Raw genomic sequence first — 118195 nt, 5'->3', positions numbered from 1 at the left:
GGAGGGACCGGGGGTGAAGCGGAGGAGTGGCAGAAGCGAAGCCCAGCCTGGCCAGGGCATCCCTGCCGATGCCCGGCGATGGCTGGCTCTACCAGCAGAGTACCCACGCAGCCCTCTCCACACCCCAGGTGGTCGCGATGCCCCTGTACGGGGCGGAGGGTGTGGGGGAGATGCCCGCGGTGCCTCCAGTCTCGCGTCGGGTCCCGTTGCGGGTCCTCAGCGTGCGACCTCACTTTGCCGGAGAGAGGAGCCGAGGACTGCCGTGAGCTCCCACCACGCGTCGTTGCATGCACCTCTGGGTGCCTGCTATCTCATCCCAAGCACAGCCAGCCCAGCTGGATCCTCCTCTGTCCATGTCTGTGGCACAGAGCTGGGCAGCTCCCAAGTCCAGCTGTGAATGCTGAAGCTGGTCACAGCTCACCACACCTTCCACCACAAGTGCAGTCCCTCCAGCTGTGGGGCTGGTGCAGCTCTCCAGCTTCTGGTGCTCTGCTGAGGGCACGGGGCGAAGAACATACACAATATCTGATGTAGGAATATCCTGCATCCAGGAGCTGCACACAAAAGGCTTTTAAAAACTTTAAAACAACTTCTGAACTTTCATCTTCACACCTTCACTCCAGCATGGCTTCCCATGGCCCCAAAAGCTACCCAAAGAAGGCAGAATACATGGAGAACACTGGAAGCTGGCATATTCCTGGCTTTTTACATCTATTTGGTGCATTTGGGTGATGCTCATGGTGCCCATTCTTATGGGAACATCCCTGAGGGTGTGGAAGCCTCACCTCCTCGAGCTCTCCTGGGATCTGAGCACTGCAGGGAGGATCAGTCAGTTCTTGACACACAGACTCTGCCATACAAAATCAGGGGAGATGATGCTTTTGATGAGACCAAGCTCATGGCAGAGTTCCCTTAAGGGAACTTGAGCAAGGCAGGGAGCAGGACCTAGCCCCGAGATGGCACAAACCCCTTTGGGGTGAGGAACGGGCATGAGCCAGCCATGGTTTGGCTGTTCTTCAGAAAACAAAGGAATTCGTTGTTTCCCAGCAAGGCAGGAAGGACCTTCAGGCTGGTGCCAGGATGGGCTTTGGGGATCCAAACCCTCTGGGGGGGCTAATTAAGCACATCAGTATGTGGGCTGTTGGTTTTTCTAAAGCAGGGATTATTTTTTAGTTGCAGCAGCACTGAGAGAAAGGCCTTGCTGGCCTCCATGGCTGCCACAGGAAACAAGCATGACAGCTCAGAGGAGAGGAAGGAATCATCCAGATCCTTGCTCCTGTCCCAGAAACTTGGAGACCACTCCAGGGGGATGCCACCCACTTAGACACGAATGGCTGGACATGATGGGGCTGTGGGTGGGAGTGGGATCCTCCACCCGCCCTGGATAAACCTGACATCCCTTTCAAGGAAATGGAACCCATCCAAAAGAAGGAACATAGCAGAGTCAAAAGTCTTTGGATCCCATGGAGCATCGCAGCTTTCTGGCCTGGTTCATCCTGTGTTTTGGAGGCCCCTATGCTGCATATGATTAGCAGATAATTAGCACTTCTTAATTAATTTCTTCGACACAGGCCAACAACTCCTTACCTCTCCTCCTAATCTGGTTTAGTACCTGTTGTGTTGCTATTCAACAGAGTGGATCAAGAGGAAATGTGTTTTTCCCTTGGGGCATTTTCAGGCTGTCTGACCCCTCTGAACTTAATGAGTTGCTGCCAGGCAAGGACAAGGGCACATGGCTGCATGCAGGGCATGGCCAACTGCACCTCTGGCCACAATCTCAGGAAAGCTTCTTGCCTGGGGAGATCGACTGGGAACAATGGGCTCATCCCAGGATTACCCGGAACTTGGGATATTCAGTGTCAGTAGCTAATTCCCACAGTTGAAGCATCTGTATCTTTAATTTAATTGGAAAAATAAATTCTGGGTTTTGGCCAAAACAACATCCCATGTAGGGAGTGGTTACAGTGGAGGGACAGCAGTGGGATGGGGTGAAACAGCATTGGCTCAAGTGAAACTCATTCTGCAGAAGGTTTGCAAAACATTTCTGGAGATAGATCCGAGCCATTTGCTTGCCTTTGGCTGGCAGTCTGACCTGGTCAGGAGCGCTTGGGAGAAAAAGGGTCAGTCAGGACGCTCAGCAGGTTGTAAAATACGTCACCAACGGGGAGTGGGACCCAAGCGTAGGGGTGGGGGAGAAACTCCAGATTTGGAGCTGGGATGCTTAGAGCAGTGAGGCACCCCATGACTTACTAAGTTTGCGACTGTCATGGGGCATGTTTGGTGTTTGCTTGTGCTGGAGGCATTAGAGGAAATTATTTGAGGATCTGTGGACAGCATCTGTAGCCTTCAGGTTTTCTGAAGGAAGGGTCTGGCTACTTGTAAGGGTTCTAAGGGTCTATTTATTGGATGACCAGGGAGGCAGCATGTCATGCTCTGTTGCAGTCATCCAAGGGTGTTCCTCCCAGCCCACGGTTCTCTGTGGGACTGAGGGCTCCAGGAGAGCACAGCCCTGCCTGTGGGCAGCAGCTGTTGGGGGAGTCTGCTGTCAGGGGCTTTGCTTTGCTGGGGATCAGCAGTACCTGACAGATTCTGCCAGGAGCTCAGCACTGCCTCAGCCTCATCTTGGCCCCAAATGGGACTGGTTGGGCCAAGATCAACACCCACCTGGCAGGCGCTGTGCACTGACTGAGGTCACTGCCTGGGGAAGAGGCCGTCTTGGCGTCTGCTGGCTCCCTCGGCAGCAGCAACAGGGAATGGCCACGTTGTTCTCTCTGTTGGAGACAGGCAGGAACAGCCAGTCCAGCTTCCTCTCTAAGCTCCAGGCTTTGCATTGCAGGCAGTGAGGGTGATTGGCAGCCTCTCATTGGGATGTGGGGTTTGGTGGGGAACCCCATAGGGGTACAGCAAGGGACTCATCTCCAAGCTTTGCATTTGCACCCTTCCCTTTGGGGACAAGCCTGGGGACACCATGCACGAGTCCAGCTCTTCCACAGCCCCAGGCATTTTGGTTGTCATTGGGGCCCCATACTGATACTTCTGAGAGTTTGGTTTTCTCCTTAGGGTTCAACACTGTGAGAGCGGTCTCAGTGCTGGTGGCTGAGACTCCACCAAGCAGGGAATGTCAGGGAGGCACCTACTGTTTGCTTCCTGTGCTCTTCCCCCAGGAGCTGAAATGCAATGTTTAGGATTATCTGGGGGTCTGCTGAATGCTCAGCTGCTGGTAGGGAGATCCTGGCCAAAATGAAGGGATCTTTCCCTGCCTCCAGCCCAATTGTCCCTTCAGCTCTTGCAAGATAGCAGATGGAGCTTTGCCAGCCCCATTCCCCCTGAACTCCTTCCCAACTTTGCTGTCTCTCAGCACTGCAAAGGGAGTCCCTTTGTGGAAGCCCCACATGGCAGCTCTCAGAGCTCTTTGCTGCTCTGTCTTCTGCAGCCCTGAAAAGTCAGGCAAGTTCAAGCTGCAAATAATTTATTAAAACCAGATGTGCTCACTTAGAGCTGCCATGAAGAATTTCAGGGCGCTCCAGCCTTGTGAGGGCCAGTGCTGAGATCCTGGCCTTCCGCTGCGGGGGCGAGACAGGACTGGGGGCTGCCCAAGGAGAATTGCTGCCTTCTCAGCCTGCTGCAGCTCCTTCCTGCCTGGCCTCCCCTGGAGGGCCCCTGGAAAGGGGCAGAAAGGGAATTCCAGACATTTACAAGAAATTTGCCTTGTAGAAAAACACTTTCTCTGCATGACTCAAGAGCAAATTGGTGGAACTGGGCTGCAGAGTAGGGAGAGAAAGCAGCTGCAGAGTAGTGGAGGACAGCACATCCTGAACGGCATCTGCCTTCTGCAGGAAGCGGGTATGGGACCACAGAGCAGAGACCTCACCCTGTTCTTGAGCCCTTTCGAGCAAGAGCAGCATGGTCCAATTGACCCCAAGTGCTACATTTCCATCTCTGCCACTGCCTTACCTCATAGCCATGGACATGGCCACTTCCACTTCCATTCCTCACCAGTTCTTTTAGCCTGGAGCGGTTTTGGCATTAATCCCAGCCACTCTTCTGGGTTTGGGTGTGAGTGCACAGATTTTCAGGATTAGCGTGAGCTGGGATGAGCCAATGCTGAACAAAGCAGGTTTGGAGTCTGATCCTGATGTGGAGCTGGGCCAAGAAAAAGGCAGTTGCCAACAGGGCAGTGTGTGCTCGTGGTTCCTATGCAGCCAGTGCCTTCAGTTAGGAGGGGACAAGGCTGAGCAGAGCTCTGGATTTTTTCTTCCGCTGGATGCAAAGCAGAGCCAATCACCTTATAATTTTGCTGCTGGTGTTCCCCAGGGCAGCCCAGGTGGGAATGGGAGATCTGGCCTGAACGTTAGGCTGAATCTTCCTGTCTTCCTCCTGTTGCTGTTCACAGCATCCCTGCATTTTTACCTTAATTTTTTGCCTTTTTTATCTCCATCCCTGTGTTTTTATCTCCACCCCTGTATTTTAACTCCTTTTGGACCATGGCTCTACTCTGCACCATCCCTGCAGCTCAAGCGACACGGGGTGGGAAAGCAGCTCCTGGCCAGGGCTGCCTGGGGTGTGGTGAGGCTCATCCCAACTCTGGCAGGGCAGATGATGGATAACCTCAATTTTCAGGTTTTCCTGAATCAGATCTAAGCACCTGGAAATGAGTAGCAACAGAGTCAGTGAAACACAAGCTGCAGCTGAAAGTGGAGGGAAAGACTACAGTAAGCCATCCCAGGAGGAAATGAAGGCTAGGAACACAGAGGAGCAGGGAAGAGCACACAAAGCTGGTAGCAGCATGCAGCTCCTCACCATCAGCACATGCCTGCAGCTTCCTCTGGCCTTCACACCCCCATGCAGCTAAAGCATGGAATGGGAGTGTGTCTCAGGCCCACTTCCAGAACAGACAAGTATCCTTTTGGCCAAGAGCCTGCTCCTGTATGTAGCGAGAGGAGACTGCTCTGTGTTTGTTTGGCCTTTTGCCCCCACCCAGGGTGATGGCACCCAGCTGCCCCTGAGGGCAGCACTGAGGCCAGGGAGAAGAGACCACAGGCAGACCTATGTGCAGCTGTGGAAAATCAGTATCTCAGTGAAAAGATGCATCAGCATGTTAGGTCCAGGCTGAGTGGGAGTCAGGGCTGTGCCTAATTATGCTCCCACACTTCCAAGTCTCTTCTTCTCCATGCTAGGAGTAGGAAGGTTTAGGTTAAGGCTATTTGAGCGAAGCTTGTGTAGCACCCAGAAAACAACATCCTCCAGCAGCAGACCCCAGGTAGACACTGACAGTGGTTGCAAAACTCACATAGTGGGTTTGCCAGGTCACAAAACAAATTTGGACTGGCCCATTTAGCAGAGGGCTAAACATGACTCCCAACTGCAAATGTAGGAGGCGACAGCCCCTTGGTGAATCTTGATCCTGCAGGTGTCAATGCGTATCCCCCACACACATCCTTGCATGTGTGGGCCCTCTCCTACCTGCTGCAGGACAATGATGCTGCTGATGATGCTACTGAAGCACCATTGCTCTCTCCTGGCCCTAATCAGTGTTACATCATCTGAACTGGAACAGGGGGCTGTAAAATGATCAATTGCAGCAGCAGGGAGGGAGCCAAGCTTGCTGTGTTTGGTTTCACTTGCACTCACTGAGTTGGACTTCAGGCACAGTGAAGATGGTCAGGTTTGCAGAGTAACCTGGAGCCTGGTGGGTGTTCACCTTAGGAAACAGCTGTGGAGGTAGGTACGACCCTGGCTCCTAAGAGATGCCATGCCCCACATGCCTGTGGAGGAGCTCTATGCGCCAAGGGCGCCAGTGCTCCCCAGTCCAGATACAAACAGACTCAGTATCTTCAGCTGCCAAGGTCCTTTTTAATTTTCTGTTGTGTATTTTTGTAAAGCTGACAAGGCCCAACCCGAAGAAATTAAAGGAGCTGCATTTCATCACTGCTCAGTGTGGTTATTGTGGGTGACTGAGAGGGGCAACTTGGGTGTCCATGGGCTCGGGAGTGGATGGGGCGGTTGTGATCCACAGATTCTCATGAACAGAAAAGGTGTTTATGTCCTCAACATATATGGCTTCTAAAAGCAGCTGGTTCTCTACAGGAAATGAGGGACAAACCCACCTCAGCTTTCCTATTTACGTTCCAGGACAAGATCAACACCAGCAATTAAGTGACTCAGTAACTCTCAGCGATTCCACACCCCCGCCCCCCCCGCCCCCCCCGCCCCCCCCCCCCCCCCGATGCAGAGATCTCACTGGTCTGAGCTATGGAATGCACCCTTCCTCCATCCTTCCTCATCCTGTCGTGTGCCATCTCTGTATCTCTGTGCAGCCACTGCAAGGGAGCTCATGCCAATGCCAAGAGCAGAAAAACAGTAAAAAGCCAAGCAAATCAGTTTCTTAAAACTTATTTTAATATCCATGTTTCATTTGCTGGGTAGAGCCAAAACAGTCTGGCCTGGTTGAAGTTACAAATTCTTCATACACTTTAAGTAAATGAACAGTGTGGCAATAGGGTCTGTTATTGGAAGTGAAACCCATCTTAACAAGGGAAGTGTTGCAACCAGAATTCTACCAGGGTTCTTCCCTACTATCAGCCCCAAAAGGCTGTCAGCGTCCCCTGGCCCTGGATGGGTGTTGCACAGCAGGGATAAATGCTTCTGACATAAAATTAATCACACCCACAGAGATGCACACACTGGCTGGCCAAGAAACAATGAGACCAGGATAGAAAAAACCCTTTTGGAATTCTCGCTGATACTGACAGAGACCAAGTCACCAGTTTCAGCAAATGGGATGAGGCACCAACCCTGATTTCTCCTGACAGAGGCTGAATAAGCATGTTGAAGCTGCTTATTGGACAATTAACTTTTGGCTTACAGCAGCAGGCATGGAAAGGGCTAAGAGAGGATGGCTGAGGATTTAAAGATGCAGTATTTCTGTTCTTTGAAACACTACAGCAGTTCAGACACCACCTTAATGCAGCTGCAAGGGAGTAAATCCAATTAAAAGCCCAAGAGTCACTACAAAAATAGTAAGAAAAAAATTAACGCAGCAGAGTTCTCTACTTCCCTGGCCTGTTGCTTAATTCCAACAGACTGCTCAATTTCTCAGTTAACAAGTTCCTGATCAGGTTTAAGCACAGTATTTGCAGATGGTGGTTTACAATAAGACAGACAAGGGGGAGTTCTGAGTGCATGATGGAGAACAGCACTTGCCAGGAGATACCACTGGGATAACCAAACACTTGCCACAGCTGTGGGTACAATCCTGGAATTGTCCCACCAAGGATCCCCCAGCCCAGTGGTCAAGGGACTGGACTGGAAAGTGTGCACAGGGTGGTTTGGCTTTTAACCACCATTCTGAATTGCAATAATGCAGCACTCGATTCCCCCCTGGGACAAACTGCTCCTCAACACTGCATCTTTAAATATTTCTGGCTAAGAACTCCTGCCACATGTTAGGAGCACTCCAACCTGGCTGCCACATGTTCAGTTGCTGGGATTTTTGTGTTTTCAGTTTTCCTTCAATGAGAGAGGGAAAAGCAAGCAGAGTGGGAGGCTCCCTTTTCACCGCAGGCAGATCCAGCTGAAAGTGCAAGACCCCAGTAGGCAGATTACAGGAGGGAGACAAGAATGAGGGTGTTTGCTCCTTTCAAGAATATTATGTTATTCCCTGCCATCTGAAATTGGATGGAGCAATTGCAGCAAGTTTCATAAGTCAGCAAGTTTGAAGAGTATTAAGGGAGGAAGCTTTGCTGCCAGGTCACCCAATGGAGAGGAGCAGACAATAGCTCCTCGTTCCAAGGCTTCAGCTTTGGAACGCTGTAACATAAAGCAGATCAGCAGAGAGCTGTGTGGGCACAGATCACACCTGTGACACCTGAGCTGTGCTCCAATCCCCACCCACTCTCTGCTTGCCAGCCAAGATCAGGCTCACAAGTGTGGAGAGCTTGGTATGAGCATGAGGGGCTAGATCTGCAAAAACAACAGCACTTCAAGACATTAAAAAGGTGTAACTGTTGTGAGAGTGATGAAGCAGCAGCTGAGACCTTGTGGCAGCCTGAGTTGTGACCCACTCTGATCACAGAGTAGCATAGGCTTGTTCTCCCAGGGCTTCACCACCCTCTTGGGAAGATGAATAATTCCTTAAAGGCCACCCCAAAGGAGCAGAAAGCTGCACTAGCTGCAGAATGGACACTACCACAAACCTGCTAATACGGGTTTCACTGAGACCAAAAAACTGTTTTCTTCAAAAAAAATTGTTATTTTTAAAAAATTGAAATTAATCAGGGATAAAACACTAACTCTAGTGCCATGAACAGGCAGGATCAACTTTTTTCCCCTCCAAAGGGCAAAGAGTCATATACCATCCCCAGCTGAACCTTGGTGCTTCGAGCTTTTCAGGAGATGTTACCTAAACTTTATTAAAAGAAAAAGAACAATGTTTAAATATCAACATTGGACTAGCCCAGTCTTTTTTCCAAAGTCCACATTCTTCATATGAAGCACACACGGCATCCTGGATTCCCCAAGGCTGCATGTTCAGAAGTTCACAGTACATGGAACTATGTCCTTTTGTATTTTTTCTTGATTTTCCCCTCCTTGCTCAGAGCAGCCACTCCTTTGTGGTCACTGACTGGATAAACCTCAAGGCATCTCCTATCCACATGGCTTGGCCTAGATGCTGAAGGTTTTCTTGATGAGAGTTGATGTTGTCATGCTCTATGGATGGAAAAAAGCAAGAGAAAAAAGCACCTGGTACAGGTTTCTTGAGACCCTTGTGGATTCCTCTGTTCCAAAGGTGTTTCTGAAAGTTTTTTGCCGGTTTCTCAAGCAGTTTTTGGCCTATTACTCTGTCTCAATTTGAAGAGCTGTTAGTGGATGATCCAGAGGTTGACGCAATTGCAGCTCCAGCTGGGCTGCTTGTGGATACAGATTTGCGGATGTGAGGCAGCAAGTATGGGTCACAGGCCAGCTGCTGGACATCTATCCGGTCCTCCTTTCGATAGGCCAGACACCGCCTGATGAACGCCTGCAGTGCCCCAAAGCCAAAGCAAGAATTAGTTTTTAATGACAGAAACAGGAAGCTTTTGACTGGGAACGGGGCCAACATGACAACCCCAGTTCTGAAATTCCTTCTCTAGACAGAGCCCAGCTCTTGCACTAAAGCTCACCAGGAGAAGTATGGGCAGAGGCACCCACTGTTCAATGCTCAGCCTGTAATTACTGTAATTACTGCTCAGCTGCAGTAATCATGGAATCACAGGATGGTTTGGGTTGGAAGGACCTTAAAGCTCATGTCATTCCAACTTCCCTGCCATGAGCAGGGACACCTTTCACTAGACCAGGCTGCTCAGGGCTCCATCCAGCCTGGCCTTGAACACCTCCAAGGATGGGGCACGCAAAGCCACTGATCACTGTGTGATAGGTGAGCATTAAACACAGAACTCCTCTTGGTTTTATGGAAATCAGAAGGCTGGAACTGCCTGTGCTGCCTGACCCTCAAGCAGATTTACCTTTGCTTCTGGTGTGACAACTGGCTTTGGAGGGAACTGCACCTCAGTAGCTTTCAAGATTGTGTTCTCCTGCAAGATATCCTGTTGGGACTGGTTGTGACCAAAGGGCTACCAAAAGAAAGAAAAAAGTTGTTAAAGGTTGGTGACAGGTATAAAAACCCTGTAGGCTCTACTGTTTGTCATAACCTGACAGCAGCATTTTCCAGGCAAGCAGTCCACAACTGCTGGGAAGGTGCTGTGGATACCACAGGACCAGGACGCACTGTTCCCACTCTCAACTGAACAAAAGGGATCAAGCTGGAATATGTCTGGCTTGCCCAGTAGGGACCTCCACCTGCTTCCAGACCATGTGGCTCTGTTACAGCATTTGTCATCCATCTGAGCTGGCAGAAATTCACCCACTTGTCTCTGCTAGGCTGGTTCCACGTGTCTGACTGACAGGGACTCCCGAAAATTAGAACCCATGAAATCCTTTTCCTTCTCCATCCTATCTCTCCTGCTGTCATAAAGCAAACTGCCTTTTCTCATGACAAATCAGCTTTTCCTGATCCACGCTCTTCCCTTCCAAAAGCCATCCTAAAGACTTCTAAAGTGGGTCTTTGTACCTACTTTTTTTCCCCTCTAAGCACATGCAGCCATCAAGACCAACAAAGAGTCAGGGCATTGAAAGTGCCAAAGTGACAAGACCAGACCAAAAACCTCAGACCACGAATGACACACCTGTCCTGCCCAAAACAGTCTCATTGGGAATATGCCCAGTGGAAAGAGATGTTCTACAGAATGTCTTTTCTGAAGGAAATGATAAAGGTAGAGCACAACACAGCCTAATCTATGCTCCCCACTTCATTGGCATGGACTATGCCCTGGAACTGATGGCAAAGAGACACCGGAGCACATTCTAAGTCTGTGGAAAAGGAAGCAGACGCCTGGGTTGCCTCCCAAAAGGCTTGGGAAACACCACTAAGAAAAGGAATTAAATGCCTTCTTACCTTTCTGCCATATAGACACTGATAGAAGATGACTCCCACTGACCAGACATCAACTTTATTTGAAATCTTTGGAGGTTCTTTCCCAACCACAAAACATTCTGGTGGCAAATACCTGATTAGAAGGAAGTGTTAAGTTATGAGCGGCAGCTTCAAGTATTTTCCGTGATTTGTTTTGCAGGAGAAAATTCTATGATCAGATGCTGGCTTGGGACTCAAGGGTCTCATTTCATTCCTGTGCATCTCTGGGCCAAGATCACCAATGCCTACTCCTTCTGGGAATAGTGATCGCAAGGACTCTCCAGAAACTCGTATTCTGAGCTAGTGATAGTCAGTTTCTTTTCACCAGATCATGCAAAACAAGCTCATTTCTTTCATCTTCAGAACTGGTACTTGATGTTGAAAGGGCTTGGCCAACAATTTCACAATGATAGCACACAGCCAAAACACATATTTTAAGAAATACAACCCCAGATGACATGTTCAGTTAAAGACACTCTGCTTTACTCAGGGTACAGCTAGTTTCATTTTTAGGAACTAAACAAAGCTGTACAACACAGAATAGCCAAACAAATGTTCTATTGCCCATGGTGACAGTTTGCAGCTTCATTGACATCTAAGAGTTGCACTCGGTGGCACTCACCAAGGGTCTGCTCTCAGCCAATGGTGATACAGTGAGTGACACTTGGCACAGAAGATAAAGAATGCTGAAAACACAGCATTCAAGTGAAGCTCTGGCTATAGACAACACCATGAGATTTACATCTCTTTCAAGAGCTAACTGTGGATCTTCACCTTCCCATTTCAGAGGAATACTCTTTTCATCTCCCTGATGCACCTGAATTTCCAAATAGGTACAGTATTTCCCAGGTTCTTATTTAAGATGCGAGACAGAGCAACTCTGGACTGTGAAAGAGCGGCCAAGCCCCACTCTGGAGCTCACTATCTCAGCAGCATATGCAACTTTTCACCAGCCTTTTGAATATGAGCTGGTTTTCAAACACTGACCTATTGAACAATGAAAAGCTGCCAGCCTCAAAAGGAGCTATGTGACAACAAGAACAGTTTCCAGGGTCTCAAACCTCCAGTGTTAAGCTGTCACAGCCAATGGCAGCATACACAGAGCTGATACACTTCCAAAGCTTTTTATCAACTGTTCTTGATCTTAACTTGCAAGTGCCCCAGGTAGCACTTACCAGTAAGTACCAGCCCCCTGTGATGTCAGTTCCATGCCATCAACTGAGTTGTAGCTGTCATCATCCATGATTTTGGAAAGCCCAAAATCTGTGATTTTTATCTCTCCACATGCAGTACCATTGACTAGAAGAATGTTACCTAGACAGAAGGAGGAAACTGCACTTAGGATACACAGTTCGCAAGAATAAAATTGCATTGAGCCCTGCACTGCACAAGGACAAGGGACCCAGAGTGAGCTGCACCAGATGTTTTAACTCTCAAAACCCAGAACTTCAGACACAACTCAGGGACCACCAAGTGCTAGACTGATCTGCCCATCTTGAATGACCTAGTGACCTCACATTGCTTGGAGCTTCCAGATCCTGAGCCCTGTTAGCGAAATGAGCCTCAGGCCCAGGCTGTTTTGACCTCTCCCAAAGGTCCCATTGGAAGGGCAGGTCAAAAAGGAGGATTAAGGAGAGAAGTACACATATACAATTATGACTCATTCTGCCCAGAAGTTCTGACTTGCTCTGTCTTCTCAACATGCCAGAAACTCTCTCCTTCCTGACAGTGCTCCCCAGTGACTTTCTAAGCTCAAAAATTACTTACTTACAATTACTGCTTAGGCAAGAGACTTTAATAAACCCATCAAGAAGTCAGATCATCACTGTTTTTCCTCCAAGCCTACAATAAAGTAGCAGAACTGTGTGTGATGGCAGTGGATGAATCACAGCTCTAGGTAGCTGCAGGCAGTGATCAGACAACTTGGGAACAGCCAGGGAGGAAACAGGGTCACTACAATCAGTGCAACAGCACCACCTCCCGTACACATTCTTCATGCTGATGCAACAAACCACATCACAAACCAGTTACACAATGCTGATGAGGCGCCACGAGCATAGCAAAACAAGCCAGGGATAACTGCCCAAAGAGATGGATGAATTTACTGGACTAGGAAAAAAGCTATGTAGCCAATATGCATCATCCCAAAACAGAGCATTTCTATTTTCCCCCTTGTGGCTCTGCCCCAGTGGTAGAAGGAAAATATACACCACCATTTGGGGAGCTACTTCTCCATGGCAGATGTAACTGAATTAACTGAAAGGCAAACCTGAGCAGTCTGACCGTGAGTCCTCAGCTTTGGGAGCTGACACACAATATGAAAAAATGAACATTTCAACATTAGCTTCTGCCATCAATTTTTCAGCCAAATGATTACAGAAAGAATATGCCAGAAGAATGGGAACATGAAGCACACCAGCAATTCTGGGAACCTTTATGAAGCAATTACAGAAGCTCTCAACAGTAGAATACAAGCAGGACATTAAGAAAACAAACACAGCCACTTGGTGGTTCAAAGTCTCATTCTTGAAAATGTTACACCTCCTTGTTTTATGTTGCAATTCTGGGAGACTACACCCTTTACACATTTTCCAAATGTTCTATGCATTTTATGTTTTTTTTTCCTTGTTGCAAGTTAGCTTTCCCAGACAGCCTTGTCTTCTTTTCGCTGTTGGATCAAAGGAAACTTCCTTGTATAACCTGCAACCCATTACATTGCCTTAGCATCCTTAAGCATGTCATCACAGCATACCTGGTTTAAGGTCATAATGTATGATGGGAGGTTTGATTTCATTTAAGTATTTTAAAGCATTCACAATCTGCATGATAATGGATCGTGCCTCTTTCTCCGACATTAGCTTGTGCTGTTTCAGGTAGAAGTCCAGATCATTCCCCTCACAGTATTCTAACACTGTACAAAACCTGAAAGAAAACCAGGAATTGTTGCAATTAAGGCATCTGATACAAAGTAGAACACTTTACTGCTTGTCTATAACTTACCTATTTGGCCAATATATTAAATTCAGAGTCCTTCAGCCTATTAATCCCTTTCTAAAAGTAAGCTACCAGGAGCACAGGCCTCAATGCTTAACAATATATTGGTCAGAGATCCCCCATTAAAGACCAAGAGGCTGAAAGCTGTATCAGCTGACGCATTTGCCCAGGGCCAATAGCAGGATTTGCCAGTTAAAGCACCACGTCTGACACCACACTGGTTTGTGAGCTGGAGCCTCTAGAAAACCAGTGTATACTGGAAATACACCTCTGTTATCTCAGCAGTAAAGTCTAACATTGGTGTGGACACCTTCTGGACTCTCCTGGAAAGTTTTAAATACTTTGCCTTTAGTGAATAGGTCAAGCCATAGGAAAGGACAGAGCAACACGACTTACGAGTCAGTATCCAGTGAGAAGTAGTCGTATAGTTTAACTATTCGAGGGTGATCCAGTTCTTTGTGAATTCTGTACTCTCTACATGCATGTCTGAAAACAGTAAAGTCTAAGCATTAGTCATACAAGTGACTTAAATCTAATTTCTCCAGATACTGAATCTGGACATACCACACAGCACCCAGCTTGAATCAAACGCATGCATGTCTCTCAGACAGCTTCAGAAAAATCAAGTGAAGGAAGAACTGCACAGAACAGCTCTTGGGAACCATAGAACCCAAGTGCAGCTCCAACTCTGGAAATGCTACAAAATAACTCATCTTGATTAATGGTACTGCTTGCCAGAATAGAATAACATCATAAATCCTTAAGATATCCAAGATAGCTGAATACAAAAATCATCAAGTTCTAGAAGAATTCCATGATGCTGGACAGCCTAATTTCCAGGCTTCAAATTCAGCTTAGTTTGTCCCAGTGACTTGCTGGGGAATTAAGAACAAAGCTCTTTCTTGGAAGTCCTATGGAGAAGGCTTGACTGTCATTCCGAAGAGTTATCTAATCCATGCCATTAGGGAGCAAGAGTTACCAATAGCAAAAGGATTCTAGTAAAGATTTTCTTCCTAATATTTAATTTAATCCTACTCTGTCAGGCTGAAGGCATTCCTCCCTTGTCCTGTCACTCCAGGCCCTCGTAAATAGCCTCTTTTCATCTTTCTTGCAGTCTCCCTTCAGGTACTGGAAAACCACAATTAGGAACACTTATTCTAGGAAACAAAGGGAAAGGGGAAGCTTCCATGGAGCAAAACACAGGTGTATACCTGAAAGATGGGCAGGAAAAACAATTTAACATGGAACTGCTTGAACATTTCAGAGAGAAGCCACTTCAGTACTTTCCTCACTGATACTTTAAAATGTGAAGTCACAGGGCTTACACAAAACTCTGTGTGTGTATGCACACATTTAAAGCATTTCTAATATGGCCAGAACTTTTGCAAGTAGCTACAGGGATAGGAGGCGGCTTTTGAAATGGGGCAAACACAGGAAAAAATTTGCAGTCTGTTCACAGGCACTGGATAACCAAATGCAGGAGGGATTGGGAAGCATGGCTGTCTGCTTTACAAACTCACTTACTTGTGATAGTTTTCTTTCTTCTCATCCCTCCAGTTTTTATTTAACTGGTGTATTTTCACAGCTACATATCTCTGTTCTGTTAAATCAAATGCCTGCAGAGAGAAGAGCTGAAAATCAGTAGGAATCACAGGCTCAAGTTAATACTGCAAAAGCAGACAAGCTCTAACAAATCAGCCACCCCACCCAGGAAATCCGCATTAAAACATAGTGAGGGAAATGCAAACCCACATTTTGATGTAGTAAGTTGCAGTAATGAATTCAAGCAACTCTGAAAACAATTGAATATTCTGTGCTTTGATCTGACCTTCCCCATGGAATCTAACTCATGCTGCATTGATTTTGGCATTTTACATTACCAGAATTACAAAGGGACCAGGAAGACCAAATTACCAAAATACAGACAGATTTTATACTGGGAAAGACCCTGCTATTATTCCCTCAAGTCCAAAATTTATTTTCTACAGTTGGGTTAACAAAAAACACCAAAATACAGAAGATTTTTCAATGCTTTGTTTCACACTGGTAGCTCAGCTCTCCAACTGAGAGCATAATGTTTCAGCAAGTATAAAAGCTAGAGAACTCAATGGCAGTGCTGTGTGATCTTGTGCTTTATCCTTCCCTCTAGTTTTTTATTATTAGTCCTTGAAGAATGGACCTCTGAAATGGCACTCATGGAGCAATGCAGAAATCTTCTACCTTGCCTGAGAGCAGCAACAATAATACTACGATTTCCAGGACAAGACAAAATGCTGTGGTAAGCAAACAGGCATAATTTGTGTTCACCTCAAGAGTTGTCCACTTAATTTTTAAGGCTTAATAGATTGGCTAAGACCCTGGGAAAAAAGGGCTAAGCGTTTTTGGCTTTTTTTTTTTGTTTGTTTGTTTGTTTTTGTTTTGTTTTTGTTTTTTAATCAGTTACAACTCTTTAAGATCAGGCAGGTAGGAAACATTCATACCATCTTGCGTTCATCTGTGCAGCCAAAACTTTCTGCTTAGTCAGCAAAACAGCTCAAAGTACTTACACACAGCTCACACTCTTTTTTCCCACCATGTGAGCAAGTCTAGTCCCTTTAGTTTAAGCACCTATTGTTGTGTTGCATCAAAATAAAGCACCACGAAGTTTCCAATATTTGCATTGGCACAATTATTTCCATTCTATCCAATTTCAACATGAATTCCAAACTTCTGAGTACAAATGGGGAATACTGGAAAAGCTCTTAGTGTAACAGTCAAATACCAAGCACAGAAGTATCCCAGATCTCAGCTGTTAGGAGTGCTGACACACCAGCAATCCTCAGCTCTAAGAAGTCTCAAAGCTAAACACTAACAAACACAAACTCATACACACACACAGTCCCCAGTCTGCTATTTCACGGGGTAAAATGAAGGCACAAGAAACAAAGTCTTATACCCCCAGGAAGTACAGGCTTTGCTTTTATTATTGAAACTATTTTCTCTTATTTATGAAGACGTTCAGACTTACTGTGTCATCTCAGTAAGGCTTAGCCACTACAGGTATTTGTGCATAGCATTTGAAGAAACAAGGGTCTTGCTTCTCTGTCCTAACAAAAATTCAAGACTTGGTGCAACGTTTTTTGACACATATTTGAAGGAAATCTGACCCCTGAGGACAAGGCCAGCACCTGAAAATCTCAACTCTTATGGCCAACACAAGTCAGATGCACCATGAGCTTTGTCCTCCCTTCCTCCCCTCCGTAACTCAGACAGCATTGAGAAAACAAGCGTAAAAACTCTGCTTCCTGCAGATTCAGATTACACAAGATTGCCACTTCCAAGTTACCTTATATACTTCACTGAAGCCACCTCTACCCAGAAGATGTAGCAACAAATATCTATCATTTAGCGTTGGATGGTCTTTAAATCTGGTAAGAAAGACACAGTTTAAGAAGACAGAAATAATTATATCCTCTGCACAATAAATTACAGCTACTGCACAGCTAAGAAACAACATTTTCACTTTCAGAGAGAGAAATACAATTGTGTTAATGACTAACAAATTTTATACTATTTGATCACTCTGCACCAATGAAAGACTATTTAATGGTACCTTGATGCACTTGGAAGCCTTTGTCTTAAGTGAACTTCAAGCTATAATTGTACCACCCACAATCATGTGACTATTGAGTTATAACATCAATCTAAAAAGGATGAAGTGTTGCCCATTGAAAAGACTGCTTCTCGTTATGAGGAGAACAAAAAAAAAATTACTTTAAGTTCTTATCCCTGAATCCCATGCACTTACTGTGAATTATCTTCATTGTGTATCCTTTTCAATTCCCTGATGTGCAGATTTCTAACCCTCTCTAGCCGTTCCAGCTCTGCCTGGATCTCTGCTTCTTCCTAAACAAGGAAAAAACCAAAAGGAAAACATAAATGCAATTCCTCCTTTGAAGAGGTTATTGGCATACAACTTGTCTGGGAGATCAGAGATGGTCAGAGTCAATTTGCAGTCGTGTGGCACATAGCAGGAATGAAAACTGACTGAGCAATTCTGTTCACACCTACACAGACAGGAGGAGATGCATCTTTACACCTCCTTGTTTATAATATTTTCTGTAATTAAGAAGTCTTGTTGTTGTGGTCTTGCTCCTTCCATGAATAAGTGCTATGCTGTTTTTGAAGGAATTTCAGTTCTGGTGAGACAAGAGAAAGAAGACAGCCCTCAGCAGTAAGAGTACGTATGTCATGATGCCACATGGGATGGGGCAGCATCTGGACAGGATGCAAAGTGTGAGAGAATGACATTATGTTTTACTAGTGGTAACTGCTCAAACAGGTCAGAGTGTTTGTCAATTCCATGTTGAAGTTCTGACATAGCGTTTGTCTAGCTGGAAATTCTGATGCCCTCAAAAACGAGACAAGAATTAACATCACTGTGGCCAGGACTGCAAACTTCAATTCAAATGTGCTCCCTGAACAGTACACTTTGTGTATGTAACTCAGGGGACATTGTTACCCATCTGTCTTATGACTCTGCTCCTTCCCTTTCCAACTGGTTCTATTTTTAGACATAAAGAATAAGCCAGTTTCCAAAAGTGGAGAAGGATAAGTGCAGCTTCAGACAATGCCACAATCCCAACACATTACTTCATTTTCCATTAAGGTCCATTTCAAATGGATTCCTTCATTCCAGGGTGCCAATGTTACATGCCAGGATAGACGGACTTGCAGTTACTCCCCTGGAGCAATGTGGTAGCTGTAAGGGCCGCATGCCTGCAGCATTCTCCTGCCCATATCACTTCTCTTTGTTCACAGGGCAATAAAGCATAATGGGCAGACTGCCAGCAGATTCTGGGTGTGCAGATTCTGTGTTACTTTCCCTTCCACAGAAAGTAACAAGGAGTATGGATGCATTATTGAGGCCTTGCATTCAGCTTGTATGTCAAAGTTACAGGAAAAAAACTAGATGCAGAGCTTGAGCATCACCTGAGAAGGGAAAGGGGCACTCTAGCAAGACATTTGCTGCTTCTTTGGTTCATTTACAAAAGATAACTCCTTGGCCTTAGCAGAGATCGCACCTAACCAGGAAACGGCAGAAGACATCTATTTTTTTTTCCCAGTATTTCATCTCTTGAAGTGTCCCAGAAAACTTACTTATAGGTCACTGCAATCACTTTCAAGGTAACCAACTGCTTATCTAAATACAACCTCACTTGCACATACAGTTCCTACTGAGGCCAAGGTACTTGAGAACAAACTTGCGTTGCAGCTGCCTGAAAAGGACTGGTTTGCAACAGCCCAAGAGATTTTATTGGACTGATAACATTGGTTACCAATATTATAGAGAACTGGAAAAGTCAATGAGTGTTGCTTTTTTGCTGTTGTTGTTCTGTTCTTATAATTTTCTTCCCTTGGTCCATTCCTTACTGTTCCCCCATGTTATACACATTCAGAATCCAGCACCAGGCAGAGGTCACAGTGACAGATGATGTATCAAAAAAGAACTCTGCATGAAATCCAAACTGTAAGGACACAGAGATTTATTTATTGAAGCAAAGACCATCTTCTGTGAATACCAAAATCCTGGCTATTCCATTCAAGCGCAAACCCCTCAATTATCAAACAAGTAGTGATCTCTACAGAGAAATGTTCTTGTTCACAAAATACTGCACAAAAAGCCTTTGCTGCAACTAGTTCTTACCTTTTTAAGATGACCTAGTCGGAGTTTGAAGATTTCCTCCTGTTCATGGTACTCTGCTAATGTTAACCTGCATAAAAAAGAAAGACTCAACACACTAGCTTTCCAAACATGATAAAATGAACGATCTGCAGAATGCACATAGCCAGTGGAAGTAACAACTCCACAGAGTATGTCAACAGCCAGCACGAAATTTTTTAGATAAACTCTGCAACCTGTATTTTTAAATAATCAGTCTACAGGAGAACAAAACCTTAAACCTCAACAATATCCATTAATTTCAAATTCAAGTTCCTAATAGCACCTATCCAGGCTACTGCCTGACTTTTAACAAAGACAGTTAAACCATAATCTAAATATAGAAAAGTGGAGCCTGAATATTCCACATCTTATTTTTCCAAGTAAAGTTTGCTTTACTGAGTAACTTTCAAATTTTCCTTTGTAATAAAAGCTGGATAATTCAACCCAGCTATTCATTTTAAGACTAGAAGCACCTGGCCACAGAGCCACTGCAAACAGAGCAATGACCTGGGATTCAAAACTTTTTCCTGTTTCAGGTTCTGCCAAGCAGCTTCCAGGGAAAACTTGGGAAATTCACTTTATTCGTATTATTGACGTCACATGTAGTTAGGAAAAGCAATGGGATATGGCAAATAATCCCTGTTGTATTGACAGAAAATGATGTGCAAAGTTTCTGCTCTAGGTGGTTGGTCAAAAGAAATTTCATAATGTTTTCAACATCTTTTCCATGCCAAGTGTGCCATGTAGATCAAAGCACAGTCTTACACTAAAACAGTGACAGAGCCCATCACTACTGAAATGCAATGACACGCTGAGATCTTTAGGATTAGAAAAATGAATCACTATATTAACTGTCTCATTACTACCAGCAAGGAATTTGGTAAAAACATCACATGTGAACATAAAGCTATGACGCTCTTATCAACTGCATCTTTTCACTCTGTAAACAAGACCTGCAAGTGACAGCATACAAATATCTTTTTTCAAACCTAAAGTGAGTTCAAAGCATATCCCAGGAGGATTTCTGCAACAGCAGTTATGCTTTACACAGTACTTCACACAAGGTTAGTGCAGGAGGCCTCTAGAACATCAAGACCTAAACTTCTTTCAAGGGAGGACCAGGTCCTACATCTGTGCAGGGAGACCTTACTCAGTAAATTGAGATGAGAGAGCATTCAGCTCATCAAGTGCTCATCTTGAAATGTCCCAGCTTCCCTCTGTTGATAACACAGAATGTCCAGGCCTAAACAAGGCCTAAAGCAGTTGTTACCTGATAAATTTATTGGAAAATTCATAGGCAAGTTCCCTATAAAAGAATCTCAAGCAGAAGAAACTGATTATTACAAATTACATATACATATAAAACAAAGCCAGTACCAAAAATGGTCACGTCTCATTTTATCTAAAACTGCTGAGGGCCCTGAGCTAGACTTGATGATCCCTGGGAGTCCCCTCCAACTCCTATTGGATATTCTGTGATTTTATGATTCTAATTCATACACATAGCCTGAATTTTAATTAGATTCAGATAATCTAAAAGGTGATCCCAAGAGTTTAGGTCTTTGTGACTCTGTGATTGTTTGGTTGCTGTTGCTGTGTAAGGAATAAAAAGAAAATTGAATAAATCAGCAACAAGGTTTGCACATGTGTTCGTGCACAAATAACAAACGCCATCAGTCTACTCATTAGGGCAGAGATGTAATGAGTCCCACCAGGCTAACACTGCCAGAAATAGCTGTCTGTCACAGCAACCATCACAAAAATCAAGGGGACTCTGAGACAAATACTGCCCTGTTTCAAAGAAACATGGTGGAAATACCCCACCTACCTCTAGTGCGGCTGAAGGCTGCCCAAGCTTCTCTAATCAATCTCAACCAGCCCCAGGGCATTAATCTTCCTGAATGAAAACTCTTTTCTCATTCACAGGCTAGAAAACTCATTCTGGGAGAGCTTGTGTTTAAATTTGCATCACCAGGACCTTCCTCTCCTTTTTAACACACAGCAACAACCATGAACCAAAGAGGAGCTAAAAATCAAAAAGGAATTTGGCTGTCTGCTTCTCATTCAGCTTTTAGAAACATTTATACTTAAACTGCCTGAAAGTCAGCCACTGTAAGAGTTCCACAACAAATAGCCTCCCTCCAGAAGTAATAAAATTTTGTTCCTGATACACAATGGTCCAACAAATGCACTTACTGGATAACTAATGATTAAGCAAGTAGACACTCGGTACAGCTGATGTGCAAACACCCCAGTGTTTTCACATAAGTTACAATGCTCCACATGAACCATATCCATAACCCTGCCAAGCAGTTTTTATCAAGCACATGACAAGAAGCTTTTTTAAACCACGAAATTATCACCCTAAAATGTATCAGTGAAGAATGATAAACCAGCAAGAAACAGAGGAAAAGACTTGGGAGCCCAAAAGGCTTCCTAGAAGAGCATGGTAAAGCTGGATTTATGACAAGGCAGGCTCACAGCACAAGCAGAGGCATCATAGATATGACCAAGATTCCCAGGGCACATCAGGACCTGTGTTGCCATGTCTCGAGAATAAGCCACACTACAACTGCACCAGACTGCTGGAGAAAAAGAGCCCCACACAAACGGGAAAGCTCCTCCTGCCCTTAAGAAATGAAAGAAACAGTGAATAGCAATGTTTCAAAATATCCATGTATGGACATTCCATTTGCTTCTCTCAGCTCAAACCTGGCAATACAAAAGGATGACTTTAAAGTTTTATTTAGTTCTTTTCAGGCTCTCTTGGCCAGAACGAGGGGGAAATGTCTCCAAACAACTTAGTTATTTGCAGGAAGCAAATAATACAGTGCTCTCCAAGATAACCCACCTGATCTACAGGTACCTGTACCCCATTTTGGGGGCACACTAAAGGAGCTGAGAGTATCCTGAACATCAGGATTCACCCAACCTTGTGCCATCTCTGCTGAGACTGTGAAGGCATGGGAGCTTTTGCTTCACATGTCCTTTTAAAGATTTAGACCAAGAATTCAAAGGGCTTCTGGAACTCTGAGGTTAAGTCAAGCCCAGGAGATTTAACAGTGGAAAATAAGAAGCATCAATGAGGGTTATAGTATTAGTCTACAGCAATAAAATTAATTCTATAAAGGGAACTAGGAGAACGTAGGGCTAAGCCTCTAACTAAATGCATTTCCAACTCACAAAAACTTCTAAAAAATAACATTCTAAATTTCTTTTGAGCCTCAGCTTTACTCTAGAAGATTATCAAGTTTCTTAGAGTATAAGTAACTTCAAAAGAGGCAGGGAAAAAAAAAATCTATGACAACAGTAGCCCTTTCACCATTTTCCTGAGTCACGTATGTGTGAAGAACCATTCTGGAGAACAGGCCAATGTTCAATGCACTGTCTCTATAGAGAGCATCTTATTCCTTCAGTGTCCCAAATGAATTGTTTCAAAACTCTTAACTCAGAATTCTCCACAGTAAATACACAGAAATCAAGGCTTCTAAATGTGTACAATTTTGTTTCCCATAAAAAAACCCACCATGAATACCCTGATACCAAGATCAATTCTGAACTTGCAACACTGAAGTCAGGGCCCATTTTTCAAACCTGGCCACAACAGGAATACTGAAAAAATTACTGGACTCATGGAAAAAAAAAAATAAAAATTGAGCTGATACAAAGTCTGGGCTCAGCAATCCTTGTTTTACTTCAATGAAAACTATTTAGCACTGGAGCCAGATGTTGTTGAATGCCAGGCTAATTCCATAACATTCATTTGTGCATGGAGTGAAGCCTGGAGGCAAGGGTAAGATTCCATTTCCCAGGAGGTATTTTGTGCTTTAATCAAAGCATGTGGCTTTGCCATGCACCAGGAAGGCCACAGAACCTACGTTTCATTTTCTGCTCCATTGGTCTTGTTCTTGCGCTGCTTCTGCTCAGTGCTTGCTGGAGGGGTCTGGCCCATCGCCGGTGGCTTCCGCTTTGCTAACATTTTTCGTTGTCTTTCTATTTCTTCTCGCTGGGAATTTATCCTTTCCTGTTGCCTGAAAAGCAGAAAGGAGAAAAAACACAACACAGATAACTAAGGGTGTTCACTTGGTTGTCTTCAACATCTGTTCTTACCAGATTGGAGCCATGAATTTCAAATCAGTTGTACTTGTAAGATTCGTAACAAAATATTTTTGTACAGAAAAGGGGGATGTGCCGAACATGATGTGTCAGAGTTTTAAAAATATTTTTACATAAAGCGAGTTCCTTTTCCTGGCTCACAGAAATCTTTCAGTAAGTGAAAGGTTTAATACATGCAAAGCAGTTGCTAACCCCATGGAAACTAGGATCCATGGCAAGTCACTAAATTTCCACACACTTTTTCCTAGAAGCCTCTGTTCGAAATCCCAGATTCTCCTGTTGAAACTATTCCTGAAGTCTGGCACTGTCTGAGAAAGTATCCTTACACTTGGAAAGCACAGTTAAGCTATCCTAAATTCTCTGGAAAATAACCAACATCATTCCTGATTTCACTAAGGAACTGTCTCTCCTCCAAGATAAAGAGACTATCTTGAAACATTTTAGAGTGATAAAAGCACTCTTGAAATTTCAAGTCTAAATGACCTAAGCACTTGCATACCTAATTCCCTTTTAAAAAGGGACTGCAACTGCAGGGAAGTTGTTGTAAAAATCCAGAAGTATTTTTTTCCATGTCCTTAAGTCCTTAATCTGTGCCTAACAAGAGCTGCACCTCCCTATCAGAGGGAGACTACAGAGAAGTGATGTGATTTTAAAGGATCACACATAGCTCTCTAGTGCAATTAATTTTCCAAGTCCTATTTAAAGGTCTAGGCCAGGTGGGAATTGACTGGATATTTCCATTAACATCCTGCATAAAGATCTCTGATCTCCATTTCCGTGTTTCTGCAGCCCCTTTGATCACTGTTACCAGAAGGCAAAACAAGTTAAATACTATGGATTTTCTCTTTCAAGCATCTCCACTTTCTACTTAAGGAAAGAGAGAGGGGGGGGAAAAAAGGCGCACGCTAATTAGCCTTCTTTGAACTAATATATGCAAGGATGTAAATCAAATAGACTGACTCACGATAACACAAGCGAGATTTCAGTCCACCCCTCCACCCCAAGCACTACACAGTTGGGTGGATGCACTGAGAATTCCCAAGAGGTAACAACAGCTGGCCCAGAGGCCAACTCAAACCATTTCATTCCAGTTCAGGTCTCTGGAAGTTTTAGTGGAAACGGATTTCTCACTTCAATGTGAAAAAGTTCCTCATTGCTAGGAGTTCCTATGTGATCCTTCCATGCAATAGTCACACCATTCTCACATTCTGACATGCAAGACATCACACACAACTGCTAGGGTTTTTTTCCATTTCTGCCTCTGAAGTTAAAGACAACCCTGTTTGTTCTCACTTGATGAGGTTCTGGAAGGCATAGCCATCTGTCCACTGCTCAGTGAAGGACGCGCCGTGCCGCACTGTGGTGAAGTGCCCCAGCCTCAATCGATCCTGCATGCTCTTATCTCGGCATGCCATCTTCTCCTGCTTTGACTGAAAGCAAAATAGAGCCATGTAAAAATACAAGTCATAAATTACTAGCTAAGGGCTGTGCTGCAATTTTAATCACCACGAATTCTTACCACTTTCTATAATTTCAGTTCTGCTTATCTGAAATCCAGCTGAGTATCATTGATTAAATTACTGCTGGTGCTTCACACTGGTCTGGCAGGCATTTGTTCACCTCCATCACAACATTTAAACCTCACTCTTTCCTCCTGATGACTGCCTAGGCAGCCCACTCATCCTATGATCAGTTGAGATCAGCCTGGTAGTAGGATTAAAACTATTCCTTTGTATCAGTAGCTTAGCTAGACTGCAGGCCCAGCTCTGACCAGGTCCTTATTCAGGAGATGAAGAAAGAAAATGGACCTTGAATTACTATTAAGACTAAGATACAGTGATCAGCCAGTTCAGTCCTAGTCTTGTACCCTGTCCAGAAGTGACACAATCTCAGCTAGGTCACCACTCTGGAGAGGGGAGCCCTGTTCAACCAAGAACAGTCAGCTCTGTGACAAAATCAACTCCATCAGACAGCATGTCCCAGCCAGCACCCGGGTAGTTTTGTCTATCCAGTGCCCACGAACAATGAAGGTAACTGGCCAACAGGTGAAAGAGCAAACAACCCCCCACACTGTTTAACCACCAGGAAAGCTGGAAATCTTTCAATCTAAACCAGCCTGGATGCTGGTGAACCTGGCAGTGTCCCCAGTATGTTGTTTTCAGTGCCACACAAAGCAACAATCTGTAACTTTGCCATTTGAAAGAAGGAAAATCACCTGTTCATGTCCCACAGTGTTTTTGTAATTCCACTGCACAACGCTCCTGCATTCCCAGAGCTGCACAGAGTTGTTTTTCAAGTGTATGGGTTTCCAAATTAAGCAATGGCTGCTGCATTCATTTAAGCAAGAGATCACTCTGCCACTGCAAAGTAACCAAATCTGAACATTCTGAACCACCTCACTCTTTGGATTACATTCCTGTTTGCTGAGAAATAATTCAAGACAGAATTCTAATTATCTTTTATTGCTAAAACAACAGGAACAGCTTTTTACTGCTAAGAAGATAGAGACACTTTCAAGGACATGAACTGTGACTGCAGAGGTGTCCCCTGCTCACCTTTTCTATAAGAAGCTTCTTGCTCATCGTTACACATCGATTCAATCGCTCCTTATACTTCTCCAGCATCTTCTGCTGCTCGTCTATCTGCCGTCTCAAATCACAGTTGGCCTAAAAGCGAACAGAGAACAAAGCTGGTGACTTTAAACCACTCAGAAGAGCCAAACTAAGCATCGCTTAGGAAGAAGTTTCTCCAGCTAGCTGTGGAGACCAGATTAAAGTCAGCAAACCAGCAGGATAAAAGAACAGGTTTTGTTTAGCAAAATATCCCAGTCAAACTTTCAAGTTTTTAACTCACTCACATCTTAACACCCCTCTAGAACAGGGAAGTTCAGTCATCTTGGTTAACATGTAAGGAATTAGGTACAAAGAGACTAAGGACAAACAAAAGGTTTTTATTTTGGTGTGGGTTTTTGGTTTTGTTGTTTTTGTTTGTTTGTTTTTTTAAACATTGAAGACCTTGCCACAGCTATGAAGTCTCAAAACAGCTTAGTCATTGCTGGACTATCCTCCCTCTTTAGCCACAATATTGGCAGAGGAAAAGGATGGGGGAACTCTTTGTATTTTCAGTTAAATTATTGTTTGAGTCACTTTCCATCAGCCCTTCTACACAGACTGCTCCCACTGGCAGCTGCTGCTTCACACCACCACAGCATGCAGCAAGACTGTATGTGCAACCACTTTCATTAACAGAGTTAAATGTAACCATTTCCCTTCCTACTAATAGTCTGGTAAAAACAACAACAACAACAACAACAATAATAATAATAATAACAACAAACAAACAAACAAACAAAAACCCCAACAAAACCCAACAAAACAAAAAAAAACCAACAAAAAGAACCACACAACAAAAAACCAAACCAAAACAAAATCTATTTCCTGCTTCATAGATTGTTTCCCACAAGCTCACATGTGCCCCATGTCTCCAATGGGCTTGACTGAGCTCTTTCAGCTGCTGAGACCAGACACACACAATGCCTTCCCTCTACTCCCTTTAATGCGCTCTCTAATGCTTTTCAACACTTCACAAGAACTGCCTCTCCAGCTGATGAAAACTAAGTCAATTAGAACTCTTCCATTAAGACAAGATCCTTGATTTTAAGGTATTTATCTTTTACTGAATACTAATGGGTTAAGAGCTTTATTCTTTTGGTTTGGCCAAAGGATGTTCTCATCTCTATACAGGTCTCTGATTCTCCTGAAGGAGCACTTCAGAACATAGCTTCCCAGGCTACTGAGAGGCTACTGGACATGCTGCCAAACAAAAGGCAGAGTCAGCTCCTCAGGACTCAAGACAGGAGTAACTGGGTGGAGGGAAAAGGGAGTCACCATCCATGGAAATGTTCAAAAAACGTGTGGATGTGGCACTTGAGGACATGGTTTTGTGAGAACATGGAGGTGGTGCTACACTGATGGTTGGACTTGGTGATCTTCAAGATCTTTTCCAACCTTAATGGTTTCATGATTCTGTGAATAGATCAAAGGGAGGCCAGCACTGCTGAGGACACAAACAACTGAGCTACAACTCTGCACTTGTACATCCCCAGACACTGCCTAGGTTCAAGCAGGCTCAGTGTCCACAGGCCAGACAATTATCCTGCTGGTGAGGGATCGCTGGATTTGTTTTACCTTGCAATTGTTGGTTCTACAGCTGGTATACAAGCCCCTGCTCTGCAGCCTAGCTGGCACAAGCATTTTAAATACCTTTAAATAGCAGCTTTTAGAAGAGTTGTCCCAATTTAAATACTTACTCTTAATAAGTCATCTATCCTCCCCTCCTTCTTCTCCAAGTCAGAGTTCTTACTGTTTTCTAGTGCAGATATTTTTTCCATTGTGAGGTCAGACTGTAGGGAAAAATCACCATAAACCACATTTAAGACAAATGGATAATGTTTCGAATAGTCAGCACTAATGTCCCAGTGTAACTCCCTCTGATCTGAACTGCTAGGTCTCAGAAGAACTGATCCCCTGCATCTGGGCATTGAGGGGAAGGATATTCTCCATTATTCATTTTGTTGCTGCATGGTGGGCTCCTCCAGCACAGTAGGTGCAGTGAGCCCATAGCTCTGAAGAGCATAAACAGGTAACTCTCTACAGCCTAAAATATCCTCTGTGTCCTGTGAATTTTACATTTATAGTTGAGTTTTACACACACTTTAGTGGTCTCTATGCAGGAGAGCTTGTACAGAAAAAAGGCTTAAGAAAAGAAAACCCACATCAAATCCCAGCCCTTAGCTGGAATATCAAATTTCTCATCTTTCACGAGCACACACAACCACCTGCAGACAAAGTCAACACCTATGGACTCTAAAGTGGTCCTGTCAGAAAACACAGGTATTCATTTTAAAATATTGTAACAGATTGACAGCAAGGGCACCAGCTTCTGTTTCTGATAAACAGATGTATTAGTACCCACTGGAGACAGGAGCTTTATAGATCGAGTGAAAGCTATCCAGATAGTTTTACTGGGTGCAGAACATCTCAAATATATTCAGTGAATCAGTGAAGTGAGAGTTATACCCAGGAACAGAAAACACACTATATTCTTTGAATCTTCTTCAGATTCAGCACGCCAATTAAAGGGTGGGGAAGAAGAGGGAAAGGAATCAGTATGTACATGAATACAGAATCTAAAACACCCAAGTCAACACAGAAGAAACTCCAGGACTGGAGATACACACAGATATCACACTTGTGGTTAGCAGGCACCTATTCCATTTCTGAGACGAGATTGCAGAGACTTACCTGTGGAGTTGTTATATAACTGTTCTCCAAATTTCAAGTTTGCCTGGAAGCCCACACCATGGAATAACTGGCTGACTGCTGCTTCTAGACATATGCCCAGTATGGAAAAGCTTGAACAGGGCTCCAGCCAGCATGGCACATCAAGCAAGATTGGTCTAAACCCCAAGAGACAAAGAGGCAGCCTGGGCAGGTCACCTCACCTCTGACTCAACTTGGTTCATGCTTCCTTGCCTGCAGGAAAAGCTTTGCCATGGGAGGCACTGTGCAGGATGTCTGTGGAGAAGCTGGTGCAGCTGCTGGCCAAACAGCAGAGAGTTTCTTTAGTAAGTGACAGTTATTTCACTTAGTCAAGTGCACAGACATGCTTGCCCTGTGTCAGATGAAGTCAGGATACATACTCTTACATGTGATTTCACCCCAAGTCACCTCAGAGCACTCGGGCTCTAGCACTAACTGAAAACGCTGAGGAAATAACATCATGCTGATTTGCTTTTGGCACTGCCACAAGTGATTCAAGCTGGGAATTGCTGAAGTTTATCTATATCTATTTTTTAACTCTACCAACTCCAAACAGGCTTGGATGGGAAAAACCAAGAATGTGTAGCAAGAGAGTGTTTTCATCATGCCACCAAACATCTTCCTAGATTCTTTCCTGCACATCTAGGCTCCACCCAGACCTCTGGGGAATTATCATGAAGCTGAACATCAGCAGAAAGCTTGCTCAGATAATGTCTTGCTAAGAAACATGGACCTTTGTGGGCATGTTAAGCACAGAAGACAAGAAAACCATTTTGTTTCCCTCCAGGCAGGACCACTGTTTTAAGCATGGGTGTTGGGACAGCAAAGATTGACATAGTATCTGGCAGGTTCTTGAGTTGTGGGATTATTCTCACACACAGATCTCCCCATGCACTATCAGAAAACAGGCATCTTCCCAGACCAGCATTTTAACAATACAAATAACAAATGCAACCCTAGTGACACAACAGAGCCCAGACTTGAGCAAGTGAGTACACCATAGGGAAGACTGCTGTTCTTGGTGAACAAAGAACTTGTATCACCTGCAGGGTAAATGGAGAATGGACCTTCTCAGCAACAAAATCATCTCTGACACAGATTGGTGTGAGGATATGATTGTTTAAAAATTGCTCAAGGGAAGACACAGAGATCTGAGATGAAAATCCAAAGAAGATTAAAAGCAGGCTTGGAGAAGAAATAAATCAGGTGCATTGCAGATAAAGCTGGGTAGCCTGGTAAGCAACAGATGACACAGACAAAAAAATCTCAGTAACTTAAAAGGTACCAAAAAGACAGCAGTGCAGTCAGAAGAGCTACTCCTCTTCTTGACTCCAGGTCAGTGAAGTTGCTGGGAAGCACTTTTGGGAATACACCATGTTCCACCTTGACAGGACAAACTATTCCATAAGTGGACTCTGCAGAGGTCAAAGAGCTGCCAGCCAGACTGTAGCTATTTGTACTGTAAGCAATGTGATCCACCCATGACCCAGTGCCTGAACAGAGACATTCATAACTACTACTCATTGAGAAGGTTTCCTTCTCACCTTCACTTCCAGAGTGAGGAGGAACTGAGAACACAACAGAGCAGAGGTGTTCCTCTCCCAAGCACAATCACACACAGCTGATGAACTGCCCACAGCACTGACACAACAGCAGACTGGACAAACTCCTGCAGCAGCAACTGAAAACATTCTTTACAGGATGATGAACAAAGCTCAGAGCAATTAACTTCACTCAGTAGTCACAGATGGAGTTGGGAATACTGGCTCTTCTCACTGGAAGCATCATGTCCACAACCAGTGGCACCCTCTAGCACAGCAGACAAGCTGCATCAAGCTTCAACCTCACATCCAAGAGCTATTTTGTCAAATGAGCTATACCTGTGACTGTTTGTGCTGGATGGAAATCTGTTTTTGGGAGGTGCAGGAATGCTCAGTATTCCCTGATCCAGTAGAAGATGGGCTGCCTTGCTGGGCCTGTAAAAGAAAGTTGTGTATTGTTACATGTCCCTCAGCATGACCACCAGTGCTCATGCAGATACATTCATCTCCACACTGGAGCTGCAACCTGGCCTGCACCACACTTTCATGTTCAGGTTTAAGGATGCTTTAAGGATTTACTTCAGCAAAAGCAGAGTCAGTTTCATCCAAGAAGCCTGGCCCCACCTGCTGAAAACAAAGCTTTTAAAAGCCTGATATAATTCACGGCAGCTGAGATTATGCAAGGCTATACCAAACATTCCTCACAACAAGACTATACTTCAATCTTTTGCTTTTCTGCATCTATCAGATTATCCTCTCAGATGACATTTTGATCTACATAAGATTTTCAGCTGTTAACTTAAAACTCACACCATTTTATTAAACAACCAAAACCTAGGACCTAGAGCTCTTCACAAGGAAGATGAACTTACCAGAAGGTGACAGACTGGGGTCAGCAAAAACGAGCCTGCACTTGGGCAGAAAAGCTTCAAATTCCCCATCCCTTAACTAGACACGCCTTAGGATTCCAATCTTTTCAGAACTGCTCACCGAGACAAAAGTAAAACAGAGGCCACCTCCCCTCTGTGCCAGCTGCTCATTCTCTAGCCGCTGCTTCGCCAGCATCACCGACATCAGCGTTGGCAGGGCAGAGTGTTCCTCCTGCGGCTCCTTGGCTGCGCTGCCGTCTACCCCATACAGCGGCTGCTCCACTCGCCGCTGCAACATAGTCAAAAAACAGATGATGAACTACCTTTTTTTTTTTAAATTAAAAAAAGCAAATCTCTGACTCTGCCAAAACTGTTGTCAGTGAAGCAGCAGCTCAGGAATGAGCAGGCAGCATGGTGAGGATCTGATAACTCAGATAGGATTCCTGCAGTGATTGTTCCAATGGCAGACAGCAACAAGGAAATAAAGTTTACAACTGAAAAAAACCCTAACAAATGAACACACAGGACAGAATTCCTTGTCAGTTAACATGCCCTCCTTCTTCGTAAATACACGTGCTTCAGAGTCAGTGGGGCAAAACAGACTGCAAGTCCAAAAATCTACACTAGGATTTTGATCAATGCAGTCACAATTATATTTTTTTATGTTTCTTAAGGGCTCATTTTCAAACAGCCAATTTCCTGATACATTGCTATTCTGGTAAACTCAGTCAGTAGTGCTAAATGGCAGCAACCTAACCGTGTCTAGGACCCAGACATCAGGGTAATCTCACTTCTGTCATTACAGCTGGGGCCCATCTCCCACAAGGTAAGCGAAGTACTTATTCATTCCCAAAATCCTTTAAAAGGTCTGTTACATCTCTTAAGGACCAGCTCCTTTCTCCTGTAGTAGATTAGTTTTCCAGCTGGTGGAGGAACTGGGTTTAATGACAAGAATCATTTGAGTTATGATTATGGCACACAGCAATACTGATTATGGAACACAGCAATTCAATGCCCTGGCTTCCAAAGCCACACCATCACTAATAAAACTTGGCAATCTGGGTAATAATCATCCAAGTCCTTCCAAGCTGTAACTCCAGGCAAATGCCTCCAAGAAAACAGTCAGGTCAGGCTTCAGTTTTTTCTTAAAAACCTAAATTGCAACCTGTTTTCTGGTTAACATTACCAATATCAAGAGTATGCTTCCTTCTCCAAAAGAATGCTTGTGCCTGAGAGCAGCCTCGCAAGAGTCTCAAGACCTGCAGATCATTTTAATCGAATGACAAGCGAGGCAATTCAAATCAGCCAAGAGATTTGAAGAGAAGTACTAACATCCTGAGGCCATTACAATTCTTCTGCAAGTTCTGGTTGCAGAAATTTTCCAGTACAGATTAACTCAGGGCTGGAGGAGGTTTGTATCACATGAAAGACATTTTAGTGCTCTGCTTCCTTCCAAGATCACACTGACACCTGTTGTAAAAGGTAAGTCACTCTGTGTCCAATTTTCACTCATCCCCCCGTTCGTTTGGGGAGTAGATCAAATCACTGACATTCCGTCTGTAAGAAGAGAACAGATCTTGCAAAGTCCCAGAATAGTTTGTTATGAACAAGCAAACATCACAGGTTTAGATGCAAGAATAAAGGACAGAAGATAAGCACCTGTGTAAGGAGAGAGAAAAAATGGCCTGGCTGAAACTAACTTCAACATCAATATTCACCAGAAACAGTCTGTTCAACTTTTACCTACTCAACATATACAAGTGTAGAATAAGAAAACCAAAGGAAGAATCCACTTGTCCCATTGTGGGTTATCTAACCTGCTGGATTAAGAGTTGTTCCTAATCCCTCATACATCTGCAATATTCAGAGATGCTATTTTCTCATTACCTACTCTTTAAAGAGATGTATTAGTGAATTGATACATGATAGGATGAAAGTCCATTCAATTAATAAGATGCATTTTAATTTCTAGAAACATTAAAAATTATCTAGAAGCATATGCAAATCTCTCCCTTCAAGGAGTACTACAAAGCTTCTGAAATCTGGCAACACATGGAATTCTGAGCAGTGTTCAGCGCTGGGTTTTAGTACAGTACGTTCAAGAACTGCGCAACGGTCTCTGCAGAATAACCACTAAAGACTTCACATTTAGATTTAGGAATACCAACCTTTCCCACAATGTCTCCAGACTTCTGTGACACTCAACAAATGCTGAAAATCTTTAAAGAAGGGCCCAGCCAATGGTCAAAACTAAAGCTCAGGTGCTTTGCTAGTTGCAACAATTTTTTTTAGCTGTTCTGTCCTAAAATGGCTTAAAAACACTAGTTACTTCTTCACATCCAGACCTTGCAGAAATGCTGCAAGTAAAGTGGAATTACATGCCAAAAACAAGCACCAGTAGTGCACGTTCACACACTTCTCTGCAAGCTTTTGACACTACCCCTTCCAAGTCATGTGCACACGAACAAAAGTAAAAGGCCTTCCCAAAATAATTGTGGTGCGCACATTGTTCAGGATATCCAAGGGGTCCAATCAAGAGGAGAACATCCCTGACTAGTGATGCACAAACACACAACATACTCCCAACTACGTGGAGAAGTTCATGTGCTAAAATAAAATACAGGGTAACCAGCAGGTCAGTTCCACTTTCATTAAGGACTGGCATCCCTCTGTACGCACACAGCATGTTAGAAACATTCATCCTGTACAATTTAAACTCAGATATTCATATCTGCTACGGATGGACTAGCCATTTTCCCAGGGTTCTAGAAACGGCTTTGCTCTCACAACCCAGTTTCAGATTTAAAATGGAGAACAAGCCAAATCACTCACCAAGAGACACCTCCCTGTCCAGAACCTTGTATTACCTGTCTGAAGCACGGTCACCAAGGTAACTGATGGCAGGCCACCAGCTGTGTCCCCAAGAACACTCACCGGCAAGGGGTTGGACAGGGAATGTTGTGGAGAGGATCTGGCGACAGGTGGCACGCTTCTACCGGGACTGGTTCCTGGGCCACTGCCCCCAGCAAACTGGGCACATAAACAGATTTGATCATCAGGAATTCCACAGAGATACTAAATTTAACCAAATTTAACACAGACAGAAGAAATACATTTAACTTAAAAATGAAATCTTATAGACTTCGGGGAATAATTTACATAATTTACATGAACATGAATTAAGAGGAAAACCTTAACAGTTCATGGAGTTACCAAAATAACAGAAGTACCTAACAAGAAGTACCTACTTGTATTTGCACCAAGTACATTTTCCTTTGTAACACATAAAGATATAAACCTGCACACTTGGCCATAGATCAGTTACTTATTTTCTGGAATTGCCCATTCCCTGTGAAAAGAGCTGTCTGATGGGCACACAGGAGTGGTAGAGAATGTTCATCTCCACTGAAAGCCTGCATCAGACACTGTTAAGAGGCAGGACAGGTAAGGAACTGGGGAACTGCTCCAGTTTGTACAGAAACCGCTACAGTGTACTGCTCATAAAATAAATTTACCCAGGAAAGAAGTAAACACTAATAAGCACTTAATTTTTGACCCTGAATTACTCCGTAAAATAAAGAACAAAACTTAGAAGAAAAGCTACCACTCTGGATTGTGCAGACCAAGAAAAACTTAAGATATTATGCAGACCAAAAAGAATACTGATTTCTAGAATGTCCATCACTGTTTTGGGGAGGGGCTTGGCACCTATGGCACCAGCCTCCCATGGGAAGTTTTTCTTAAGAGAGAACCCTGTAAAGAACTTCCCACTCCAATCAGCAGGATTGTGCAGGTGGGCTCTTTTGCAACACTGGGCCTCATCAAAATTGTTTGCAAACTTAAGAGATATTCTGAACCGAGATACAGGTTCCAATGGAAGTCAACCTCAAACCTATACTTAAATGAAAAAAACTGCCCTATCAACTGTTCAACTAATTGTTAATTTTAAAATGAACTTCCTCATATCCTCTGCCTAATTAGATCTGAGCATATCGGGTTGACATAATCAATCCATGATCCCAATGACAGATAAAGTAACACATCACATGACAAACTTCTATTTACAGATTTAGCAAAATGTGAATTAAGGCAAATTTGTCAATGAAAAGATTCTTACCTCAAAATAATCACTGATTTTATGTCCTCTAGGAGTGCCTTTCCCTAAAAAGGAAAGCAAAGCGAAGGATTAAAACAAGAGTTGTACTTTGAGAAGAGAAGTTACCATGCCATTCTAAAAACCTCCTCCTACATTTTGACACTCTTCTTCCTGTTCAATGCAACTACCTATCAAAACAAACTTTCTGCACAACAAAAGCCTGCCCCAAGGTTACAACCCTTGTGCTGTTTTTGGGAGGCTCTACAGTTGACAATTCAATTAACTCTCAATTCCAAACATGTCACATCCAATCAAACACCATTTGCACTTGCTGAAGTACTCAGAAAACACTAAAGGTCTTGACTGTTGCGTAAGTTCTCCAAAATTTCCTTCAAGATACACAGATAGCAAAGGGTACTTTTACTCCTCTACCTTCAGGTAAATTACTGCATATTAGATCTCTCACAAGCATTCCTGTAAGAGTTTGAGAGATAGTTAGCAGTGGCTTAACATCAGCTCATTGAAACCTAGTCCTTTTTTTTTCTTATCATCATATTATCAAAGCAGTTCTGTCAACAAAATTGTCATTACTTTCTTGTTGAAGAATTAAAGAAATCAAAATCTGCCCCTCTGCCCATTTGCTAAAAAATCTGAACTTGGACTGAACATGCCAGGTTTTCCACAGCACCCAGGACAGCACTGCCTGCTTGGGCACAGCTTGTTCCTGATTTGTCATGGCGACAACTTGCTCTAACAAGGCAGGCACACATCTTGGAAAGCAAGGAAGAGAGCACAGGCTGTATTCTGAAGTCTGGCTGCTGTATATGTAGTGACACAGGACCAAAACACCACTTCGGAGCAGCATACAAAGCCTCTGGGCAGCCTGTCCCATAAAACTGCAGGAGTTTGTGTGAATAAGCCAAGTATTTTCCTGCCAATAAGGACAAGAAGGCTCCCAGAAGAGAATACACCATCATGGAGTAGTTTATAACAAACTGCCTGACACACCCTTGGGAAGAGCCATTAGTTTCCTAGGACACTGCCTGTGGCACATTGTGCCTGAGTTACCAAGCATGCGGCAGTCCTGTGGCAGGATCAGAGCGTGGATTACCTTGACTGGTCTCGTAGGCTTCTGCTTTCCTCTTCCTATTCCGCTGGTCATTCTGCTTTTTCTCAGGAGTCTGTTAAACAATACTTCAAAATTAACGTTACAGCAGTTACTCCAAGATTTAAAGAAAACGCCCAAACACAATGATCTTTTCCATACCCCCAGTGGCCGTTTCATTTCTCTAGTGCATTTGTTTCTATTGTTGTTACAACTGCTCTCAAAGAGTTGTTTTCATAGACATGCTGCAGGAGGGAGAGAATGTGGTTAACAAGAAGGCAAATTTATTTTTCTATTTCAGCGGCTGCAAGCCAGCTTCTACTGTCCAGTGACCTCACAGGGTTAGCAGAGCAAGCTCAAACATTTATAAAAGTCTATGTAAACCCATTCAAGGTGATCACTGTACTGGTACAAGGGGAATAATGATGAGAGGTTTAACTACTGACATCCGAATCTGCAGTCCAATCACAGTCTCTTAAGACAATTCACTTTGCCTGCAGGTAATGCTTCTTTTCAAAGTCCACTGCAGATGGCTACAAGAACTATCCCAGGACAGCAGCCAGGACAAAGCTGTTACAGATGCAGCAATTCACCTACACCTCTGATTGCTCCTCACCTGCTCTCATTAAGGTCAAAGGTGAGCTGCATGTGTCATTTCTGTGTGCACCCAGAGACCTGATGGGCAGCTGATCAGTGGATTTCTACACAATCAATTTATTTATGCACAGGAACAACATAGAGCACAGTTGACAGGCCTGAGGGCTCCAGAAGTGTCATGCCTTTTTGTCTGTAGAAGGCTAACAAGACTTAACATGTGAGAATGGAGAAGACCCTGGCATGGTGCCTTCCCCATCACCAGGGTCACATCCGTGGCCAAACCTGCCAAAGCCATTGGGAAACACTGATGGAAGCAGCTCACTGAGGTTGCTGGAGAGATGTCTTGTCATTCCCACTACCACTGTCATTTTAAAAACATATCTTATCCCAGACTGCCCCAAATAATTCCCAAGCTGTATGTTCTCCAATCACTGCAGCCACCACTGAACTACAGCCTGAGGGCAGGGAAAAAAAACACACTGCGCAAAACACAGCTCTGGGGGAGTGAAAGCCGTGGCCAGAGAGCCTGTGTAAATCTAAGTTTCATGCTCTTTAGAAACTCAGATCTCAAGTACCCTCTTTAAAGATCTCTACCAAAAGACTTATACGTACTAAGCTCAGGAATCAATCTCCCTTCTTTGGCAGGATAAAAAGGATAAAGTTTAATCTAAACCTGGCTGTGTCCTCAGTGGGTGCTGGACATTGACAGCCCCACGTTACCAGCTGGTGTTGTTTTAGTAAGAGGATGGAGGGGATGTTAAGACAAAGGTGGTTATTGTGTCTGCAAGGTACTTTTTCAGAATGAGGGGACTGAAAACTACCTAGAGACTTGCTGCTCCAGCCCCTGTATGTGTAAAAGTCAGTGACATTGCCTCCTCAGTGTGTAGTGAAGAGCAGCTCCTAAACAGCCTTGGCGTGACTGCAACACCACAAGCTTGGTGTTTAAGTTGTTTTTTCCATTCAAGTGCTTGCATAACAAAGATGACATACAACATTATCTGCTACAAGACTGCAAAAGTAAGGAATGGGAATTTGAGTACATCAGCTTGGCAAATTTATCTCTCTTCACAAAAGTTCATTTAAAAAAAAAACCATTAGAAGAATGAATACTCAGATTTTCACTTTTAACTATGCTTACTTTATGGAGTTTAAGATACTGCATTCTCAAAAGCCCCTCATATCAGTACTACCATATAATAGAGGGAAATACGATCCAAAACTTACCTGGTAACTGTGGGGGAAGTTCGGAAGAAATGTATTACAAACGCACTTAAGTCTGAGATTTTGGTTTATTAACATAAAATTTTAGACTAAAAATCCAACTACAATTCATTTTGCTGCTTTAATGACCATTTTGAAATAGTTAATCCTAAAGAAGTGAGACTAACCGGGGGCACAGCACTGATTTTCACCCTCTCATATTTCCACAGAGCAACCCACAAATGCTCCACTTTGTACAGACTTAGGCAAACTCACATATTGATAGATTTGGTAGACTTTTCCATTAATGCTATCTGGCTTTTTATGTGTATCCACAAATGTATTCCAATGAACTGAAAAAGTTTCCCAAGCTGAGCTTTACAAATGCTGTGCTTGGGATTGGGTAAAACCTGTCTGGAATGGTGGGAAGCTTCAAGGCAGAGCTTCACAGAGAGGTCAGAAGTCTGCAGGATCAAGCTAAATACTTCCCTGGTCCTTTTCACTCTCCAAACTAAGACGACTGACTCTCACACAACTTATTCCATGCTTTGCCATCGATCACATTCACCCTTAACCCTACTACCCCGAGTAGTTGTGCCTGCTTACCTCCAATTCTTTATCACTCAGAGAGCCCACGCTGCACAAGCTCTGGTTGGAAGACTCGCTATTTAATGGACCCTAGTGAAAAGCAAGCAAAGACTGTTAGAAACAACTTCCCTACAAGGTAGATCCATCCTAACAAACACTCAGTCTCTGGGCTAACTATGGTTACAGCAGCACTATGGGTCAAACTCCCAGACACAGCACGGGGCACTAACAGGCTTCAGAAACCATTTGCAGCAGCACAGCTGGACTGTTCAACCATTTTTTCTCAGGATAATGATCCAGTTTTTAGAATATTTCTGCATCAGTTCATATCCTAGCTTGTCTATTGACCCACATCCACCAAACAGCCAAGGTGGTATTTATAGAAGCCTAAGGCTTGAGGAAGAAAACCTGATTTGTTGAGTAGCAGGAGCGCCAAGATCAGCTCACCACGCAAGCATCTACTTGACCCTGAACTAAGCATTCAGATGCATCTTTATCTGGCAAGCCAGCTATTACTGTTACCAGATGCTGGCTTTACCACTGATTTAAATGTGTCATTTTATGCTTTTTTAAACACTAAGAAAGTGAACAAGTGAAACTTGTGTACACAGCAATACAAACACAGTACAACTGGTACCCATAATACAGCCTTTCCCACTTGGGTATTTTATGGACCCATGTGTGATCTGCCTGCAGAGCAGCTGCTCCCATCAGGCCAAAGCAAAAACTCAAGAGGCCAGAATAGATTTATTAAAATTGCAACCAGCTACCTCAAGAGTCTGCTGCATCTTTGCAGGCTCTGCTGGATACACAGCTGAATTTTTACATATCCAAGTAGTTTGAAAATTATTTAAGATCTCTAATAAAACTGGTTTTAAAAGGAAAAAGTGAATCATGCAAAGTCATTGTATTTTATCCTGACAAAAAAGTATCCTCCTACAGATCTAACTTAAGAAATGAAGACAAATTTGACAAAGATGTAAAAACAAGATTCACTATTAATGATGGAACATATAAACAGGAAGAATGACACGATAAAACCAGTTCTCCATTAATAACTTGTGAGCATCTTTTCCCTAAGGTGCATTCTATTTTAGCATCTTTAACTTTGCAGTAACCACTTCCCACCAATCACTCTTTCCTCAAAGCAAAGCCACTTCTCATTATACACTTGAGCAGAAGACTCAAGTGGTTGAGTGGGAGACAAGGCTTAATACCACAGAGAAACGCCACAGTAATTAATTTTTGAACAAACCAGTTCTCCCTGCCCTGTTTAAGGAACAAACACCACTATCAAACTGTGACATAACCTAGCTATTACTAACCCAAATTCCCAAGCAGGCATGTGCTGAAAGTAAAAGTTTACCTTCTGTGTTCACTGTGAGTGTTAAATATCAAATTTGTTTCTCCTAAAATGACATGCTGAATTTCTTAAACAAAAAAACCCAAACAAACAAACAAAACCCAAACCAAACCAAACAACCCAAAACAAAACAACAACAACAAAAAAACCAAAACCACAAAACCAAAAAAATCCCCAACAAAAACAAACAAAAAGCCTCCCCCTCCAAAAAAACAAACAAAAAAGAAAACCCAAGGCCTGAATAGCTCAAGAAGCTAAACATTTAGGATTCCCTTAAGAAAAAATTGCAGGTCTACATTCTTTAAGCATACCATTATCCCTTCAAGGAATCACAGAAATAGCTCAGGACCAGAAAAATGTTTCACTTCATCTCTTCAGCAATAGTTTCTTTTAAGCAAAGCAACAAACTTCTCACTACCCTATGTGATGGCTCAAAAATGTTACAGGTACAACTCTTGGTTATTCCAGGAACTTACTCCTGGGCCAACAGGACTTAATGGAAGTGCCAGCACTAACCGTAGCTACATCCACGTGAAAGTCTCACTGCTAAAAATGTTGTAAAATTTTATGGCAAGTGGCAATAGAAAGTGAATCCTTTCACCCATGAAAAAAACCTGTTTATAAACTGCACAAATGCTGCCCTCCAAAATCTTTCCATTCTCTCAGGAACTCCAACCTCAACAGCACATTCAAGGCACCAATCAACCACCAGGAGAGAACTTTGTGAGATACAGAGCATTTGCTGCTGGGGTTCTGACATGATAAAGATGAAAGTGAAAGTTGTTTCCACATTTGCTTAAATCTTGCTGCCTCCATTTTGCAGATGGGTAGCAAATGACAGGAGCAGCTGTTCCAAAATGCCACATTTGAACTTTCCATGAACATTATGACTGAAGGGAAATGCTAGTGGCTTACACAGGACAATTCTTCTGCAAGACCCTTGTATTCTGGGATCACCTGGAGAATTAACTGATGGGGCCCCTTATAGCTAGAAATGATACTAACATTTTTTGCAGAAATACAAGTTTATCTTATCCAGTACAAGAAATCCATGCAGTTTGTACCCAAATGTAAAGTTCTGGGATGCAAGCATCTGGAAAAATGCCTAATACAAAATTCCACAATGTTTTTCTTACTTCCAGTATTACAAGTACCTGTACTGACTATCCTGAATGAAAAATTTTTAGCTCTACTAGGTGAAATCAAAACCATTTCTTGCATCAATAAAAGAGGATTCTTGAACAACAACAACAAAAAACCCCACCTTTTGTTAAAATTTTAAATCTTCCTCTAGAACCTACACTGATTATGTGGTAAAATTCAACACAGTACAATAGTAGACAGGATGAGATGGAACCAACTTGTTCACTATGAAACTGGCATAGAACAGTTTGTCATTGTCTACAGATATCCAGCAATTTCACTGTCACATGTATTGGTTTGTGGACAAATATGTAATTAATTATTTGTAGACATGTTTTGACCCATGCGATGGATCAAATGCGTGACTTTTCCTTTCCCCTGCTTACATTTGAGATGACCTTTCATTGACAGTTTTCCTACTCTAAAGGATTAGATCTTTACAGACAAGAGCTGAACTTGGCAAAGTTGGCAAAAAAGTCTTGTTTTGAGGGATTCTGGCTACAGAAACTCAAATTGTTCACTAGACCGTGCTGTACTCAAAGCAACAAAGATGCAATACCTAGGATGTTTCAGGAATGTGACCTTGTGCTCTTGCACAAGGTTGCACCTCTTCTCATGTAGTGATTCAAGAGAAAGGAAAATTTTCCTGATTATCCAGATAACACGAGGCTATGTGTAAAATTAGGTATCAACTGCTTATAGCAGTAAGTTTAGGCATGGATGTGAGAAACCATACATCTGAGCTTCTCCCCTCAGCTAACAGTCAGTGAGTATGTGTATTAAAAAAAGCTTCAAAATTATATTTTATCATTCCTGACTGTTTATATTTAACTCATGCACTGACTTGGGATAAATGTTCAGTACTTAATTTAGCATACCATTCTTAAGTGGACATGACACAAAAGGAATTAAAGGAATGAACGTGAATTTTGGGAAAAAAAACTGAAGTAAGCAAAGAACATTAACATGAATATATTGCCAGGGAAGTAGCAGTGGGGAATAATAAACATACAATAGTTTACACTGGAAGGGCTTAAGAATTTTATTCCAGAAGTTATCTGACTTTTCTAGCACAAACCTCTTTGGGATAATACTGCTCTTCTCTGCTCTCACTTCCAGCCATCCACTGTGCCATTGTGCCCTGTCAAGGCAATTAGTGATGCGGCTAAGCAAAAATTCAAAATACGAGGGTCATCTGAAACAAGCTAATAGTTCCTATAGTGTTTACCCAAATTACAAGCACAAGAACAACACACACTTCCTCCTCCACAAGGAATTTCTCTCCAAGATAAGCTGGCATGCTTTTTTCCCTTGTGATTCACCTATCAAATGCTGCTTCGAAGTCTGTGACATACCTATGCACAATAAAGCCTCCATATTGAGATTTGGATGCAACAGCAGCAGGTACTCTGAAGACTCCTACTCAAGAGGCAAGAATTTAAAATCTGGCCACTCACAGGAGCTGGTTAGTCATTTCTTCCTTTGCCAGAGCCCCTGGAAAGCCCACAGTGAGGCATCAATAGGTGAGACTTCAAAAGAAACAACTTCTCTGGCTAATAGCTCCCACCAGATCATCTAGAACAACACCAAGCTGACTCAGCCCCCTTTACCATCTCCTGCCTCCCATGACTCCTGCAGTTCCACAGCCTCCCCAAGTTCCCAGAAACGATCCATCACTCCACAACTCAGGCTGGGTACTCTCCATTTTGTGCTCTCCAATTCCTCGTACTGAAAGGGAGCTCTAGGAATTCCAGCTGCCTAGCCAGAGTCTCCCAGGCACTGCAAAATTCTCTTGCTGTCTAAATGAAGGCGACATGTAGATAGATATGCTTCATTACCTCAAGCCAGGAAAACCCAAGTTCCTCTGAATTCTGTAGCAGATCAAGAGATTTCAAATACAAAGAGTCAATCCCTAGTTCCACTACAGGTTAGTGCTGACTCCACACAGGTTTATACTGAAGTGAAACTGTCAAATGGTTTTACAGTTACTCTGGTCCAGTGCTACTGTGTCAGGTTTAATTAACATATTCTTTTCTTATTTCAAGCATCACCTAAGTATAAGAATTACAACCTGCTTCTTAACTGGACTTTTAGAAAAGCTCAGTATTACTGCTGATAACAAAATCCCTGAATTACTCAGGTCCTTTTGCCAAAAGAAGTTAATCTACTCTCAGATGTTCACAGGTAACCCTCATTCTATCAGACGGGCAAGTAGATTTCCAGCAGGATTTGCTTGGCTTCCATTACGCCTCAAGAGTTATCTCTGGTTGGAAATATGGTATTTTTTTTTTACTGATGGCAAACTGGACAGAAAGGTCACGTGACTCGTCCTAACCCTCAGTTCAGGAGCAGAAATAGGACTGAGATCTGACAACTATTTCTGGGCTGTAGCAGCCAGACAACACATTTGAAGTAATGTTGCACACAGAAACATCCAAACAATTTTCAAGTATCTGGCATAAAGTCCTGGCACATTCGGCAGCAGCTGGTAAATTCAATTCTAAGTTTTAAAACTTATTAACTGGTTCTTCTCATGGCCTGTACTTGTAGATATGTTTTGACCCATGTGATGGATCAAATGTGTGACTTTCCCTTTCTGTTTTGTACTGTTGGGGACCACCAGTGTGCAGCACCACTTCTCTCCAAGGAGGACATGATTATTTTCAAACACGAATTCTCAACGTGGTAGATTTGCTGCTAAAACTGTGGCTAAGTACATCACAGAACTGGAGTTGCTGAAGTGATCAAGACTTTAAGTTACAGAGAGTAAGTAAAAACCAAACTAATACAGGCAAATACTGTTCTTTATGAACAATTTTTTGGCAGCCTATATTCTGCATCATTACCTCAAAGCAGGAGGAAAGGGAGCACTAGCTGCCACCAAGACCAACACTCTTTCAATTCTGGCATAGTCAGATCAATCTACAAGATTCCTACTGCCCAGCTACTCTCCCTAGAAGTACTTCAGCCATTTTAGTTTTAATTATAAAAGCAGCACACAGAGCTTGGTTCAGAGATCTTTTGAAAACCAAACTTGTAGAAGATACATGTGCTGCTGTGACGATCCACCCTGGTTAAGCCTGAGACAGGCTGTGTACAAATATAGATTCACCCATCACAACTACTTGTTCAAATTCTTATCCAGGAAAAGTCTGTGAAAAATACATAAATCCTTCCAGTTAACCCACCTGATATCTTAAAGGCAGCTCAAATAGGAAAAAGGGAGGTAGAAGATGAGAACAGACTAAATTAAACAATATTACCCAAATATCTAAAGGAACAATTCACATTTTTTTTTCTCCTGGGCCTCCTGAGCCACAGATGATGTCTAGTCAGGATACCTAATGGGAATGCACTTAGGTTTTCCCAGTAAGTAAATATAAACAGGAGCCAAATAAGCAGGAACAGCCTGTGTCAGAGTGTCATGTGTTAATTCAGGAACTTGCTCTGGGAATTTGGGGAAGAATGGCACTTTACCATATGGCAAGGATAGACATCTAAAGCATCACCAGCTTTTTGAAGCTATCTAGTGACATGGGTGAAGCACGGGAGTTTAACAGTTGCCTAGAAACATGCCTTGCTCATAAATTTGATTCAATGAATTAACTCCAAGCTTCTAGTGAAATATATTCTTCAGCTACTAAGTAAGAAACTTCATCCCAGAGTTGCAACAGAATTTTGAGGCTTTTAGGGCTGCAAATGACCTTGGCCATTGGGTTGTGCCTTCAGCTACCAAAGGAGATGACAATCACATAGCTGTTTCCAAAACAGTTTAGGATTTCTGTCCTCTACTGTTGTTACAGGAAAGCTCTTCCAGAATCCCATGACTCTGATGGCTAGAAGCCTTTTTCTCATTTCTAGCCTGAAAACTTATTCTGGGTCAGCTTGCTGTCATTCATATCTCAAAACACCTATAGCTGTTATTTAATAATACAGAGGAACTGTGGGCTTGAAGCTGAAGTTGCATTAAGGTATAAATGACTACTTTTGTTTTATAGAGGTCCAAAATACATGCTGTGTTTCTACACATTAAAGAAAGAAGCCATGCACTGCAAGAGATACCCAGTGGGAGGAGAAGGCCGGGAGCTCAGTACAATTGCCTGCTGCCTTCACCCAGTCATATCTGAGCATCTGAGATGACATTTCTTCCTTTTATGCAATAAACAGCACCAGATACCTTACATCCCAGGAGGATGGGCCAGGCCCTGTCCCACTGGATGGCACTCACTCACTCCACAGTTCTTTCCTCAAACATTTCATTGGAGCCAGGTAAAAATCTTAGCTGAATCACACAAAACTGTATCACAGCTTTCCCAATACATTCCCTTTAAGACAGTGACCTACCAATGCCAGTGCGGAGCATGACGGACGGAGGCTTGGGGGGGTAGGGAGGGAATTTGAAGCACCAACCTGGGAGGGAATGTAGTAGCTGAAATTAATATTGCAACCAAGATTTGCTGCAACATAGTAGAGTCATGCTAATTTATATCAGTGGTTGGCTGAACTATTGCAAATTAGAAAGAATGCAAGTAAATAAATAAATATATTGTTTGCAATAAGTGTAATGCACTTTAACAGTTTACTGACTAGTACAAGGTAAAACTGTATAACAACAGGTATAAAATAAAACTCCGTAACAGAAGAGCTTTGTTTGAAGTGAGGACTCCAACAAATGAGACTTTTTTCCTTGGACTGCTTTAGAAATGAATTTTCAATATCCACCCCTACAGAAAAGGACATGCACTTTCTTCTCCAAACATATTGCAAACATAATTAAGATTTACTTTCCTGTATCATTCAAAGGTTATTCCTTTAAAAGGAAGAGTTGCTAACATTCTTAGCAAACACTGAGTACACTGGCACTGCTTTAACGCTATACCAATGTATATGCTTTTAGCTATTCTAGTAAGATGTTTGGGTTATCTGTACTGGTACAGCTAAAGATTCTAAAGTGACAATATGGGGCAAAAGAGGCAAGAAACAAGTGATAAAGTACAGGAAAAGTTGTAATGTTGTATGAAACAAGATTACAGTACAGAAAATGCCATCGAGTTTTATGCAAGAAAAAGATGTTAATATGTTAAAAGTCAAGCGTAGGGGAAAAGATAAAAAAAATCCCCACACTCTTACTTCAGCAACTGAAATTGTTACCTCTTAACTTCTAGTGTTAATCTTCCTTACAACACTTACAGCTGAACATTTGGCTTCCTCATGCTCTCTTCCCAGGCTAAACTTTGCCTGAGAAGCAGAGCAGAAAGAAAAGTGAGAACACAAACAAAACTCTTTCAAGTTCTGAATCACTTTGTGTTTTTCTGAGAAATGCAGCATCTACAATGTTTTTTCTCAAAATAATTTTAAGTGGCTTCAGAAAATCATCTAACCATGTGCTGCTTCACCATCTACCTTGATGTTGCCCAAAACTCAGTATCTCCCTCAAAAATTAACTCATTACCCCTGATCTAGTTTAAAACGAGTTGTCATCACTTCATTGTTCAGAAAGATAGACCCTAACAGTAGCAACACCCAGAGAACTCACAGCTTAATGCCAGGACACCAAGCAACCAAACAATGTTGTTACTCAGGTGCCTTGCTTTAGATAGCGCCTGACCAAGTGGAAGCTGTACATGAGGATGAATATGGGATTTTTATTGGCAGGGTGTGGATGAGACACAGGAGAACTGCCCTGCAAACACTTTCTGTGTGTTCCATGCGATGGGGTAGACCATTTTAGTTCTTGCATCCCAAAGAAAAGAACTCAATGTTTCAGTCTGGTTGTATTGTATCCAACACACAATACTTGAAACTGTATCCCACCAGCAGCCAAGTTCAGCTTTTAAAAGGTATTCTTGGAGAAAGAGCCAGACAGATGAGATTCCCACTTCTACAAAGTTGTCATGGAGTTTTTTGGGTGTACAAGCTGTCTTAAGATGGAACAATTCCTAAGAACTTAATTAGAGCCCAAAATCTTCTGTATATTATAACATCTGCTCACAGAGATCCCATTTTCCTTCCTCTTGAACATACTTCACACAGATTAGAGGTCAAAACATAACAAGTGATACAGAATTTGTTTGCAAAGCAAAATTATCCATGTAGAAATCTAAAAACCCAACCAAAGTGCAAGGCAGGATGGCTAAGCAGTCGTACCTGTCACCACAGGTACTCACACTCACCTTGGAAACCCCAACCCCGGTGAACCTGGCCTCCAGGAGCTCCTGCCTGCGTGGGTCCAGGCTATGCAATTCTTCCATCATTTCTGCTGCTATGGAAGAATAACACTCAGATTATGCAATGCAAGGAAAGGAGAGAGACATTTAATATTCCGTGCCACTGGCAAGACTTAAAAGTGCCTGTTCTGCAGCACAACCGCATAGAGAGCATTTTCTCGCAAGAGAAATGCAAGATTACCATGTAGTAACAACATAACTCTGCCACCATATTACAGTATTCAAACCATAACCCTGATGGAGTTTCCTCTCCTCTCCTCTGTTGTACGAGCCATTTCAAGATCTCTAAATCCAAGAAACCAAATGTCACATTCTCCCACTGGATGCTTTATTAAAAGGAAAACATGGGACGACAGTGTTATGACTAAAAGCTTCAGAGCTTTTCATCTGCGCTGCATGACTAGCAGAAAAAAAAGCAACATTCTTTACCCCATAATTTATTTTTGGCCAATCCTGGAAATACTCGATCTCCATGAACTCCAGATTTCACTGATAACAGGTTTGCTTCTTCCAAGCACAGAGTGGGATTATAAGAAAAAAATAACGCATGATTAAACCTTTTAATTTACAAGGTAAAGCATCAGATACTTCTAAAATAACAGCAGCTTCTACATCCTGGATGTACCTGGGGTATCTCTTGGCAATCCAACACCACGGATGCCTTATTTGAAGGGTTAAAACCTTCCTAGCATAACTGTGTAAACAGGTTAAAAATCAGGAAATACATAATTCAAATCCTGAACTGAGAAAAAATGGGACAAAATTCACTGTTCATTATAACTGTAAATCACATCTTCCCAACTGCACCAATCAAGCTCATTTCCAGAAATGTCTGTTCCAGTTTCATTTTCTGGACTAAGGTAGAAAAAAAAAAAAAGGCCAGAAACAGAAGAGAAAGATTTGCTGTGTAAAGAGCATATGCGATGAAGAAAGTTCTTGAAGGGCAGCAAGTGCCCTCTAGAACAGGCAGTGCACAATTGTTCCTTTTATGAACTGTCCATTTTGTCCCTGTCGCTTCCTCCAAATGCTGTAGCTCCAAGTCACAGGGGCAAAGTAAAATCCATCCGGGGCATTCTCAACTGCTCTAACAAATCATTTCCAAGCCTCAAAAACTAATGGTATCCTAAACGTGGTTTAAATAACCGTATTTCTGCCACGGGCTCTAAAAGCCCAACAAAGCTCTCAGCCCGGTTTTCAAAACAGGAAATCTGAGCAGCGAGGAAAATGACAGACAAGTCGCAAATGCCAAGATGTTCAAGTGCGCCCAGGGCTCTAGCCCATCATGGGGTGACCATCCGCAGGGAATCGCATCCCCAAACAGGGATGCTCCTCTGGGAAAGAGGCTGACACAAATTCCCCCCGCCGGGGGCTGCCCCGGTACCCGTTGCACCCCTCCAGGCAGGGCTGGCATTCCCTCCTGTCCTCCCGAGAGGGGATTTCCAGCACCCCACTCCTACCCACTCGGGAAGCAGAGGCACTAGCCGCCGACCGAGCAGCCTTGCCTCGCTGCCAGTTGCTGCACCGCCTCGGCCTCTTCCTCCTCCCCTCCAGCACGCCTCAACCCTCAGCCCGAACCTCTGCAGGCCGTGCCCACCCTCCACCACCCCCGCGCTACCCCCAGCTCTCACTCTCGTCTGCCAGGCCGGGCCGGGCCGCGGGGCCTGCGCAGCTCCGTGCCCGGCGAGGGGCCCAGGCCGCGCTGCCGCCGCCCTGGGGCTCAGGCCGCGGCCCTCTCGCCGTGACCCGACCCGGGGTACCAGCCCCCGCCACCGCCTCCCCCGTGGCCTCCCTCACCCACTCCTCGGGCCGGGCGGGGACGAGGCGAGAGGTGTCCCCGCGCTGCCCCCGGGGGGTCTCACCTGGCGCTGCCGCTCCTCCCGCCGCCGCCCGGCCCAGCGTTCCCCGGGCGCCGCGCTGATCCCGCCGCCGCCGGGAGCAGGAGCAGCAGGAGGAGGAGGAGGGAGGGAGGGAACCTGCTGCTGCTGCGGCGGCGGCGGCGGCACGGGCGGGAAGAGGAGGCCGGGGGCGGCTCTGCGGCCTCCGCCGCGGACACCCGGGCTGAGAAGGGCGGAGGGGAAGGGTGGTGGGCGGTGTGGAGGGAGGGCTCCGGGCTGGGGGTAGGCCGCAGATCCCCGGCCTCGCGTGAGGGGCCTGGCCAGGCCGGAGCGCGCACGGACCAGCGGCGGCAGGACAAAGGCCTCGCGGGAGGACCCGGCGGCCAGGTGGAGCAGGCGGGGCCGGGGATGCACGGGGCCGACGGGCGCGGCGGGGCCGGGACAGGTGCGGCCCCTCGTCCCTCCCGCCCCGCTGCGCTAGGCCCGGCCCGGCCGATGGGGGCACACGCGCTGGGGAAACCGCGCCGCGTCTCGCGAGACTTGCGCGGCGGGAGGGGGAGGGGGGCGAAGGGGGCGTGGTTTGAAGTGGGGTGGGGCCTAAGGGGGGGAGGGAGGGGCAGGGGGCGGCAGGTGGGGGGGGTCAGTGAGGCCTGGGGGTCAGGACAGGTCGGAGAGGGCGGGAGGAATGGCGGGGTCACACAGGGCTGGGGGGTCAGCAGGGGGTCAAAGTCCTATGAGATGGGGGGGGCTTGCCTGTCATTATTACCTGGGGGTCACGGCAGGTCTGAGGGGGCAAGGGGCATGGCAGGTGTCACACAGGTTTGGGGGAGTAGCAAGCGCTCACGATGGACCATGGGGTCATGGGGTTTGGAGGGGCTGAGGGAGCAGCAGGCTCAAAGGCAGGTCACATCTAGTTTCAGGATGGGGACAGGTCTGGAAAGCACTGGGGAGTCACACACGTGGGGAAGAAGCAGAGGGTCAGAGTCCCGTGGGGTCGGGGGTGGTGGGAGTGGTAAGGTACAAGGCGGGGTCAGAAGGGCCTGGGGGCCAGGGCAAGTGTGGGGATGCAGGAGCTATGGAGGGTGGTCACAACAGGGCTGGGAGGCAACAGAAGATCAAGTTGGACTATGGGGTCGTGGAGGAATGAGGTGAAAGGGGGCGGGGGCTGAATTCAGCGTTGAGTGAGGTCAGGGCTGAGGGTCAGCCAGGTCGGGGCACGGGGTGATCACAGGTGGCGAGACAGCAAGGGTCAGGGTCCTAGGGGGCCCAGAGGGTGCTGGGGGGTGACAGGCACAAGAAGGGGATCAGAGCCAACCAGGGCATGGGGGCAGGACAGGCCTAGGGAGATGTCACCACCAGGGGAACAGAGTGATGTACCCCCTGCCCCAGGATGCCACAGGGAGGGTGTGCAGGTATAACATCCATGAACCCCCCTAGTTCTTCACCTCCTCTCTAGTCTCCATCTTACACACCCATGAGCAATTGCACACCCTCATTCCCCTGAAGGAAGGTGCAAGGGCACCTCAACACCCCCAAGTGACCCCTACTGTATCCCTGCCCCTGGGGAACACCACCTGGAATGGACCAGGTCCCTGGTTCAGGGCTGATCCCAACATGTGTGAGATATCATGTGGGAGACACGACCCAGGTGCCTCAGCAGCCCCCATGCCACACAGTCCACTGTTGCCTTTCCAAGGCCAAGCTGCCACCACAGCTGGGAAAACAGCCCCCAAAATTAATAAAGATTGGGCTTGTCCTGGCTGGAATGGAGCAATTCCATTTGGCTCATTGCAGGTGGTGGGGGCAGGACCCAAAGGACTGCGAGTGTTGCACCAACTTGCTCCAAGGCTGAATCAGCTTTTAGAAAAGCAAACAAGCAGGAGAGGGTTGTTGGGAAAGGAAGTGGCCAGGCCTGTCCAAGGGGAGGCAGGCACAGATTAGCAATGGGAGCAGAGGTTCCTGGAGCTCAATAAAGGATTCGCCAGGGCTGGGTATGTCGAGGGACATCTGTCACCTCCCCTTCACTGTGCAACATCGAGCAATTTATGACCGAACTGGAACTGACTAGTTTGGCAAAAGGGATGTGGAAAGGAGCTGGTGGAACATCATGGAAAAACTGCTCCTGCAAGGCAACAGGGGAAGTTGTGTTATTTTAAAATTGCTAGTATATCATACTTTCTTAAGTCGGTGCAGCAAATGGCTCTGGGAGTGCTGCCTGCTTGTGCAAGCTGCTTCTCCTGTACTTTAATCTGTTTCTTTTTCAGTACAAGAGCCACTCCAGCTCCTGCTCTGCAAGTCATTTTCAGCATAATCAGTGGTAGGAATCTGTAAAATAAATAATTAATTAAATAGTGTTTTGTGTCTGTGTTGGGTTGTGGGTTTTTTTAAAAGAAAAAAATCCTCGAGTAAATATTCCATCAGCTAGTAGTTAATTAAAGCCATTTAGGGAATGTTAATTAGGACCACTTGCAGTGAACATTGTTCAAGGAAGTTTAAATTTCATTTGTGCATTTCAGTTTGATTTTGGGTGGAGAGAAGTTGTGGGAGCTGTTACACCCAATAAAGGGACTGACTTACTGAACCTCCCAGCTCTTCTGGACTCCAACTGCCCTTAGAAACACTAACTTCAAAGGGAGCAGTTCACCCCCTCAGTGTGCTAAGGCAGGAATTGGACACCAGTAACACGCAATCTACAGTACTGTCCCCCACCTTCGTGCCTTAGGGGTGATGGAGGTCACATAGGTCTAATTTTTTGGAGAGTGCTTGATGGAGCACTTCCTTCTCCATGCATTTCCAGGGACTGCATTGCCAAGTATCACAATGCCATCAGTATTTCCATGTAGGCCACCAGAAGAAACTTTTGCATTCACAGAATGGTTTAGGTTGGAAGAGACCTCAAAGCTCATCCTGCCCCACCCTCTACCATGGGCAGGGACATCTTCCACCAGACCAGGCAGCTCTAAGCCCCATCCAACCTGGTGCTGGACACTTTCAGGGATGGGGCAGCCTCCGTCATTTCCTGATGGTCATTTGCTCACTGTCATTTTCACTGAAATCACAGATCAATGCCCCTCTTCTCCTTCCCTCCAGCAGGACCAAACCAAATTCCCTAGGAGAGCCTCCTGGAGAATCCACTGCAGCCAGAAATATTTTCCTGGATGCACTGCTGAGTTCCAGGCCTGACAGAGGGAGGACCCATGGCCACAGCTCTGGGCTCTGCTGGGTCAGGCTGGAACAGGAGGTAGTGACATCTGATAAGGAACAGATAAACTGAGGTTGCACCATCCTCCTCCTGTGACTCCCCCTCTCCTGCTCTGCATTCCTCTGAAATAACTGGGGTTTCTCTTCTCACTTTCAAATTCAGGACTGGGACACATCCCCTTTAGCACATTCTGGAAAGGCAGCCCTTTTGTTTTGCAGTCCAAGGGCTCTGCTAGGTCAGCTTTGCTCCTGGATGTCCAGCAGCTCATCCTCTGCCGTACTCATATCCTTCCCAACGCTCCTCTGCTGCACACTCAACTATGGTCCTCTCCACCTTCATCTTCCAAAATTCAGCTCAGAGCAGCACTTGCAGCTGAAGTTTCTTTTCCAAGATGCCAAAACTGCACCTCACACCAGACATGGCAGCTTTGTGGCACAGAGAAGGAAGGAATCAACAAGTTGTAACAGTATTTCGACCTGTAAGCAGTAATTTCAGAGCAGCTTTTAATAACCCCTCTTGCTGTCAGCAGAGTACAGGTAAGTACAAGGGGATTTCGACAAGTTTGTCAAGTAACAGTAGGAAGGAAGTTACTGGATAAATTTCCCAGTGATCAGTGATCTCAGAACTTTTTCCTCCTACACTCCAACAGGACACAGCTCTGAATGGGGATGCCCTGCACAGTCCAGACTGGTACAACACTTTCAACTGTGCTGTGCCAGCACATCTGAGATTGGGCTCCGTGGAACAGCAAAGGTCTCTCAGGTAAAAATTTAATTATCAGTGCTGCTACATCACACTTGGACTAATTTTTATGACTTCTTCTCTGCTGGGAGCTGATCCCCCACGTTTGGACTCAGCAGAGATTTGGTGGACTGGTTTTTTTTGTCGTTGTTTTTTCTTTTTTTCTTGGTTTTGTTTTTGGTTTTTTTTGTTTTGCTTTGTTGTTTGTTTTTGGTTTTTTTCAAATAAGAAAAGCCACCTTGTTGGAATCTGTCTCTGGTCAGAAAAGGTCAGTTTGTTTCTGTTCTTAGACGGAAAGGTTTGCTCTTCAAAAGTGGCTGGAATATGTATATAATTCATCATTTCGTACAGGAAGTTTTTTGAATCAATTAAAAATCCTGTCAACTTCTAAGACACTACTTCTAAAAGCTTATAAAGCCTCAAAATTAAAACAGTGTAAGGTTAAAAATCAAGATTCTGTTGACCTCAATTTGATTTTCCCCACTGTGTTACAGTTAGGGATCAATTTCTGTGTTTCATATTCTGGCCCAGGAAGAGAAGAGATTATTTGGACCTTGAAGAATTCTCATACAGGAAAACTCCTCCTTCGAGCCCACACCTTAGTGATGCATGAAACTATTCTGTTTTCCCTTCTTTTCATTAATTTTTTAAGAGCCCCTGAGCTCTGGTCCTTTCAGAGGAGCTGGTTATGAGCAACAAAGTATGTACATGGCTGACCAAACATTATCTCATCCATGAGGACAAGCCAGCTCTCCTCCACCATCAGCTCTGCCAGATCACTCCTGTGCACATCCTGCTCACCAGGTCTGCCATCAACCATGTGTCTGATTACGTTGCTGTGGTAGATCCTCTTCTTGTCTCAGCCTCCTTGGATGTCAGTAATATCCTTAGTACACAGTACTTGTATCATGTTTTGAAGAACGACTCAGTTGCCACAGCCATTTTCTTTGTCACTGGATTCGACCAGAGCTTGGAGCTCCTCTCCACAGGCACAGCATGCTCAGCAAAACAGCAGCAAGCACTGCCTTCCCACCATAGCCTCTCTGCTAGTCCACAGGTTAGATTAGACCAAGACTGGGGAAGATTTTATAGAGATTTTAACAAAGCACATAAGAAGTTCCTTCTGCCTTCAATTTTGAAAAGATGAAATGTCAGAAGTCAAGATTCACATTTTGAATGTGTTTTTGGTGACTTTTCTTTGTCTCTGCTTTCCAGGCTTGTGGAATACACTAAATGCATTTTCCCAAGCATTTCTGTACTGTCACAAGGTCTGGAAATCTACTGATATAAGGTACACAAAAGAAGAGCTGAGATTCTTCAGTGGTACTGGGACACAGGCAGCTGGGGACTAGAAAAAAAACAACAAATAGCCTGAACCTTTAGAACATAAAAGCTGGCATGAGTGATCTCAAACCCAAACGTTTTATAGCACTGGGGGGAAAAAACCCAACCAAAACCCACAGGAGCACAACACTCAACAGGCTTTTTAAGATTTTAGCACCAGGGCATAATGTCTCCAGGCATCACATCCTGAAGATGCTGATCCTGGTCTGCACACCAGATTCTGTTAGACCTAATGAGGCATGAATTGCCAGTGAAGATTTTTCAAGGTTTGGGGCATTCAGAACACATCACCCTTGTGCGGATCCTTGTCTATTCAAGGTAGGGCTTCTGCCACACTAGGAACACTAAAAGTGTCTTTCCTCATTTTCCTTAGGGAGAAAACTGGTATTTGAGCGCCTCAAAGATAACATGCCACTGCCTGACTCCTTCCTGAGGCCATTCCAAGAGTCTCCACCCTCCCACACAATGGAGTTTATCTCTGAGGTTGTTCCTGCCCCTCCCTCTGTCTACACCTTCAGGTATCCCATTAGGGAGGCTTTGATATCCAAACCCAATAGGAAAGCATCCAGGTCACTCAGCCTGCACAGAAGCAGCAAGCCATGAACAGCCTCAAAGCCCTGATCCAGGGCATCCAAGATGTGTCCTGCTGCTGGAGGAGGAAGGCAGCTGTGTGCAGGCACCTGGAATCGTGCAGCCACCTGGAACTGTGCAGCCATCATGGCCCAGGCGAGGGGAAACAAACCTCACAGGTAAGAAAGGAACACCTCTGAGATCGCAAAGCACACAGTACTGGAAACAACCGCTGGCTCTGCAACCACCTGAAACAATGCGATTCTCCAGAGTGTGCTGACAAGTCCTTCCCGTCCTTGCTCACTCTCGTATTCTCAGAATACAGGAGGACTTTATTCTCAACCTGGTTTGCCCACTGCTTCTCTTTCTCCTGCATAAAATGGCCATAACTGTGGGAAGAGATGGGATGGAGTTGAGCTGCAGGCTGTGGCACACCCCTGCAGGACACCGGAGCACAAAGAAGCACGTGGCCACACAGAGAGGCTTGTCTCTGCCTGACCTTGGGGGCAGGAGGTGCCACCAGGCAGTGCCCTGTAGAGAGGAGCCTGCCCGAAGCTGAACAGTGCAGGTGAACAGTGCATATCATCCCATAGAAGGACATTAAGAAAGCATATTGCTCATGTGGTGATGTATGACAGGTTGCTTAATGAGAATTACCATGTAAGGAAATACTGTGCCTTGAAACAGTGTATAAAACCAGCTCCTTTCTTTGAATAAACAATTCAGATTCCCTGCTGGTCTGAGTCCTTGCCTCATTTGTTACACATAATAACACTCTACCTTACAGGGCTTTGGAAAGCCTTAATTAGATAAACTACTCTGAGATTTGTGTAAGAGGAAAATTAAATCAACATCTTATTGTAAAGCCAGAGTTACTGCACACACTTTTTTCCTAAGTATATTCAACCCCTTTGTGAATGTCTGCAAATACATTCCAATGTTCCCAACGAGGCTCATCTCTGTAGGGAAGAAGTCACTTGCAGTTGTGGAAAACCCAGATTTAGTTTTTTGTGTAACTTCCATTGATCTCTTCACATCCACCACTGGCACCATGAACATGGAAAAAGCCATGTGGCTGTGTAATTACAGACTGAGGTGGCTCTCCAGGTGAGGGGGATATGCAGCATCCCTTGAGCCTGGTCCCAGGGATGAAGGAGGAATCTGAGGAGAGATCAGGCAATTTAATTGCCAAATGAGGAAAGCCACATCCAGTGACCTCAGGGAAGAGTGACACCTCTCTCCTTACACCGGAGCAGATCCCCTCGTGTTCCACACACAGCAAGTGTGAGCCTGGCCCACTGTGACCAGGGACTGCCAACAGCAGCTTCTCACTTCACAAGAGCTGAAAGTAAGTTTCATATTCCAAAGATATAGCAATCCTCCAGAACTCCCTAACTTTCACAAATTCCAAGAGCTACAATGGTCCTTTGGACAGCAAGACAACCTGAATACAGCAGTCAAATTCCACCCCAAAATCAAGCCGCTGTTCCCATGCTATGCTGGTGCTTGCAGTAAGGTCTTTTTGGGGTTAACACCAGAGAGCACAGTTTAGAACAGCAGGGTCCAAACTTCCCTAGGATTTTCTTCTTTCCTGGAAACAGCCAACAGGTTGCTAGCAGGTGCTGACATGTAAGACTTGTCAGTGAATTTTGGCATCATTGCTTTCCAACCACTGCCATTTCCTGCTCATCCCACTGCAGGTCAGAGACCAAGAACAAAAGCCTTCACTGGCATGACAACTGCCATGCCATACAATCCCTGGGCAGGAGGAAAAAGCAGAGGCCCACATGACTCAAATTCCCTTGCCTTTCCCTGCCTGTGTTCCAGCCAAGTGTCCAGGCCTGGCTCATGCTCTGCTGGCTCATGCTGTACCCTATTTATTTCAGATTAGCACTAAGGCCTGCCTACAAAGGTAATTTCCTGCAGTGTGTCCCACTTTCTAAGCAACACAAGCTCCCATTCAGCCAGGCTGTTATACACAGGAACTTACTGCCTTCAGTGAGAGCTAAAAGCATGAACTCCAGAGCTTTGCTGGTTAAGCACAGAGCTGACAACTCTTTTTCCTCCAGAGCACCTCACTTTGCAGGAGGGTCCTCCAAAAAATTTCTCTAATCCTCGTTTTTCTGGCAATTTCTATCTTGCCCTGAAACACATTTAAAATCAGAACTTCTGTTGAAGTCAGTGTCTAGTGCAATGCTACACACAAGGATGTGTGCCAGGCACCCCTGTCAAGGAAGAGGAACAGTTACAATAGCAAAATGATCCTGATTGTGTCATCCTCCCTCATGGACTTAATTTTCCTCAATATGGCAACAAACCAAAAATGGTGGCACTTCTCTGATTGACAAATCAGATCCTGCTGACTGATCAGAACAAAGACTGCATGACTCAGTTTCCCTTCATCTGTGTTTAGAGATGAATGGATGGTCCCCAAATCCTGTAGTAACTTGATTCCTGCAGCCCCATCCTCAATTCTAGGCAGTAAAACCTGTGCATCTTTTAGCAGTGCTCCAGAAAAATAATTAAGTTCAGTTTGGATCTGGAATTCTGGTAGAGAATCCAGTGGGGACAAGCCAGGGCTCATCCCAACACAAATGACAGCAAGAAGCTCTTCCAGCATTTGTTAAAATGCAGTGCCAAAAGCTGCTGGTGTGTGTACAGGGAGGTTCCCTGTGCTCACGCTTCTCTCCTATTGAAAACAATCAGGTCTCATTTATCCCAGAGCTCTAGAACGCGCTGCAGATTATGAATGGTGGTGGCATACCTGAAGAAGGCAGAGCAGAATCATTTGGGAGAGAAGGTAATTGTGTCTGATCTCACATGCCCCTGGTAAAAAGAATTTGATGATCACTGTTGTAACAATCTAAATCACTATGGATGACTGCTGTTCTCACTTTGTTGTGCGGTCAGGAAGTTCCTGTGAAAGCTCAAATTTCCAGTGGAATTTACAATTTACTTAATTTTGAAGTGACAGCATCAGAAATACTCCCCAGCCCCTTGCTCACATCACCTCTCCTGTTCCCTCCTGCCTCCCAATTCACAGCCTTTCTGTGAAACCACAATGTTCTGAGAAGAATGATATACCTGGGGAGGCAAAAGCTTCTTTGCCCTCTATTGGAGCCCTCAGCACCATGGCTGGATCAAAGTCCATTCTGAAGGACTAGCTCAAAGTCTAAGTCACAGGCTTGATGGCATTATCCCTGCATGAAAGGATTATGTGAGAGGTCATAATAGGTGATGATAAAGTTCCCTTCCAGCCAAAATATTTTATGAACCTCCAAGGAAATCCACCATCTTCTGGCAAGAGCCAGGACCAGATTTTCCAAAGTGTAACAATGCCTGGCTCCAAGATCCCTGGGGCAGCACATTTGAAGAACTATGAAATAATCTCTTCTGCTTGGGAGGTTCATCAGGCCATGCTGGCATTGCCTGTAAGCCACAGACCACAAGAATTGGAATGCTGGGGACCAAGCCAGAGCAAAACCACCACCCAACAAGGCTTTAGACTTAATGTTACTCTGCTAAGAAGGAAGAGGGGGAAAAAAACCCCAAAACAATAATGGCACTTAACCTGTCTTTTCAGCATGGTGAAAGTCAATTTGGAGATTTCCTTTGGACATGCTGGGAAGCTTGAACAACCCGGCCTGCTCAGCAGGCTCAAGCTGAGAATGGCAGGAACTGCTGCAAGTCAGGACCAAGGTACCTGAGCAGAGCTGTGTGGGAGTCAAGGCCTGGACTAGCAGGAGAGCAGCAGTTTCTGAGAAAACGAGCTGGCAGGGGTTAGTTAAGGAAGCTCAAACAGTATCTGCCTGTAGGAGGCCTGGCTCAATTCAACGCCATTAACTTGTTGCTTTCTTAACACCATCAAGAGGACAGGAAACAAAAGCACGTCTGTCCAGCATGGACCCTGCTGAGTGACTGCTTAAATACTCCAGCAGAACTAAGAGCATTAAGAGAGGCAAAGAGCCACTCCAATGGCTCCAGGCTCATAGGGCTACAAGGTTTTGCTTGAAGCCCAAGTCAAAGCCAGGCATCTGGGATATAGCCTTGGAAACAGAAATAAGCCTTCGTTTTCTCTCATCCAGGAGCTTGAATTTAAAGGGGAGTCCATCAACTTAACATAAATCATATTTATAATTCAAAACACATTTCCCTGCACTGCTTACAAGCCTTTGTATGATTTATAAGGCATGTTTCAAATTACTTTAATTCCCATTAATTATGCTGATTGTGTACCCCAATAATTTTTCTTTCAGGGCAATAAAGCTATCCTGGGAGGAGGTCTTCCTTCAGGGACCAAGAGAGAAAGGATCCCAGGGAACTGCCTGAGGCCCCAGTTACACAAAGGATGTTTGTCACTGAGGTGGTTACACGAGTTATGTTTGGTCCAATGCTCACAGGGCGCTTGCTAAGCCTGACTCTGTGCCTGGATAAGCAGCTTGCTCACCTGCTGCCAGAGGACTTGAGCTGTGTTTTGCCTAGACCTTGCCTGAGACCTCAGCCTTGCTGGGGAACCAAACTTTGTAGGTTTAGCATGAAAACACAGCAGTGACTGCAGAGCTTCTGGGGTGGGTCAGGCTTGTGCTCAGCAGAAGACAAATGTGCTTCAGAAGAGACATGCTTTATCTCCTCCCGTTTCATTTGTAGATACTGGAAAGGTTCTTGGCTCTTTAGAAAATACACTACAAACTGAACAAGAGTTCTCTTTCCAGTTATTTGATTTCCATTCCACTCCCCCACCTAAATAATTTGATTCAACATTATTTAAAAGAAATATATACCAAAAAGGAAAGGTGCATTTCCACTACTGTATGGTGTGAATGGATTCTCTGGGTTACCTTTCCCAGGGAGGGCTGAAATGTCCTGACCCAGAAGCCTTTAGGTAGCAGACAAAGCAATAGCTGCAGGATGACACAGTGACGCAGAACTTAGGAACACATCATGCTGCCACAAGCCCCGCGGGAAGTACTGCCCAGTCCCTTCCAACGCTTCCCAAATTAGGGTGCTCCTGGTCCATCTCTCCAGGGCTACTGCAGGCTCTCCAAAACCAGCAATGACATTCCCTCAGCTTTTTACCCCTTGTCTTGGGTTACAGTGTAGGATGTAATCAAAAGTATGTGTTCTATCACCATCTTCATAAGCTGTTAAAACCAGGTAGAACAGTGTTCTTTATCTCTTCCATGATACATCCCTGCTAACTCCCTCTGGGGGATATCTCTCTGCTAATGAGCCTTCAAGGCCTTACTGCATGACTCATAAAATTACATCACCCCATTGTGAAATGCTCTGCCCGGGGGAAGAACCAAGCATTCCCACCTGGATATAATCTGAGCTTTGGAACACCACAGGTGGTCCTTACCTACTGAATTGCCAGAGGACAAGAGCTCCATAATGACCACTGGACCTTCAGAGGAAGACTAGACCCTTCTACAGGATCACTGCCTCAACAGAACCACATCTATCACTTCAAGATGTGCAGCCACCATTTAATTGGATGGCTACCACCACCTTGACCAACAGGGTTAAGCCAGATTAAACCAGTGTTTCCTGCATTTATTTTAATGTTATTAAATTGCAGTTCTGACATGGGATCTCCTGTTGGTTTGTTTTCAAACTAGCACACCCTCCCTCCTCTGGTTCAAGATAGCAGTTATTTCATAACCTAGGTGGTTCTAGAGGTGACAATATCAAGCTCCAAATACAAGTGTCTGGCTAACAAAATACAGGGGAACTGCACTTCAGCCAGCAGGACACACACAACACATTTTGATGCTTCATGAACTAAAGTAAGGGAAGAAATACCAGCGAAGGCTTTTTATTCTACAACTAAAGGGCAGGCACTAGTGAGACTTACTAGTGAGTAATAGGAGAGGAAAACTGTAGTTCCCTAATGCTGGCCCAGACTCACACAAGCACCTGAGGTTTTTGCAAGCCTGATTTATATGAATCAAACTACCACTGAAAAGCACAAAACTTATTCTAATACCTGTTGCACCCTCCTTAAAAATAAGAGAAGAAAACAAGCTGAGATAAAAGGTATTTACTGTCAGAGACAGGGAAATGCTTTCGAAAGCCACAGTGTTGGCTTCCTCTAGGAAATTAAACAAGAGTGCAAAAATTAAACATCCTGCAGATTTCAGATCAAACAAAGTGTCTCATCTGCTTGGGTTTAGCACATCACCATTACAGGGCAGCCTGTGACCTGGGAGCTGCAGCCAGTAACAAAAGCAGGTAATTATTTATAAACTCTGGTCCTGTTAGCTGCTTTTGATCTGCTGCACTCTGAAGGTGCCCCAAAACTGGCTTCAGCACCAAACTTTTTAAAACCTGAACCTGCCTGAGAGGAAATGACAGCACCTGAACTATTGCATACTGGTTCCCTGGGAGGATATCCCTGTGGACAGTGAGGGCAGAGCAGCAGTATTTGCTTTCTCCACGTTTTATCTCCACACCTTGAGGCATCCAGGGAAGGCTGGAACAGAAAGACTCACATAGTCTCAGTTCCTGACCTCAGATCAATGTATTTTAACTCATGGATTGGCACACACCTGAATGACTAGGAAATAGCTGCACCAGATAAGCTGGCCAAGGGATTCATACCAGAGCTGTTGCAGAGAGGAGCAGATTTATCCTTCCTATGTATGTTCCCAAGACGAGAGTACACAAAAGACAGATACAGTCAGAGCTCTCCTGTTTCATGTGGAAATCTGGAGTATGAACAAGTTGCTACTCAACTTGCTCACTTGCTGTGAGACACTGTGACTTAGGTTAAAACCATAAACAATTTTTAAAACTCAGACCAGTAGCAGGACATTTACATGGCTCCCTTCTCAAGCCTGTGCTCTTCAACATTCACATTAATAACCTGAATGCAGGACTTGAAGGAATACCAAGTAAGTTTGCTGTCTGCACTAAACTGGGAGGAGCTGTTGAGTCTCTCAGGGGCAGAGAGGGCCTGCAGAGAGACCTTGACAAATCAGAGAAATGGGCAATCACCAATCATGGGAAGTTCAAAAACAGAGAGTGCTGGATTCTGCACGTGGGAAGGGGCAACTCTAGGTGTGTGGATGGACAGGGGAACGAGGCTGGCAAGCAGCTGCAGGAAGGAACTCAGGAGTCCTGGTCCATGGCAAGTTCAACATGAGTCAGCAGTGCCCTGGCAGCCAGGAGGGACATCTGTGTCCTGGAAGCATCAGGTAATGCATTCCTGCTGAGGCAGGGAATTTTCCTCCACGTTGGGGCAGCCTCACCTCAAGTGCTGGGGGCAGTTTTGAGCACCACAATACAAAAAAGACATTAAGCCACTAGAGAAGGGCCATGAGAATGGTGAAGAGCCTTGAGAAGAAGCCGTATGAGGAGCAGCTGAGGGCACTTATTCTGTTCAGCTGGAGGAGACTGGGGTCAGATCTCACTGGGATCTTCAACATCCTCCTGAGGGACAGCAGAGGGGAAGGAACCAATCTTTACTCTCCTGACCAGGGACAGGACTCGAGGAAATGGCTGCAGCTGTGTCCAAGGAGGGTTAGGCTGGATATCAGGAAAAGATTCTTCCCACAAAGAGTGGCTGGGCACTGAGTAGGTTCCTCAGGGAATGGTCATGGCCCCAAGACTTCCAGAACTCAAGGAGGTTTGGACAAAGCTCTCAGGCATGGGGTGGGATTGTTGGTATGTCCTGTGCAGAGCCAGGAGCTGGACTTGATCTTCATGCGTACTTCCCAGTTCAGTATATTCTGTGACTCTATGACATCTAAAATACTGCTTGTTCTACTCTCAGGGCATTTGTCCTTAGCAAAACTCACTTGAAGTGATGCCAGGCATGGAACAAGGCACTGAGGTCCTGAGTGTGCAGAACTGCATCACACACATGTCACCAGAAGGAGATGAAGAAGCTCCAGCCCAAAATCCACATGCCTCATGGCTGAAGGGCAGTGGGTTTGCAGTACTTGCACTGGATCCACACCCGATACATCGTCATCTGTTTCCCACGGTTCACTTGCAATCGCCGATCAACCAGATTCTGGATTTTCTCCAGCCCAGCTGTGGTGAACAGATTATCTAATTCATCTGGAAGCAGAGAGAAGGAGACTGAGGAGACCATAGCTTTTCTTTAACTGATACCTGCTCACACTGAGGGCTAAGCTAAGCTGAAAGATGGTCCAGAGGAAACCCACGGTCTCACCCCTAGCAGGGAAATGATCAAACAAGACTTAGCTACTTTACTGGGGAGTTTAACATCACAGTTTCTCAAGTTTCCCTTCTAGCAAAGAAGAAAAGAATTATCTGGAGTACATCTAGAACTATAGAGACTTAACAAAGAAAACAGTAGCACTTTCAAATATGGGTACTGTTTCTAGTAACCAAATAAGGAGCATCTTCTGGCAAGCTGGGACAGAGCCACTCCTTTCCCCCCTGCCCAGAGGAATTTCAGAGTCTGCAAGGGCAAAGAACAGGATCAGACCTAGACTTTTAAACAGTCGCAGTAAGATCTGTGCTGCCTAGGCTGGAGGAGAATGGGATTCATTAAGGTTAAATTTGGTAAAAAAAAAAATCCTTAAAACCCTCATCCTGTTGAGGCCAAATTAAAGCACTGAGAGCCCTCGAGGCTTCAACAATTCCATTGGCAGGTATTCCTGACTAAGCAAATAAGTCTCACAGCACCCCAGTCATGCTGAGCAGCAGAGATTACTCTCAAAGCATGTGGTTTGTCTAAAGTTTCTGTAGGAAAAGCCTGACAGGTCTCAACTTGTGCTCCTTTATCAGATGCTTTCCATTGTAAGGTGTTTGCCAAACATGCATTAAACATTAATTTTGTTGTGCCAACCAAGACTCATGCAGTGGGGAACAGTTCAGTTGTGCCACTGCTCTAAAACTGACTGTGCACAGAAGCCTGTAGTGGAGGGATTGGAGGTGCAGCTGCTGATAAACTGGGAGAATAACAACTGCAGCAGCAGAACTGGAGAGGCTGCCTCAGCTCCATGCTGAACTGTGGATGCTGACAGCCACAGCAGAGAAGAGAGATTTTTACATTATCAGGCAGCAGCAGAGTTTGTGGGAAAGCAAGCCACATAACTTTCCCATACTGGAACTGTGAGAAGGAATTAAAACAATCTTTGCAGCTGGTGTTTTGAATTAGCTGTTTACTTGCAAGGTGTTTATGAAGAGAGGTTATTTATAATTAGCCAATAATGGTGAGGTGTTGGTTTGAGGACCAATCATGTCTTGCTCTCTCAGAACCATCTATAAAAGGATGTGACATACAATAAACGAGGCTCTAGCCTCCTTAGAAGCGTGTTGTGTGTCGTTATTTAGCTGCCCCTAATACAATAGCGACACTGAACCACACCCTTTTGATTTCCTTAGAGGAGAGCAGGAAAATTAAGAGAATTTCCGCTAAGTGGTATCCATTTCCCCCCATCCAATATACAGCAAATATACAAGGAGAGCTCCTCCAATCCCACTCTTCCCAGGGTAGCAAACACACCTCTTAAAGGACCCTTCCTCTTAAAGGATTTTCCACTAAGGAATTGACCATGCCATGCTTGCACCAAGGAGCTGACAAGCCCAGGCCACTGTTTAATTGAGAGATACTTAACAGTTCACAGTGTTCCAAGAAAGAGGCTGGAAAGATCTAGTGGCCAAACTGGAGAGCACAGGGACAAGAAGCGGTGAGGAGAGTCAGAAGGATGTTTTTCGATAGTCAGAGGCATGTTTCTGGCTTCTTACCTTGTGTGAAGAAGTAGACTCTAGTTCCATCACCTCTCACATAGAAGTTATCAGACAGACATTGACCTAAGGGCAAGACAGATATAAACAGTTACCAGCGATCACTTGAAATCAACAATTGCCATCCAACAGGTGCTTCTCCAGCACATATTGTGCTTTGGGCAATTAATGAGCTGTCTCCAAACAGGGCAGACACAGCTCCAGAGAAGCAGAATCTACTAGTGATGAAGCAAGAGTTCCCAAAGAAAAGGAAATACCTTTCTTAAACCGAAGTTGGGCAAGATCATAACGTCCGTAATCTCGTAACAAGATCATTCCCCCTGGTTTCAGAAGGCGACTCAGTCTGGTCACAATGCACTGCATCCTGAGAGAAGAACAAACCAGGAGTGCTCAGCATTCTGCAAAATCATGCTTGTTTCCTTCCAAAAGGATGGAGTAAAGTTCTACATGTTTCAACTTCATATAAAGGGCTACCCAAAGGGAGCAGCATTCTGAGCTCTTCAGAGCATAGTGGGTTGATTTTATTTTGTCTCTGTTTTTTTGACATTCCCCGATTTTGCTTTTTTTCCTACAAGGATAACATCCTGCCACAGCAGGGATTAACTGCTATCTATTGTAATCTATCACTGATTACAAAAGGATCTCCACTGGTTTCTGTAAAACAAGTAATAAGTGAGCTTGAAGAGAAGTGTTGTGAAGTAAAACTAAAGGGAACAAAAAAAGAGACTAGTGTAGGTTTTAACAACTATCATACTAAGACCACAGCACTTTCCTTATCTTTTTTCTGAACCTTCCTTCTTGCCACCTCCCATGTGAGAAATTCATCTACCCTCTGAGCCTGAAAATCCAGCAGAATACTTTCCAAAGTGAGTGCTCAGTGTGGCTGGGGCTCAGAACAGTGACCCCAGCAACAATCACCTGTAGCCACTTAAAATCACCCTATCGTCTGCCAGAATTGTTTACAATAGCAAATACCTTCAAATTTCATTTTCTGAGGCTTCATGGAAAACAGGACCAGAAACAGAACAAACTTTAAATTTTCCTTGATAGGAGATTATTAAAGAATTCTAGCTGTAGAAGAATTATCTTCTGCAATAAAAAGGAATTATTAAAACTTACTTCTCTGGGAGAATTGCTGAGAGGACAAAGATAAGAATAACAATGTCAAGACTCTCCTCTGGCATTGGGAAAGGACTTTGGTCACTGCACAGGTCATGGACAAATGCAAAGCAGCGAGAGGTATCATATTCTGCATTGTTCTGTATTTGAGGGAAAGAAATTAAGAACATTAGTAGCAAACCCTGATCTCAGTATTAGCTGGACTACATAGATTATTAGTATTATATGGAGTATTTTAACTTTCACATTATCAAGAGGTGTATCCAGAGATCTGTTTTAGCCTCACTGGACTTCTGTGTCAAGTATGTTCCTTGGTCAGGCAAGGAACAGGTGGGAAATGTGAAAAAATATTTACACACAGATTTTACAAAGGGCTTTGGTCTTGTTACAATCAGCACTGAAAAAAACCTGCCAAACTGATATTGCGATTTTAAGATCAGAATTTCCACTAATTCTCACTAAGAAGTTAGAGATTTATACCGATAAATTGGAAACTTTTACATAAGTGAAAGTGTCAGGGCACCTCTCTGCATCATTGAAATCAATATTAATTTCACTCATAAGCAGATATTCCCTATATGCCAAAAATCAAATTTGGTTGCCTTAAGTTACAGTCTTAAATTCAGATTTAGACGTCTTTTACAAGCTGCATATTTTTCTAAAGCTACTGCTACAGATTGCAGAAGCCTCTACAAACAGTGCTTGTGTCACATCCAGAGGAGGAAATGGATGCTGTCTCTGGTGCTATGCACCCCTCTCATCTCAGGAAGTGACTGATTGCATTTGATACTTCATATATTCTCAGTTCTGCCTTGATCTGAAATTGATTAGTTATATTTGTCCTTTGACTAAATCCCAGCATCCTGCTCGACAAACATGATCTCTCTTCAGCTGCCTGTGCAGAAGGAATCAGACCATGTTCCCAGAACTGTGGTGACAGTAACATACACACGAACCAAACCCAGCTTCAGTTCCTGCTAAAAAATAGCCTGAATGTTTTCAAGGTTCAAGTTTGTTTTGAAGTTACTCAGCCAGAAGAACACCGTATTGAGAAAAGTACTGCCAACCACAGGGGAAGAAAATCTGGCTGACTTGTTTGCTGCCAATGTGACACTGAGAATTTTACTTCCCTAATTTCTACAATCTTTGATCGCTCATTTTCCAGATTTCCCAGTGCAAGGGTCAGTGCCAGGGCTGGCTAAAACCAGAAAGTTGCCAGCACAGTCAGAGAGTCACTAGCAGCTGGAACAGATTTGCATTAATGGGCAACTGGCCCCAGAAACTTCCCACATTTTCATAAGTCACCACTGAGATTACCTGGACAAGATCCACAGCTGTTGTAGAAAAATCACAGCAATAAACAAACAGGCCTGGGTCACTGCAATAAATCAAAGAAACTCATCATTTGTATCAAGTAATTAAGGAGTGTTTCAAATGCACAAAGCCCAGAAATCCTAGGCTTTAGTTTCTGTGCAAAATCTGATGGATTCCATTGTTCCTTTATGCCCATTATTCTCATATGGAACTGACTGCTTCCTTTTCTTCCTGGATCTAAAACCAAGGGCTTCTAAGTTCAAAACACAATGACCTGAAGCTGCAGATGGCAAAGATAGCACTTGCATTTGGCTTTTCTCTGAGATTACCTAAAGCAGGAACACATGGAACATTTTTCCAATTCTTTTTCAGAGACTGAAAATGCAGTTTCAGAGACTGAAAATGCCATGCAGGTAAAAGCCTACTGAGAATTACTTCACAGAATCCCAGAATGGTTTAGGCTGATGTCATGGGTTGAAACAGTATCTCTCTGCTAGAACCTAAGGGTTCTATAGAAAGCACAGGGACCTATAGGGTGGCAGGTCTTGGATTTCACATGAAGTTCTGACCATTCCGAAAATGGAAAGTGACTTTTGGTAATATTCATATAAAAAGCTGAAGCTGGGTTGAAGACTTCCTCTTTCTCCCACGTCCGGCGTGCAGGTAACACGTGGGGAGCTGAGGAGATCCTGGCTTAGGCCCTGGCTGCCCCCAGGGTGGCTGGGCTGGCTGAGACTCTGCGAGCCGATGCCCCAGAGGAAGCCGGGCAGGTCGGCCGAGTGCCTCGGGCTGCGGTGGGGATCGGCGCGGGTCTTGGCAGAACCGTGTCCCGGGCCCTCCTGACTGCCTCTTGGCCCGGAGGGAGGATGGGATCTCCTCCATTCTATACTGGGCCTTACAGAGAGCAGCTGCAAGCGGCTGGCACCATCACATCCAGGGGTGGAAGACACTGTATCCATCAGCCTGGCCCCCACCACCACGGCTTTGGAACATTTGCAGCTGCCTGGGCAGAGATCACCTGACCACCGCACGCCTAGGCACGCTTTAACTCTTTCTTGACTCAGACTGAGACTTTAAACCCTAACCCTTCTCGAGGATGAGAGAAAAAAGCAAAGTTGGAGACATGTAAAGGGACAATACAGAAATCTCAAAGTCAGTAAAGGAAAAGTGACTTTTTTTAAAGTGATAGAGATGACGAGTTGCCTTGGTTCTAGGCTGAAAATCTCCTATGGATTTTGGTAACAGGATAATCTTTTAAACCATGGACAACATAAATTGGGGACATGATTTGTTGATTTGAGCAAAGGTATCTGTGATGAACTGAGTGAATATTTTTGTGACCCGCATGAGAGGCTGAACAGAAAGAGATGAGAAGAAGCCCTCTGCCAGTGAAGAATTGAGAAGACTATCTGTTTGCTGAGTTGAAAAAGATCCTTTGTTTCTGAAGAAGCTCGGTTTTAAAAAGTACCACCCCAATTTGTAAAATCCATGGCCCATAGGTAGTCACAGGAAAGGCTACGTGATATGAGGAAGTTCCACAAATGCAGATTCTCTGAGCGGACTGCTTTTGTGTGGAAGTTATCAAACCACAGGGCTTCTCTCTCTCAAAGACTGAATGAAAGACTGTTTTATAAGTGGAACTGACATAGAGTTTTGAGTTTTGCCTCTTACATTGTTTGTAGAAAATGAACAGTTTGTAGTGAGAGGGTTGGTTTTAGAAATTGATTTGTGTTAATTTTTTTTTGTATTTTCTTATTTTTTCCCCCACCTTAGTGTATGTTAATAAAATCTATGTGTTTTTGCTTCTAAGTTGAGCCTGTTTTTGCCTTTTTCTCCCAAAAAATCCTATCTCTCAGTTAGCAAACAAATTTGGCAAATGTAAAACCTCTGCATAAATGGTGCTGTGACTTGGATAAGCAAACCTAAACCTCAACAGGTGAGAGGAACATTAAAGATCATCCAGTCCCACCCCTGCCATGGGCAGGGACACCTTCCACTAGACCAAGGTGCTCCAAGCCTTGTCCAACCTGGCCTTGGACACTTCCAGGAAAGGGGCAGCCATAGCTTTTCTGTGCAACCCATGCCAGGGCCTCTCCACCCTCTCAGGGAACAATTTATTCCCAATATCCCATTTAGCCCTGCCCTCTGGTAGTGGGAAGCCACTTCCTCTTGTCTTGTCACTACTTACTTGTTGGTTTGTAAAATTGGGAAGACTGTATTCCCAGCTCCACAGCCAACCTGCATAAACAGAGAGATGTATACAGTGAAAATAATTCCTTCAGTACATCATGCAGATCATTTTCAATCATCTGTCTACAGCCATGGAATGAAGAACAACTCATGAGTAAAGCTGAGCATGGCAGTGATTCTTAAGTGTCCCTGCAAGATCCGAGCATGTTAAGGTCTGAGGAACAAGATTACATGTGTGGGAAAACACTAAGCAAGTTCTTGTTGAAATCTTAATAACAAGCTATATATTGTTACTCTTTTGAAAGCTGTTTTTGCTGGAAACCCAAGCGTAACAACCAGTATGAGTCACTGAAGCACTGGCAAAGGCCATGGATGAATTACTTTCACTTCCACAGAAAATCAGAGCAACAGAGAAGTTCAGTTTGCTTTACTCTAATTACTCCTTCTGCTTATTCCCATTTGAAGAGATGATGGCTCACACAACTGGGTTTGGGGAATTTGCCTCTGAATATTTAAAAAATAAGTAAAATTGAAACAGACTGAGCAGAAAACACAACAGAGGACTTCCAGTGACAGATGTTAGTTAAACTGCTCAGGTGAGATAGGAAAGGCACATTGAGATTACCAAAATCTGAGGAAATCTTGAACTGTCAGATTAAATTCAAAATCAGAAAGACAATTCATACTAACTCTCCCTGGAAGGGCAGGACTTTCATATAATACTAAGTATTAAACAAATCCAGTAATATCTACAGGGCAACTAGAGTTGGCAGAGCAAAAGGTCACAACCAGCTGTCTGCCATCCAGTACTTATAACTGCCACAAACTTTTCTGGGGCAAAGCCTGTATCAGTCTGGGATTTCCTGTTATCACAATGCCCTTAAGGAACAAACCAAAGAGCATCTTTACATTTTTGGCTTCATTGCTTTGTTTCACACCTCCCAAGGCAAACAGGAGTCAGCACAAATATGCAAAAGATAAATGACAAGGGAAAGCTTTATACAGAGTAGAAGAATCAACTTCTTCAAAAGATGACTTTCAAATGCTTGTTTGAACATCTGATAGCAATAGTTAGGCTTTTAAACTTGGAAACTTCTTATGGTCCTTGTGCTCTGTGAATTCAGCGTCTGAACCAAAGGAATACCAACAGGTAAGTTCTAAACTATCCTCTGATTTTTGCATTTTACTGACTGAAGGCAATCATCTGTTCCTTTGCTGTTTGGCAGTGATACACATTTTTATGTCCCAGTCACACTGACACAAGGCAGGCTTTGATGTGTTACTGTGATTTACACCTCTTACCTCTAATATACGGTAAGATGCAGCTGATCCTGGGTAATCCCCATCACTCTGACCCAGTTCACTGTCTTTCTGCGCAGCCAACTCCTCTGTGTGGCCTGCAGGTGGGCTTTTTATCAGGTTTAACTGACTCTGTGTTCTGGTTTCCAATGAGCAATGGCCATTTTCACAGCTTCCCAGCCCTTTATTCTTGGATTCTTCTGTGTTACTAAATCTATGCACAGAGTCTTCATTTTGGCTTGAGTTCCTGTTAGATGCTAGCTCAGGAAATTCAGTGAACAGCCAGTGCCTGTCCTTGAAGAAGCCATTTTCATGGATTTTATAGAAGTCATCCCAGTATTTCTTAGCATTCACCTCATATTCCTCTGTGAACACAAGCAAAAACATCACCAGGCATCAAATCAGAATGTCTAAGGGTGTAATCAGTTCAGAGAATGAGGGATCACTGCAGATATCTACGCAGCAACCTGCTGTAATAATAAGTGAGATTATTGACTGAAAATCACCTTTTGAATTTGAAATCCCACATAAACACTCAGCCTATGTCCTCATAGTCACTTTGTTAGGACTTAAAAAGGGAAAAGAGAGAAGAGGAGACTCTATCTCCTGATAGGGTTCAAAGGAAGCTGGTAACAGAAAAAGTCTTTTTGAAGGAGACTGGAATGAAGAAATCAGGGGTTTACTTCCATCTCTAAGACTAACTTTTTCATTTCATTGGAACAACTAATTTGGAGCCTGGTGACATTAAGTGTGAAGCACAACTCCTGAGGAATTTTTTGACAGCTGCTTGGAGCTGAAAGCTCCTATCCAATGCACACTGCTCGTATTTTCAGGTGGAGAAACATGAAAATTAGTCAACAGTCCAGGCCTGGCAGAAAGCTCAGTCAGAATTTATACAATCTTCCAGGTAAACATGACAGCATGCTTTCTACATTTTGCTGCAGTCCAGTCCAGATAACTTTGCTTTCCATAGTTCTTTGCATGTCGGAGCATCACACATTTACTAACTAAGACAAAAAGAGGGGAGTCAACAGTGACCACTGCATTAAAGTACCAGTGGAGAGCTAAGGCGGACAGGCTCAAGATGAACAGAATTAATTTAAGCTGCAGCACTTTCACATCAAATGGGTCATTCCAGGAGGGAGATGAGTATTACAGGGAGCTGGAATAGCTCTTATAAAGCCAAGCTCAAGTGAAATTTGAGTCAACTGCAAACTTATTTCCACACACTTTCACAGATTTCAGATCAAGTACAGTCTAGTGAAACGATTTCTTCCATGGGAAGCTACAATCCAAGTGACTTTCTACGACTTCATCAATGTGATGAAGTTCTCTGTCCTGGGAATTAACACCTAATTATAGCATCCTATGCTTGGAATCACCTAGACACATTAATATCCATGGCTAGAAATCCCAATTGCAATAAAAAGTAATTTTTCAACCACTTTTGCATGGCAACAAGTGCATCACTGAATAAAAATGATTGGAGGGCATTATTAGCTGAACTGCTGTTTATTTTTTAGTCTTCCTGAAGAATATAAAATTGTTTCAAAGTGAGACAGTAAAGTGAACCCAGAACACCTGGAAAAATATGTAGCATCAGCCAAATATAGAAAAAAATGGCTTTAACAAAGAAGCACTAATCAGTCATACATCTATTTTTAGCAGGATCTATCCCTGAAGCACAAAGAACTATATATAAAAACAATCTATTTACCTCAACTACAAGGATTTTCTCCTTGTAAGAAGCCTGGTTCTTAAACCCCAAGCTGAAGGAAACTTTTATGTCTGATATTAGACACAAGCAGTAAGTTTGTAACATGATCTCACAGTAGGTCACAGTGAGCAGGGCCAGATCAGTTCACTGTTTGCATGGAAGAAGTCAGTGACTGCTAATGCTGGAAGAAGTGCTATTGATCCAAACCCTGGCACGCTCTGTCCTGAACTGTCTTTTTCCCATGTTGTAGAAATACGCAAGGCTTCTGGAACTGAAACGCTCCTCCACCTAACAAAAATACAAATCCTGATTCCTGCCCATCTCCAACAATTCCATGACAGCCCAACTTCAGTGGAATACTTACCTGAGATGCTGGGACAAAATTCCGGCTCAGTCATTTTGGATTGCCCACATTTTTGCCACATTACACTGGTGAACAACACATTGTGCTCTTCTTTTGTTACATTAGTGCAAAATTCTGTTGGATGCCATTGAAGAGCTGTTATACTGCAAACCACATGTGGGAAGCTTTATTTAAATCTCATTTACCTTGGAGCCTGGTGTTTTCAAAGGCCTGAATAAAGGACCAGTAACAATATAAATACAAAAATACAAGGGCCAGCAGACAAAGATTATACCAGAAACACATTTAAGTGAAAATACAACCATATTAATTTTTCAATAAGACTTCCAGCCAAAAAAGTTCACATCATACTTGTTTTAAGGCCCTTTTTGGGGTATTAGTTCACAGTGTCATCAGTGTGCAGGCCAGATTCCTCCAGAAACTTTCCTGATAAGAACTCCTGCCTTTCTGCTCACGTTTGAAAGCACACCCCAAAGCCAAGTCCAGATGTACACCATCACTTTGCAAAAGAAAAGCAAACAAAAGCAACTGTTCACAAAACCCAGAAGAGAATCAGGGACCTTCTGAATTGCAAGAGGGGTAATTATGGACCCTCAAAAGGAAACCAAGAAACTTGGACTTCTTTCTCTTTCTTTTCCCAGCCAGAAGACACATCTTCCACATACCCACAGAGCTTCCCTCCTTCTTCAGAACAAATCCTGACATCCCCAAGAAGTCCACAGAATAATACAGCCATAATGACCAATACTCTGCCTTTGTTTTTCTCTTCGGACATCCTGATTCTCAAACTACCAGACCCTTCAGGCACGTTTTCCTGGGCTGCTTTCCCTACTTTCCAGCCATCCCATTGTCTCCACATGCTTCCCAGTGAATAGCAACCATCAACAGTTGACTGGCCTCCATTGTTCAGTCTGGGAAATACATCATGGAGTTCTGACAAACTGCTCCAACAGCAAATTGCTCCACGATTTCCTAGTTGCATATAGATTCTCAAAGCATGACAGACAGCACCCTTTAATGCTAACCAGATTTTAAAATTAACTCAACACAATGGGCATCACAATGGAAAACTGCTGGATACTTCAAGGGGTCCAAGAAATTAGGAGGTTTACTCTTTGGTGTAATTAAATTTGCTATTGTGAATACAACTGGAAGTGTTCTCAGTAGTTCCAGTAGTGCTCAGTATCATCTTACGGGTGACACACTTGATTTAATTTGAACAAAAGGAGCAGATCCATCCTACAGCTTGGCAGGGTATAATAAAACCATGATCAGACAGGTTTTTTATCACACCAAAGAACTATTTCACCATCATTTGAGGGATTGAATGATCTCTACCAGGTGTGGAGGAAATGCAATATTAACCATCTCAGAATGACTCCAACCATGACTTATCTGCAGAGGTGAGCACGTTGAGCTTGATTCAGAGACAGGTAAGCTCTAAATTTTTGATTGATAGGTATCCTTTAAATCAAAATTTTGGAATCCCTTTGCTATCTATCTGAGGATAAACAAACAAAATAATTTTTCTTTCTCTGATGAAATTGTTCTCATGAACTTTGTTCAGTCTGTAGATATGGACACTATGTTATCAGACCCTTTGTCCTGGGTTGTAGTTCAGGATGTATTCTATCACCATCTTCAGTTAATGGCCCATCAATGGCTTGTGCATGACTCATAGATAACTCCCTCCGGGTGTGATCTCTCTTTAATGGGCCATCAAGGACCTCTATATGACCCATCATCCCATTGTGAGATGTTCCGCCCATGGGGAGGAGCCAAGCACTCTCACCTGGATATAAGCTGGGATTTGTGACAGTATAAGGGATTCTCAGAGGACTGGAGCTACCAGACCTTTCTACGGGATCACTGCTTCAGGAAGACCACCTTGCCTGGATTGCTTCCATCACCCTGATTAGGTTGTATTCTGGTTTTTTGTATTATCGCAATTTTTTTTTCTTTTCTTCTCATTAAATTGTATTTCTGACTTGGAGCCTCTCACTCGGTTTGTTTTCAAACCACAACACCCTTTAAAGAGAAAATCACTCTACAGGAAGCCAGCAAAAAGAGACTGGCTACTAGCAGTTAAGCTTTAAAGAGCAGAAATAAGCACAGGCAACAACTCTATGCTCAAAGAGGTTTGTTGACAGCAAAACTAACACGTATTTAACATACGCAGCATGACAAAGAAGCTTAACCCAATCTGACTCCTCCTGGTTGGGAGGATTCACCTCTAGTGAAGGGGAAGAGTCACAGAGAGGTAAATTAAGAACAGAAAGGTCCCTCCTCCTCAATTTCCCATTATCAAACATGTGTTAATGCCTTCTGAGTGACTTGGAGAGGGGGAAGGGAGGAATTGATGATGTTCTGACCCAAGAGATATCCTTGGCCAGACTATTCCATTCCTGGCTCAAAGCCAAGACTTGCATGAGGAGACTCTCTGAAAGTACCTTGTTTATCTTGTGGCAATAGTTGTGAGCTGTTCTCTTGAACTTTACTCCTGGCATTGGCTTCCTGCTCTTCTGACCATTCCACATTATCCCTGTTGTGAAAAATAAGATGAACTAGAGCTAAGCATGGTAGCACAAAGACACAGGGAAAAGTCTGGACAGCCCTCCAAATGGACAGGGGTGCAGGTGTGGTCCCCAATTCCAGCCCAGCACCAGCACAACAGCACAGTCAGCACACGCGTGTCCTAGTCCTGAAAGAACTCATGGAACTGCAAACAGAAGGGATCCTGTATCTGTCCCATTTTGAATGCTCAGTCAAATTTAAAGGGAATAGATCCTTGCTAAAACCATGAGGGCACTCAGCACAAAACTACTCTTTCTCAAGTTAAAACAAAAAAAGCAGTTGGGTTATTTGGAAGGTATCTGTTAAATAAAATCAAATTATGAGAAAAATATGCAGGAAGCTTTAAAGCATAGCGAATTATTAATAACTTCAATGCACATACATAGCCATGCAGTAATTAGTTATTTGCTTGGCCTTTTTTCATTAAAACAAGTGAATGAAAGGCAGAATACAAGGCCCAAGAAGCAGCTCTTGCCTCAGAAGGAATTAATCTTTTGATTTAAACTCATAAAGGCTTAAGTGGTAAGTCTGTGAAAGAACAGATAACTAAGAATTTCCACAGGAAAACTAAGGATATGCTTTTGTAACTTTGTATAGAATATGCTTTTGTACCTTTTGTATAGAATGGTCCCAGGAAGAATAACAGACTGACACATACAAATATCACTTAATTACAAATTAAACACACCTGATTCCTAACAAAGTATAGCAGCCAGAGACAAAAAGTGGACCCATTTACTCCAAAAACGCAAAACACCTTCAGATCCCAACAAAATAGAGAATTTGGATGTTTAACTGACTTAAAACAATTTCTGTATCCAAATAAAGAGCTCTTGTTCCAAGCATACACCTAGCACAACCTCCCTGAAGAAATGACAGGCTATGGATTTCTGAGAGTAGGTTATTTACCTTTATTAACCACCGCAGTAAAACAATTGCTACAACCACAGAAGCCTGAGAAAGCTACTGCTTCAGGAAGGGTTGAAAATGGCTCGGAACTCCCTGTCGATCAGTCCTGAAGCCTCAGGACACCCTGGGGATCAATCCCAAAGGATAAGGAGCTCCCAAAGGATTAGTTCCCAAGACTCAGAATCCCGCAGGGAGCAGTCCCAAGTGCTCAGGACCGCCTGGGGCTCATATCCAAGGATTCAGGACCCTCTGGGACCAGCACTCCCGAGCACCGCATAGGGCAGTGCCTTGCCCGGGGATGCTGGTCCCCGCCCGCCCTACACCCACGGCTCCTTCAGCCCGCTCCGCGCCCTGATGGTGTCTCTTGAGGTGAGCCCGGAAATGAGGGCGGTCACCTCGGTCAAAGCCCCGTGAGGCAGGGCTGACAGGTTGGGGCTGGCTCATTACACAGCGTTTGGCCACAGATACGGCAAACTGGAGAGACGACAGCGAACCCGCCCCGGCCACCCCCACCCCACTGCCGGGCGCGGGGCGGCACCACAGGGCAGCAGCACCTCCGGACGGCTGATGGGGGTCTGGAGCGGGCAATGGCGGCAGCCCTCACCCACCAGGCATTGTGCTGGAAAAGTCGGGCGGGGTCGGTGAGAAGACGCCTCCCGAAAGGCCGCCGCTCTCGCGCCTCACTGGGCGCCGCCATGACGGGCCGGCCAGCGCCGGAAGCGGAAGTGCCGCCTCGTCGTCTGACCCGAAGGAGGACTGCGGGCGGCGATCACGTGGGATGGGTGGTCAAGTGGGGCGGTGCCGCGGGAAAATACCGGGAAAGGTTTCCGAAAATGCCTTTTCCGGCATTTATCTCGCGTTTCAGGGAGTTCCGGCGTGGGGCAGGCTGGAAGGGACCACAGGGGTCCGTCTGGTTCAGCCTTTCTGCTCCAGTCTGGTAATTTCAGAGTACACAGAATCGCAGAATGCTTTGGGTAGGAAGGGACCTTAAAGCCCATCCTGTTCCACTGCCTGCCATGAGCAGGGACACCTTCCATTAGCCCGGGTGTCTCCAAGCCTCGTACAGCCTGGCCTCGGACATTTCCAGGGATCCAGAGGCAGCTACAGCTGCTTTGGGCAACCTGTGCCAGGGCCTCCTCAGCCTCATGGGAATTTCTTCCCGATATCCCATTTAACCCTGCTCTTTGAAATTGAATCCATTTTCACTTGTCCTCTTACAACAAGGTGTAACGGGTTCAAATTCAAAAGATTTGAATGGATCGTTGAAGACTGCCTCCAGAGAATTCTGGAATATGTCCAGCAATGAAAGCTCGACAATCTGTTCCAGTGCTTGGTCACTGCACATTGAAGTTCTTCCTCATGTTCAGATCAGATCAACTGGGCATCAGTTTGTGCCTGTTGCCTACTGCTCAGCACCACCGAGCAGAGTCCGGCTCCATCTTCTCAGCTCCCCTTTAGACATTAATTTATTTGGCCTGGGAAGAGAGAGGTAAGATGAAGGAGGAAAGAGGAAATTGAGGAGGCCACCAAGATGATCCAAAGGATAGAGCACCTCTTGTACAAGGAAAGGCTGAGAGAATTTGGATTGTTCAGCCTGGAGATGAAAAGCTCTGAGGTGACCTAATTCTGGCCCTTTCCAGTACCTGACGGAACCTAAGGGAGAGAGACTATTTACAAGAGCCTGGAATGACAGGGCAAGGGGGAATGGCTTCACACTGACAGGGGTCAGGGTTAGATTGATATTGTAAGAAATTGTTCCTTGTGAGGGTGGAGAGGCCCTGGCACGGGGTGCACAGAGAAGCTGTGGGTGCCCTTGGATCCCTGGCAGTGTCCAAGGGCAGGCTGGATGGGGCTTGGAGCAGCTTGGGAGAGTGAAGGTGCCCCTGCGTGGGTGGGGACTGGATAATCTTTAATGTCCCTTACAAACCATTCTGGGATTCTACAATTTTGTTCACAGTGTGCAAAGGGAGGCACAGGGTGATCCACGTCTTTCCAAATTTTGTGGAGCTTCTTTCTGCAACACTTGAGGGAGCATGCATGCATGCAACCATCCATCCATCCCTCCATCTACAGTGGCTGGTGCGGTCCCTGAGCTCTTGCGGGTGGCAACCAGAGGACGAAAGAGGGCGACATTGGTTTGTGAAACAACCCAGCGCTACTCAGCACCAGCTGCTGCACCCACAGCTTTGGAGGGACCTGCTACCTGTGGGGTCTAAACTGCACAGGGGTGTGACTTTCAGCAGTGCCTTTGCAAAGCAGAAGGCAGCCATGCAGATGCTTCTGGATGTGCAACTAAATATAAAGCTTTTCTGGAAATCTCATCTTGGGGCACCTGTGTTTTGTGTATGTTGTTATATAGGGCACAAATACCCAAGTAGAGAGGAGCACATCCCTCTCTATCCCACAGAGGCAACTCACCTGATAGTCTGAAACAATTCTCCAGGGGCAGATTGCCAACTCCACCCGTTCCCCAAATACTCTGAGGTAGAGGATTCCTCTGGTAATTGAAACTGCCCAAGTAATTTTTCCTATGGGTTGAAGAGGACGAGAGTGGTCAGAGCTTTCACTGAGCTCAAAGGGAATAGAGATCCCAGCAGCCTTGAGAAGATCTGGACAAGTTATACCATGGGGACCCATCCCCATTTTTCACAGTGCTGGTTAGGTATCTGGCAGGAAGGACAATTCCCTGCAGTTTATCATCAACCAGAAAAGGTAAAATTGACTCTTTCTCTGTCCTGTCTGGTAAGAGAAGAGCTTGGCTCTTTTCTTGTAGCCAGGAACATCTGAAAAAAATTGGAAAAAAGGGAAAAAGTGAGACTCTGGACTAAATCCATGGGCAGAAATCCTCATCATAGCATGATGACTCTGTGGCATGTGGAGATACAAAAATAAGGTATTAGACTCGGCTGAGACAGGGAAGGATGATTTTACTGCTGCAGGAGCAATCAGTCCCTCACCACCAGAGACTTGCTTCCATGTTTTTCCCTTGTGGGTGGGAACCGCTGCAGTATTTTAAGGGAATCAGTTGCCTCATGTTAACATCGCGTTCTTGTCATCTGACAAACACGAGTACAGGCATGCAGGAGGCTTTTAACTAATCTGTTGGTCTCCAAAGATTTCTAGGTTTCCTCCAAGGAAAAAGACCTTAGATACATAGCCTTATCTTATTCTGTCCTAAGGCTTCCAGCTTTCCTTGTTGGCCAGGTGAACCCTGCTGGCTGTGGAGCCCAGGATGGAGCTGAGGTCCTGGTTAGTGTCACTTTTGTGCCCTAGGGAAGCACCCAGGCAATGTTTGAGAGAAGCAGGAAGTGTTGCCAGCAGCCAGGACAAGCCCTCCAGGGAGATTTCAGGCTTTGGGAGTGATGGCAAAAGGGCAGCTGGAGAGACTCCTTCCACAGAATCCAGACTTCACACCTCCCATGGCTCTGGGGTCAAGTGAATGTCCTCTGTGACCAGGTCAATGTCCAGTGGTTGTGCCCTCTGTAACAAGAAAGTGTTGGGAAACTCCCCTGCCTGCTGGCAGTTAGCACAGAGAAACTTGCAAAAAGAGGTTGCTAATAATAATAATAGCAACTCCTTTGCCTTTCACCCACTTTTTCCATCTCAGGATCTGAAGAAATGTAGCCATAATAATGCAATGAAACTCCGTCTCTCCCAGCAGGGTTGGATGCTGAGGCCAAGGAAAATTAAATTACCTTTCCATGGCCACTCATCATCCATCCCCTCCTTCAATACTCCACCAAGCGTACAGACACAGCCCCTTCTCCTGTGCGCTGCTGAGGAGTGGCATGGCTGAGACACACCAAATTCACACTGTGCCTCTCTGCCATGTAATGTGAAGCAAAGATTCAAGCCAAGATTAAGGGGAGTGCAGAAATAGAGAGAATTTAAGCTATGCTGAGTGCATGGTGTGTCCTGTTCCAGACTGATCCAAAGAGAGTTGCAGAGACCCAGCAGCCTCCCTGTGCTCTTGTCACTGGGCTGCTTAAGGACAGGCAAGGTACAAGCAGAGAGCAAGGAAGGGAAGGCCAGTCCCCTCCTGTGGTGTGTCCTGAGCTTCCTGGAGCTCCTTGCTGGTTAAGGGGATAGCTGGACACTGTGGATATCAACCATGTCCCCAGGGCTATGGGGGAAGGTGGAGTTAGTCAGTGGGGAGATATCATAGGGTCATGGAATGGTTGGGGTTGGAAGGGATCTTAAAGACCATCTCATTCCACCCCCTGCCATGGGCAGGGACATCTTCCACTAGACCAGGTTTCTCCAAGCCCTGCCCAACCTGGCCTTGAACCCTTCCGGGGATGGGGCAGCCACAGCTTGTGTGGGCACCCTGTGCCAGGGCCACCCCACCCTCACAGGGAACAATTTCTTCCCAATATCCCATTTAACCCTGCCCTCTGACAGTGGGAAGCCACTTCCCCTTGTCCTGTGACTCCAGGGCCTTGTAAAAGCGTCTCTCTCCATCTTTCCTGTTAGCTCCTTCAGATACTGCAAAGCCACTCTGAAGCTTTGTTCCTCCAGGCTGAACGATCCCAATTCTCTCAGCAAATATGTTTGAGGAAGGGGAGCCCAAAATACAACAACCTAAATTATTCTTTGATTTTGTGCTGAGGGAAATGCAGCATTTTCTTTTTTGTTTTTAATTCCAGCTATTTTTCTCTTCTTGTCCAAATCTTAGGTTTTCTGCACAGCGGATGCTCCAGATCCTGAACTATCCCAAAGTGCCGATGTACTCACCATCCACTGCTAGGTTCTTCAGCACCTCCTGGAGATTCTGTTCTGGAAAGTGGATTTCCACTGAGAGTGTTGGGACTTCAGCACTCTAACATTGACCTGCTTCCCTAGCTTGAATGAGGAGATGTGTTTCATTACAGAATATTCCCTAGAGACCTAAGTTGTGAATCATTCTGGGTTGTGAGTCAGAAAAAATACATTTTGTCATCTTCTGGCTGCATTAGAAGTGCTTTGCCTATTTTCGGGGTTCATTAACAGAAAACAGTTTACAACAGAAGCTGATGGGGTCCAAGGAAAGAGATCATTTCAGCACTCCACGAATTAAAGTAGCAGTAAAAAGAATCCCAGTCTTAAGTGTTGCTGTAGGAGCTGCATAAATGGGATGGGTTTCAGAGTGTCCCCACTCCCTGGAAACCTGTGTGGGGCAAATGTCCCTGTCCAATGTGGGAGATGATCACTCAGCAGTCCAGAAGGTGGAAAGTTTGGGCCGAGCACATACAGACACCACCGTCTAGTGGTGCCGGGCTCCAACCGCCTCCATGCAGCCCGGAACTGGCATATTCCATAGTGTTGAAGCCACTACCACTCCCAAATGGCTTCTCCCGGGGAGCTGAGAGCAACCACGAAGTCCATGCCCTGCCCCAGGACGGACCTCCAGCTGCTCGCTCTCCTCTACTCTGGCAGGCACAGCGACACTGCCTTGATTTTCTGGGGGGGCGGGGGGGGGAAGCCACTCCAGACTCCCAACACCTGCTCCTTGTAGTCATGGGCGTGATCCTGCAAATACCCATGCCCCCTGGCATCATGGGGCAGTCAACTGGTATAAACTGGGGTCTTGCCTCATCCCACAACTCCATGGGAAATGGAAGTCTCCTGCCTGAATGGCATATATGGAATTGTTGGGGGTTCTCCAGTGGAAGCAGCCCCAGATAGCCTGGGAGACTCATCCTGCTTCTTCATGTTGCAACAAGGCTCTGCCTTTGCCACTGCCTTTTCCTCAGCCCACTGGCAGACAAAATGCTCCTGTGGTCAAACCCAGCTGGGCCCACGTGAACCCAAGCCCAGATCCCACCTGGGTGCTGAAATCACCCACTGAGCCCCTGCCTGGCACAGCTGGGGACACTGAACACAGCCCAAGGTGCCTGAATGCATCTCGCATAGGTGCATTCAGTGTGGGTTGGGAGCATCCAGTACCCCGGAGTGTATTTGGGGTGTTGGAGACCCAAGCAAACAGGATGTGGTGTGCTGAGGTTCACTCCACCTGCAAAGGGAGTGAGGTGCTACCAGTACCATAGTCTGCGATGGGCTTTGGCCCACCCTATGCCCCCCAACTTGTTATTGACTCTGAGGAGGGAACCAGTAACAGAGCAGAGACTCCAGTCGGGGGCCCACAGCCCTGCTTGCCCTGGTTCTGCCATCCCTCAACCCATCTCATCTCAAACCAGCTCCCCTAGTTGTGCTGGGGTGTCAGGGGCTGCCCTCAGGACAGAAACCTGTCAGGGGCTGGGGAGGACACTGATAGTAGTCTGAGTGTTTTTTGGTTTGGTTTTGTTTTGTTGTTGTTGTTGTTGGTTTGTGGTTTTTTTGGGTTTTTTTGGTTTGGGTTTTTTTTTTTTTATATATAATAATTATTTTTATTTTTGTGATGTAAATCCCTGACACTCTGGTGCTGTCCATCCCTGGCCCCCCTCCAGGGCTCAGCCCTAGATCCCACCCAGCACCAATCCCTGCCCCTGCTCTCACACTGCTGGGACAGACCAGCCAGGGAACAAGGACACAGGGCCACTGCCAGCTCAGTCAACACGCTCCTGGGGCCATTGGGGCCAACCCCACACCAGGAACAAGGTCACTGCTGCTTTTTGGAGCAATTGAGGGGAATTGAGACATTGGGCTCTGGTAGGGCAGGGACCAGGCAACAGTACTGTTACAGCCCAGCACTGCCCCTGGCACAGCTCTTTGTTTTTCTCCATGGGTGTCACACAGCTTCAGGCAGCAGGACATAGCCTGAGCCCTGCCTGCTCTTCTGGAACCCTGAGCCACACAGAAGTCCTGGGGTGGTGCAGTTACAAAGTTCAAAAAACACAGAAAGTGCAGAGAGGTGGCCAGGCTCAAGGATATCAGGTGCCATGACCCTCCTAAAGCGGGTGCTTGCACATCCATGTGTGCTGTGGCTTGGGAACAGTGGAGGTGGACAGAATGAGCTTAGCACCATCCCAGGGGCTGAGCCAGGCTGCAGCTGATATTACATGGAGTTGGCCGGTGGTATAGACTGCACTGGAGGGAGTGAGGGAGGGCACTGTTATGTGGGGCACAGCTTTTTACCACCCTGGGTCACAGTGACATATGGCTGCAAGAAGAAAGGAGCTGCTGGACTGTTCAAGCAGTGTCCTGAACCCCTAAAACCAGTGATGACTCCTGCCTGCTGGCAGCTGCCCTGTCCCGAAGGAGTAGGTCCCTGTGCCCAGAGGGACTGAGGCCAGTGCAGAAGGGGAATCCAAGCAGTGAGAGCTTCACCAGCACAGGCTATGGAGGAGAGCACAACTCAGCATGTGGTTCAAGCAGCTACTCCTAGAATGCCCTTGGCCTGATGAGCACCAAAGAGTTCCCAGACTGACAGAGATCATCCCATTTCTCTGTGTTCAGTGTATGGAGGGGCTGCTGGCTCTGCAAGCAACCCACTGAGGTAAGGACTGAGGTTTGCCATGGAAAGCACATCCCTGTGGTTACAGTGGGGTGACAGACAACAGGGGTTGGAGGCAGTCAAGGACTTGTTAAATCACGTGCAGTCATTCACACAGGCTGACACAAACAAACTCTTCTGTAAACTGGGTTCCAGGAGATCCCACAGATCCTCAGCTGTTCCCATGGCCAGTGCTGGATGTGGCATCCTTACATGTTCCCGTGGTATGTGATGTTGGTAAAGGTAGATGTGGCCTCTTTATATAAAGGATTATGGGTCTGGAGGAAGAAGGAGGATGAAAAAGAGCATCATCACTTTGTGCTTGGCATCAGCATTTGTTCTACTAAACATCTGGAGTAACTGAGGCACTGTCTCAGCATGGAGTGGTGGATGCCTGTCTCTACCCAAGGCTTTGGATGAGCAATTTAATGGCTCCCCCATGAAACTGTGGAGGAAAGAAAAAGCAGCAGGAGCTCAAGAAGAGAGAGACCTCTTGAAAGAGCATCCCATCCCATCCCATCCCATCCCATCCCATCCCATCCCATCCCATCCCATCCCATCCCATCCCATCCCATCCCTTCACTTTGTGGGGGGGTTAGGAGATGGAGAAGGGGTGGGGGAGAGGTACCAGTGCTGTCCCAGTCCCCTTCCTTTTGCTCTGGTTCCTCAGTGCTTTCCAGCAACCCATGGCAGGAGGGATCTTTGCCTCACTCATAGGATGGAAACACTGATGTGAGCTGTGAGTAAGGGGGTCATGCTGCTGACAGGTGCTTCGGATATGCTGGAGGTGGGAAAATCACCTAGGACATCTTCTGTCACCTGTGCACAGCCCCTGGACCACAGTGCGCTCAGGGAGGTGGGGTCCCAACTGGCAGTGTCACCTTGAGTCCTGCCTGGGACACTGTCCCAGGCTTTAGAGAGGAATGGGACAAGCTGGTCTCTAAGGACCATGTGATGGGGCCGCAGACAGCAGCTGGGCTCTCATGCTAGGAGCACAGGGATATGGATCCCTCAAATAGGAGCTGTGGGGTTTTGGGGCTCTTGCCCAGCACATTCAATCCGCTGCCCCTCACCGTGTCCCACTTGGCCCTGGCCTTCTCCTCCTCAAAACGGGCAAACTCGCGGCGATCGTGGATGGTGATGAGGAGCTTCCAGACGAGCAGGGCAGCAAGGCCGATGAGCAGGATGGTACCTGTCACTGAGAGCAGGACCACCAGGACGTCTGGCCCCTTTGGACAGTCTGGAGCAGAGATGAGGGCAGGGTTGAGGGGGATTCAGCACCCCCAGGGCAACTTAAAGCAGCTCTGGGGCTACCTGGCCATGGGTACACAGAGCTCCTTTGGTCTCAGGAGGGCATCATCCTCCTCTGCCAGTAAGCAGGGGCCTCCACCCTGAGCACAGCAGGCTCTTTGAAGGAGGATCCTGTCCGTGGGGCACCTGTGCCAAAATACTAGAGCACCTGTCTGTAGGGTGGGTGTCTGCACCCAAGCCTGAAGCCAGATCATGAGCATCACAGGTCCCACCCACAGTGGGGGATGACACTGGAGACCAGATCCTTGTGTTTGTGGAAGTTTGCCCCAAACCACCAGCCCACTGACACCCCACCCTGGCCTGTGGCAACTTGTGTCAACACTGAGTTGGCAAATGGGGGCAGCGAGATCCATTGTGTGCCTCCACAGCTCCTGCTCCCCCTGCACACCACCCAGGGCCGTTTGGCCACCACAGCCCTCACCTGCCTTTCCTCTCCCGTCTGGCTGTGAGGCTGGGGAGTCTGGGCTGTACCCTGCCCATGGCAGACAGCTGCAGTGAGAGCTGGTGGCTGCCCTCACGGCCCTGCTTCTGAAAGATCTGCAGCCACACAGCCCCAGGTTCAGCTGAGGTCAATGGAGACCCCGGGGCTGCTGCTGGGAGCCTCCTCTTATCTGCTTCCCAAGAAGATTCATCCCCACAAAGTCAGACACAGGATCAGGGCGATGGGAAGGTTGAACACCCATCCTTGGCATCAATGAGGAGACAAAATAACTTAGGAAATGGGATACCTGAGAGGCAGGAATTCACGGCCCCTGTAGCACTGAACAGAGAAGTTCTTTAATCCCTCTCAGCCCTCCCCCCCCCCCTTTCCGTATGCCTGGCTGGAGTGGGAGGTACAAAGGGCACACAACATTCCCACCCCGCCCTCAGAAACGCCCCCCCGCCCAGAAACCCAGCACAGCACATTCTGCAGCCCCCAGCCTAAGCGTGGCAGCTGGGTCTTACCAGGCTCCTCAATGACGTAGAGGATGGACTTGCCACTGGAGTCCTCATAGTACTGGAACCTCATCACACAGTCATTCTCGTCCTTATAGGTGCAGTTCACGGCATCCTTGCCCCTGTCACCTGCCAGAGGGAGCGGCTCAGAGCCCCCATGCTGAGGGGTGCACAGACAGAGGGGAAGTGTGTGGCATACAAAGCCCGCTGGATTTCCACGTATTAGGGCAGGGGTTGAGTCTTCTCTTACTTAGTTCCTGCACCATCTCGATCTCATCTCGGCACATGCGGCTGCAGGACTGCTGCTCCGCTAGCTTTCCCCGCTCATACTTCTTGCATTCCACGCAATCCCTGTGGAGGAGGAGAGAGCTACCATGAGCTTCTCCCTGCTCTCCTCAGGGAACTCTCACACCTTTCAGTCTCAGGCTGAGGAAATCACAGCAGTCCCAAGCCTACCGGGCTGCAGATAGTGAAGTGCTCCTGCCACCAGCGCTGCCAGCTCCACAATGGGATATGACCCTTCCCAGCTTTCTGGAGCTCCCCAGTGGAGTATGACCTATCCCAGCTCTCTGCCAGCCCACAGTGTGGTATGACCTGTCCCAGCCCTCTGCTCTCTCACTTTTTGATGGTGCAGGCGTCTGGGCAGGTGGGGCACTTCTCGCAGGTGTCTCCGTAGGAGCCAGGCTGGGTGCACTCGCAGCGGCCGCACACGCAGGAGCCATGGCCACTGCACACCAGCCCATTGTTGGACATGCAGGTGTCAGTGCGTGTGGTGCAGTTGCAGTAGTCGCCTGTCCAGTCTGAGTTGCACAGACAGTCCCCACAGCTGCACTGCCCGTGGCCTGAGGACAACCAAAAAGCACCAGAACTCTAAGTGTCTCCACAGAGCCTGTTTAGCAATTCCCTATATGGATGCCTATGACCAAGAGTGGCAGTTCACCCTCTGCGGGCACAGCAAGGCAAAGCAGCCACCTAGAACAACTCCGAGAACAACTGCACTGTCCTTGAAGTGGGACACAGAGCAGCTCACACCAAACCCAGACCTTCACCATGTCCCCAACACTCCTCTTATCCCACCCAAGCAAGAACAAACTCCCACATTTCAGGCTGAGCTGCCACAGCTCCAGCAGCAGCAACTGGAGATGCTCCATCAGACCTGTTTCTGAGCAAGCCAGGTTCTGGCTGTGGCTTTGAATTTTGGATTGAGTCAGGACACCTGGTCAGAGCCCCCAAGTCTTACTGCTTGGGAGGCTTTGACCAGAAAGGGAAAGCTGACTGCTGGGAAAAGTCCAACATGCACTCACTGAGACTGGTTTAATCAGACAGACAGGCATGCTCAAATCCTGCCAAACCCTGGAGCTATTTGGATTGTGGTTTGATTCCAGCTCAAAGACGAGACACAATAAGTGGTGGAAACACTGTGGAGGTGCACATGCTGACCTGTCCTGAGCCCTGAGCACAGTGGGACACATTGGGAATGCTGCTCCTTGTGTGGGAGCTGTGCACTGTCCTGGCCATGCCCTTGTAGACACCAGCATGTGAAATAAATGTGTAAACCCATTAATGAGGAACTAGGTCTGAGTCACAGGAAAATAATGCCATGCTGGGTGACAAGGCATGGAAACAGATGGGTAGGCTGGGGAGAAGTGGCTCAGCAGGGTCAGAGAGTTCAGGTTAATTAACAGCCCACCCTGCCCAAGGGCAGCTCTTCATTATTGCCCCTTACCCATCCTGGGGACCTGCAGCCCTTGTTCAAACAGGAACAGGCTCCTTGAGGACACTGACTACTCAGGGTGGGATAAACCTGCATTTCCACCTCCATTATCAGCAGGCTGTTGAGATAAAGGATCAATCTGAGCAGCACAGAGGCAGTTCAAGCCATGAAGTTGGCCTGGGGGGCAGGTGGGGTCCCAAAAATTCAAATTGGAGACATCAGGGAGCAAGAATGGAGTGGCTAGTGGCCCCAGGTTTCACCTCACCCAGACTGGGCTCTAGTGGAGTGGAATCAGCTTTGGCCACTGATGTTTTCCTGGGGATTTTTGGGATTTCAGCAGGAAAGTGGTGGCTTTTTTTGGGACTCTGTTAGCAGCTACCTATCCTGGGTTTACAGAGGAAGCTGGGGCTAGGAACAGGGGTGGCTACCCCTCTACCATTCCCCCCTTGAATCAGTTTTGGGGTGCTCTGTTCCTGGAGAGGATGTTCCACAGTTTCATGCCCCATCTCTAGGCACTGTCACCTCTCTCACATATATAGGGGAGATGGGCTGAGCGCTGCGATTCAGACTCAGACCTTCAGTGTTTACTGGAGATGTGGGTGGAAGGAGCCTTAAATGAAAGGTGGGTAAGAGGCCCTGGCATATCAGGACGTTTGGAATTGCTGTTGGCGTAGGGATTCTGCAGGGAGGGCTTCTTCACTGGGAGGAGAACCAGAGAACCCAAGGACCTGGTCCTCTTCCCATTACTGAGAGCAGCTGGACTGGAGAAGAGGAGTCTGGGAGCATGTGGATGAGACAAATATTCAGGAGGGGAGATGCTGTAAGGCCAGTGAGGAGGGAGGATTTACTTCCCCAACACTTTTGCCACTAGGAAGTCTTGCAGAACTGGGTGGAGGATAAAATCTACCTCTCCCCACCCCTCCCCCTCCACTCTGGGGTTTCCTCCTGCAGAGCAGTACTTCTGAGGTGTTTGAGCTCTGGTTCAAGCAAAGTCCCTTCCCTGTGCACCCCAGAACTGCTTCTCTTGGTCCCCATGAGCCCCACCAGGCCTCCTTTTTAATCTTCTAGCCCGTCCCTGCTCCCAGCTCTCAGGCACAGGTGGTGATATCAGTGGCCAAAAAGGGAGTAATTCCCCTGGCATCACTTCAGACCACGGCTAGTCCAGGGAGAACCACAGCTGAACAAGTCAGAGGTGGGGACAATTCCTAGGACAAGCACCAAAATGACTGGCGTCTCCCTTGCCCATTATCTCAGGCAGCCAAAACAGCCCCAAGCTGCCTCCCTGCCAAGCCCAGCACTCACCTGAGCACATCTGGCCCTTGAAGCGAACGCAGGAAAAGTCATCGCACTCACAGTACTTGCCCGTCACCTTCCCAAAGTCGCTGCTGTGGCACACACACTGCCCGCAGATGCATTCGCCACGCTGGCTGCACAGGGGCTGGCCCGGCCGGGGGCTGCAGTTGTCCTGCTGTGAGGGGTTGTACTCCTCCTCCGAGCACTCGCAGTGTGAGCCCAAGCGCCCAGGGTTGCAGCGGCACACACCGCACTCCAGTGTGCCATTGCCGTGGGTGCAGGATGGGCTGTTGGCCTCAGCATGACTCTCACAGGAGCACTCGCAGTCGAAGTTCACCACGACTGTCAGGCTGTCCTTGAAGCCCACAGGTTTTATGGTGAAGGATTTCTGCTGCTCCTGGGGACAGCCCCGCACTTTGGCCTCGATGCTGAAGCTCACCTGGAGGGCAAAGGTATGTCCGGATGTAAGTACCTGCTCCAGTCCATGCCCCAGCTCAAAGGAGCTCAGAAATGGGACCCATCAGGCTTGTTTGGGCTCACCAAAGCTTATCAAAGCTGTCCCAGCACAGTGTAGGCCAGAGAATGTGCCTGCCACAGTAACCAGGCAAATTTTGGATTCAATATCAACAGAAAATTCTTCACTGAGAAGTTTGCACAGGCTGCCCATGGAAGAAGTAGAATCACTGTCCCTGGAAGAATTCAAAGAACCTGTAGATATGGTGCTTAGGGGCACTGTTTAGTGGTGGACTTAGATATCAGTTAGTGGTTGGATTTGATGGTCTTAGAATGCTTTTCCAACCCAAATGATTCCAGGTTCCCATGCCCTACGGGCAGCAGCCTAGGCTGAGCTGGAGGGATCACAAGAGTTTGCATCCTGCAGATTCAAAAAAGCATTTTGTTCTTTGCACCCACCCTGCTGGACCTCTCTCTCTAGTGCTGAGATTCCAGGGTCCATGTCACCTGGGAGGTTGTGGGACAAGCATATGGTGCTGGTGCAGAGCAATAGATGATCTGACAGTGCTGCTACATAGAGGGGAGAAAAGCCAAGCCCATGAACAGAATCCTCACCGTGTCCCCGATCTTGAGCCCCATGCAAGACTTGAGCCCAGGAATGATCTCATCATTAAGGCAGGTGGCATTGAAGGCCAGGGACAGCTCTTCAGGGAGGTCACGCACCTCCAGCTCCACTTTGGAGCGGATTTTCTAGGGGAGAAGAGAGGACTGATGAAGACACAGCAGAGGCTGGGCAGGGCTCAGCCCTGGGAGGGTCCTCCCCTGCCCCAGCACCACAGTGATGCTCCCTCACACATGGGAAAGGAGCCAAGTGCCGCACGTCTTTCTCAAGACTTAGCTATGACATTCTCTACAGGGAAAAGTCTTCAAGACAGGAAGGGACAGGCAGTAAACAGTGATCTCCCAACTCCAGAGTGCCTGCACACATGGGTTGAGGCAGATGCTCACAGCTGGTCCAAGGAGGATGCTTGGGGTTGGAGGAGCTGACAGATCTGTGTGGGTTGTTAGCAGTGGGAAGCAGTGGCTGTTTTCTTAGAGAGAGTGTTGTTGTGGGGCCATTACACTACATACTCACCCCATAGGAGTCCACTATGAGCTGCAGAACGTTGCTGGAGTCTCTGGACAAGGTGCCCACAGTTGTGCCTGGGATCAGCTCACTGTAGTTCTGGAGGAATATCATAAACCGAGTCTGTTTGTGATGGGTAAATGTGCCATGGCTGGGCCAAACCCTGTCCAGGCACATGGGACCTTTGATAGGACAGGAGACCACCAAGCCACGTCCAGCCACCCATGGCCCACCAGCCCCTCAGGAAGGTGACTTTGCACAGAAGCTACTACCTGGTAGAGGCCAACAACCGTATCTGTCACAGCAAAGATCAAGTTGATGTTCTTCTGTGAGAGTTTCTCAGTCATCAGGCCCAAAGAGGGATAGTCCTGGAGGAGAGGTATAGTATAGGAACATGTACACCTCCCCAACTTGGTCCCCATCATGCTCTCCAACCACAGCTGAAACACCTTTCCCATCCCATGAGGACCCAACAGGAGCTCCGGGCTCCACAACCCCATGCCTGGGTCAGGATTTACCAGTGTGGTAGTGGCAGAGTAGAAATTATTCTTGTCAATGTGGCACTGGGCATCATTGGGCTGCACGATGCCAGCCAGCCGCCCATCCAGCGCGATATGGGTCTTCGCATCCGTGGTGAAGACAAGCAGGTGGGAAGCATCATTCCTCCAGCCAATTTTTTCCTGCAGTGAAAGGCAGTTCCCAGTCACGTTCAGCACATGCTGAGGGTAGTCCCATGTGCCAGGACCCCACTGCTGCCTTTGTGCTAGGGGGTCATGGCTTGGCCTTAGAGACCAACCTCTGCACAAGGAACCAAGGCAATTGCTCTCCCAGGGAATTGCTGTGGGAGTGTGGGGTCTGGAAGGTGGGCATGGGCTGCTTGTAGGTGAAAGATGAGTTTTCATTGGTTAGAGTGTTAATCAAGATGGCTAATGACTCAGGGATGCAACAACTCCAGGAAAAGCAAGGTGAAGGCACAGGAAGTATTGTCCCTTCTGGACTGGTCACTGCAGGACTGACATGGTTCCTGAGCACCTCTCTACTACCATGATCCCATGAGAGTCCTGCTCTTCCCTTGGCTATTGAGCTATAAATGTCTCACTTGAGTGTTCACCCTCTCCAGAAATCAATCACACAACCACTCAATAAAGCTTATGATCTTGTCCTGGAGGGATTGGTTGGTCCCTGCTAACCCACCTGGCCCAGCCTGGAGACCCTGTCCTGACCCCAGCCAGGCCTTCCTGCCCCTTACATCGCACACAGTGGCCTGGATGATGGCATCGAAGCCTCCCTCTGGTGCGTCACGGTTCCGGGAAACACTCTGCTTCCGCACCTCCTCATTGAAGCGAGTCACCTCATCCGTGAGCGACAGCACGTGTTTGTACCCAAACATGGGCAGGCAGGTTTCCCCAGTCCTGTGGGAGGAGAGCACTCAGGGCACAAGGCTCATCAGGCTATTCCAGCTCAGATCCCTGTCCCACAGCCATCCCACATCCCATGGTTCTGCCCAGGATGTGCTGGAGGGACCCAACCCCACCAAGACCCTAAGGCTGGTGAAGGACCTTTTAGATAGCATTAATTTTCTAGGGATGTTGGGCTCAGGTCAGCTCCCAGCCTCAGTCCTGCTGGGATTTTTAGGAGTCATTTTCTTCCAGCCTCAACATTTCTTTTGAAAAAATGGTGCAAAACTTTCCCCTCAATGGTTTTCCTGTGATAATGATATTTCTAGTTTAGATCTGCTCCTCCTTTCTGTGCCAGCAGAACATGGACTGCACCAAGGTTTAAACCCTGTCCACAATCAGGTACCCAGTTTCTCCACTCCCCTCCTTTCCTCCACCCAGGCTCAACTTCACTCCTCTACTAGCCTACCCCTCTCCTAGCAGCACAGGGGAATAGGGAATGGGTGATGAATTCAGTTGCTAACATCTCTGCCATTCCTTCCTCCTCACACTCTTTCTCTGCTCCAGCCTGCTGTCCTTCCCACAGGAGACAACCTTTCAAGAACCTCCCAAAAACAGGTCCTTTCTGTGGGCTGCAATTCTTCACCATCTGATGTGGAGTTCCAGCTACATTGTGGTGGTGTCCCATCAACTTCCAGCCCTTACAAGACTCCCTCAGCCTGGAGGGTTGACTTACTCATAGCAAGGGTTCTTGATAGCTTCTGGAGGAGATATGTACATGTAGGGGGAAATCGGTTTGTCCACAAAGGCCCCGAAGCCGATGCGTAGGTTGCTGGTGAGCTTACGCATCTCACTGGCCAGTTTTGTGCCCAGGTTCTGGATGTTCCTCAGATCATCCTTCATTGAGTTGGACAGGTCCATCAGGTAGTAGATGTCCACGGGGTAATCCTCCACTTGACGCACTTGGACATGAAAGACCTGAGAGTCATCTGCAAAGTGACAAGGCAGTAAGTGGAGTGAGAGGTCGTCTCCTGGAAGGGGGAGGAAGGCTTACCACAGGATTAGAGGGAAGGGGTCAGCAGGAGCCCAAGGGGATGGTCAAAGTTTCTAGGAGAATATCACCCTCAGACAGCAAGGCAAAGCCCTTAGTCAGGTGCTTGCACAGGAGATGTGCTGTGCAACCCTTCAAAGTGTCCAAGGCCAGGTTGGATGGAATTTGGAGCAACCTAGTGGAAAGTGTGCCTGTCCATGGCAGGGAATGGAACAGCATTGTCTTCAATGTCCTTTCCAACCCGCAAACCATTCCGGAATTCTACAGCAGATGGGGGTTATGGCTCCTGTTCTCCTAACCTCTCAATGTCAGGACATGAACACATCTTCCTGTTCAGGGCTGACCTCCCAAAATATCCTACAGGAACACCTGGCTGGAGTGAAAGAAACTCCCAATGTGTGGACAGGAGGTCTTAAAGGGGTGACAAGGCAGGGAAGGCTGCTTCAGACTTCTCTGAGCTTCCAAGGACTCTGATAATTTTCTGTACCCTCCCCCATCCCATTCCTTTCCTCTCCTCTTGGCTCTCCAGCTACTTCTGAGAAAATTTTGGCAAAAAAATTTCCATTGAAACAAAAATCTTATTAGAAAGAACTTTCTGGGAAACATCCCAGTTTTGGTGATTTTTGCACTCAAAAAAAACCAAAAGAAAAAAGCTGAAAATGCTTAGGGTTACCTCTTTTTCCTGCCTTTTTAAGAGACATGGGTCCTTTCTTCTGATATTTGAAATGGTTTATTTGAAACATAAGCCAGAGCACAGCTGCAGCCTTGTTGGAACACCTCAAATGTTGAGAAAAAACGTCCTTAACTGAGCTTAAATTTTTATTGTTTTCACATTTCTGTCTAAATCTGCACACCACGTTCTTTCAGGATGAAGAAAGTTTCAAAATTTATGATTGCCCAAAAAGCTCCATCCTCTCTCCATCTGTGTTGGGACCTCACCGTGGAGCCACATGTCCCATTCTTGTGCTTAGAAAGCAGCTTTTTGTTGTCAATGAACTGAAACCACAAGGATTCTGAGCTTGTGAGATGTAAGCTGTGACAGGTCCTGCTTGTATCCTTCATCATTTGGCCTTGGCTCATGAGTCAAGGCAGATTACTTATGCCAAAACTTCTTGGTTCAGCAGAGATGGTATCAAGCTGTGGGTCTCTCTTCTTTATTCCAAGGAACAGGGATTTACAGCACTCAGCAACACACTCACCTGCCTCCTGACAACAATCTTTACACCTAAAGAGAACAAGGGCCACTTAGTAGCTCCATGTCCTCATTGTGTGGGGATTCCTGTGCCTGCTGTCCTTCCAATGGGGCAGGACTCCTGGCTGTGCCGAGGGATGTGCACAGAGGCCATGTGCCCAATAGTTTTGCCTCCTGCCTGGCATTCTTGAAACTCCTGGATGCTGGCAAAGGACCAGAGCAGTTAATTGGCTCCAGCCTGCCTGACTGAGCAGAGCCTGGGAAACTACAGGGATCTGGTGGCAGCCCAGCCCTACCAGCTGCTCCGCGGCTTGTAAGATACAAGCTGACTTCCACCCAGGAATTATCAGCACAGCAGCAGTGCCTCAGGTCTGAATGGCTTTATAAAATACCCCATGCATTGTTGAAGTCGCATCCTATCCTGCCCCTCAAATACCTCAAGAACTGAGGCAAGAGAACAAACACAGCGATCAGACAGCTCAGCTGCCCACCAGAGATGTCCTGGAGGATTCTGTGCTGTTGCCAGCCTGGTCTTGACCCTGAAGGACACGAGACCACCTTGGCTAGAGTGATGGCTCACTCAGTGCCTGAGCCCTTTGGGTTATTCTCACTGCATCCCTCCCTTCCTACAGTAGTCTGAGGGATCTTACCTGGCCGCAGGTTCAGCTGTATTCTCTGGGGGCTCATCTGGGTGGTGGTGGACCCCCCCGAGCCCTTGTTGCTGAGGGGGCGGTCCTCCAGAATGGTGACACTGCTTCTGGGGGACTCGATGTGGTCCTGCCCGCAGCCGTTGTGCAGGAGGTTGGCATGTAGGTCACAGCGAGGGGTTGACTGCACCCAGATCTGTGGGGAAGGGACACGGTCAGGAGCCTCCCAGGACTATGCTGGGAGAAAGAGAAAGGCTCCCACCTTTTCCCTGGAGAGCCCCTGCTTTATCACACTTAATGCCAGACCAGGATCAAAGACTTCTTGAGGCACATGGTCTCTGCCTGAGGAAGGCAGAAGATAGAGAGGATTTGGGATCAGCAAGTCCTGCTGGAGTTCAGACCAGGAGCCCATCAGCCCCTGCCAAGGAATGACGGATAACATCAGCCCCTGCCAACGTCCTCCTGACTCCTGGCAGCTGGAAACTTAGATTTGGGTTTTGGCAGAGCCAAAAGGAAATCCTGTCTCTCTGGGATGGCTTGAGGAGGGTGCACCAGGATGTGAACATGGCAAGCTGGATGGAGGCAGTGTGGGACTTTTAAAATTATTTATTACTTTGACAAAAGACAAATCACCTTTCCCCCCAAATTTTCCAACATAGCCCCTTAGAATTCCTGCCATGAGCAAGGAACATGTCCACTATGGGTGAGCTCATATCACACAGCAGTGCTCAGTTCCTGTCTGGAAGTGGGTCACACCTATCTCCAGCTCTCCAGCTTCCTAACGGATGCAGCCAACCGGGAAAAGGAGAGCCAAAAAAGGAGTGGAAGAGTGCAAAGGCACTGGGGCTGTGGGATAAGCCCTGAGCAGCCTGTCAGGGGCAGGAAGCACAAAGTGTGGAGTCATGGTGACTCCACTCCAGCCCTGTCCCTCGTTTCTTAAAAAGTTCATGGCTCCTCGTCCTTATCACAGAACATTCAGGAAGGTTCTTATTCCTTTAGTTGCTCACTAAGACAAATATGAAAAGAATTTCTCTCCCAGCCCAGCAGTGCTGTGATCTGCTGCTTCATGTTCCTGCCCAGGCAGCACCCGCCCTCCCCTCCGAAAGGATTCTTTATCTCCCTGCCTCAGCCCACATCTTTCTACATTGGTGTCTTCCAGCAGAGGACCATCACAGCCTCTTCCTGCAGCAAAGGGAGGTGGCATAAGTCCTGGTGGTGCTGGTTCAGTGCCCTCCCTGCTCCTGGGAGGCTGGAATTCAGTGCTGAGCCTTCCCATTCTGGAAAGGTTCCCATGCAGGATATCAACTGTCCTGGGTTCGGGCTGGTTGAACCCAGGGATGAATTTGTTTATGCAAATGAGTAGAAAAACACAAATGGTTTCAGGAGGCCCTGGCTGGCCCATGGCCCTCTGGAAACAGTGGCCAAGCAATAGCCAAAAAATACATCAGCAAGCGTGTTCCTGCCCTGCCTGGACAGTGTGCTGACAGAGAGGAGGACAAGTCATCCCTCCAAATTAACTCCCTCACACCCACACACCCACAAGCTCACGCCACAGGTCTCCCTGCTGTGGGAAGGGGTGGCTGTTTCCCTCCAGATCCCATCAATCATCATGTACATTCCTGTCCCAGTCAGAGAAATCATTGGAAAAATAGGTGGGTGAAAAGCATGCTGGGCAGGTGGGTTTTAACCATGGTGCTTAGTGATACCTGGAGATCCTAGGGAGCTCCCAGGACCCCAGAGACCTCATGGCATCTTATAGGATTGGCAGCACAATTCCTGCTGTGAGATTTCCATGGACAAACTGTTTAACCCCAGGGTGGGATCCTTTCCCTTTGGAGCCCTAAATATAGTGACTGAATCAAGACTTACAGGAACCTCCCCAACAACAAAAAATTACCTCAGAAGTAATTTTGACATTTGGCTGCAAGGCCCTGGCAGCCCTCAGTCTGTTTTTGTCCCCAGGCTCTGCCACTTTGCTGACTCAACACTTGGGGCACAGCCCTAGTTAGGAGTGACCTGCAGACAGCCCAAGCTTGCTGGTGAGAAACTCACAGCACAGGGATTTCATCCATGAGAAACCCATTCCCTGTCGGCACAGCCCTGACAGCATCAGCTCCTTACATGGAGATGTGGGGAGATGTGTGCCCCCTCTCTATCCCAGCCATCCCACAGCCCTTCCCAGAGATGTTCACCAGCTCTCCCTGCCTTCTGTCCCACTGCAGAGAGGATATCCACTCAGGCTCACTTCAGAATGGGAAACCTGATTATTTTATCCCAGTCACTGCCTCTAGAGCTGATTAGTGAGGGCAGGGTCAGGCAGGGCTCTGGCAGAGCCAGTTCCATTCCCTGAGCTCCCAGGGCAGGAGCCTGCGGGAACTTGCGTATTCCCCAGCGCATCTCTGTTTTCATCTTGGACACAACCACATGCAGCATCAATTTCTCTGCAGGAGAGCTCTTGGGAGGGCTCAGAGCACAGATATCTCCACAAATGAAGCTAAAACCTTCCAGCAGCTCCTCTAAAATTCAAATCTGGTCCAGTCTGGCCTCCAAGAGACCCAGAGCGGGTGACATTTTGGGTGTGTGAGACCCTGAAGGATCTGTCACAATAATCTCCAAGGGGATTTTATAGATACATCTCAGTGTTACAGCTTGGTTGGCTTTTTCAAAAAAAGCAGATGAGAACATCTATTTGTTGGTAAGAGTGGTCAAGGTTTCTGAAAAATAAATAAAGCTCAACTCTGCTCTGCACCAATGCCCGGGGCGGGGCGGGGGTGGGGGTGGGGGGGGTCAGTGATCACAAGAAACCGCAATGAAATCTTTTTCCATTCCAAAACCAGGATGGAGCAGGAATAACTCATCACGCCAGGCTCCTTGAGAAGGCAGTGTGAGTGGAAAAGGGCTGTAGTGGGAGCAGGAGCACAAATATGAGCACTGTCCCTTTAAAAACAGGGGGGATGCCGTATCAGAGACCTCCCCCACCACAGGGAAATTAAACAAACCCACAGGAAAAAAACCCCTCATTGCTAAATTAAGACAGTGTGGTCCAGATGTTTGAGGCAGAGTTGCTGAGCGGAGCACACAGCCGGGGGCCAGGTCTGGCAGCAGGAAGGCTCCCTCACTCTTGTCGTGTCTGCCCAGGAGCACAGCTTGAGCAGCAATGGAAGTATTTCCTTTTTTGGAAACCTTTGCTGATCTGAAGGGAAAAAACCCTATCACGTCTCCCACTGCACCATCAGGCCACCAGTGCAGCCCAGGATCAGCGGCCGGAAAGGAGGAGCCCAGCCTAGATTCCCCCTTAGAGGGGGGATGGAGATTGAAGCCAGGCCCCTTATCAAGCTGCATGTTTCAACCACTCCTTGCAGGAGATAAGATGGGCACAAACATCTTTATTCACATCACATGCCAAGAGTCATGTCTGACAGGCACAGCAAGCCAGAGGCCTCCCCTCCAGATATGCATTGATCCCAAAGCATTAGACCATTGCTGCATGATCCAGCAGCATTTCCCAGCTTGGATCACTTTTCTCAGGTGTTTCCCAAGTCCCAGTGGGCACTATGGGCACAGTTGCAGCTGATAGAAGTGGGTCTTCAACGACAGAGAAGAAGAAAGCAAGGAAAGCCTAAAGAAGATTTAATCACCTCTCCCCATCCCTTGGCTCTGCCTTGGGGCTCCTCTCCCATTCCCTTGGGAAACTCCCTCCTCTTACCCAATGGATTAACCCCCAGGGCAAAATTTTTGGAGGGTTATGTGGCAGATCTGCTTGGCTCTTACCTACCCAAATAGGATGATTTGAAAGCCACAGCTCAAGCACTCACATCCACTTTAGCTGAGTAACCAAACCAGACACCTTGTTTTCTTCTCCCCTCATTTCTAATGAAAAAAGGCTTTAAAACTCAGCCCTTAACTCATAATGAGTAATTTCAATTCCTCCTTTCAGGCCTTCCAGGCCCCCTCTCTTTTCAGCCCTTCCAGGAATTAAGCTTCTTCAGCCAGAGCTTTACAACAGGTTTCTAAGAAGCAAACCAAGAGTAAACTAAGTACATTATTTGAAAGATGAATTCCTAGTGGAAACACCACGATTTCCCCGTCAGCTCAGTGTAGCTCCCACCAACACACTCAGATAACGGGTATATTTTGAGAGCGAGGCAGAAGCAGTGCCCACTGACCCAAGTGCCTTGAGCCGAGGTGTGAGCCAGGAGCCACCAAGGAATCTGTTTAGATACGGTGGGAACAGATGGAGACTGATCTTGTGGCTGTAACCTAGATTCATCCTGAAGGTTCTTCCCTTCCTTTGCATCCCCTGCCCTTCTCAGGGATGTACTTCAGCCCTGCCTAGTCCCCAGCTCTTACCTCAGCAGAGCACCAGGCGCAGAGGGGACTGACGGCCAGGCACTGCTTGCAGGAGTTCACCCCACGGGTGGTGCAGATGTTACCCCCTGAAACAGCAAAACAGAGCAATTACAGCTCACAGAACCCAAACTCACGTGTGTATTCAGTCACCACCTTCTGAGAAGCCAGAGCCCCACCAGGGCCCACCTGCAAACCCTGGATGTTTCCTCCTTATTCTCCCCATCCTCGTATGAGTGGCGCTTCATGTTGCCCAAGGCTGATCATCATTCCCTACCTGCCAGCTCCTCAGAGGGTCCTCTCACCCCTGCAGCATCACATGCATGTTGGAGTGAAGCCCTCTGGCAGGGGTTCATCTATCCTTGTGCCTTCCAGCAGACACTTTGGGACAGCAGGAGTGGAAAAGGGTGAATTCTCTAGGGTGCAGGGGTGGTACCCACAGCCCTGCCAGGGATCGGCTGCCTCTTCCCACCACCTCGACCAGGGGTGGTTGGTGCCACCTTGAGAAGACACTAAGCTCAGTGGCTGGTCTTAGTTGGGCTTCAAATCAGGCAAAGGAGGGGAGTGAAAGGGCACAAGTCCAGAAATGTGCCGGTGCTGCTGTGTCCCAGGCAAAGGTTGGGCTCTGTCAGTGGCCTTGAGGACTCTGGGAGACACACGCTGTTACCAGTCTTGAAGATGAGAAGCCAGTAAGCCCGTGTGGGGGAATTAAGGGGCCACAAAATGCCCGTGGAGCCCAAGGGCAGGAGGAGCATCTCTGCCACAGACCAGAGTGGGTGGTCCTGCGTTTCCTGCTGCCAAGGGCCAATGTGAAAAGTGGCTGGGACATTGTTGCCATGGTGTCACTCTTGGCTCTTCCTCCCTCCTGGGCACAAACACTTCAGCAGTTTTATGATTCCCCAGGCAGAGAAAATGCAGCCAAGTACCCACCTGGCCAAGGGAGCCAGGGGGATGCCAGTAGGCAGCAGTGGGCACTAGGGCCTCCCCTCTTCCCTGTGTGCCCCCATGGACGCCCAGGGCTGTCCCACAACGGCAGGAAATGCAACACAAAGCAGAAAGAGGAAATGGTGAAACAGCATCCTCAGATCTTTGAGCAGAACAGAACTACAGCACCGTGCACTCCTGCCTGCCAGCATTTATCCAGGGAGTTCACATGTTCACACCTCTGTGTGTGTGTGTATGTCTGTTTGAGGGTGGTGTCACAGGCTGTGGCTGTCCCAGGGGCCAGTGGCTGCTTGGGGATGGGCCCCAGGGTGTTCCCATTGCACCTCTGACACATGCAGTTCCCACTTGTCCCAGACTAAACTAAAGGCTGAGTCCAGTGCCTTGCTTAGTACCAGTTTTGGGGTGGCACTGATGCCCAGAGCTCTCATTATACCCTGAAACACCTGGCTCCATGTGAGGATGGGGCGGATTTTAAATGTAAGTTGCCCAAAAGAGTGACAGGTCAGTCTCCATTGCTTCCTGCACTCCAGCAGTGTGCCAGCAGCAATACTGATCCTTGGGTTAGACAGGGCTAGGAAGAGGGAAGGCAAAGGGCTCTCTGAAAACACCAATGACAACACCATCTATGTCTTTTGCCGGCTCCTGCTGCATCCATGTGAAATCCCTCCTGGCCTGCCAAGTGCCAGTGGCTGCAGCCAGAGCACACGCCAAGGATTTGTGGTGTGCCGTGCAGCCAACTCAGCCCTCTGGGAAGCAGGGAGGCACTGCCCAAACAGCCCTTAGGGACAGGGACCTGGCAGCTCCAGGTGCTCTGGATTAAATGCTCAGAGCTGCCAACCCCGGGGCCACTTGCCTGAATACAGAAACAGCTTCCAAATCTGCAGGTCCCTGGGGAGCCCTGGTGCTTTGCTACCTGGACCAGGATGATGCCCTTTGCTCAGGAATGGGGAGAGGTGCCAAGTACCCGCCTGCCACATGCCAGGAGTATCCCTGCTTTCCACTCTCACACCCCTCATGTAGTGGCTGTGTCCACCTCCTGGCTCATAACTGTGGTTGCTCAGCTCTGCTCTGCTCAGGCAGAATTACAGCATTGAGTGCCACCAGCAACACTCCTGGTCCAGACTCCTGTTTAATGCCAGTGTGATGTTTGTCGCCTCATGCTGGGTTTTATCTGTTGTTTTCACCTGGCTCTGCCCCAGCACCCCCCTTACTGGGGAAAGGCAGAGCTGACAAGGGCAACATCAAGGCTCTGAGACATGAGACTCACCAGTCCAAATCCTGCCTCAAACAGGTCTTCTCTGTGACTTGACCCAGTCCCTCAGCCACTTCCTGCCTCAGTTTCCCATGTGCAGTGTTAACTCTGGTCTCAATGAGACCAGGTTCCACTGAAACTCCATGTGGAAGATTCCAGGGCTGTGTCTGATGGTAGAGCCCAAGGGTGCCTCCTCATGCCATGAAATCTGTTCTTGAGGCTAAGGAATCCCAGGACCCTCTGAGCTCATCTGCTCCTCACCGTCTGGTACAAATTACCTCCGGTTTGTGTGCAGCCCCTCTACCCTGGTGCTTTCCTTTCCTCTCCTTCTGCTGCCACCCCAGAGCCCAGGGGTCCTTTATCTGGTGTCCCTTCTCTTTGTTGGGGATATAAATCCAGTCTTCTGGTGGATTTTGGAATGAAGGCCACAGACCCAGGCAGAGCAGTGTCATGGCTGGGGAGCTGCACAGCTCAGGTGGGGCTACAGCTTGGGAAGTCCTTGTGGGAGGGATGCTGCCATTCCCAAGGTTGCCCTGGTGTGTGATGTCATATCCTGCCACAATTCATTGCTGATTGCTTTGCCCTGGGAGTCCCTGGAGGTCTGTATCTACCCCTAGACTGTGGTCCCTGGAGTGTCCTTCACTCCATGACCAAGAAGCTTTCCTGGGGATGGAGGACCCTTCCCTTCCCTGGAATCAATCTCCAGCACTGTACAGGGCTAGTCTTTGCTGCAGTTCCATGGGGCTGGATGGAGCAGGGCCTGGGCAGTTATGACCATCCAAACATGAGGCTGGTCCTGCTGTGAGCAGGCAACTGCACGCCCCCACCATGAGGAAATGTTCCTTTTTTGGCATTCCCAGCACTGGTTGCATGGCTGGATGCAGGGATGCAGTGTTGGGAGGGTTTTGTGGAAGCAGGGACCTTGTGAGGATGTCAGAACAAAAGCACAGATGGGTGAAAGTGGAGAATGTGAAAGATAGGGAGGATGCAGCTGGAGTCCTCTCAGGTTTTGGCCCTGTGAGTGCCTGGCAGTCCTTCCCAGACTTGGACACTGCCTGGCTGTGAGCATGTCAACATCATCTCAGTACAGCCTATACTAACAAATTCTGTATTTTGTAGTGAATTTTTTTTTCTTTTCATCTTTGGAACTTCTTTTTCTAGTCATAAAAAGTAATAAACCCAAGTACAAATCCTACATTTTTAAACTATGCTAGCATCTGCTCTCACACAATGAGCTGATCCTAAAGACTCCAGCTTTTGGAAAAAATCAATCCTGAAATACAGAGAAATGGGAGATGAATTGTGCAGAATGATGGGAACCACCCACCTGGGGCTGGGCAGAGCTGTGGCCCTGAGAGAGGTGAAAGCAGGGAGTCCCAGACTGGTTTGCGTTGAAAGTGACCTTAAAGCCCATCCAGTCTGGGACTGAATTTAGGGAAGCGATGCACTTGAAACACTCCAGATGTCTGTGGCTTAGCATCACCCTGTCCTGACTGGAGAAAATTACTCAGTCCCAGTCTGCACTTGGAGTAACCTCTGTATGGTGCAGGAGCAGCCACACACTTTGTTTTCCCTCTCTGCCAATTTGAGCAAGAATGAGCACAGAGAAAACCTGATAAAGATGTTTGATAAAGGTACAAACCACAAAACTTGATAAAGGTACAGACCACATCCTCTCCAGCCTTTCTGTTTGCCTAAGTGATAAGGATCTGGGCTTTCTTGGCTGATCCCCACCCTACCATTCTGGGGGTGTTTCTTCTCTTGAGTGTCTCCCTTCCTTCCACAGCATCTTCCTGGGAATGGGATGCCCCAAACTGAGCACACACACCAGAGATATCATATGCACAGCCCCAAATTACAGCTCTGTGAACTCAAACTCTTGCCGGGATTATCCCATATCCTGTACTGATGACATGTCCATCTGGCAGCAAATCAGAGCCTCAGGGCTCTGGGAATTCACGAACATCTAGAGTCCTTTAGACAGAACAATGTTGCCCCAACCCCCAAGTCTGGCCTTGAAAAAAATGTGTATTTATAAATCACCAATTGCAGTTTCAAGATTTCCTTTGAGCCCTAGGAAGACACCTGGGGAGGAGATAATGCTTTTCCAGGTTTTTCTGTACTTCTGACACTGGAAAACATTTTAAAAATATAAACTACATTCATCCCGAGATCATCTGATGCCAGAAATCAGATTTCTTAAAGAAAAGCATTAAAATAACATGAGAAAAAATAACACAGGACAGCAATGCTGACATAAATGCACCTCCCCTCTCCCCCTGCCCTTAAAATGTACAGATACAGGGAGGGATTACCTGACATGTGGTTTCTCCCAGTGAATTTTTTGCTTATAAAGGATGAAGCCCAAGTCACACCCCAGTCCTTCCATTACAAACCAGTAACCAGAGCCAAACACAGAGTAGGTGGAGAATATAAACTCACCACATCTAGTAAGAATAACCCACCAAAGTTTGTCTTGAGAAGTTCCTGGCCCCGACTCAGCCGAAGCCCAACCATCCTGAGCTGCGCTTCATGTGTGGGAATGCGCTGCCAGCTCCCCCCTCTGAGTGATTTTCTCATGAAATCACAGACCTTCGGAATGCAGAAAGTCCTGGGATTTGTAGAAGTAACAGGCAACATCTTAACTAGATGTCTTTAAGCAGTGTCAGAATCGACAGAGTAAACCTACCCCAGCTGCCAGTAGCGCAGAGCAGGAGGATCCCAAGCATCACGGAGAGTTGTCCCATCTTCTCAGCCCTGGGCTGGGAAGACTGCTTGGACCAAGCCCAGCACGAGTGATGGGCAGCGCCTCTGGAATAGCTGGAGGGTTTTAGTGGCTGAGGAGATGAATCACGGGGCTCGGTGAATGACACATAGCGAGTGGGGAAGCCGAAGGAAGCTGCTGCGACGTCACTTCAGAGTCCGGAGTGTCCCCGCCCGCTCTGCCGCCAGCTCCTTATGAGGCTTTCACTCGCTCGGCTTAAAAAAGGACCTAATGAACCCTGGCAGGGGGTCCTCCCTCGGCACTGGTGACCTGCAGCCCCGGGGTTCGGAGCAGGCTCTTTTCTGTAGGCTCTTTCACATGGCTTTAAATCCTTACAAAGTCTTGCTCACTCTTTCCTTTTATTAACTCTTGAAAGGTATCTGGTTTTAAACCCCTTCTAAAGCAGAGCTGGGAGCTGAGGGAGACCCAGCCAGGAACCAGACGTGGTGGAACCAGCATTTTGGATATAAACCTGGACATCTCAAAGGAAGGGAAGTTCAGCTTGGGGTCACATAATTGGGACCCAATTTTAGTCTCACTTGTATTGCTTTTTCCCCACTGTGTCCTCAGGAATTGATCCTGTGCTGAGCAAATCCAGGGATTAGGATTTGCAGACGGACTGTGCCCACTGAAACATCAGAATTGCCTGTGGGCATCTCTCGAAGGGGTTTATAAACCTCTTGTTCCCCTGCAATAGTGGGGAAACTGAGGCACTTGGCATATGCCTTAGGAGCAAAAGGGAGAGAAGGGCTGGAGTAATTTTCCTGGGATGCTCTCTCTCACCTGATGACAGAGGTTGGGGACAGTAATTACACAACCTTGGGTCAAGTCAACCCAGCCCACAGAGATACCAAGCTGTGGAATACAAGTTTTTGTGGGTGCCAAGAGCTGCAGCCACATCCTGGAGGTGCTGGAGGCCACAAAGTGCACAGAGCTGTACAAGAGCCACAGGCTCATGCTGGGAGATGGGGACAACAGTACTTGTCCCAGAGCTGCCAGCTGTCTGCAAGAGGTGATGGGTTTTGTGAGGATGAGGTAGCAATACAGATTCTGCCTCAGAACCTGGGGGCTTTCCTTGACTTTAAAGAGGTTTTGGTGCTTCTTTGCTTCTCCACACAGCCCCACCAACCTCAAGGATGTTGCTGTCCTCCTCAGTGGGGATCACTGTCTACTTGGGATCCAATTCCTTCCCCAGGGCTTTTTAATGAAGATTTGGCAAAGGAGACTAGGAGAAGCCCATCAACCCTCATGCAGTATCAAAAAAGGCTGTACCTTGGCTGAGACATCAATATGAACCTCAAACCTATTTTTGGGCAGCTCCAGTCTTGCCCTGCTCCAGAACCCGGAGCCATGTCTCACTAGTTAGACCCCATTAGCCTGTTTTAGGGCATCCAAATTCCTTATATTCCTGCCTGGACACGCTGCCTATATGGCCTTTCCCATCATGTGGGGCTTTCTGCTCACAGGGCTATGCTGTGTCATCCTGTGACTGTGTCTGAGTGTTTCATGGAAAGGAAGATTAGTCTTAACTGTTCAGAGAGGACTCTGGCATCCTGTTTGGCTCTGCACACCACCAGACCCAACCTGCCATCCATCTCCCAGGCCCTCTTCACCGGAGACTCATCCCACTCAGCTCCTGGTTGCCCAAGCTGGCAAGTGCTACTGCTCCAAAAGGACATGCAGCTCTGCGAGTCCTGGAATCCCCTGCCCAGTGTGGGCTGTGATACTCTCAGCATGGTGCAAAAACACTAAAGAAAAAGGAAAAAGTCACAAAATTAAGTATTTTATCTGCCCTCACCTTCCTGGGCTGGTCCTGCCTGAGGACAAGGATGGAATGAACTCAATCCATCATGTTTGGGTGGAATTTCCCTGCAAACTGCAATAAGGTGCTGCTTGTCCTGTAAACGTCGCTGGGATGTGAATGTCCCATCCCAGGAAGTGTTCAAGGCCAGTTTGGACAGGTCTAGGAGATGTTCTTGCCTATGACAGGGGGTTAGAATGACTTGAGGTCCCTCCCAACTGAAACCATTCCTAGACTCCACAATGTTACCTCCAGGCACTGCATAATAGGCAGTGTGATGCTCCAGATTTTGGGATCTCTGGTGGGATAAAGGCAGGAGCCAGCAGGGGAGTGTTTGGGGGCCCTGGCTGACCCATCACCACAGGCTGTGACCCTGGAGTAATGGGTGCAGCCCACATCCATGCCGGGGTGTGCTGGGAGAGGAGATGCTGGAGCTGGAGCCACCAGAGGGAGCAGAAACTCCTTCAGTTTGGGAGCACGCAGGGGGAGGATCTCCCACCCAGGAGAGGCGGGGCATCTCCCACCCAGGCACTGGGGATACTTTGATTTCCCGTGGGATTTTTCCTAGCCCTCACGTTAAACACAAGCAGATGCTCTTTTAATGGATCAGGATTTTCCTCTTCTTCCTGCATAACTTCTGCTGCAACTGCCCAAGCAGAGTGGGCAGCAACCTGGAGAGAAATGCCATATGCAGAAAAGGAAGAAAATGCAACAAGTAAACCCTGAGCTGGACAGTTCTGAGCCCCTAAAGTCACAGCAGCAGAGCAGGGGGTCCCAGCTGCCCAAAAGGAAGATCACTTGACACTGTCCCTACCGAGCTGCCTGCCACTCCCAGCCAGCCACATGCTCCTGACTTTGGCTACAGCTCATTTTTGTTTTATTAAAATCCCTTGAGGGCAGGGCAGAGGAAACAAGTCAATATGTACACGGATAAATCAGGGCAAGGTCCTCACACTGGGCTTTGGGTGTGATCTGGTGCTCTGGGCCATCCAGACACATTTCTAGGCAAATGCCAATGGACAGTTACAGGAAGCTGGGACATGGCAGTCCTGTGTGCACAGCTCTGGGATGAGCAGGAGCAGGAGTAAGCCTGACAAGCTGGACACCCTGACTCATGGTGTCACTTTGGGAGCTTATGCAGATACAGAGAGGGGAGTGATGGTGAAACTTTCCTTGGGATTGCCTTGGTGATGCTGAAGGGCCTGTGATGCTCTGGCCCTGGATGCTGCGGTGATGCCACTGTGGGACCCAGAGCTGGGGACAGGGCAGAAATAAGGGTGCAAGCACTGCAGAGCTCCCCTTTGGAGGAGGAAAAGTAGGAAGGGGAGCGGAGGGAGACCATGTGCCCTGAGGAAGAAGCCCCCAGCCAGAGGAACAGGATGCAGAGAGGGGCTGGATCCAGCTCTTCTCTGGAGGCACAAGACAGGCATCACCAAACTGGGTGGAGCTGGGGGTGGACCGGCTGGATTGGGCCATGCTGCTCGGAGAAGGAGTGGGTGGCACGGAGCAGCAAGGGGAGATCAGTGACAGCAGTGCTGACTGAGGCTTACAGGAGCCTTCGGGGGCACAGGGACCTGGCAGCAGTCTGCGATGAACTGACCATGCAGGATACTTTTGGGAGCAGGTGGGAGGGCTGGAGGGAGGGCTGAGTTAGGTACCATTCTGCAGGGCCTCAGGGGTCAGCCCCCACCTGAGGGTAGCACAGGCGTGGGTGTGGGCACCCGTGGCAAGGCAAAGACGGGGTGCGCAGTATGAGGAAGGGGTGGACAGCAGGGGGAACGTGGAGGGGGAGGAAGGCGGGCCTGGGGGGAGGTTGGAAGGGGGTGGAGTTGCTGTTTTTCCTTTGAGCACGATGAAGACTTTTAGCTTGTAACTTGCATTTGTGGAGCTCCCAGCCGGCAGACACCAGCTCTCCCTCCCACGGGAGAAAACCCGGAATCCGGCAGCACTGCTCCACACTTTTGGGGGCAGATTGGGAGGGCAGGGGGCATGGGGTGATCCCCGGCTGCCATCCTCTCCCCCAAGTCTCTTTCTCCTTTTCTCTCTCTCTCTCCTTTCTCCTTTTGATTGTCTGGGGGCCTGTGCCAACGCTCTGCCAGGAGGGATCTGGGATCCAGCCATCTGTCAGCTGCATGGACGGGCTTTCCACCTGCTGACAGCCTTGAGGAAGTTCCTTCTCCATCCCGGACGCTAAGAGAGGAAAGGCAGGAGCTGGCTTGGAGCCGCTGAGCCCTGGCCTGTGGAGGGTGGACAGGGGGACAACAAGTTTCCCTTTTACCTTTCCTGAAGATTTGGGGTCACACATAGACCATGAATGGATCCTTTTTCAACCAGACTCTCCTGGAGTGGGCAGCTGACCCCAACAGGACTCAGGGCTTGGGGATGCTCATGGCCTGCTGCAATGGGACCAGCATGGTGCTGGCGACTGATGGCGGCTCCTTGGTCCTGGCACCTGACGAGAGGAGCCTTTTCATCACAAGGGTGGTCCAGATTGCTGTCCTCTGCATCCTCTCCTTGACTGTGATGTTTGGCATCTTCTTTTTGGGCTGCAACTTGCTCATCAAGTCTGAGAGCATGATTAACTTTCTGGTGAAGGACCGAAGACCTTCCAAGGACGTGGGCGCTGCAATCATGGGACTTTACTGAAGCCACCAGGCTCTTATAGGCAAGTGAACTGTCTGGACCTGGTGTTGAGATGCACAGTGCCATGTGTTTGGGGCACGTGGGGGGAGTGGTGGGGGAGAGGTCTTTTAGTCTGTCTGTGTTCATGGGAAAGCAAACGTGCTCTTCCCAGTCAACACAATGTGGTGGTGAATGGGTAAGCTACCCCAGAGCTGTGAGAAGCACAATAAATCACCAGCATTGTGTTGCATACAGAAATGGCTTAAGTTTTGTATGAAACTTGCAGAAATAGTGATAATATGGAGATCTGGACTCTTCACTGCTGTTACCTTGGATACCGCTACCTGAGATATAGGAAAAAAAAGAAAAAAAAAAAAAAAAAAAAAAAAAAGGCAAATAAGTCATTACAAAAAGAAAACAAAAGAACAAACTACTGAGAGAGTAAAATATAGGGCACAGACCTTTTCTTTGAAAGGGGCAGGGGAAGGCAAATGCCATGTGGGTCATCAAACAAAGTCTGCATGCTAAAAAATGTCAGTCTGTTGTGTTTTGGACCTCGAGCATGCATCTTCTGGTAGTTTTGTAACAGGGAAAGAATATTCTTCCTTCTTTTCCTGAGCTATCCTGTTAAATAAACTGGTACTTTCTTTTTTCACACTATGGTGGAGGAAGAAAAGGACCCAGATAAATACAAACCCTTCCCCACCCCTAAAAAAGCATGCTTGTTTTTGTACACACCAGCCTCTTTTTCCCAGTGCTACACTGTTACAGTCCTTGAGGTTTTGTAATTTTTGAAAACTGGTGAACATTCAGGAAAAAAACCCAACATGTTTCAACAGAATTTTGTGTTGTCTTTATTATTTCTGTGTGTGTGTAGTTCAGGAATTTCAATCGTAGTTTCAGGTATAATCGTCTCACCCTGAAGTGAAGTGTAATTAGAAATACTTCTTTAAAGCAGAAACCACTATCATTTTTCACAGGCAAGTATCACTTTTCACTAGCAAATAAATTCATCAAGAGCTGTGTATTCCAGGCTTGTGTTGAATACCTGCACAGTGCTGAAACAGAGACTCATAAAAATGCTCTGAGTGCCTCTTGCAAAGCAAGATTTTAGCCTTTGAGTTAAAACCTCTAGCTCCTCTGATCCTGATGAGCTGTCAAAGATGAATTATGTGAGAGGAGGAAGACTCCTGACCTTTGTTCTTGAGGGAATTACAGCTCTGGCTGTGGGTGTGAGGTAGAAATAATTTCTGTTTTGTTGCGCCAACAATATTCCTTTTGGGTTCACTTCTGTAGTGGGAAAGCAATCCTGGATACTGGAGGAGCTGATGAGCTGAGCTACTTGGATGTAAATACAGAGGAACAGATCTTTGCCTTTCCCAGAGGGAAAAACATGATTAGAGAATGCTTTGTAATTAATCGTTATTTGCTGTGTGCCTTCTCAGGTTTCCACACGATGCAGAGCAGGACCAATGTAGTGCAGTCTTTGGTTGCTCCCACTGATTTGTTGCCTATGTCAGCCCTAGGAGCACACTGACAACATGGCAGCAGGTGCTAAATTTGCAATTCAAAACTCTGAAATGTGGTGTTGGTGGCATTGGAACGGCTGAACAGGCACCTCTGTTTTTTATGACGAGTTGCAGGTCTGCAGACTTGAGCCACCTTCTAAGTGCAGAGGGTCTGCTGCCTTGCTGCCACATGTGAAGTGGCTTCACACAGCAGCCTGGAAGGTGATTTTGGTCTCTGCTACTATGAGGGATGTGGTGGCCATTGACCTCCTGGAACAGACTGCTCAGAGTGATGCCTTGGATGCAAACTGGCACAGGTTGCCCAGAAAAGCTGTGGTTGTGCCATCCCTGTAAATGTCCAAGGCCAGGCTGGCCTATGGCAGGGGTTGGAACTGGATGGGTTTTAAGATCCCTCCCAACCCAAACCATTCTGGGATTCCATGATTCCACAATCTCTTTGTATATGAGTACAAACCACCTTCACTGCAGGAGCACAGCCTGGTCAGAGGTGAGGGTGAGACATGAAAAACTCCAAAGCAGGCAATGACCCAAGCTCTGCAAACACCTGGGCTGTACTTGTGTTTTTAACCTAAAGGTGTCTCTGCATCTCCAGGCTGTTGTGGTGTCACAGGATAACCCAGATGCATTCACTGAACTCCCATCCCATCCTGCTTTCAGCTGGCATTAGGTCCCTCTTGCCAGTCCAGCTGTGGACCCAATGCAAAGGACAACTCACAGATGATTGAAGAAACCTTCCAATCATAGCAAAGAGAGCAAGGCACAGGGAAAGCTGCTAATGCAATGAAAGGACCAAATTTACTTTTGCCCTGCAGCAATACCATGAGTGAGGCAGCTGGTCACACATCTCAGCTGTCCCCACCTCTGCCAGGGCTGTGACAGCTGGTGTGTGTGGTGAGGATCCTGCCATGTGTCCTTAGAGGAATCCATTCAGGAATGGGGCATGGGGGTCTTCAACCCTTTTGTGCTGTGGAGTGTTCCAGAGGTAAGGAGAAACACCATCCACAGAAGGCTCATGTGTGTGAGCTGGAGGAGCCATGAAACATCCCAGAAAGCAGAGCTGGGTACCTGCTGAGGCAGGCACAGCTTGCTGAGGGCTCAGCTGGGAGAGGGAACATTTTCCTCTGAGCCACTGGTCCATCTAGTCTGCATCCCTTCTCTGAAAACATCCATGATTTTAGGCAGTACATGGTCTTGGAGGTTCTTCCCAACCTTAATGATTCATTGACTCTGTAACTCTGTGGTCAGTCAAGTTGTCCTGCCCACCAAGAGCAACCTGCCCTGGACCTGCACCATCCTCCTCCAGGCACAGCTCCCTGTTTCTGGGCTGGTCCCTATTTGCTGTGATTCTGCTCCAGCTGGAATTTCTTCTTTCTAGACAGGCAGTAGGGAGACAGCAGAGAAAGGCAAGTGAGAGCATTTCCCCCTGCTGAACTGCCTGCAAAGGGAAATCCTCTACTTATGGAATCTGGCTGTACAATTGCAGAAATAAAGAGGTGGCTTGACTCACCTGGAAAACACTGGTCATACAGATGTCTTTGTGGTGGGGAGAACACTGAAGCCTCAAATGATACACACCTCTTTCCCCCACCATAGCAGTCTGGACTGAGGGAATGGAAGATTTAAACAGGATGAGACAGACAGACAGATTGTGGGGGGAAGAAGGATCCCAACCTGAGCTTAGCATCAGATGCACCAAACATGCACAGTATTTAATAATTCCTGAGAATCGCCATGGTAATAAAGCACAGTCAGGTTGTTATGGTAACAGTTTGGGTGTTTTTTAGGCAGGGAGGCATTACTCGGATTGTAACCTCAATCCAGACTGAACGCATTTCTGAGAGCCAAGAAAATAAAAAAGAAGTGAAATGGAATCAAATTAGATAAGTAGCAGTTTCCTGTCTCTTCTCTGGCAGTCCTGTGTTTGTTCTGTAGATAGGTGGAGGCAATCAGGTTGTTCCAGACACATGTTGCCCTGGAAAGCCTGAGGAATAGCTGGAGTGGATCTCTGCATGTTTAAACTGTGTGCTAGAGGGGGTGAGGGACTGAACCCCTCTCATGGGTGGGTCTAGGATGATGCTCTGCCACCACTTTGGTTCCTTGCCACACCTCCAGCCTGGGTCCAGGTGTGTCTCCAGCTGGCTAAAGGGAAGGACACTCTTGTCTGTGCAGGTGTGCACACACAAGGGAGGCAGTGACGGACAATCCCTTATCCAAACTGGGCCCACAGCAGGGTGCTGTGGTCCCAGGTAACGGCCTACCCCATGACCCAAGTGATGGATGTCCTAAAGCTGGTCTCCAAGACCAGACAGGCATTTGGGGGCTGGAAAGGGGTAGCAGACCACTTTTCTAAATCCCCATGACAGACCTAAGAAGAGAACACATGTTTCCTGGGCTCTGGCAAGGTCTCCAGGCTGCTATGCTCCCCAAAGGGGCATCTATCAAGCAAGATGGAAATTTCCTGTGTCTCCCTCCTACCCTCCCAGCTCTGGGCAAAAAGGCATTTCTATCTGCCCTCCCAAGTCAGCCTCTCCAGCAAGTGTATGAGGTCTGTCCAGCTTATCCTCATATGGAGTTTTAATTCAATGCTGGTTAAAGCAGCAGCTGTGTGTTTCTCTGGAGGAAGCGAGATACGGCTTGAAATCTGCAGTGCCATTACTCAGGAACATCACTCCATAAATACACTACCCTCAGCATGGGTCTCTTGCATCAGTTATGCAAAAGGAATTAGCCTCCAGATTAAGTCTCTGTAGTTCATTACCTCTGCCAGAGAGGGACAAATTGATACCATCAGAGTCAGGGACTCAAGGGAGACTGAGGCCAAACAATGACAGACTTCAGACTCAGATTTGCCTTTTTAGAGACTTTGCCTGCCAGTTTCTCTGTTTGAAAGGGAAATGTTTCACTCTTTCTGTGTCTTTCACCTGCACCTGCTTTGCCTCTGAGGCTGCTGAAGGCATTTTGGCGTGGAATTCCTCTGACTCCCTGACCTGCCCTGGTCCCATCCTTGAGCCAGGCTGGCTGGAGCTGTCAGTCTGGCACTGGGCTTGCTCTCTACTCAGGTGTGCAGAGCACCTGTTACTCACCAAAAACCTGGGTCAGAGAAAGCTGTTTCCTTCCAAATAAATGTGATTTTGCCAAACTTGAGCTGTTTTGGGATTGTGGGAGCGTTTAAAACCATCCTTGGAATAAAATGGATCTTACAGCCTCATCTGTGCCAAGGACATGGAGAACACCGGGAACATTTCTGGGCATGGGAACTTGACTGATGATAATGTGTGAGAATGGTTCTTGTGTGGTTCGGACCTGTGCCGACAACCTGACCTGAACAGTTCCTGGGCAGTAGCAAAATGGCAGAGGTAAAAGAGCACAGAGGACTCAGGGACATTGCTCTGAGCTTTGCTGTTTGTGCACAGGGAGTGTCTCAATAGATTTTGCAAGTGTAGATTCCTTTAAACCAGTTGTTTGGAATCCAACTTAGTGTTCTAAAGTATGAATGAGTACAACAGATATAGCTAGACAATATCTGCGTAGTTGATTTGGCTTAACAGATACCAGCTCAACCAGCCTAGTTCAAAGTAGACATGACAAGGATAGGTCAAATTCAAACCCAGTCGGAGGACCTCAGCCAACCCCTTTGAAGCATGGATGTACCCATACCATTGGCCAGTGAGCTAGGCAGAATTAAGACCCTTGACCAATCGTGTCTGTAAGCATGGGAAATTTGAAAACCCTATAAAAGGAGCTGCTGGACAATAAATGAGGCTGTTGCCACATGATCCTCAGTGTGTGTATGTCGCATCCCTGTCTCCGACTACATTGTGACGAATGAGGGACTGGAAACCTCATTCAATTTTAGTCTGGAGAATATGTCTTTGTAAAACAATGAACAAAGGGAAGAACAAAACCTCAACAGCCTTGAATACTGCCTGATCGATTTGCCTGTTGAACACACCTTTGGCTTCACACTAGTTCCCCCATTAAGATGACTTAGCCAAGCATTTCCCCATCAGTCTGGCCAAATTTGTGCTCCTCTGGTTTTAGAGACAGAGGACTTCTTGGACTTGTTTGTTCCATGAGCATGTGGCTATGGAAACTTGAGTTAAGAGAAAATCAGAACATTGCCAGCAATGAGTACGGTTTGGCACATCCCTGAAACTGTCACTGTCAGTGTGCTGGGAAGTGGTGGAGGCACTGGCAACACTCAGAGACATAAACATGTATGTAAAGTGACTGTCTCCAATCTGAAAGATGTTGCTCATGTACATGTATTTCAGGTTGTAAGTGAAACACAAGTCTTGCTTCAGAGAGGCCTTTGCAGCTCTCTTCCCTGCCAGAAGCTCATTGGTGGGGATGACATTTTCATTGCAATAATTGAAGGCAAAAATGGCTTTCTGAGAGATGGGTCTGCATGGCAATCTTGGCTGTAGGTCACAGGTGCCTTCAAGGTGAAGGCAGCTGTTTTGTCACTTTGTCAGCCCATGGCATTCAGCTGGGAATGAGCACAGCAGAATGCTCTGCTGGAGTGCAGTCAGGGACAAGCTATTAAATCAAATTAATATCCTTTTTTTGAATTAATAATAACTGCCTGAACATGTCTTCTCAGAGGAATGGGGCTCTTCTGCCCCAGTGACAGCCTTTGAAGACACCACCTCTGCATCTGGATTTGCTCTTCTAGCAGGGAGCTGTGAGATCAGAGGACTCCAAACCAGAATCCCCCAGCTGGATTTGCCTTTTGCTTTTGTGTAGGCTCACTGGTTGTTTATGAATTCCAGCAGCACCAGCTGTGCCAGCTGACATGTGCTTTCTGAGAACACTATTACTTCTGATTTTTGGAGTGACCCTAGAGGGAAAGGAGACAAGATTGGCCTTCCTGTGATGCTCCACTTCTTCTGAAAGGATCAATACCATGAGAACATGAGTTACCAATTCCATCTAACTGTGGGGTGCAGGAAGTGATGGGCCAAGACAATAAGCAGGAAAAGGAGAAGAAAAATAAACAGAAACATCTACCCCTGTGGCATCGAGCAGCTTCCAGAGTGGCCTTTCTGGAAAAGGGGTTGGAACTTCAGAGTCAACTCTGGTTCTCCATGAAAGCGACAGTTCTGTTGCCTTGGGGTGTGTTAATTTTGGAGGCTAGTATTCGTGGGTGTGAGGGTGGACTCAGGTACTTGTGCCTCTTCCAGGAAAGCAAGGTGTTTTAACAAGGAACAGAAAGGAACAGAGCACTGTTCCTTTTCCATGGCAGCTGCCTGGCTGGTGCTGAGTGCTGGCTTTCTGCTCTGGCATGGCTCGAGCTGTCACACATGCAGAGTTAAATCCAGAGTCATCCTTTTTGGCAAGCCCCACAGGTGTTCCCATCTTACAGGTTTCCAGGCAGCTGCGAGTACTACCCTCCTGCTTGCATCCCCAAATGCAGGTTTAATAGGACAAGACAGATGAAAAAGCGGCCAAAATATAATTAAACTTTAATTAGCTAAGTTCTTTCTCTCAGATAATTGAAAATTGGACTAATTGGTTGCAATGAATTCTCAGAGCAGCCATTCATCCAGCTTGATGAGTGCTCTGCCAGCTGCCACAAGGACCAGCCTAGAAGCTGAGGGCTGCTCCCCAGTGCTTTGCCATGCTCTGCAGGGCCCAGCTTCTCAGCTCCAGAGAGGTGTTATAGCTCCCAAACCCCTCAGGCTGAAGCCAGGGAGGTTATTGACCAATAGACACAGCAAGGCTCATCCTGCCTCATTCCCCATTTCACAAACCAGGAAGCCAACGGGCCGCTAAACCTCACCCCCCCGGCAGGACATGCCAACAGTCCTGTGTGACGACAACATCTGCAGCAAGCCAAAGGGTCACAGTTGGAAAGGACCAGGGATTTAATCTCGGGTTGTCCCTATCATGACCAGAGTGTACAGGCAACCCTCTGATCTCAAAGTCTGGCTGTGAGCAGTCAGTGCTGAACCAGCTGCTCATCCCTTCTCTTTGCTGCTCACTCTGCTCAGCTGGGGGCTGTTCCAGAAGCTCTGGTTCAAGGACTGATGGAAACCTCTAGGCTGCAAGTTGGAGGGGGCAGTGACACTTCTATATCATCCTTGGCAATGATTTCTGGTAGCAACCCACAGATTTAGTATAGAATCACAGAATTGTTCAGGCTGGAAAGAGCTCCAAGATCACCAAGTCCAACCATCTTCTACCAGTACCACCATCATGTTCACCACTAAACCATGTTCTCAAGTACCTCATCCACATGTTTTTTGAACACTTCCAGGCATAGTGACTCCACCTCTGCCTTGGGAAACCTGTTCCAGTGCCTGGTAGCCATTTCCATGGAGAAATTTTCCCTAGTCTCCAATATTTTCCCAAATTTTCTCTGATCTCCCTGCCACAACCTTCTGGCTCTGCTGGAGCTCCCTTTCACATGAATGAAACCAGTGGTCTCCACCTTAAATGTTGATTAGACAAAGTGAAACACTTTCTGGCTGAGGACCTTAGGGAAATAGATTGCTTTGCCCATGTGGACATAATTTTCCTAGCAAGTCCTTTTGACACTCCACATCCCTGTTTTGTGGAGCAAACACTTGTTCTCTGGTACAAATGGGAATTCCTGGTGGTCAGGAATGGTTCAGGAAGGTTGCAAAGCTAGGGAAAACATCATGATGTTCTTTTCATTGCAGTGCTTGCAAGATCATGCCTAGAAAAATGCTGGACTTGCTCTGCATTCTTGGCTCAAGTTTCCCTTCTCCCTTTCCTTTTGGCAGTGTGCTGTGTGCCAGGTGGCTGCATTTCATTACTGAATTTATAAATTTCCTGGGGATACAAGGCACGAGGAGATGAAAAATCTGTACAGAAATGTGGTGATCCCTGGATTAGGCAAAGGTGCAGAAGGGAGGCAGTGATCACATCTACAAACCTGTAGGTCACGGCTCCTTTTTTCACACTTCCTTCTGCCTGGGCTGCATTACTAGGGATATTTCTTTTGCTTTGGAGTTAAAACAATTTCTAGTTTTATGTGCATCCCACATGACTGGGAAGGAAAAAGAAAGAAGGCAGCTCTGCCTTCTGCCTTCTGTTGGGCAGGGAGCCCTGGATATTTCTATTTTCAAGTCACGACCCGATATCTGATTTTTTCTTTGGGTTGCAAAGCAATTTCAAAACACTCCCCTGCACTGACCACAATTCACAGAGGTAGAGTTGCCTCTGCCCACTTCATCCTGGTGAATTTGAAGTGCTAATTTCAAAGCTCTTTGCTCTGGTGCTGAAGTCTCTGGCATGGCTGCATGACCCAAAATTATTTTGTATCAAATAATTTTGATACAAAAATTATTTGTATCAAAAATAGTGTGGCAGCAGGACCAGGGCAGTTAGTGTTTCCCTGTGCTGGGCACTGCTGAGGTCACACCTCAAGGTCTGTGTTCAGTTGTGGGCCCCTCATGGGGAGAGAGACATTGAGGGGCTGGGAAGGGAAACAGAGCTGGGAAGGGTCTGGAGCCCCAGGAGCAGCTGAGTGAGCTGGGAAAGGGGCTCAGCCTGGGGAAAAGGAAGCTCACGGGGGACCTTGTGGCTCTGCACAACTACCTGACAGGAGGCGGCAGCCGGGGAAGGTCAGACTCTGCTCCCAGGGAACAAAAGAACAAAAGGAAATGGCCTCCAAGGGAGGTTTGAGTAGGAAATTAGGAAGAATTTCTTCATAGAAAGGGTGCTCAGGCCTTTGAAGGGGCTGCCCAGTGAGGTGGTAGAGTTCCCATCCCTGGAGGTGTCCCAGGAAGGCCTGGACATGACACTCAGTGCTCTGGTCTGGGTAACAAGGTGGGGATTGGTTACAGGTTGGACTTGACTTTAGAGGTCTCTTCCAACCTGGATGCTTCTGTGATTATCTGAAACCCAGCTCCTTCTCCTTGGATCAGCAAAGGCTGATGGGAGGGAGAATTTAGTAAGAATCTCATCTGTGTAGGAATTTCCACAGGCAAAAAGCTCAAGCTCTGCCTGCAGATGCCTGATTTCAGGGCTTTGTGATGACTAATGGTTCCAGTTATTTTCTGCCAGGTATTGACTGAGTTACACCTTAACAGACAGAAGAGGAAAAGCACTTGGCATGAAGACAAAAAGAAGCTCAGCTGGCCACTGGATGCAGTGGGCCA

The 118195-nt window shown here is 46.6% G+C and overlaps 4 protein-coding genes across 16 annotated transcripts; 1 reads left to right on the top strand and 3 right to left on the bottom strand.

Moving 5' to 3' along the window:
• Positions 1 to 6377: 6377 nt before the first annotated feature.
• On the bottom strand, positions 6378 to 63000 carry TLK2 (tousled like kinase 2). Of its 9 annotated transcripts, none has more exons than XM_066336827.1 (24): positions 49234 to 49706; positions 47804 to 47881; positions 47321 to 47409; positions 45492 to 45557; positions 38660 to 38731; positions 36263 to 36332; positions 35173 to 35216; positions 33990 to 34130; positions 31177 to 31344; positions 30526 to 30621; positions 27634 to 27726; positions 25880 to 25990; positions 24618 to 24754; positions 23087 to 23239; positions 19191 to 19257; positions 17292 to 17389; positions 16830 to 16911; positions 15029 to 15120; positions 13901 to 13990; positions 13263 to 13432; positions 11686 to 11824; positions 10493 to 10604; positions 9504 to 9611; positions 6378 to 9019 (listed from the first exon to the last, which is right to left on the bottom strand). In XM_066336827.1, exons 3-24 carry the CDS (start codon positions 47399 to 47401, stop codon positions 8846 to 8848), a joined length of 2364 nt encoding a protein of 787 aa, XP_066192924.1. In that variant the 5' UTR covers positions 47402 to 47409; positions 47804 to 47881; positions 49234 to 49706; the 3' UTR covers positions 6378 to 8845. The 9 variants fall into 9 exon arrangements, with proteins under 9 accessions (XP_066192924.1, XP_066192926.1, XP_066192923.1 ...); XM_066336829.1 differs by having other exon boundaries at positions 47321 to 47406; XM_066336826.1 differs by lacking the exons at positions 47804 to 47881; positions 49234 to 49706 and adding an exon at positions 62866 to 63000 and having other exon boundaries at positions 33990 to 34085.
• Positions 61092 to 81714, bottom strand: LOC136372285 (tRNA N(3)-methylcytidine methyltransferase METTL2-like). 2 transcript variants are annotated; one of them, XM_066336836.1, is made up of 11 exons: positions 81010 to 81714; positions 78694 to 79058; positions 76884 to 77750; positions 75243 to 75334; positions 70715 to 71076; positions 69411 to 69460; positions 67226 to 67286; positions 65909 to 66048; positions 65047 to 65153; positions 64790 to 64855; positions 61092 to 63130 (listed from the first exon to the last, which is right to left on the bottom strand). In XM_066336836.1, the coding sequence occupies exons 3-11, from the start codon at positions 76970 to 76972 to the stop codon at positions 62979 to 62981; spliced, it is 1119 nt and encodes a 372-aa protein (XP_066192933.1). In that variant the 5' UTR covers positions 76973 to 77750; positions 78694 to 79058; positions 81010 to 81714; the 3' UTR covers positions 61092 to 62978. The 2 variants fall into 2 exon arrangements, with proteins under 2 accessions (XP_066192933.1, XP_066192934.1); XM_066336837.1 differs by lacking the exons at positions 76884 to 77750; positions 78694 to 79058; positions 81010 to 81714 and adding an exon at positions 72793 to 73002.
• A 1903-nt stretch (positions 81715 to 83617) lies between these two features.
• ITGB3 (integrin subunit beta 3) lies at positions 83618 to 104228 on the bottom strand. Of its 4 annotated transcripts, none has more exons than XM_066336825.1 (15): positions 104040 to 104228; positions 99157 to 99242; positions 94810 to 95002; positions 92653 to 92905; positions 91769 to 91931; positions 91038 to 91199; positions 90792 to 90887; positions 90529 to 90618; positions 90009 to 90143; positions 88950 to 89379; positions 86553 to 86775; positions 86184 to 86284; positions 85943 to 86062; positions 84760 to 84926; positions 83618 to 83964 (listed from the first exon to the last, which is right to left on the bottom strand). In XM_066336825.1, the coding sequence occupies exons 1-15, from the start codon at positions 104095 to 104097 to the stop codon at positions 83896 to 83898; spliced, it is 2346 nt and encodes a 781-aa protein (XP_066192922.1). In that variant the 5' UTR covers positions 104098 to 104228; the 3' UTR covers positions 83618 to 83895. The 4 variants fall into 4 exon arrangements, with proteins under 4 accessions (XP_066192922.1, XP_066192918.1, XP_066192919.1 ...); XM_066336821.1 differs by lacking the exon at positions 104040 to 104228 and adding an exon at positions 99431 to 99524; XM_066336822.1 differs by lacking the exons at positions 94810 to 95002; positions 104040 to 104228.
• Positions 104229 to 107771: 3543 nt separating this feature from the next.
• On the top strand, positions 107772 to 109378 carry RPRML (reprimo like). Its single transcript, XM_066336650.1, has one exon. The coding sequence runs from the start codon at positions 108226 to 108228 to the stop codon at positions 108559 to 108561; it is 336 nt and encodes a 111-aa protein (XP_066192747.1). The 5' UTR covers positions 107772 to 108225; the 3' UTR covers positions 108562 to 109378.
• The last annotated feature ends 8817 nt before the right edge of the window (positions 109379 to 118195 follow it).

Source organism: Sylvia atricapilla, chromosome 27, assembly GCF_009819655.1.
Source record: "Sylvia atricapilla isolate bSylAtr1 chromosome 27, bSylAtr1.pri, whole genome shotgun sequence".
In the NCBI taxonomy this organism is placed as follows: Eukaryota; Metazoa; Chordata; class Aves; order Passeriformes; family Sylviidae; genus Sylvia; species Sylvia atricapilla.
Note: the sequence above shows the minus strand (reverse complement) of the source record. Positions and strands in the feature narration are given on the sequence as shown.

Excerpts from the sequence above, each read along its gene's own strand:
- TLK2 (XM_066336826.1), bottom strand. The coding sequence starts at position 62,932 with ATGTGTGTGATGCAGTTCTGCACACTCAGGACCTCAGTGCCTTGTTCC. Across the intron at positions 47,410-62,865 it reads CATGCCTGGCATCACTTCAA|CAGCAGAAATGATGGAAGAA; the intron begins GTGAGTTTTGCT and ends ATTCTTCCATAG. Across the intron at positions 15,121-16,829 it reads GCTTCAGTGAAGTATATAAG|GCATTTGATTTAACAGAACA; the intron begins GTAACTTGGAAG and ends TTCTCTCTGCAG.
- LOC136372285 (XM_066336836.1), bottom strand. The coding sequence starts at position 76,972 with ATGGCGGCGCCCAGTGAGGCGCGAGAGCGGCGGCCTTTCGGGAGGCGT. Across the intron at positions 69,461-70,714 it reads CATCTTACCGTATATTAGAG|GTTGGCTGTGGAGCTGGGAA; the intron begins GTAAGAGGTGTA and ends CTGTTTATGCAG. Across the intron at positions 63,131-64,789 it reads AGTCTACTTCTTCACACAAG|ATGAATTAGATAATCTGTTC; the intron begins GTAAGAAGCCAG and ends CTCTGCTTCCAG.
- ITGB3 (XM_066336821.1), bottom strand. The coding sequence starts at position 99,509 with ATGAACCCCTGCCAGAGGGCTTCACTCCAACATGCATGTGATGCTGCA. Across the intron at positions 95,003-99,156 it reads GCGCCTGGTGCTCTGCTGAG|ATCTGGGTGCAGTCAACCCC; the intron begins GTAAGAGCTGGG and ends CCTTCCCCACAG. Across the intron at positions 90,144-90,528 it reads TCATAGTGGACTCCTATGGG|AAAATCCGCTCCAAAGTGGA; the intron begins GTGAGTATGTAG and ends CTTCTCCCCTAG.
- RPRML (XM_066336650.1), top strand. The coding sequence starts at position 108,226 with ATGAATGGATCCTTTTTCAACCAGACTCTCCTGGAGTGGGCAGCTGAC.